This window comes from Gambusia affinis, linkage group LG04, assembly GCF_019740435.1.
Source record: "Gambusia affinis linkage group LG04, SWU_Gaff_1.0, whole genome shotgun sequence".
Taxonomy (NCBI): domain Eukaryota; kingdom Metazoa; phylum Chordata; class Actinopteri; order Cyprinodontiformes; family Poeciliidae; genus Gambusia; species Gambusia affinis.
In genome coordinates this window covers 27,549,968-27,656,774 of record NC_057871.1, presented here as the reverse complement: position 1 = coordinate 27,656,774, position 106,807 = coordinate 27,549,968, and the positions used below count along the sequence as shown (strand labels likewise).

At 38.2% G+C, this 106,807-nt stretch overlaps 4 protein-coding genes across 16 annotated transcripts; 2 read left to right on the top strand and 2 right to left on the bottom strand.

Moving 5' to 3' along the window:
- The first annotated feature begins 7,062 nt into the window (after nucleotides 1-7,062).
- LOC122830350 (protein GPR108) lies at nucleotides 7,063-47,680 on the top strand. Of its 12 annotated transcripts, XM_044115634.1 has the most exons (21): nucleotides 7,063-7,168; nucleotides 7,238-7,346; nucleotides 7,862-7,982; nucleotides 9,478-9,542; nucleotides 11,082-11,198; nucleotides 12,527-12,577; nucleotides 23,043-23,137; nucleotides 23,220-23,290; nucleotides 23,410-23,603; nucleotides 23,688-23,750; nucleotides 24,897-24,998; nucleotides 38,859-38,992; nucleotides 40,727-40,802; nucleotides 40,917-40,990; nucleotides 41,465-41,582; nucleotides 42,369-42,499; nucleotides 44,111-44,154; nucleotides 44,238-44,287; nucleotides 44,583-44,666; nucleotides 45,392-45,513; nucleotides 46,209-47,680. In XM_044115634.1, exons 5-21 carry the CDS (start codon nucleotides 11,151-11,153, stop codon nucleotides 46,294-46,296), a joined length of 1,545 nt encoding a protein of 514 aa, XP_043971569.1. In that variant the 5' UTR covers nucleotides 7,063-7,168; nucleotides 7,238-7,346; nucleotides 7,862-7,982; nucleotides 9,478-9,542; nucleotides 11,082-11,150; the 3' UTR covers nucleotides 46,297-47,680. The 12 variants fall into 12 exon arrangements, with proteins under 12 accessions (XP_043971569.1, XP_043971568.1, XP_043971571.1 ...); XM_044115633.1 differs by lacking the exons at nucleotides 7,862-7,982; nucleotides 9,478-9,542; XM_044115636.1 differs by lacking the exons at nucleotides 7,063-7,168; nucleotides 7,238-7,346 and having other exon boundaries at nucleotides 7,747-7,982.
- A 684-nt stretch (nucleotides 47,681-48,364) lies between these two features.
- On the bottom strand, nucleotides 48,365-60,952 carry man2b1 (mannosidase, alpha, class 2B, member 1). Of its 2 annotated transcripts, none has more exons than XM_044115624.1 (23): nucleotides 60,829-60,952; nucleotides 60,469-60,571; nucleotides 59,496-59,669; nucleotides 59,223-59,416; nucleotides 58,087-58,219; nucleotides 57,838-57,983; nucleotides 56,800-56,999; nucleotides 56,594-56,714; nucleotides 56,398-56,476; nucleotides 54,938-55,047; nucleotides 54,729-54,836; nucleotides 54,396-54,512; nucleotides 54,114-54,296; nucleotides 53,916-54,013; nucleotides 53,691-53,811; nucleotides 52,619-52,737; nucleotides 52,390-52,491; nucleotides 52,215-52,302; nucleotides 52,038-52,118; nucleotides 51,253-51,477; nucleotides 51,009-51,158; nucleotides 50,752-50,854; nucleotides 48,365-49,650 (listed from the first exon to the last, which is right to left on the bottom strand). In XM_044115624.1, the coding sequence occupies exons 1-23, from the start codon at nucleotides 60,937-60,939 to the stop codon at nucleotides 49,547-49,549; spliced, it is 2,970 nt and encodes a 989-aa protein (XP_043971559.1). In that variant the 5' UTR covers nucleotides 60,940-60,952; the 3' UTR covers nucleotides 48,365-49,546. The 2 variants fall into 2 exon arrangements, with proteins under 2 accessions (XP_043971559.1, XP_043971558.1); XM_044115623.1 differs by lacking the exon at nucleotides 48,365-49,650 and adding an exon at nucleotides 50,361-50,518.
- Nucleotides 60,953-63,020: 2,068 nt separating this feature from the next.
- Nucleotides 63,021-72,565, bottom strand: LOC122829325 (tripartite motif-containing protein 16-like protein). The gene is made up of 10 exons (XM_044113787.1): nucleotides 72,559-72,565; nucleotides 72,208-72,380; nucleotides 71,582-71,677; nucleotides 70,328-70,408; nucleotides 69,529-69,681; nucleotides 68,080-68,239; nucleotides 67,915-67,953; nucleotides 66,816-66,887; nucleotides 66,623-66,700; nucleotides 63,021-64,213 (listed from the first exon to the last, which is right to left on the bottom strand). Exons 1-10 carry the CDS (start codon nucleotides 72,563-72,565, stop codon nucleotides 63,654-63,656), a joined length of 1,419 nt encoding a protein of 472 aa, XP_043969722.1. The 3' UTR covers nucleotides 63,021-63,653.
- A 712-nt stretch (nucleotides 72,566-73,277) lies between these two features.
- mfng (MFNG O-fucosylpeptide 3-beta-N-acetylglucosaminyltransferase) lies at nucleotides 73,278-93,907 on the top strand. Its single transcript, XM_044115622.1, has 8 exons — nucleotides 73,278-74,049; nucleotides 80,230-80,275; nucleotides 82,544-82,646; nucleotides 85,874-86,027; nucleotides 89,949-90,034; nucleotides 90,972-91,137; nucleotides 91,231-91,316; nucleotides 93,354-93,907. The coding sequence occupies exons 1-8, from the start codon at nucleotides 73,654-73,656 to the stop codon at nucleotides 93,412-93,414; spliced, it is 1,098 nt and encodes a 365-aa protein (XP_043971557.1). The 5' UTR covers nucleotides 73,278-73,653; the 3' UTR covers nucleotides 93,415-93,907.
- The last annotated feature ends 12,900 nt before the right edge of the window (nucleotides 93,908-106,807 follow it).

Sequence of the window (106,807 nt, the reverse complement as noted above, 5' to 3'; positions counted from 1 at the left end):
ATAGATTCACCCAGCCCATCATTGAATTGATTGCTTTTGAGCAGTTAGCCGTGGCTGGATCTCCAAACCTTAAACAGGAGAGTTTATTGGAAACTGTTTGTTTTTTTGTTTTCTTTTTTTTTTTAGAACCGCTTTTCAAATTTAGACCCTACCTGACCACAAGAGTTGAAGGCGAAATCCGTAGACTGCAGCTGGCCGTGGTTGTCCGGTCCATGGCGCTGCTGGTGAAGGTCAGGGGTAGGAGGTCAAGAGACGAGGGCGGGGACCCGGTTGGAGAAGGAGAGTGGGGCGATATCTGTGACGGTAAATGTGAGGCAGGAGGAGTTATGGGAGAGGAGGCAGCTGAGGGAACAGAGAGCGAGAGAATGAGTTACAACAACATTTAAATTCCTTTTGAGGTCAATAAAGTAGTTTTGAATGGAATTGAATTGAAAACAAACCAGCTATTAAAACCAGAAAATGAGTTTTATTCCTTCACTGCTTCACTGACATTAAATCAGAGTAAACTTCTTTTTAAAATTATTTTAGATTAATTCAAACTTCCAAAACCACTAATGGAGAGATTAATTTAGTAAAACTAAACTTCATTTAGTTTACATCAACTAAAATTTAAATTATACAGTGGCATAAATTTTTCCATGTTTTGTCACGTTGCGAAGTAGAAAAGAAAATTATGCCTGATTCGAAACATATATATATATATATATATATATATATATATATATATATATATATATATATATTGCAACTGAAAAACTGTGTGCAATGGTCCAGTCAAAGTCCAGACCAAAACCCAGTGGCGAACCTGTGGCGAGGTCTGAAAATGTCTGAAAATTTTTGGTCTTCACAAAAGCAGCTGCAGCTCAGTCAACTCAGATGGAGAGGAAACAGTCACTCCCCTGGCAGAGACAAACCCTGGAACACTAGCAAAAGTGGTTCCACAAAGTGCTAGTTTAGGGGGGACTGCATACTTTCACACACTGCACTTTTCAGTTTTTTTATTTGTAAAAAACTTTTTAAAAAATTTTACATTTTGAATTGCATATAATTTTCTTTCCACTTCTCAATTGTGTACCATTTTGTGTTTTCCACTAAATTCCAATGAAATATGTTTGTGGTTGTAACGTGACAAAATTTGGAAAACGTCGAGGGGTGTGAATTCTTTAGGAAGCCACTGTATGGACATCTACAACCCGAACCATGTCAGTCACATTACTCTCATCCGTGTTGCATACAAGCCTATACAATGTCGACTCCCAACCTATTTATGAATACAACAATGCGTCCCTCCGTCTATTTACTTTGGCATTGTGAGGCATGACCTCATGACTCAGAATCTCCTGCCTTTGCACAGTGAAGGCCAGGGTCAACTGAATGTTGCCACCTCGTGAAATATTACCCATTCTGCTGATCTGTTGCGAGCCATTGTTTCTTCGCTGGCCGAGTCCACCCAGCGTGTTCCTCTGAGGAAGGAAGGACACCCTGCCCAAGTCAAAAGAACCTACTCCTCTTTTTGGATCGGCCATTGTTCCAGCGAACCCCGAGACTGTTCTCCTATCTGATGATCTCACCCGCAGCAGACGGGATGGCTGTCAGAATGACTATACGGTACAGGTCCAATACCCCTTCACCAGCCTGCTGTTTAGTTTAAAAAGAGCTTGAAAAATTATATAAAATTAACTGAAATCTTTTTTTTTGTAGTTATTTCAGTCAGAGAGATGACTGTATTTCATTAAGCCATTTTAAATTTGGGATTCAAATTCAAAAACAAACCAAAAAGAACTACATTAAAAAGTTATACAGTCATTTCTTGGAGCAAAGGTGTTTCACATCCAACCTGCAAAGAGCCAAAACTCTGAGTTCCTTTAAGTCTAGATTTAAATCCCACCTGTTTGAACCGTGATAAGTGAAAACACTAACCAACATATTTGATGTGTTAATGCTGATTTTGATGATGGCATTCGACAAAATGTAATGTTTGTTACCGGTTTCCACAAATTGGTGACTGTTGTTTTTAGGACGTTTCATCATTCTGTTTTTAGGATGTAAAACACTTTGAACTGCCTTTTTGCTGAAATGTTCTTATACAAATAAGCCTCATTGATTGATCAATCTGTTAATTGTGTAATTCTACAAATATAACAAAACCGTAAAGGTTGCAAAGTTCATTTTATAATCCGTCAGCTGATTTACCAATTTCTAGATTTTAATTTTTGGTCTTAAAATCCATTAAGTTATGTACGTAACTTCTAGTTAGCAGAGAAATTGACTCAATTTGTTTGTCATTTTCACAAACAATCTGACTCTTTTTTTAACTTCCAAGTTAAAGATTAAATATCCTTCAGACATATTTACAGATAGTTTTGTTTTCATATTTGTACAGTACATATTACCCACTTCTGATTTAAGCTCTTACGGATGCAGTTTCTATTTTTTCAGTTTACTTAAAATCCATATAAAGTCAACATGTCATCCACCTGTCACCAGCGTGAGCGTCTTACCCAATCTTTTTGATGTGCACTAAAAGCAACACAAGCAGTCCTCATTTCAGATTTTACGCTTTCATCACCCAGCCTGTCCCTTGGACAGAATGTCCGATGCCTTCTCACTTTGCTCATCCCATGCTCTTTTAACTCACCTGAGCCAACGAGGTGAATCAGCACCAGCGTTAGCGACCATCCTGCTGCACACATCCTTCCCCACGTTCCCTCACTCTGAGGCTTTTCGCTTCTGCCAAAAGGAGAAACTGGAAACCGATCCTCCGATGATGCTGACTGGGACCAAGAACTGAGAGGTCTAAGAAAACAACAGCGTACTTTCCGGATTTTATGAAAATGTGGGTGTGTGTGTGTGTATGAGGGTGTGGGTGTGTGTGCGTGTGTGTGTGTGTGTGTGTGTGTGTGCTTGTCCTGCGACTGATGATCAGGCGGTTGCTTTTGCTCTGGGGCACTGAAAGCCACCCTGGGCGTTCTCTGTTGGTGTATCAAGAGAGGAAGGAAGGGAGGGTCAAGAATAATCCAGTGAAATGCTGCAGCAGTACACTGGAGGGGAAGAATTGAGTTTGCATATGAGTGTATTTCTGAGTGATAAACATGGGCTGGACAGCTAATCAGCTCAAATGAACACACACACACACACACACACAAAAAGTGCGCTACACAGATATAAGTACACTTTCTCAGGAGTTCTCCCTTTTACATCAAATTGTTTTATACTCTGATGGTTTATGGTCCACTGATTTTAGTGAACCGTTTTTCAGACTTGTAAAATGTACTTTTTGGAGCTTTACATGATGTTCTAATTTCCTTCCCTCATCAAAAACATTCATGAGGGCATGAATGTTTTTGTGGCGTTGCCTCGATTAATTCATGCATGTTTGAGAAATCCTTTAGTCTCCCGCGGCAACCATTCAGCTGCGTGAAATGCCTGGGTGGGCCTAGCTCCGCCTTCAAGCATGAAGTTCCTCCCCCTGTTGGCTGATGAACACATATTCAAAAACATTTTCAGCTGATCCTGAACTCACAGGCTTTTGTACAAAGAACTTTTTGTGCAGGCCAATAAGAAATGCATGCGACATTTGTTAGATTTGAAGTAAAAATAAATAAATAAAACTTTACTTTATACAGGTCCACAAGAATGTGCAAAAACATTTCTCTCTCTCTCTCTCTCTCTCTCTCTCTCTCTCTCTCTCTCTCTCTCTCTCTCTCTCTTCCTCTCTCTCTCATTATGATATTATATCTGTTTGGTGTCAGACTGCTCTTCGCCCTCTTCACCACCGATCTAACTTCCTGCTTTGCAAAACCGAAACTTGAAAAGGAAAATTCTCCGCCGCCATTTCCTTTTCTATGCGCCAGGAGTATAGATTCATATTTTTTGTGTGAAGAGCCACGGGCCTGTCTTTTGGAGCAACAAGTTCTGCTGAAGGTAGACGGGGAAACTTTGTCAGGATTTTTAAGACTGCTTTAAGAAGCTGCCTGTGGCTGCGCGCGTTCTCTCCTTCCCGCGGTGCTGACGCAGAGGTACGTAAAAACGGCCAGATTTATTTCTTTATTTTTCCTTTGAGGCGTTTAAAAAAAAAAAAAAAAAAAAAAAAAAAAAAAAAGAAAGTTTTATCAACAGGCTTCTTAAACAAGAAAACTAGTCTAGTTTTACCTCTTATTTTAATTTCAGTCTGCTCTCATGCCCATGTAAAGATACTGACTTTCGTGAATTGAAAAGTAGTTTATTTATAGCAGTTGCATCTTTAAGACGTTTCTCACACAGGCTCGTATGCATAAAAAGTCACGGAAAACATGTCAGATAAAGTAAACTGTAGACCGTTTCGGTCCAGATGTGGTTCGTGTGTAGCTAATCTTTTGTAGTCCGCTCCGTCTCGTACCCAGCAGGATCAAATCCTGCCTGCTTTCACTTTCGTGAAGGAAATATTTTGTGCTCATGCCATGCTGTGACGGGGTTCTATCATGACTTCATTCATAAATGACTGGTCAAGGCCGGAGATCACTTTAGTGAAATTTATTAAGCGTTTCTTCAAGTGAATAAGGTGGCAGGTGCAAAATATTTACAAAGGACATTCAAGGCAGGTTAAAATCAGATCAACAGCAGTACTTTCATTGTCAGAGTTCAACGCCTTCGATGTGACTCCTTAGGAGTCTAGTAGCCACAGACTGCCTCCCTGTGGCACAGAGCCCTGCTGTTAAAGCCACAGGCTCCTCCCACTGACAATCCAAACAAGCAAAAATACTAAGGAATTACTTCTAACTCAAATCAATTCTTAAAGTATACAAAATAATAATATTATTATTAATAATAATAATAATAATAATAATAATAATAATAATAATAATAATAATAATAATAATAATAAAGTAAACTGAAATACAATATTCAATTTAATAGACAACACTCAGTGCGCTCTGATGACATCACTACGTCACACATGTCTGCTCACTGAAGAGAAAACAGGGGATGTTAGTTTTCAGGGTTCTTTAGCAGTTCCGACACATGATTAGTAGTCACATTAACATTTGCTTCAGTTATTGTTTTCCAGCAACCGCCCCCCCCCAAAAAAACGTTGTAATGAAATAAACGAGGCCCATGTCGGACTCACAAGCAGCCGTTTCAAAGACGGGAATACACAAATTTCAGTCTAACATACTGATGCTTCTTGAAGCCTTTTCTTCTTTTGGAGTTGTGCTCTGTTGATGTGTTTTTACATTTTCGCATGTGGTTTGCACTTCAGGGCCACCACAGACATGAGTGTCGCGGAGCTGCTTCTGGCCTGTCTGGAACAGTTGAACAAGAACGAATTCCAGACGTTTAAGTGGTATCTGGAGCAGCACCAGCTGGAAGGTTACAGGTCGATTCCTCTGTCTTATCTAGAGGACGCAGAGCGGACTAAAACAGTGAGTAAGATGATAGAGAACTACACAGAAGACGTTGCTGTGACGGTTGCTGTGTCCGTCCTGAAGAAACAACAAATGAATGATCTGGCGCAGAAGCTGTCGAACACACATCCAGGTGATTATGACTTTACTTGATTCCCTTTTAGGCTACACTTTCATCCTCTGCCATCTCTGTGCATCTAATCTGCTGATTTTTTACATTTTTTGGAGTGCAGAGAAGTTGAATACAGTGTCCTCCACCACTTCCTCTTCTGGAACCGCACCTGAAGCCTCACCTGTGACCGCGCCGCCTGCAGCCGCAGCCGCAGGTCCCTCATTGGTAGCTCAGGAGGGAAGTGTGATCTTTGCTCCAATAATCAGCAGTAGTGAACCCGGAACATGGAACATAACTCTTAGCAAAAACTAATGAAACTTCTACGTGAAACGCAGCCCGTTTTTAGTACTGTTTTACAATGGCTTTATTGTGCTGTCTTTTTTTCTGCAATTTTAGTTTTATTTTCAGAGGTACGATCATTTGTCATTGTATACAAATAATCCAAGAAGACGATATGAACAGAGACTCGCAGAGGAGCAGAAAGTATCCTGAACCAGTTTAATTTTTGGTACACTGGTTCAGCTCCTGTTCTATTGTGTCTCATCAATTCAACTGTCTCTTTTTCAGAAAGATCCACTTTAACCTTGTTTTAGTAAATCTGTCTATTTGCAAATAAATCATGTGTGATTTTATTATTTTTACTTCAGAGGTATTTCAGCCACCATGTCTGCCCATTCTGTCCATGTCGGAGGTCGCACCGTCTATTGATGCTCTTCTGAGGCTGCAGATGTCACAATGTTAGTTATAATAGATGTTTATTGGCATCCCCAAATAATAAAGTCTGAGATATCTACGATAAATGTTTCAAAATGTTTGGGTATCTTCCTATGAAACAGAAAGGTATGATTAAATCACAGGTTATGGCCCTTATGAAGGATTTATTTTATGCTGACTTAATGGAGATTCAGTGGAAAGAAAAACTGATGTCTTATCTACCAAGTGATTTTTTTGTGTGTGTGTGTGTTGTGTTGAAGAACAATTATAATTTTTCACTCTTTCGTCTGGTATATGTTGTATTACCATTTGACTTCAGATTAGCAAATGTTTGAGTAATTTATATTCCAGGATATTTGCCTCTCTTTCACAACTTTGTGAAATGTTCATTTCACAATTGTCATTATGGCAATAATGACCATCTCACAAACATTAAGCATTTTAAATACACAACTGCCATGTTGTTGTTGCTACTATGCAGCTGGCAACACAAAAAGACAACAGACATTTACATTTTGTCGGTCTTCTTTATTTTGCGTTTTAATATAAATGAATGTGTTGTTTCTTTTTGTCTTGTCAATTCCCAGTATGTTTTTTTTTTTTTAAAGATGGCATATGAAGTGGCTGCCATACTCAATCAATTGTATAGCTTATGTAACCCAGTGTTAAAAACACAAGTAAAAATTAAGAGTTAAAAAGTAGGAAAGTTAAAAAAAATATGTTCATAAATATAGGTTAAAAGTTCTAAAAATCTTCTAAAAAAGCTGTGAAATATGCCTTTAGTGATTGCTGTTAGTGACGGATTAGGCATTTCACATCAGCCAATAAGGTTGATTGTCCCGCCCCTTTAAATGCTATGCTGAGATTTTGCTCAGAACGCGTCAGACGCGCTGGAGAGCTCACAGCTGACGGTTGTTTCCATGAAGAGCTTGAAGAAATTTGATGAATCTGGAAATCGGTGAGAAAAACGTTATTAATATAAATTCGCAAAATATATAATTCAAAATAGCAAATACGTTTTTGTTAGATCTCGGAGGGTTTCCCTTGAAAGCGACTGAAGCCGGAAAAAGCCGTTGGTAGCGTCGGAGCATCTGTGAGTGGCCCGCACGCGCTCGGCAGTTGGCTCAATAAATTCGGTAAAACTTGGCTAAAATACGTAATATCTGATCAAATTTTTTTAAAATATTTTTTTATTGTAAGATTTTGAATTATTATTATTATTGTGGGTGTTGTATTTTTTCTGTGTAGTTGTACTTGTTTTCTATTACATGTTCTGGTATTTCAATGATGCTATTTCAGTTAAGTGCTTTTCCGTTGGCACTGCAGGGAACTTCTAGTGTTGTAGATGTTCTTCATTGGCACTTTTAGATTTAAATATATTTTTATTATTATTATTATTATTATTATTATTATTATTATTATTATTATTATTATTATTATTATTATTATTATTATTATTATTTTCCTTTACCTCATATAAGCTAATTTATTTAGTTTTGCTGATGTGTTGGTAACATTGTATTCTGATGACTTGGATATTAACATGAAAAAAAAACTTGAGACAGTATGAAAGATCTCTTTAATTATAGCTTAAGCTTTATTGATATCGGCATTTTATATTCTAAGATGTTTTACTTTGGCCTTGTTCCAGGTGAGGTTTTTATTTTTGCCATGTTATGGTGCAATTTTTGGCCTGTGGTGCCCAGAGACCCGATGATCGTCCTCATCTGAACTTGGATGGCGAGCCCCAGCCCAGAGAATCAAGAGAACCGGTAGAGAGTGACCCAACTGGTCACTAGCTGTGAAACATTGAATTGACAGACACATTGGAAAACATTATTTATTTTATTTTTTCTTTAAAAAGTGCACAATTTTTATTTGTTTATAAATTTGGATCCACAATTGTTATTATATTAAATTCTATTCTTTCTTATAAACACTGTGTACTCTCTGTTGTTACTCACACCCAGGCTCCCTAGAATTTAGAATTCTTCTGATCTGGCCCAACTTTCTTTGTAATTGTATAGAATTGGTATTAGTCATTGAAGTAAATTAATTTATCTGCCATTTATTATTATCAGGTGAATTTAAATTAACCTTTCTTGTGGGTTACACTTACCTATAGATATTATGTTACCATTATGCTAGATTACTGTCATTATTTTGCATGTTTGTATTGCTGCACGCATGTGATTCACCACAAGATTGAAGGTCAAATTTAAATTAAATTAAGTTAAATTTCTTCAGGAATTTTCTAGTAATACATTTGTATGTTAATCAATATACAATTAATTACATAATATATAATTAATATGATAGTTAGTAATATAGTAATTATTATATTGCTAAGTACTATACTAAAATGATTCTGATAAATCATAATAATTATTGTTAATTACAATAATAAATAATTATTACCAGTATAATAAATAATAATAATTAGCATTATTTATGTTGACAATTATTACTATTGATAATGATACTAGTAATAATATAACATAAAGTTATTATATTGTAATATTGTTATTACTGTTACTGTTTTTTAATAATAATAATAGTAATATTAATATCGCCACACAAAAAAAAACAAAAAAAAAAAAAAAACCAGAATATGCAGACCATTACAGTTCTGTTTTTACAGCTTGATGTTTATTTAATGTTATTAATTTTAGATTAGACGCCCCCATGAGGAAGTAGCGCAGTCCTCCAACAACCACACTGATATTAGCTGTGTCCTAATTCAGGGTCTGCATCCATTTTTTTTTTTTTTTTTACTTCAAAACTTTTTTTATTACATTAAAATGTTAATACAATATGGAAGCCTGTTTCCACCACTCTGTTAAAAAAAATCTCATTATAATGAGATAGCGTCTCAAAATAATGAGATAGTATCTCTAAATTTTAAACCTGATAGAATGATAAAAAACAAACCTACCGTACTTAAATTAATGGTTTTAATATACTACTGTCAAACTAAACTTAATTTTTAACTATTAAAATCCCTGTTTTAATCCCTAGCCTCCTGAAATATACACTTCTGACGTCCATCATGACGCAGTTGCAAAGTGTTAATAGTTTGAGTCATGCAGAACTGATCTGACCGTTTCCATAGCAACATTCAGAATACTTTCATCTCAAAACATCAAGTATTTTACAAGCAACTCTTTGACCGTTAGCACTTTGACCCTTAGCTTTCTTTTGCAAGGATTTTTAATATGGAAAAGCTCTTAGCAGCCACCATGTTTTTTCCCTTACCTTTTGGCGCAGGATACTTGACAACCACTGGAGTGAGGAGAGTTTTCAACACACTATTTCCTGGTGTCAAATTTGATGTAAGTAACTCTCAAGACGAGAGCATGGACTACGACGTTTACCTTTTCAATGCTTATCCGGCTGGGAAGCAAACTTCACTGAATGGGGAAAAACTTACAGCAAGCTGAGTTTTCAGACAACGTTACTCTTGAACAGACTTCCCTGGCTGGGGAAGTTTGTACAAGATACTGTAGACCAATGGGGGGGACGGAGAGGGGTATGAGGGTGAGACAAATGCTGTTGTTTCTTACGAGGGGGGTAGGATTTTCAAAATAAAAGCTCTTCCAGACTCAATACATAGAACGGACATATTTAATTATTTCTTGCGCGGCCCGGTAACAATTGGTCCGCGGCCCGGTGGTTGGGGTCCACTGCTATAGACAAATCGTGTCAATGCAATTTTCTTGACACTGTTAATAACATTTTTGACCGAAGAGCCGTTTTTGTTTTTCCCCTCACTAGCCAGCAGGATATATTTATTCCAGCTGTAGAACAAATAATTTGTTGTTCTTCAGTTCAATCTGTAGAGACTCAGACAGACAAAGGGTAACCATTAGAAAAGTTTAATGACAATATGTTTTAAATCTTTGGCGCCTGGGCCCCGGCTAAGGACATTGATCATCGCAAACTTTGCGATGGGCTTGGATGAGCATTCCGTATGCTGAGAGGAACGTCATCCCCCCGGGACCCGGCACTGGTGGTGGAGGCGATGAAGGATGTGGCCTGATGCTGAGCGAGTGGAGGTGAAGGGGTGGAGGTGGGTTGAGCTCTGCTGGGAAGCGCACGACGCCATGGATGGCTGTCCTTATCAGCTGGGGCTTGGACGGTGATTGGACGTGACGAGTCTTGGACCGGTGTTGAGCAATCAACGGTGATGAGCCGGAAGTTCCGGCTGGATGATGCAGGTGGGGCTAAAAGAGTCTTCCAGCTTGAATTTACGCCTAGGCTTCATTTTGTGAGGACTCTGTCAGAACCCTCCGTAATATTGCAAACCAGGAAGTGGCAGCTTCCCAACGTCTACGACAAGCTGGCTGGTAGTTTACGCAATGAAAGAACTTATACATTGGAAAACATAAAAGACGGTGTTGCTATTTAACAACGGAGTAGGTCATTTGTGCGGCTGAGCATCGTTTTTGAAGATAAATTTGATTGTAACGATTCGAGACCGGAAGGACTCCCAGCAAGCTTGTTGTTTAGCCATCTAGCAGAATTGTCGACAGTTAACAGTCAATGTTAGCAGGTGTTGTGATGGCTGTGCCGCACATACAGTTCTCCGTTGCAGTAATTTTACTCTTAGTACTGCTGTCGGGGTGTAACGCGAGGATACACAAGCTCAGTCTAAATGTAAGTTTTGGTTTGGAGTAACGCTAACGCTTATTAACATTAGAAATGTTGATTTTAGCTAATGGACTTCCTACCTTCCCTTTTACTCATCGCAAAATTTGCTTTGACCGAAACCTAAAAATTTGTTTCTCCTTCATTCTGAGAGCCAATTAGCTTTTGTATGTTTAAAATATTTGTGATCACAAATCTTAAGCATTTTTATTTTTTATTTTCAGAACGAAACACGGTTTGCCATTGACCTCAACAATTTTGGTTTCTTTGCAAATGGAACTCTAAATGTGAGCATGTCCTCCCTGTGGCTCAATGATATTGTGAACTACAGCCTCTACCCAGTAAGTCTGTTTGTTTTCATTTTCTTTCAGGTAAATATAAAGAAAAAGAAAAGTTGAAGGAAGCAGTTGTAATCTTTTTCTCCCCATATTAGTTTTGCAGTGAGAACTCTAGTATGTTCTTTTAGATCCTGGTTGAGAAATGATAATAATGAGGTAATTGATACAGTTTGTCTTTTTCTTTATTGGATACATTTTCTCTTCATTTATTAGACTGGTGTAATTTACTCACTGCTCAGTTTTAAAATACTTGATTATGCAGTGCTGTAAAAGGGAAACCTCTGTTTGTTTTGTGACCCGATCTCCTTTTTTGCAATTTATTTAAGAGACTATTTGTTTGCTGTAGGCCATAGTAGATGCAAAGGGGGCACATTTCTAACAAAAATGTCAAAAATTTTGAGATTAATCTCAGAAATTTGCTAGAGAAAACTTTGAAGTTTCTGAGTTTGAAAAACCCAAAATTTTCTAGGAAAAAAAACTCAGAAAACTTTAGATTTTTGTAGAGAAAATGAGTTTCAGAAATGAAAACTCTTTGACTGAGAAAACCATGCTCATCAGAAATGGGCTTCTTCACGACATCTCTTACATAACGACGTGATTTCTATCACTAAGCTGCACACAGTAATTGCTTTTTATTATATTTTTGAATTTGCTGATATTTATCGATGCTCTCGTGGAACAAACAGCTGAGATAGTAGAATAAGATTTCCAATAGTAGTAGTAATAATAATAATATTTTACATTAATTGAAAGTTATCAAGACAAAAATAAATCAGAATTCTCCTAAGAAATTTTTTATTATAAACAATACAATAAAGCCCACCTGGCCCATCACAAAAAGCAAAAAATCAGTGAATCATATCATAAATTAAAACGATCACAATAATTTCCATTTGAATGATTTATTGTTTTTCTCTTTCTATCAAAAACTGAATGATAAGAAAAATCTTCTCAACTAGCTCCTTTTTATGAAGGACAATTTTGTTTACCGAGACTTCATGGTTCATTTCTGTTGTTTCTGTTTGATTTATTTTGGATATTTAAATAATCTTCCAGTTCCAGTGTTAAATGTTGGTTTGAATTTAAACTTAATCGATCGTTGAAAATGTGTTCTTGCATTATTATTATTCTATTAACATTATGTTACTGGAAAATTATCTCGCAACAATATTACCATTTATCACGATAACGTCTGGGACAATTTATCATCCAGAAAAATGTATCATGACACGCCTAACCACAACTAATCATAGGTTTTCTCTGTCTATTGAAGGAAATAAATGCCAATCATATCAAAAGCTGATTCTTGTCCACATTGTCGTCTGCTTTAGGTTGGCTTCAGCCTGTCCAGGTCTCGAGTTAATGGGGTGTTGTCGTACACAGTGAGTACTGTTGAGACGCTTATCCAGGGTTGCACGTGTACTCATGCACATACAGCTGTATTTCACACATAGTATGTTTTCATTTTATGCACTGAGAGCTTTTGGAGGAATGGAACTTGACCTTGCATGTTTCACTTTCAAACAAAAGGCTTTCAGTAGAAGTGAAACTTAAGCTGACACCATGATATCATGGCATTCCTTAGCTGACGTAGTTCATCAGACGACCAATAAGGCGTGTCTTAGATATAAAGAATGGATCGTCCGTTTTTGATCAGATGCTGTTTAGTCCCGGTGTATTCACGTCACAACCAATTAGCCTGTGAGGGTAAGCGTCTCTTTCTTTTTAGCGCTAAAAAGAATAAAATAAGTAAAGTCTGATTATTTGTGTTTGACTGATTTTCTGCACGTGTGATCACATGCTTCCGATTCATCGATAGTATATTTGGTTCAACAACTTGGTAGCGCAGAGGATGGTTACATGTTGACACACGTGCAGAGTTGTGCAGATTTGGCCAGCCGTTTGGGCTGCTGCGGCCTGGCCGGACAGTGTAACAGCGTTGGGCCCAAAAAATCTAGTAAGGAAGTTTTTTCCTTGAACGCATTTGCACTGTCTGTTGTGGGGCTGCCTAAAAGTTAAAATATCAGCCGTAATAGTTTAGGAAGAGTCAATAGAGCAAGCTGATTTGAATTGTCAGCTGTGTGTACGTTCATGTGTGTGCGTGCAAAGTAATGAAATAGAAATAAAAAGAGATGAAATAGAAATAAAAAGAGATGAAATAGAAATAAAAAGAGATGTTTGCTGGATTGGCTTATTAGTGAGAGGTGGCCGTCTCCCCCTTGTGCCACTCACACAGGTGTGTGAGTGCGTCGGACGCGACCAAGGTTTTGGCTGGGTTTTTGTCGGTTTTTAGATCCCGGAGAAGTGACTAAGCTCCAAAAATAAACGCGTAGCCAATCCGAGCCAGCTCAAGAGAGCTGACCGCAGAGTAAAAGAAAAAGTTGATTACGATAGAGTTGATTGTGATCTGTGCCTAGGACAGCCTGGGACAAAGGTTGATTACGATAGAGTTGATCGTGATCTGTGCCTAGGACAGCCTGGGACAAAAGTTGATTACGATAGAGTTGATCGTGATCTGTGCCTAGGACAGCCTGGGACAAAAGTTGATTACGATAGAGTTGATCGTGATCTGTGCCTAGGACAGCCTGGGACAAAAGTTGATTACGATAGAGTTGATCGTGATCTGTGCCTAGGACAGCCTGGGACAAAAGTTGATTACGATAGAGTTGATCGTGATCTGTGCCTAGGACAGCCTGGGACAAAAGTTGATTGCGATAGAATTGATCGCGATCTGTGCCTGGGACGGCCTGGGACAAAAAAGTTGATTGCGATAAAGTTGATCGCGACCTGTGCCTGGGACAAAAAGTTGATTGCGATAAAGTTGATCGCGACCTGTGCCTGGGACAAAAAAGTTGATTGCGATAAAGTTGATCGCGACCTGTGCCTGGGACAAAAAGTTGATTGCGATAAAGTTGATCGCGACCTGTGCCTGGGACGAAAAGTTGATTGCGACAAAGCTGATCGCGATCTGAGCCTGGGACGAAGTATAACTGAAAAGAGAATAAGAGATTTCTTCTGTGGGAAGAAAATAAAGACGTTTTCTTTGTGGGAAGACGAATATGAGTTAGAATAAAGAGAACGTCCAGGGCTCAAAGCGGGATCCTTTTATGTGTTCTCTGTCTGTTTGTCAGCTCCGCCGCCGAGCGGAGTGCGTGTGGGTGTGTGAGAGCTGCAGACGTTTTTGCTCTCATGTGTTCTGGTGCTGGTGAACTGTAATTTAAACACGGTTAAACACGACAAAACAAACAGTGTTTAAGTTATCAAGTGTGTGCCGTCCCGCCGCCGTGCGGACAGTTAAAGAGGTTTGACTTTGTCTGTGGTGTTGTCTCGTCAGCCGACGAGCAGGTGCCGCCGTGCCCACTAAACAAAACATAAGGTGATTTCTGAATTTGCAAAATGGAGAGTGACTCCAGGGATGAGGGTTACGACTCAAAGTGGGGCACAGGCCCTTGGGTGACTCTCGGGGAACAAATAGACGGACTAATAACTTATCTGGCGGAGCAAGATGAATTTCAAAATAAAGGGGAAGAACAAAATAAAAATAAAAACAGAGACCTCCGCCGTGTGTGTGAGTAATAAATTATAACAAAAAAAAAAAAAAAGGCAGGGAGAAGAGAAGAGGTGATTCTTGCTCCAGGCATGGCAGAGGTCGACAGGAAGAAATTTGATTTAAAAGGGTGTATAGGACCTTTGTTTATTGTTGGTGAGCAAATAGAGGAATAACTAGCATAACTAGAAGAAAATCTACAATCACTAAAATTTCAGCAAAAGATCTAACAAAATTTATGCTACTAAATTTCACCAACTTAAAATTATCAGAGTCTAAGCTAATAATGATTTGTAAAACTTTCTCTCCTTTATTAAAAAAGAAAAGAAGGAATATTCGGTAATACATGCTAGTTTGAAATTAAATTGAACAGTTTTAAGGGCTGAAAATAATTGAGACTGAAGTGTTTATATACCATAAAGTATTTGTTGCATTTAAACTGAACAGTTAATTTAGAATTTCATTCTATAAATGAATTTACATTTTATTAAAATGGGTGAAGTGCTCTAGCAGCAGGTAGTTCAGTTACTGCTGGATTCTAACATATGTCTGACATAGTTTTAATAACAATAAATAAATACATGAATGAATAAATAATAAATAAAAATGTGCATTACTTAAAAACAGGAACCTGACAACTAAAAGATAATATTAACATATTAAATATGTTAACTAATATTGGAAATTTCATGAAGCTTCAATAAAATTGATAATTTGAGCATAGGACAACAAGAAAAGCAGACTGAAAATTTGTGACTAACTGAAAATCAGATAAATATTTATGTTTCTGTTTGTGCCGCTTTGGTTGATGAAAATTAGTGTGATTATGAGAACAAACAAACTGTACTCAAGCACTGAGTAACTGATGAAGTTATTAATTATTTAATAAATAATAATTATAAAAAGATGTCTACTGCTATAAAATAAAAGATTAAAGGAAATTTTGATTTAAATAACTGGCTACTTCAAACTGATGATTGTGAATATAAATAACGTTTTCTAGACTGAAATTTAAACTAGGTTTGACTGATTGATTGATGATTATTAAATTCATAAATACATATTGAATTAGAGGATTTTAGATTTGGTTTAATTTTAGGACGGTAATTTTTGTTTAAAAAGTGTAAAAACCCAAGAAAAAAACAATGTTCTGCAGAGGAGCGAACTTTGGGTTGTGTCATCTGTCAGGAATCAGACAGAAGTGTTCCACCTTGATGAATTTGACAACATCTACATGTAAGATTTCTGATTAATTGCCTCTTTGCTAACAAGTCTCCTACAAACAATGTCACTACCAGGTAAAACTAATAATTTTTAAGCGTGCCATGCACACCACAGGACAGGATGAAGCTCTATAAGGGAAATAGGTCAGCTGATCAAATGTTAAAATAACAAAAGCAGCAACAGGATAACATAGAACTGGAATCCTCTTAAATTAAGATAAAAAAGAGCAAACAATAGATAAAATTGTTCTAGCTGACATGCAGGCAAATGCTCCAATAGCAAGATCACAAATGAGAATAATTAAAAGGGGCAACACTGAATGATAATAAAATTTTTCAATTAAAAACAAAAACAGAAAGAGGCAGGAGTTTTCACTAAAAGAGGCTGAAGACAAAACAGGCAGACTGCAGAGACAGAACTCAGGCAAAATGAAAACTATTGGGTTCCTGACAGGGACAATAACATAAAATAATTTTTTTTAAAAAAAGGGTCATTGCCACCAGCTCTGAACACACTAGCATAAAAATACACACTTGACTATTTTCGTTTTGGGCAAAATCAAGAACATGAATGCTCTTAAAGGGCCAGTTGTACCAGAATGTATTGATAAAAGCCATTCACAAATTGTTAAAATATCACGCATTTCTTAAATATCATTGAATTTTTGTGATTTTTTGCAATAAAAAGTGTTTGTGGTAGCAATTTGGAAATATTTGCACTTATTTATGACGGTAAATTTGACTTTTTATTACTCGCTGTACAGGTCATATAATGGGAAATCAATTAGGTTTGAGGCAGCTGTTTAGTTCAAGTAAGGAAGTTTCACATTTTTTTTATTAAAACTGCAAAAACTCCCAATTATTTGCTCAGAAAAGTGCAGGGATTTGTTGATTTTGGTGAATTTCCCTGATAATTCTAAAAGAAACTGGAGCGACTTATTGATATAATTTGGCAGTAAACGGATAGAACTGCATTAATTTGATTGATAGCATAATATTTAAGCACACTTAGTGTTTAGTTTAGAATCTGGAGGGCCGCACAAACCCACAGTGGCGGACTGGCCCACGGGCCTTCAGTTTGACACGTGCTCTAAGGGGATATATCCCGTAATAATTAATATCACAGAAGGAACTTTGACAGTCAAGGGGGAACTGCTACCCCACAAAACTTCAGGAGTCCACACTGGGAATAGAACCCCGACTTGGACTGTATTAGATCAAACCCCATCATCACCAAATCCCATGTTTGGTCCCAACTAAATGACATTATATCTAGAAACCTGGCTCAGAAAATCTACAGTTAATCTTAAAGGTCCATGCACAAACTTAATTGAAATGTTTAAAGAAGCAGTTTTAAAAGGCGTCCCTGAATATGTTATGCAGTCTATAAAACACAATCAATGATCTCGCAGGGTGTGAACATGTGAGATGGAAAAGACACCTGCTTCATCACCTCTTAAAGGCGCAGGACGAATAAAAATAAAAAACAGTCTTGAGGGCTTAGGCACTCAGACGCTGAAACTCCAATTGCAGGAAGCAAAACAAAATTACATTACTTAAATAATAATAAAAAAAAAAAAAAAAAAAACAAGAACATGTGATGGTTGCAGCAGCATCTTCTCAAAATAAATCTACACAGGGTAAAATTCCAAATTACTGGCAAAACTCTAATCATACTGGGGGGGGGAACTGGTTCCTCCTCCTGCTTTTTCTTTTTTATATCCTCAAACAGATACAGAGCGTTTCCTCGTGGACGGGGATGGCGTTTGGCTGGATGTGGATGGGGGCCATGGGGCAAGGTCACGGAGCACGAGGCCAAGGACCAAAGGAACTTGACGTGCTACCAGTGCAGACATTTTGGACACTGGGCCAAACACTGTGTGAACATACCAAAGACTGCCAGGTTTGATCCCCAACAATCCTTATGTGATTCCTGGACATTGCTTTCAGGGGAATACTGAGGCCACACAGAACATCTACTGAAACACTGCTGAGGACCCCAGAGACAATGTGGGTACAGCAGACCCCATGTTGTCTGCAACAGTGGAAGGAAAACACACAGACTTCCTGGTTGACACCGGAGCCACACATTCCACTCTGAACTCTGCTCCTCCTTTTTCTCTGACATCAAGAACTGTGTCTTTAACAGGGTTCACATGGACTGAACAGAGTCTGCTATTCACGATGCCTCTGACCTTCACCTTGGGTAATCAGAATATGAAACATTCTTTTGTAAGTTTTCCTACGACTCCCATGAATTTACTTGAGCGAGCTTTGCTGATAAAGATGGCAGCAACAATCATGTGCTCGGCTGATGGAATAATTGTTGCTTTTCCTGATGGCACCTCCCTTCTTTGTGGAAATTTCCAAACAGAAGGACAGTATCTGATCCAGCCAGTGGTGTCTGAGTTTGCTGACATCTATTGGGGACTTTTAACAAATTTACCCTACAGCAGCCTAATGTCAACGTTCTTGGCCTGGAAGCCCTGGCTCCTGTGTCTGCGCTTCTGTGTTCCTCCTCCGGTCCAACACTCGTGACCCTGTTCTGCGACAGAGACGCCTCTGAATGGTTCCAGGAACCTTTACTTTCCACTTTGAAGGAAACAACCTGGCAGGTAAAAGTCTCGGACATTTATGTAGCTCCTGTTGGTGTAGCTGCTGCTGTCTCTTCAAAAAAAACAATCAGAATGGTATTAAATGTCTCACATTTCTCTCTGTTTGCACCCTGAGCACCAAGTGAAAAAATTGGGCGTGATGATGAAACGTTCCTGGCAGCCACAGATTCTGATTGCCACAGCAGCACTAGGTTTGTTTTCCTCCCATACTCTTTACACATGTAATATCTGTCATTCAGGGTCTGATCACATAATAAGTCTTAAAGGAAAATGTACTGCAATTTTCCATAAATCAGTGACCTTAGACATTCTGATGAGGCTCCTTGGTTTGTAAAAGTAACAATCTTCAAACATATTTGTCAGCATATCTACATTTCTTAATTAAATGGTTTTCTTTATATTGTTTGGTAAGATATTCGATTTAATCTGTCATATTTCCATTAACTGTAAGCATAAAATTATTGTCATTACTAGACTTAAAGACTTTAGTTATGTGTTTCACTTTTGAACTGATTTACTAAAATAAATTAACATTTAATATGCAATGCATAAAAATATTTTAACGTTGAATGTTCCCTCATAATGGAATCGATTTTAGTTTAACCAGGTTTTGCAAGATATTTTGCAGGACTGCCCACTAGACCTTTTGCTTGCTGCACCAGTAACAGAGACCTGCGTTAAAGCCACCTCTCTGGTTTTGCAGTGCCTCGTCAAACAGATTTTAAGGTCAGTAAAAGCAGATTGCTCGAAAACAGGCTAAGTTTCTGGGTAGAATAATTTCAGCAGGAACGACTGGCATGTCCCCATGGAACAAGCTTTTGTCTCTCTCCAACAACACATGGCTTCGGCTGCAGAGCTCTCCATCCCTGAATACATTTTACAGTTCTTTGGAGGATATTTCTGGAACAAACCTGACTGTTTTGTTTCAGAAAAAGGGGGAGGAAAAGGGCATCACCCTTGTACACAACAGGCAGCTGGGATACCTGCTGCCTGATACAAAAACTGAACACATAGTCATGGGACATTCACTGAGTTTCACCATGACAGCGTTGAGGCAACAAACACTTTCCAAAGTCCTGAAAGCTCCAAACATTTCACTCACACACCAAGACATAAATATGGCAGACTGTTTTTCAGAAGGAGAACCACACGTGTGTGCAGACCTGGTGGCAAAGACAGACAAGGTAACACCAGGACTTCAGCAGCTCCTCTGCTGGGACCAGAGGTGAGACAGTTCTTTACAGATGGTTGTTGTTTCAGAAACAACACACAAGGGTTAAGAGCCTGGAAGAGGTGGTAAGATGCCAAAAGGGGGCGCCACCTGAAGAGAAAAACGTGAAACAAATGGGTGCTGGAGGGGCCCAGATGGCAGGTTAATTCTGCCTCCTGGGAAAATACAAGAGCTGCTCCAAGAAGCTCACAGGGTTGGATATGTTGGGACGAAGCAGATGATGCACAATCTTAAAGAGTGGTGGCACCCCCAAATGATCCACATGGTGAAACATTTTGTGAAAAATTGTTCGGTGTGCGGACAGCTGAATCCTAAGAAAACTTTGAATCCACATCAGGGACAGTTTCCTTCAGTCACATGTCCAGGGAAAGAAATTGTGTTGGATTCTACTGACATAATAAACACGTTGCAAGACAAAAATATTTGCTGATTTGTGTTGATGCTTTCACAGGATGGCCTGAAGCCTGGCCAGCAACAGCAGAAGATAGTAAAATCATCATAAAATGTCTAATCAATCATTACCTCCCAAGGCAAAGCAGAATGAATGAATCAAAATTTAAAACAAAATTGGCTAAGGTTTGTGCACAAACAAAATTAAATTGGGTTGATACATTACACAGGAACCAACTTGTGGTTAGACTGATTAACTGCAACAGCACGATAATATCAAATGTCTAACTGTGTGGCCTGCACAGCTGGACGACCCAGAATCTATACTGAACCTGCTTCTTTGATTCCATCTGACATTTGGGGTTTTAACTGCATGCTTAATATGACTAAGTTTAAACAGCCCTCTGGAGGTGACACTTTAACAGCTTTATTTCCAGTAATCAACAGCGGAGCCCGGATGGTGCCGCTATTCCAGTTAAAGATAACTATGTCTATTTCAATTTTACAACAGGTAACCGCAGTGTGGGCCGGATCCCTGAAAGTTGGTGTAACATCACATTCCCACAGCACTTAATAGGCTAGAGATGGGATATTTTATCTATGCAGGGGTAATAAACTAATTGAGAGAACATAGACTGGTGTGACAGGTGTCTGTGCTATGGTGAGACTTAGAGCCTGTGTCATCATGGTAGGTGAACAACAACCTCTGAATCACAGCATCTTTTCACAGGTCAAGTGCAGCGAAACTGTGGAGCTGCAACTTTCCAGATTTTAAATGTAAAAAGTCCAATCCTTTCTCGGTGTGCCTGGATGAAAATGAGGCATCTGGACACACGTAGAAACTGGTTGACATCAACAGATACTAGACGACACAATTTTGAATTAAGTTTGCAGATCTCATTAAAACAAATTAATCCTGTTGACTTCTTAAGATTTGGCCAGTATCATTACATTGTGTTAAGACTGAATTTTTATCTAAAACATTGATTGCCAAGTTTAAAATGTGTTTTCATTTTGTTCACTAAACATATTTCTTTTCAGTTGGTAAGTTTGTATCCCTTTATGACCACTAACTACTTTTATATTTTGAACTTAAAGATTTCACCTCTCGAGTACTAAAAGGGATCTTAACAATACTTTGTTTAGGATTTTATTTGTCAGTGTTATATCTAACATTTAATCATTTATCTTATTCTCATTAAGTTTTGGCTCATCCAAGCTTTCATATTGACTAACATTTTATTCATCTTGCATTATTCAATTTATAGTTTACCGGCATTCACAGTATTAACCTCACATTGTATTCTATTTACATTTTATTGTTTGTTCACGTTTCACTAATTTAAAAAAAAAAATAATAATAATATAAGAAACAGATTTCAAATGCCGGCTTCAATTTCTAATATTTATTTTTAAATTTACTCCTTTAACTCATTAATTTCATTTTATTGTGCAATTCAAACCGGTTCCACATTGATAGGGTTTGCTAGAAGACATTGCCTTGATTAAACTTTGTAGATCGCATTACAACTCAATACTACTGAATTCTAATGAATTTTCTAGAATAATTACATTGTACTTCTACTGAATTTTTGCCAATAACACTGATTTGCATTTTTTCGATGGTGTTTGTTTCTTATTCTGTTGATTACACATGGTTTTCATCTAAAAAAAGGGATCTGAAAATTTCTTTGTTTACGTTTAAAATTTTCAAGCATCATCTAACAAATATTCATTTTAAGGTTTATCTTCTTGACTTTTGGTTTAAAAAATCAAAATTTTCACTAATGTTTATTCATTTCTCATTTTAAATTTATTTTTAAATGAAATCTAATGTTTTATTATTTTCTTCATTTTGCATTTCTTTTCAGGTATTAAATAACATTTTATTCATTTTACATTTCAGTTACTATTTATCCATGAAAATTTTGACAATTGATGACATTCACATTATTTTGAAAAATATATATATATATTTCATTTATTTATTTTTTATTTATTAGCTGAATGTTCTTTGTTAGCCTGTAAGAGGAACACTGTGGTTTCTTCCCGCCGCCCAGGGCCAGGGGGCGCTCTGTTCGATTTTTACCCCATAAGAATGAAATGAAATGACAACAACAAACATCGTAATGGGCCCGGGGAGTTTTCCGAACAGTGGGCAGTGTTTCCTCAGGATGTGTGATGCTCCCCAAGCTGTTTGATGTTCTATTTGTGGTCTCTTAGAGACCAAAAGGGGGAGTTGTTGAGACGCTTATCCAGGGTTGCACGTGTACTCATGCACATACAGCTGTATTTCACACATAGTATGTTTTCATTTATGCACTGAGAGCTTTTGGAGGAATGGAACTTGACCTTGCATGTTTCACTTTCAAACAAAAGGCTTTCAGTAGAAGTGAAACTTAAGCTGACACCATGATATCATGGCATTCCTTAGCTGACGTAGTTCATCAGACGACCAATAAGGCGTGTCTTAGATATAAAGAATGGATCGTCCGTTTTTGATCAGATGCTGTTTAGTCCCGGTGTATTCACGTCACAACCAATTAGCCTGTGAGGGTAAGCGTCTCTTTCTTTTTAGCGCTAAAAAGAATAAAATAAGTAAAGTCTGATTATTTGTGTTTGACTGATTTTCTGCACGTGTGATCACATGCTTCCGATTCATCGATAGTATATTTGGTTCAACAGTACCCGCCTTCATAAGTAAACATTGGGTTTTCTACAGCTCTCAATCAGTATTCTGTATAGTAAAACATATCCTCGATAATATATTATCTGTTCAACGTTATTCATTTTAAAAAAAATTTACCAGAGAAGATTAGAGTCTTGTTGTGTTCTCTGTAGGCGGAGGATTCGCAGGAGCTGTGCCCGCTCAAAGTGACGAAGTCCACCAACGACGAACCTCTCATTCTTTTTCTCATTGACAGCAAGCAACTGGGGTGTGTGTTGTTTTAGGATCATAAGTTCCTAATGTGTCACAGCTTTGTGCGAAGGTTAAGCGTTTGACTTGTGTCCATCTAGAGTCAACGTGATCGCCATGGGCGTTCAGGATAACTTCCTGATTGCCAAAGCCAAGTCGGATGAACCTAAAGGTTTGTGTTGCTGATTGTAACGCTTCCTCCAATTAACTGCTGCAGAGTGAATGACGCCACTGTTTTAAAGTGACTAAAGTTAATCTAGATGTTTCTATGCCTCCATTTCTGTTGTTTAGAAAAAAAGAAGGTTACAAAGAGGGCTGATGTCGATTCAATATCAGACGATTCAAATGGGAAGCCAGCAAAGCCAGAAACAAGCCCAAAACAAGATGACAAGGAAGAGATCCCAGGAGGTCAGAAAAACGAACCACCAGCAAATGAAAAGTCAAATGCTAAGGATGCTAAGAAAGTGGAAGAAACTACATTCCTGGTGAGACTTTTTTAGTTTTTCTTGTGGCTACATATTTGTGCAGTTTGTACTTTAAATCAGCATCTTAACTGGAATTTCTTGCAGCTGAACAGTTCAGTCAAGCCGATTTTAGCCCTGGACAATACGAATGGCTTATACAAATTCAGTGTAAGTGCCCTTTCCTCTTCATTTAGACAACATTTAGCAGCGTTTGGTTGGGTTTGCTCATTGATGTATGTTACAGGATTGGACATCTATGTGATTGATGTAGATCAATGGTGCATAATGTTACTGCACCATTGCTACGGATTGAGTCAGGAATATCGCTGGTTGGGAAAATGACACTATCATGCAAAAAAAATCTAAAAACGGGTTTCACTTATAATTTTCGCCAAATGTAATGACATCATGGACAAGAAAACATTACATCCAATAGAGAAGAATGAAGCGACTGAAAAATACAACCCAAAAGAACATAAAGATATTTATGGAGCATCGGGCATTAACAAAAAAATTATTTAAGGGCTAAAAAAAATTATTTTGCAAGTCATTTTATACACTGTAAGGCAACCGACACACCCACTCTCTTATAGGTTATTAGTGGAGTTCAAATTAGTTAATCAACCACTATTGAGTTCAGACAATCAATTAATAATAATTGCAAAATAAACATGAAGCCAGAAACATGATAGTGTAACAAACTGAATGTTGTGATTCATAGTTTTATGGGGGGGAATGTTTTTGTGTTCTTTGGTTCCTGATGCCCATGAATGTAATCTCTGCTCTGTCGTTTAGCAGTGCTTTTGTCTTATCGGTTGCTATGGCAATGGGTCTGTGTGTGATTACCTCATTTGTTCATAGAACATGGCGATATTCTTGACGATCGTCATTTAGGATAATAGTTTTCATAAACTATAGAAGCAATAGTTAGTTAAACTTGAAGATACTTTGCCTTCTACAGCCACAATTCTATAAAATTAAATTATTGACCAATATGAAAAACAGATCCACTTAGTCCTCTCAGAAAGCTATAGATTCAAATCCAGGAAAAATACATTGTTTACGTATCAGAAGATCTGCAATTTTCTCATCTTTGATAAGTCTTTTTATAGAAATCAGGTTAGAACTAAGGGTGCCATTTTGTGACTGCTTCCTGCTCATCCTACATTGGAACAGTTTGGTTTTGTGGACATGACTCGATGTGTAGCAATGGCGGCTAAAGAAGCGCATTACTTGCTGCAGCGGCTGATAGACGGCGTCCGATCTAGTGATGCGTATCGATAGTTGTGGTTTAACGTCTCTTCTCCTCTACAGTTCCTCCTGGTCATTGGCCCAAAGGATCAGGGTCTGTACAGCCTGAAGTTCCACTACTGTCAGAACAGGGTGGCCGGAGTCAAGCTGCCTTATGCCTTGACTGTGAGTCAACGTTCTTTGGCGATGCTCTGCCAGTCCTCAGGCGTCTGATAGGTGTTCATTTAAAATGTCCCCCCTCCACCTCCCTGCAGGTGGACGTGGTAGAGAGGAACCCAGGGAGCTTCCTCTCTGCAGCCGAAATCCCCTTGTCTCGTCTTTACATATGTATGGCCGGAGTCTTCTTCGCTGCTGCTATGTTGTGGGTCTACACGCTCATGAAGCACAGGTACATGGCATGAATTACACTCAAATTGTGATTTCTTTTATATCCCAGAGGTTTTGTCATATCGAGGTGGACACAAAAAACGTAATGGAACTTTGATTGTCTGTGAACGCATCTGCTGCTTTTCATGTGATGCTTTTAAGCCATGGCTGAGGTGCATTCTTGTCCCTCAATGGGGCTCGTGTAATGAGTGAGGGGCAGCGAGGCTCCTCATTCATTACACAAGGGGCATCATGAAAAGACTGGTTGATTGTACGAAGTGGGCGAACATCCGAAAGATGCATATTTAATACAAATTTAAACAGTTCAGTGAAGCTCCCGTAGCTCCTTGTTTACAGCAGCATTAAACATATCAGATGACACAAGCTAACATCATTAAACAGAACTGCTGATGAATAGATTTGTTTGTTCGGATCCCTCATTACTATTATAGCGCTGGGAAAACCTGCTTTCCAAAAACTGAATGCAAACATTCACATTGTTATTGATTAGGTTCTTTTTATCTTTCTTAATGTCATTCTGTGTTTTTTGTCTTTTATCCAAAACATAAGAGGGTACTGTTCTTGGTCTCTTTATTGAGTTTAAGACTTTAGTATCATGCTAACCACACAGGCCACAAACTTGGCCAGATGGCTAACTAGCATAACCTCAAGATTCTCAGGTTGTTTACCTTTTGGAGGGTTTGCACCTGCAGGACACAGGAGATTCCCACACCCAAACCAAACAAGCACACAGTCTTTTGAACTGTAAAAGGCCGTTAAGGATTAAGGAGCGACTCATCTCTGCAGCTATCTTACTTTATTTATTGCACCCCACATCCTGTTGAGACATAAGCCAGGTTCACACTACAGACCTTGGACTACATTATCTTTGGTGAGTGAAGGCAGCAGCATTTTATCCACTTGTGTAAAATTAATTGATGCCAGCAACATTTCTGGATACAATGTTGAGAAACCAAAAAACACTGCAGATAAAACAGAAACAGAAAAAAATCATCAACTACAGTAACATTTTTATTCAATAAGGTCAGAGAAAAGCACAAACTTCCTTTCTATAACTTGAATATGAAGTTTTTTTCTCATCTGCTTCTTTACAGATACAGCGTGTTTAAGATCCACTGGCTGATGGCTGCACTGGCATTCACCAAGTCCACATCTTTAGTTTTCCACAGTGTAGGTCACAGTGCTAGTAATTTTCTTCATGTTCTCAACAAGCGCTTGAGGCATTTTCTGTTTTATCACAGCAGACAAAGTAGTTTATGTGTCTATGGCTTCTGTTTTTCACAGATCAACTACCACTTTATCAACATTGAGGGTCACCCAATCGAAGGCTGGGCAGTCATGTATTATATCACACACCTGTAAGTTATTTCTGCTGGATTTTTTTTATTAGGGATGCACTGTTGTGAAAATTTTAGCTGACATACATATACTCTACCATGAAAAAAAAAATGGACCACACCACTGAAACGGCTTCTGCTGAAGTTGAACACTGTGATGTACTATCTCTCTCACATGGCCAAACAAATACTGGAAATATAGTTTGGAAAAAACCGTATATTCTTAATATAAGTCACAGTTTTTTCTTTATAGAGTCCAGATTGACTTGTATGTGTTTTTATTTCCTCCTCATGAAAAACATGAAGAGGTTAAGTCAAGAAGTGTAAGCAGCTTTTTGACTTAAGCTGCTTACACTCTGAAGTCACCTATAGTCCGGAAAATATGGTAAAAGTCTGTTATTACATCTGCACACTTTTAAGTCAGGCCAATATCAGAACGTCAAAAAATGACGAACATCATCCGATACCAATGTTGATCCTGACATGTCATTCATCTCTAGTTTGGATTCTATTTGTTTTTAACATTCAGTTTTAATACTCCTGTATCTGTCAGGCTGAAGGGGGCGCTCCTGTTCATCACTCTGGCACTGATTGGGATGGGCTGGGCTTTTGTTAAATACATCCTCTCCTACAAAGAGAAGATGATCTTCATGATAGGCATCCCTCTGCAGGTACTGTGTATGTGTTTGTTTCTAATACCTTCTGGGGACCATTTTCCTGACACATACTACGTTGTGGGGACCCACTGCCCTTTGTGGGGCTGAAGCCTGATCCCCAACGCTGTTTTTGGGTCAGGGGTCAGATTTAGGACTAAGGAGTGAATTGAGTTTTGATTAGGGTAAAGGTAAGGGTAGGGTTTAGACTGTAGAAATGAATGGAAGTCAATGGAAAGTCCCCATAAAGATAACCGTGCAAATGTGTGTGTGTGTGTATGTGTGTTTGTTTTTAATACCTTGTGGGGACCATTTTCCTGACCCATATGACGTTGTGGGGACCAATGCTTGGTTCCCACCAGGGAAAACGCTGTTTATGGGTCAGGGGTCAGATTTAGGACTATGGTGTGAATTGAGTTTTGGTTAGGGTTAGATAAATAATGGTTTAGGCTGTAAGTGGTAAGGGTAAGGTTTAGACTGTCGAAATGAATGGAAGTCAATGGCATGTTCCCACAAAGATAGCCACGCAAACGTGTGTGTGTGTTTGGGAACCTGCATTTAGTTTGAAGTTTATGCATTTCTAATATATCTATGTGTGTGTCTTCCTACCAGGTGCTGGCGAATGTTGCCTATATGATCATCGAGTCGACAGAAGAAGGCTCCAGTGAATACTACCTGTGGAAGGAGATCCTCTTTCTGGTGGACTTCATCTGCTGCGGAGTCATCCTGTTCCCCGTCGTCTGGTCAGTGTGATCTGTAGCCTGAAGAGGCCATGTTTGTTTGTTAACACAAGGGATGCACCGGTGCACAATTTTCACTACCATTTCTGATTCAGTGCTGAATTGACTTAAAACATTTCTGTTGTTTTTTAACACAGACATAAATATGCTGAATTACAAATGTATTAGCTAACTGTGCAGCAGTACAGCTCATTTAATACACCAATAGCTTCACAAGCTATTGTAAAACTTAAATTTGTTCAGTCAGTGCAATTAGGAGTATAGCAGCCAATGTAAAGTAAATAATAAACTAAAACTGACTAAAACAGTAGGTTGACTAACTTAGTGAAACGTGATCTCTAATTAACACAGAGGATTTTATTGGTAAATTGACGAATATGCAGAACAACCAGCAACATGTGTTTTCAGTATTTGTTTTGCACTAATATGAAGTTTTGAATTCACTGTACGCTCAATCAAAAACTTGGAGTCAAAAAATAGATTTCTAAAATGTGTAATTTGAACTAGAGCTGGGCCCAGTGCTGTAGTCAAGACCACCTAACCCGAGACCAGGTCAAGACCAAAACTTTTAGGGTCCGAGACCGAGAATGGTCTGGAGTGCTACAACGTTAGCTGGGCAATAAATTGAATTTACCTATTAATTAAATTTGTAGTTTATGAAGATTTATGGAAAATCTGAATTTGTTTTAAAAAATTCACCATTGAACTTCTCGGGGCCACTGCTTTCCATCTTTTTTTTACAAGCATCTTTTACATTTTGTATTTGTTTGGACTTTGAATTCACTAACCAGAGATGAGGTCAGATGTCAGTTGTCAAACAGAGAATTGGCTATTAAAGAGTTTCACTAATTTCACACAAAAACTAAACTGATGCAGTGTTTAGCATACTTTATCTGTTAGCATTGCTAACCTCAACTGGAGTGTCGTTTGGCATCATAGAGGCCTGAATAACCAACCAACTTATCTTTGTGAAAACATAGCCTCCTTTTAAACTGCTTTTTTAGACTGTGCTTCCTCTCAATTCAATTCTGAACACTGAAAATAGCTAACTTTGAGTCTTTTACCATTAGTAGAAGTTGCTACCGTTGACACCCTGTTAGCACGTAGGTAGATACTGTCAGTGATCAGAAAATGATAACATTTTTGAGTTTTCTGACTGATGGACCACTCTTAAGGGTAATAATGTAGAAAAACTGTTTCTCACTTTGACAGTAATGTGTCTACTTTTTTTAAATTTCCAATAAATTTCCCATAATTATTAACAAACTGATAGATTTGTAGAAGCTTTACAGAACTGATAAGTCATTAAAATATACCCTATTAATACAGTTCTTAATGGTATAGAAGTTTTTGTTTTTACGAACCATATCATAGAAACATTTTTGGTGAAATAATGGGTTTACTTTGGGAAAATGTGGAATTAAAATGGAGAAGCTAAGAAAAAAATTTATTTTGATTTAGAAAAATATATAAAACTTTAAAGAAAATGGAAATGATAGAGTATATTTGTTTACATCCAAGTTTAATGTTTCCATGACCTGACTTTGTGTAGGAAAGTAAGACTTCTTGATAAGTAAATTCAATTTATTTGTAAGTAAGCTAGCAGAGTTCTGCACAGACAGTAATTGTCTCGGAACCTGAAAGTTGTGGGTTCGATTCCAGTTTCCTCCTGGGGGTCGAAGGTTAACCTCTAATTACACATCAGTGTATGAATGTGTGACTGATCGGCTGTGACTTAAATTTTTGCCCATGTAGCAAAGCGTTAATTTGACATGATTAAACATTTAAAATCATTATACACTGACTTGTTTTCTCAACTCTCTGTCGACAGGTCCATGCGTCACTTACGAGGTGGGTTGTTTTTCCCTGAGTTAAGTGAACGCATCACCATGTTTGTCTCTTTTGCTCTAAACTTGGGCTTTGTTTCTTCCAGCGTCCAAGAACCTGGAGAAGCTCAAGCTGTTCAGGCATTACTACGTCATGGTGAGAGAGACGGCTCAGCTGTACTTACCAGAGCTCAGTTTGTCCTACAAAAATCTCTTTTTTTCCTGGCAGCTGTAACGTTAGATTACCCAAAGAAAAATAGAGTTAGTTTTGATGAGGGTGCTAGTTTTCAGTTTTAGTTTAAATAAAACAGCAAAATAAGATAACTGTTCATCTTTGAACAGAATACTTTTTTTTTTCTCCAAAGAGTTTTTGTGGCGCTTGTGGCTCGTATTTTTGCGACAGTAGGCAGACAGGAAAGAGGGTGAGGAGAGGGGGGAAGACATGCGGCAGTGGTTGCCAGGACTGGGAGTTGAACCCGCGAGGCCTCCAAATGTGGGGCGTGCTAACCCCCTGCGCCACCACAGCACACCCCTGAACAGAACACTTTTATCAAATTACAACATCTCCTGGTAACATTTGCCAGGATTTCGAAGGAAGCGCCACATCATTAATCTTGTTTCAACAGTTTGATTTCTGCCTTTAATTGAATCTGTTTGTTTATTGTAGATCGTTTGCTACATCTGCTTCACGAGGATCATAGCCATTTTGCTGAAGATCACAATGCCCTGCCAGTGGCAGTGGTGTTATGAGGTAAGACTCCAGGAGTATTTTAATTCAATTTTTATCATTAAATTTCTGTTTTGGACCGATACAGTATTTTCTTCAGCCTGCTGTGTTGTAGGCTGACATTTCTGTACTTAACTGTTTAATCATCTTGTATTAGTATTCAACTTTTCAGAGAAACTGAATTTGGGATTGTTTTCAGTAAAAAAACAAACTAGGGCAGAAATGATTAATTGGATTAATTGTGATTAATCAGTTATTCAAATAATTGTCTGGATATACAGATTAAAAATAAGTCAAAATGCTGAAAGAACTTAACATATTCAGAGCAGTAATTAAGCTAAAATTGTACAGTATATTGTAAATGTGTTTTGCATTTAGGATTAAAAAAAAAACAAATATCTGTAAATATGTTGTACCCAGAACTCCTAAAATGGTGAAATTGTACCTTGAACTGGTTCAAATTCACTAAATGATTCTGTTACTGCATTTAAACAACAAATTGTTTTTATTATTATTTAAAAAGTAATTGTTCATTTGGATCTTGTAGTGCATTTCAAACATTTTGTAAAAAATCGCTTAAGTGGTTAAATGAAAACTCTGATTAATTGATTAATCGTCAAAAATAATTGACTGCTAATTTAGTCGTTAGTTGCAGTTTCACGAAAAAAAGGGAAAAAATCTTTACTGAGATGATTTGAGTTGACTGAGGTCTCCCTGTAAAACACACACCTTCCTTTGGTCCTCAGTTACTGGTGGAGGTGTCCACTCTGATCTTCTTCGTGCTGACCGGCTACAAGTTCCGACCGGCGTCCAACAACCCGTACCTGCAGGTGTCCCTGGACGTGGAGAAGGATGACATGTGAGTGCGTCAGAGGTGGAGCTGCACTGATCCCGTATTAATATCTGTATCGGCTCCGATATCGGAAAAGAATTCTATCTGGGGTATCAATGACAATGTGCCCGGTCCATAAGAACTGTTAGTGGAAGGTGAAAAGGAGGATCCTAGTTTTATTCATTTGTTTTGCACCTAAATGTTCCCAATTGACATGAAGCTTTCTTCTCCATTTAAAAAATTATTTATTTTTTTGTTTGTGTGTGTTCAGAGTGACAGAGTCGGGCGCTTTGGAGGGAATCTCCAAAGTTAAGAAGACGTCTAACGGACGTGAGCGCCAGAAAGAGCCCGCTCTGTGAGCAGGAGGCTGCGTGGTTGGGAGGGTCCAGCCCCGGGTCGGGGTGGGGGCTCATATGGACCAAGAACCCCCTCTCCACTTCTGCTGACGCCTCTCTGTTCAAAACTCTTCAAGTGGTTGCAAAGCTCATGCCCACTGTCTGGCTATGCAAAACATAAAAAACAACAAAAAAATATGGCTAACATGATGGAGGTTGTCCATTTTCTTTGGGGGTGCTCCACCCAAAACCTGAGGAGCTCCAGGAGTTTTTTTCTTTTTTTTCTGGATGGGTGGGGAAATGGAACACAGCTCTGAAATTATTTTTTTTCTTCTCGTCTGTTTCTCTCCAAAGCTTATTATTATTATTATTATTATTATTATTATAGACAACGACTCGGGTGTGTTCGGCCGTATCTTTTTGTTTTTTCTGTGACATGGGAGCAAACGTAATGTGACACAAATTAAGTTTTTCTCCTTTGGATGCAATATCCCATTGTCAGGTGTAAAGAAAAAGAAACCTGAAAAATTGGTGTTATGGACGAAACAGCGTTTTGTTTCCCACTAATCACACTGCACCCTACATGTTCTTCTCACTGATTTTTAGGTTGGAACAATCAACGGCAGAATATTTTGGGTTTTATTTTATTTTATTTGCTTGGTTTCAGTATTTTGCTGTTTTTGCATATTGAAATGTTTTCCAGTATCATTGTGTTTTTGAAGGACGAGGCGTTTCCTTCCAGTGTGTCATTTTGGAGTGCTGCTGTAATTTAGTGCTTTAGTGGTTAAAGATCACCTGCTTATTCCACCATATTAACTTGAGGACCTTTGATTTTATATATATATATATAATCACATATTCATAATAAAGTCACACAAAAGCCTTTTGGCAATTCTTGGAAATTAAGACTCTTACTGGGTTTTTGTTACAGTTATATATATATATATATCTATCTATATATCTATCTATCTATCTATCTATCTATCTATCTATCTATCTATATATATATCTATATATATCTATATCTATATCTATATATATATCTATATATATATATATATATATATATATATATATATATATATATATATATATATATATATATATATATATATATAGCTGGACAGGGTAGAAGATCATTCAGTAACAGGTGATTTGTAAATATGACTGTTCATACAAGAAGAGACAGATTACACTTTATGAACTGCACAGTGTTTCAGGATGGATCAGTTTAAGTGAGATTTTTGAATCTTTTTTTTTTTTACATTTCTTGAAATGGACCCCAATCACATGAACAGCGTGAGTGAGATTTAACCGCAGTCACACCTGGTTCACAGCTAACAGTACAGACATTTTGAGGGGTAGCTGTGAACTGATAAAAATGTCTCTGTCCCCAACAGAGGCGTTGTTCTTTATCCCTATAGCTTATAGTTGAAAGAAGAATGTGTCAAAAAAGGTGGAGAAAGATGAGCTGATGCAGCAAATGGAAACTTAGCATTGAGAGATTTATTACAGGCAGTCATGTCAGGCTCAGTTATGGAAATGTTGGGTGATATAGGCTTTAAAATCCAAATATTGTTCCATTGGGCCACATTTTAGCCACTGTTAAAAAAAACTAAACAAAAACAAAAAAACATACAAAAAACAAACATTTCAGACAGGCAGTGTTTTTGGTCCAGGGGAATAAAAGAGTAGAATGTGCTCCAGCACCACCTAGTGTCTGTCTGTGATCGTCTTTGGCACCGCTAGCTAAAAACAAAACTAACTTATGTTGACAAAACAGTCAAGTACATTAGATTTTGGAATTTATCCAGAAAAATAATTGTAAGAGAAGCTAAGTGCACTAAATGTTTTCAAAGTTAGCAAAAAGTGCTAAAGCATTGAGCTAAAAATTTGCTCTGAAAACAGCAAATTAGCAGATAAGAGGAATGTAAATGTAAAGACATTTACAGTGCTCTAATCTTAAAAAAAAATGGCATTCAAGTCTTAAGTTTTATTTTCAGAGGTAGGATCATTTGCTTTTGTATACAAATAATCCAAGTAGACAAAATCAGTATTTAAGCGGCTCACCTGATCGCACAAGTTCCACAGGAAATGAACAGAGACTCGCAGAGGAGCAGAAAGTATCCTGAACCAGTTTAATTTTTGGTACACTGGTTCAGCTCCTGTTCTATTGTGTCTCATCAATTCAACTGTCTCTTTTCAGAAAGATCCACTTTAACCTTGTTTTAGTAAATCTGTCTATTTGCAAATAAATCATGTGTGATTTTATTATTTTTACTTCAGAGGTATTTCAGCCACCATGTCTGCCCATTCTGTCCATGTCGGAGGTCGCACCGTCTGCTGATGCTCTTTTTAGGCTGCAGATGTCACAATGTTAGTTATAATAGATGTTTATTGGCATTCCCAAATAATAAAATCTGAGATATCTACAATAAATGTTTCAAAATGTTTGGGTATCTTCCTGTGAAACAGAAAGGTATGATTAAACCACAGGTTATGGCCCTTATGAAGGATTTATTTTATGCTGACTTAATGGAGATTCAGTGGAAAGAAAAACTGATGTCTTATCTACCAAGTGATTTTTGTGTGTGTGTTGTGTTGAAGAACACAACACACACACCATATATATATGGTATATAATTTTTCACTCTTTCGTCTGGAATATGTTGTATTACCAGTTGACTTCAGATTAGCAAATGTTTGAGCAATTTATATTCCAGAATATGTGTCTCTCTTTCACAACTTTGGGATATGTTCATTGCAATAATGACCATATCACAAACATTAGCATTTTAAATTCACAACTGCCGTGTCGTTGTTGTTGCTATGCAGCTGGCAACACAAAAAGACAATGAATAGCCATTTACATTTTGTCGGTCTCCTTTATTTTGCGTTTTAATATAAATTAATGTCATTTCTTTTCGTCTTTTGTCCATCCCCAGTATGTTTTGGTTTTTTTTTAAGATGGCATATGGTATGCTATACAAGTGATGGTGCCATACTCCATCACTTGTATAGCTTGTATAGCTTACCTATAGACATTATGTTACCTATTTCTGTCATTATCTTGGATGTTTGTATTGCTGCACATGTGTGTGATTCACCATAAGATTGAAGGTCAAAACGAAGATTTTTTTTCCCCTTTTTGTTGCACAAATGTTTGACACCAGTTTTGTTTGATTTGGGTAATGGTAATGGTAATCTTCATAGCTAAAGTAGCACAAACAAACATTTTCGCAGCAGACATTTAGCCAATAAGTTGACTGACACCAATTCTGATTGATTTGAAGAAGTTGCGGGGAGCTGGTTGAACTTTTGTGACCTCTGTAAATATTAATTAATTTTGTTTTTAGATCATAGGGAAACAAAATTGTTGCTGTACAAACCAGGTTAAGTGGAGCACAAACGGTTTCAAAGCAGTTTTGTTGGCGGGGTTCTCATGATGAAGACTCTCTTTACAAGTAAGAGAATTTTAAGTGAGGTTATCCAACTTTATTGCCATCACTTTGACCTTTTTAAAGTTGTTTAAACTTGTTTTTCTCTTTTATTTATTTATCTATTTATTTATTTACTAGTCTCAGACCTGATACGATGTGGAGGGGTGGTTGCATCCACGTCAACGTCCTATGGTAAACCACGTGACCTAATGTAGCACAACGAATACAAGGTATGATAGACAAATCGTGTCAATACAATTTTTTTGACACTGTTAATAACATTTTTGACCGAAGAGCCGCGATAAATCATGTTTTTCCCCTCACTAGCCAGCAGGATATATTTATTCCAGCTGTAGAACAAATAATTTGTTGTTCTTCAGTTTGTGAGGACTCTGTCAGAACCCTCCGTAATATTGCAAACCAGGAAGTGGCAGCTTCCCAACGTCTACGACAAGCTGGCTGGTAGTTTACGCAATGAAAGAACTTATACGTTGGAAAACATAAAAGACGGTGTTGTTATTTAACAACGGAGTAGGTCATTTGTGCGGCTGAGCATCGTTTTTGAAGATAAATTTGATTGTAACGATTCGAGACCGGAAGGACTCCCAGCAAGCTTGTTGTTTAGCCATCTAGCAGAATTGTCGACAGCTAACAGTCAACGTTAGCAGGTGTTGTGATGGCTGTGCCGCACATACAGTTCTCCGTTGCAGTAATTTTACTCTTAGTACTGCTGTCGGGGTGTAACGCGAGGATACACAAGCTCAGTCTAAAGGTAAGTGCGTAACCCTGTTTTGGTTTAGAGTAACGTCAGCGTTAGCTCGGGTAGCTTATGCTAACGCCACGAACATCGACGTTGCTTCACTAAACCCACTGTGTGTTGATTAAATTCAATGGCATAAAAGGTGTTAACACAGTGTCACACTGTTGTATTTATGTCAAATATGTATGTGTTTGTAAAGGAGATTATGCAGTAGCAAGCTGTGGGATGTGACAGTGGGATCTAAATGCCCACTGTCACATTTAGATCGGGTCAAATGTGACAGTGGGCATGTTAGCGCCGTGCAAATTGTTCTGCGTCAAAATAAACCATTTTAGCTGAATAATCATATAAAGTAAGCTTTAAATTATACTGATATCATGTGTTTAGGTTGTAAATTGAGACAGTTTCTCAATTTCCACAAAACGTTGGGACAAAAAACCTCCCAGAATTCTTAAATATATTATTTTTAGGCACCGTATTTCCCTAAAGTATTCCACAAATGAGCTTAAGTCAACATTAGAAACATTAGAAATGTTGATTTTAGCTAATGGACTTGCTACCTTTCCTTTGACTCATCCCAAAATTTGCTTTGACCGAAACCTACAAATTTGTTTCTCCTTCATTCTGAGAGCCAATTAGCTTTTGTATGTTTAAAGTATTTGTGATCACAAATCTTAAACTTGTTTTTTTTATTATTATTTTCAGAACGAGACACGGTTTGCCATTGACCTCAACAATTTTGGTTTTTTTGCAAATGGAACTCTAAATGTGAGCATGTCCTCCTTGTGGCTCAATGACATTGTGAACTACAGCCTCTACCCAGTAAGTCTGTTTGTTTTCATTTTCTTTCAGGTTAAAATAAAGAAAAAGAAAGGTTGAAGGAAGCAGTAGAATTTTTTTTCTGCCCATATTAGTTTTGCAGTTTTCTTTATTGGATACATTTTCTCTTCATTTATAAGACTGGTGTAATTTACTCACTGCTCAGTTTTGAAATGCTTGATTATGCAGTGCTGTAAAGGGGAAAGTGTTCTGTGACCCGATCTACTTTTTTGCAATTTATTTAAGAGACTGTTTATTTGCTGTAGGCCATAGTAGACACAAAGGGGGCACATTTCTGACAACATTTTTAAAAAATTTGAGATTAATGTCAGAAATTTGCTAGAAAAGTCTTTGAAGTTTCTGAGTTTGAAAAATCATAAATTTTCTAGGAAAAAACTCAGAAAACTTTAGATTTTTGTAGAGAAAATGAGTTTCAGAAATGAAAACTATTTGATTGAGAAAACCATGCTCATCAGAAATGGGCTTCTTCACGACATCTCTTACATAACGACGTGATTTCTATCACTAAGCTGCACACAGTAATTGTTTTTTATTATATTTTTGAATTTACTGATATTTATTGATGCTCTCGTGGAACAAACAGCTGAGATAGTAGAATAAGATTTCCAATAGTAGTAGTAATAATAATAATAATATTTTATATTAATTGAAAGTTATCAAGACAAAAAAAATAATAATAATAATCATAGGTTTTCTCTGTCTATTGAAGAAAATAAATGCCAATCATATCAAAAGCTGATTCTTGTCCACATTGTCGTCTGCTTTAGGTTGGCTTCAGCCTGTCCAGGTCTCGAGTTAATGGGGTGTTGTCGTACACAGTGAGTACCCGCCTTCATAAGTAAACATCGGGTTTTCTACAGCTCTCAATCAGTATTCTGTATAGTAAAACATATCCTCCATAATATATTATCTGTTCAACGTTATTCATTTAAAAAAAAATTTACCGGAGAAGATTAGAGTCTTGTTGTGTTCTCTGTAGGCGGAGGAGACGGACGTGTGCCCGCTCACAGTGACGAAGACCACCAACGACGAACCTCTCATTCTTTTTCTCATTGACAGCAAGCAACTGGGGTGTGTGTTGTTTTAGGATCATAAGTTCCTAATGTGTCACAGCTTTGTGCGAAGGTTAAGCGTTTGACTTGTGTCCATCTAGAGTCAACGTGACCGCCATGGGCGTTCAGGATAACTTCCTGATTGCCAAAGCCAAGTCGGATGAACCTAAAGGTTTGTGTTGCTGATTGTAACGCTTCCTCCAATTAACTGCTGCAGAGTGAATGACGCCACTGTTTTAAAGTGACTAAAGTTAATCTAGATGTTTCTATGCCTCCATTTCTGCTGTTTAGAAAAAAAGAAGGTTACAAAGAGGGCTGATGTCAATTCATTATCAGACGATTCAAATGGGAAGCCAGCAAAGCCAGACCCAAAACCAGATAACAAGGAAGAGATCCCAGGAGGTCAGAAAAACGAACCACCAGCAAATGAAAAGTCAAATGCTAAGGATGCTAAGAAAGTGGAAGAAACTACATTCCTGGTGAGACTTTTTTAGTTTTTCTTGTGGCTACATATTTGTGCAGTTTGTACTTTAAATCAGCGTCTTAACTGGAATTTCTTGCAGCTGAACAGTTCAGTCAAGCCGATTTTAGCCCTGGACAATACAAATGGCTTATACAACTTCAGTGTAAGTGCCCTTTCCTCTTCATTTAGACAACATTTAGCAGCGTTTGGTTGGGTTTGCTCATTGATGTATGTTACAGGATTGGACATCTATGTGATTGATGTAGATCAATGGTGCATAATGTTACTGCACCATTGCTACGGATTGAGTCAGGAATATCGCTGTTTGGGAAAATGACACTATCATGCAAAAAAAATCTAAAAACAGGTTTCACTTATAATTTTCGCCAAATGTAGTGATGCATATCGATAGTTGTGGTTTAACGTCTCTTCTCCTCTACAGTTCCTCCTGGTCATTGGCCCAAAGGATCAGGGTCTGTACAGCCTGAAGTTCCACTACTGTCAGAACAAGGCGCCCGGACTCAAGCTGCCTTATGCCTTGACTGTGAGTCAACGTTCTTTGGCGATGCTCTGCCAGTCCTCAGGCGTCTGATAGGTGTTCATTTAAAATGTCCCCCCTCCACCTCCCTGCAGGTGAACGTGGTAGAGAGGAACCCAGGGAGCTTCCTCTCTGCAGCCGAAATCCCCTTGTCTCGTCTTTACATATGTATGGCCGGAGTCTTCTTCGCTGCTGCTATGTTGTGGGTCTACACGCTCATGAAGCACAGGTACATGGCATGAATTACACTCAAATTGTGATTTCTTTTATATCCCAGAGGTTTTGTCATATCGAGGTGGACACAAAAAACGTAATAGAACTTTGATTGTCTATGAACGCATCTGCTGCTTTTCATGTGATGCTTTTAAGCCATGGCTGAGGTGCATTCTTGTCCCTCAATGGGGCTCGTGTAATGAGTAAGGGGCAGCGAGGCTCCTCATTCATAACACAAGGGGCATCATGAAGATATGTTGCTGTCATTCCAGTTGGTGGCCATGGTGTCAAAATGTTGGGTTGTGTAAATTGAGGCAGTATGAGGAGCACTTTTTTGAGCATCCTCTAAAGGTCTTAAATTTATGCATCTAAAATTAAAGCCTTAAAATGTCTTAAATTCATTTTTATTAAAGTAAGTTTGCATTTAAATATGTTAAATTTTGTCTTGACAGGAATATTTAATCTTGTATATTCTATGTATTGTCTTTTTCCTCGGTATGTTTCTACCAGACCACAATTTGAGTCGCACTCAGACATCTTCATTATGTTCGGTGACTTAACAAACGTTTCAGGCTAACATTAACTCACTGCTAACATAGCCAGCTGCTGATGCTGGAAGTTCACCGACATGGCGGATTGGTTCTGGAGAAGAGCTTCGACAACCCACCAGGATATATTTAGCTTGTGAAGCGTCCGAAAAGGAAAGGCTGAAGGATTTTTACACACAAACATCCAAGCTGTTCTCCACAGTGTTAGAAAAGACTGGTTGATTGTACGAAGTGGGCGAACATCCGAAAGATGCATATTTAATACAAATTTAAACAGTTCAGTGAAGCTCCTGTAGCTCCTTGTTTACAGCAGCATTAAACATATCAGATGACACAAGCTAACATCATTAAACAGAACTGCTGATGAATAGATTTGTTTGTTCGGATCCCTCATTACTATTATAGCGCTGGGAAAACCTGCTTTCCAAAAACTGAATCAAAAGTACAAGCTTGATCATATCTCATCTTTCTGGTTTCCTTTATCGCTACATGTGCTAATACTTCTTTTTTTTTAATCTAACTAGGTACTAATTCTCCTTATTTTTGTTGTTTGCTCTGATTAGGACAATGCAAACATTCACATTTTTATTGATTAGGTTCTTTTTATCTTTCTTAATGTCATTCTGTGTTTTTTGTCTGTTATCCAAAACATAAAAGGGGTACTGTTCTTGGTCTCTTTATTGAGTTTAAGACTTTAGTATCATGCTAACCTCACAGGCCACAAACTTGGCCAGATGGCTAACTAGCATAACCCCAAGATTCTCAGGTTGTTTACCTTTTGGAGGGTTTGCACCTGCAGGACACAGGAGATTCCCACACCCAAACCAAACAAGCACACAGTCTTTTGAACTGTAAAAGGCCGTTAAGGATTAAGGAGCGACTCATCTCTGCAGCTATCCTACTTTATTTATTGCACCCCACATCCTGTTGAGACATAAGCCAGGTTCACACTACAGACCTTGGACTACATTATCTTTGGTGAGTGAAGGCAGCAGCATTTTATCCACTTGTGTAAAATTAATTGATGCCAGCAACATTTCTGGATACAATGTTGAGAAACCAAAAAAACACTGCAGATAAAACAGAAACAGAAAAAAATCATCAACTACAGTAACATTTTTATTCAATAAGGTCAGAGAAAAGCACAAACTTCCTTTCTATAACTTGAATATGAAGTTTTTTTCTCATCTGCTTCTTTACAGATACAGCGTGTTTAAGATCCACTGGCTGATGGCTGCACTGGCATTCACCAAGTCCACATCTTTAGTTTTCCACAGTGTAGGTCACAGTGCTAGTAATTTTCTTCATGTTCTCAACAACCGCTTGAGGCATTTTCTGTTTTATCACAACAGACAAAGTAGTTTATGTGTCTATGGCTTCTGTTTTTCACAGATCAACTACCACTTTATCAACATTGAGGGTCACCCTATCGAAGGCTGGGCAGTCATGTATTATATCACACACCTGTAAGTTATTTCTGCTGAATTTTTTTTATTAGGGATGCACTGTTGTGAAAATTTTAGCTGACATATGTAGGGCATATGTCAGCTAACCCATCCCACACTTAAAGGGTTACACATACATATACTCTACCATGAAAAAAAAAAGGACCACACCACTGAAACGGCTTCTCTGCTGAAGTTGAACACTGTGATGTACAATCTCTCTCACATGGCCAAACAAATACCGGAAATATAGTTTGGAAAATACCGTATATTCTGAATATAAGTCACAGTTTTTTTTACTAATTCTGCGTACACCGAAGTCACGTATAGTCTGCAAAATATGTTAAAAGTCCATGATTATATTGGGCCAATATCAGAACGTCAAAAAATGACGAACATCATCCGATACCAATGTTGATCCTTATATGTCATTCATCTCTAGTTTGGATTCTATTTGTTTTTAACATTCAGTTTTAATACTCCTGTATCTGTCAGGCTGAAGGGGGCGCTCCTGTTCATCACTCTGGCACTGATTGGGACGGGCTGGGCTTTTGTTAAATACATCCTCTCTGACAAAGAGAAGAAGATCTTTATGATAGTCATCCCTCTGCAGGTACTGTGTTTGTGTGTGTGTTTGTTTTTAATACTTTTTGGGGACCATTTTCCTGACACATACTACGTTGTGGGGACCCACTGCTCTGTGGGGACCCACTGCTCTGTGGGGACCCACTGCTCTGTGGGGACCCACTGCTCTGTGGGGACCCACTGCTCTGTGGGGACCCACTGCTCTGTGGGGACCCACTGCTCTGTGGGGACCCACTGCTCTGTGGGGACTGAAGCCTGGTCCCCACAAGGGCAAACGCTGTTTTTAGGTCAGGGGTCAGATTTAGGACTAAGGTGTGAATTGTGTTTTGGTTAGGTATGTAATGTATAGGTTTTAGGTAAATGTAAGGATAGGGTTTAGGCTATAGAAATTAATGGAAGTCAATGGAAAGTCCCCACAAAGATAGCTGTGCAAATGTGTGTGTGTGTGTATGTATGTTTGTTTTTAATACCTTGTGGGGACCATTTCCTGAACCATACGACGTTGTGGGGACCAATGCTTGGTTCCCACAAGGGGAAACGCTGTTTATGGGTCAGGTGTCAGATTTAGGACTAAGGTGTGTATTGAGCTTTGGTTAGGTTTAGGTATGTAATGGATAGGGTTATGATAAAGGTAAGGGTAGGGTTTAGGCTGTAGAAATGAATGGAAGTCAATGGAAAGTCCCCTCAAAGATAGCCGTACAAACGTGTTTGTGTGTGGATATGTGTGTGTGTGTGTGTGTGTGTGTTTGGGAACCTGCATTTAGTTTGAAGTTTGTGCATTTCTAATATATCTATGTGTGTGTCTTCCTACCAGGTGCTGGCGAATGTTGCCTATATCATCATCGAGTCGACAGAAGAAGGCTCCAGTGAATACTACCTGTGGAAGGAGATCCTCTTTCTGGTGGACCTCATCTGCTGCGGAGCCATCCTGTTCCCCGTCGTCTGGTCAGTGTGATCTGTAGCCTGAAGAGGCCATGTTTGTTCATTTACACAAGGGATGCACCGGTGCACAATTTTCACTACCATTTCTGATTCAGTGCTGAATTGACTTAAAACATTTCTGTTTTTTTAAACTCTGACATAAATATGCTGAATCACAAATGTATTTACTAACTGCGCCGCAGTATAGCTCCCTTAAATACACCAATCGCTTCGCAAGCTATTGTAAAACTTAAATTTGTTCAGTCATTGCCTTTAGGAGTATAGCAGCCAATATAAAGTAAATAATAAACTTTATTATGAAACGTGCATAAATTCAACTCCAACAGTCTTTCTTTCAAATTGTTCAGAAAGTGCAAATAGAAATTTTATATATAAGGTAATATAATAAAGCATGACGTCGCTCAGACCATAAATCATAGTATTAGCCTCAATAGATCTGGCCTTATGGATCGTGAACTTTGTCGCTGATACCCGATCTAGATTTATTTATTTTTTTTCAATATTGGTACCAATACAGATATTAACATTGGATTGGTGCATCTCTAATTAACACAGAAGATTATACTGGTAAAATGACGAACATGCAGAACAATCAGCAACTTGTGTTTTCAGTTGTCAAAAAGAGAATTGGCCATTAAAGAGTTTCACTAATTTCACACAAAAACTAAACTGATGCAGTGTTTAGCATACTTTATCTGTTAGCATTGCTAACCTCAACTGGAGTGTCGTTTGGCATCATAGAGGCCTGAATAACCAACCAACTTATCTTTGTGAAAACATAGCCTCCTTTTAAACTGCTTTTTTAGTCTGTGCTTCCTCTCAATTCAATTCTGAACACTGAAAATAGCTAACTTTGAGTCTTTTACCATTAGTAGAAGTTGCTACTGTTGGAACCCTGTTAGCACGTAGGTAGATACTGTCAGTGATAAGAAAATAATCACATTTTTGAGTTTTGTGACTGATGGACTTAAGTGTAATAATGTAGAAAAACTGTTTCTCACTTTGACAGTAATGTGTCTACTTTTTTAAATTTCCAATATGCCCATAATTATTAACAAACTGATAGATTTGTAGAAGCTTTACAGAACTGATAAGTCATTAAAATATACCCTATTAATACAGTTTTTATTTTTACGAACCAGATCATAGAAACATTTTTGGTGAAATAATGGGTTTACTTTGGGAAAATGTGGAAATAAAATGGAGAAGTAAAGAAAAAAATAATAATTTTGATTTAGAAAAATATATAAAACTTTAAAGAAAATGGAAATGATAGAGTATATTTGTTTACATCCAAGTTTAATGTTTCAATGACCTGACTTTGTGTAGGAAAGTAAGACTTCTTGATAAGTAAATTCAATTTATTTGTAAGTAAGCTAGCAGAGTTCTGCACAGACAGTAATTGTCTCGGTACCTGAAAGTTGTGGGTTCGATTCCAGTTTCCTCCTGGGGGTCGAAGGTTAACCTCGAATTGCACATCGGTGTATGAATGTGTGACTGGTTGGCTGTGACTTAAATTTTCGCCCATGTAGCAAATAGTTAATTTGACCTGATAAAACATTTAAGTATCTACTTACTATGGATTGACGTGTTTTCTCATCTTTCTGACGGCAGGTCTATCCGTCACTTACAGGAGGCTTCCAGCACAGACGGGAAAGGTGGGTTGGTTTTTCCCTGAGTTAAGTGAACGCATCACCATGTTTGTCTCTTTTGCTCTAATCTTGGGCTTTGTTTCTTCCAGCTGCCATGAACCTCGAGAAGCTCAAGCTGTTTAGGCATTACTACGTCATGGTGAGAACGACGGCTCAGCTGTACTTACCAGAGCTCAGTTTGGTCTCGTATTTCTGGCTGGTGTAAAACTAGATTACCCAAACAAAAAGAGAGTTTGTTTTGATGAAGGTGCTATTTTTCAGTTTTAGTAAAAAAAAAAAAAACCTGCCCCCCCAAGAAATTTGTACAGAACACTTACCCAAATTACAACATCTCCTGGTAACATTTGCCAGGATTTTGAAGGAAGCGCCACATCATTAATCTTGTTTCAACAGTTTGATTTCTGCCTTTAATTGAATCTGTTTGTTTATTGTAGATCGTTTGCTACATCTACTTCACGAGGATCATAGCCATTTTGCTGAAGATCACAATGCCCTTCCAGTGGCAGTGGTGTTATGAGGTAAGACTCCAGGAGTCTTAATTAAATTTTTATCATTTAATTTCTGTTTTGGACCGATACAGTATTTTCTTCAGCCTGCTGTGTTGTAGGCTGACATTTCTGTACTTAACTGTTTAATCATCTTGTATTAGTATTCAACTTTTCAGAGAAACTGAATTTGGGATTGTTTTCAGTAAAAAAACAAACTAGGGCAGAAATGATTAATTGGATTAATTGTGATTAATCAGTTATTCAAATAATTGTCTGGATATACAGATTAAAAAATAAAGTCAATATGCTGATAGAACTTAACATATTCAGAGCAGTAATTAAGCTAAAATTGTACAGTATATTGTAAATGTGCTTTGCATTTAGGATAAAAAAAACAAAACAAATATCTGTAAATATGTTGTACCCAGAACTCCTAAAATGGTGAAATTGTACCTTGAACTGGTTCAAATTCACTAAATGATTCTGTTACTGCATTTAAACAACAAAATGCTTTTATTATTATTTAAAAAGTAATTGTTCATTTGGATCTTGTAGTGCATTTCAAACATTTTGTAAAAAATCGCTTAAGTGGTTAAATGAAAACTCTGATTAATTGATTAATCGTCAAAAATAATTGACTACTAATTTAGTCGTTAGTTGCAGTTTCACGAAAAAAAGGGAAAAAAATCTTTACTGAGATGATTTGAGTTGACTGAGGTCTCCCTGTAAAACACACACCTTCCTTTGGTCCTCAGTTACTGGTGGAGGTGTCCACTCTGATCTTCTTCGTGCTGACCGGCTACAAGTTCCGACCGGCGTCCAACAACCCGTACCTGCAGCTGCCCCTGGACGAAGAAGACGTGGAGATGGATGAAGTGTGAGTGCGTCAGAGGTGGCGCTGCACTGATCCCGTATTAATATCTGTATCGGCTCCGATATCGGAAAATAATTCTATCTGGGGTATCAATGACGATGTGCCCGGTCCATAAGAACTGTTAGGTTTTATTATTTACTTTACGTTATGTTTAGAATTCCTAATCTACATTTCTGAACCATTTGAAAGAAAGTTTGTCTCAGTTTATTTTCTACACGTTTGATCAAGTCTGTGAACCTTCTGGTGTATTTAATGGTGCTGTTCTGGTGCAGAGTTTTCAAATAAATTAGTAGCTCGGTACATTTATGGCTATTTAAAAAAAAAACAAACAAAGGTTTAAGTAGTGCTGTCAATTGATTAAAATTCAAATCTGATTAATCACACCTTATTGCTGTGATTAATCACGACTAATCGTCTTGCTTGACTTTGTCGCTTGAAATGTAAAAATGCACGTTTTCCTAAAAATGTTAAAGAAAGTCCTTCATTGTCTCTAACAAACAAGTTTAGCAGTTCAGTAGAAGTTAGGGCAGCATTGTTTTCCTGTATCAGCTGAAACTAACCCTCAGATATTGTTAGTGGAAGGTGAAAAGGAGGATCCTAGTTTTATTCATTTGTTTTGCACCTAAATGTTCCCAATTGACATGAAGCTTTCTTCTCCATTTAAAAAATTATTTATTTTTTTGTTTGTGTGTGTTCAGAGTGACAGAGTCGGGCGCTTTGGAGGGAATCTCCAAAGTTAAGAAGACGTCTAACGGACGTGAGCGCCAGAAAGAGCCCGCTCTGTGAGCAGGAGGCTGCGTGGTTGGGAGGGTCCAGCCCCGGGTCGGGGTGGGGGCTCATATGGACCAAGAACCCCCTCTCCACTTCTGCTGACGCCTCTCTGTTCAAAACTCTTCAAGTGGTTGCAAAGCTCATGCCCACTGTCTGGCTATGCAAAACATAAAAAACAACAAAAAAATATGGCTAACATGATGGAGGTTGTCCATTTTCTTTGGGGGTGCTCCACCCAAAACCTGAGGAGCTCCAGGAGTTTTTTTCTTTTTTTTCTGGATGGGTGGGGAAATGGAACACAGCTCTGAAATTATTTTTTTTCTTCTCGTCTGTTTCTCTCCAAAGCTTATTATTATTATTATTATTATTATTATTATTATTATTATAGGCAAGGACCCGGGTAGGTTTATGCCGGCTATTTAAAAACGGTACTCCTGTATCCTGCAGGCCACATCTTCTTTTTTTTTCTGTGACATGGGAGCAAACGTAATGTGACACAAATTAAGTTTTTCTCCTTTGGATGCAATATCCCATTCTCAGGTGAAAAGAAAAAATAAAAAATGAAAAATTGATGTTATGAACGAAACAGTGTTTCGTTTCCCACTAATCACACTGCACCGTACATGTTCTTCTCACTGAAAAAAAAATTATTTAATTTGCTTGGTTTCAGTATTTTGCTGTTTTTGCATATTGAAATGTTTTCCAGTATCATTGTGTTTTTTGAAGGACGAGGCGTTTCCTCCCAGTGTGTCATTTTGGAGTGCTGCTGTAATTTAGTGCTTTAGTGGTGAAAGATCACCTGCTTATTCCACCATATTGACTTGAGGACCTTTAATTAAAGTGACAGTGCGTCCAGATCAGGCATCATATATACAGTAGTTATTTATGTTTTTTGGTTCTTTTTGGCACGGCTGAGTCCTCTTGTCCCACCTTTGGTTTTTAACCATTTTTTGGTCTTGATGTGAAGCTCTTGATTAATTCCAGTTTACTTCAGCAGCTGGACAGGGTAGAAGATCATTCAGTAACAGGTGATTTGTAAATATGACTGTTCATACAAGAAGAGACAGATTACACTTTATGAACTGCACAGTGTTTCAGGATGGATCAGTTTAAGTGAGATTTTTGAATCTTTTTTTTTTTTTTTTTTATTTCTTGAAATGGACCCCAATCACATGAAAAGTGAGACTGAGATTTAACCGCAGTCACACCTGGTTCACGCCTGAATCTGCAGTTTTGCCACACAGGCAGCCCGTCTCCACCTGCCGGGAGTCCACAGGTAAACTGTCCGTACAGATTTACAGGAGTCGGATGAAGAGGTTTTTTTTTTTATTATTATTATTTGTAACAGACGGTTAATGGATGTAAGAATTGCCACAATAAAGTTGGAGTTTTTTTGAAAGCTCTCTGGTCGCTGCTGTGGGTGAACATGCACAGAATTTGGTTCTAAGTCAACAATTTGAATAAAAAGCTCTGGAGTTGAAAATGTTTGGCAAGATGCACGCACTACAAATGTGCCCAAACTGTGTCGGTATTATGACTGTGTCGGAAAAAAATAGTTTCAGAAAACGTGTCTTCAAAATTGTCTTTTTGGTAATTCCAGTTTGTGAAGTTTTAAGGTAAATGGAAATGCAGTTGACTCAATTAAGATTGCAGTGATCTAGTTACCCTCATTTTCTTCTTTCCCCCCCCTTACATTCAAAATTTTAGTTTCTTAAAATTTTTGACTTCTCAAAAAAAAAAATTGAATCTTGAGAAGTTAAAAAATAAATAAATTCTGAAACAATTTTTGTTTTTCAGTAAAACCTTTGGTCAAGTTTTTGTCTTTTCAAACTTCATATTTTTGTTAAACTTTTTTCTAAAAAATCTTAGTTTCTTAGTTGAAAATGTAAAACTTTGCATATATAGGAAACTGATTTTCAACTTTTGGAAATGGTCTCAGTTTCAAGTAAAAAAAATTTGCCTTAAAACAATTTTTTAGAAAACCTGAAAATTCCTTTATTTGAAAAGTCATGAGATTTGATTAAAAAAAAAAATCTGAAATTTTCTAGAAAAACTTGACTATTGAAGCAAGAATGACAACAAATGCAAATGACCAGAATTTTATTATAAGATGCTTGTTCAGCTGTAAAAACATGTATGTACATACATGAGTAAAACAAAATATTGCACATGTTGGTCAGTAAATTTTGGCACCAGTTGGTAAAAAAAGACAGTCAATTGTTTTTACAGACATGGAAATAATCCTTTATCTACATTTTCAAATTGTTTACAAATGTGCAGATGGTTCAGAAACTTCACAGTGAAAACAAAATTAAGATTTTTATCCAGTTATGGATAATTCCTGGAAACAAACCTACCTTTCTCATTTTTTATAAAAATAGATTTTTGCTTGGATCCATGTATAGATTGTTCTTTTACCCAAAATATTCCTCATCACAGCTCCAGTTTTAGTCCAAACCATTAATGAATTTAAGTTTTGAGCCACTGATGGAACCTACAGATATATGCCAATTTCAATATTTGCAAAAAAAAAGTTGCAAAAAGTGGGTTTTAAACAGTCTGTTCACATTGTAGCATAATACAGTGAAGAAAAATCAGAGGATTAAAGCGCTTTGCAGCAGAAACTAACTTCAGAGATACAGTCATTGCTCCAAGTTGGAAAGATCCAAAGATCTTAAGAGCTTCCTTTTATTAATAGTCTAGTTGTAATGTTTTATTGCTGCCACAAGGGGGCGGTAACAGGAACAGCATTGTACTGAGGAATATTATGGGTGGATTAAAAAAAGTCCTGTGAAGACAATTTGATAACCCTAAGTGAATGCAAACTGAAAAAGTAAATATTGTTAATATTTTGGAATATGACAGGAAGTGTTGTGGGCTGTTCAGCAGCAGTTTCACTTATAATAAAGTCATTGTTTCAGGTTTTATTCATGTCGTGTGGCTCCTGTCATTCTAACATTTTTGTTGTTGCTTTATTTCACTCCTGCAGTGTTGTCTTTAAATCAGCTGAAATTTGGGTGATTGCTTTTCTGAAAAGAAGACGGTTACAGCAGCGTCTGAAGATGGCTTCAGCTAAAATTTGAAAATTGTGTGATTTAATGTCCATCACTAGTGGAAACAGTAAAAAAAAAAAACCCAAAAAAATCCACAGGCATAAATGAAAATTATTTTCCAATCCCTTTCACTGCAGATTTAAGTGACATTGGAGGAATCCTCAGTTTGGATCAGAGGGACATTTAGCCACCACTGGGATGGATATGATTTGTTATTTAAATGTGACCCTGAGTAAAAATGTTCTGATCTCCATGGGCCTCAGGGTGATTTCCCACGCAGACGGATCCTCAAACGTCTTCAGCAGGGGTTTCTCTTCTGCCAAGAAAAAAATTTTAATTATTAGAGCGTGTAACTAAAAATATGTAAGAGGTGTAATAAAGCCTACTTGACACCTTGTTGGCATCAAACAAAGCAGCCGGTCCCTCCTCAAGCAGAGAACGGCACATAAAACAGAGTCTTTATCGAACCACTCTGCTGTGAAACATTAAGACAAATTTATGGCTCATTATATTCCAGTTTAATTAGAGCCTGGGGGCGTTGCTCTGATTGTAACGAGGCAGCGATTAGCGCCGCAGCTACAGCGTTACAATGTGACAGACACTTCCTGTTCATCCTCTGCTCAGTTTGCTCTGAGCTGCACAACACCAAGTCAGCAGCGACCACTGCTGCCAGACCCCCCCAAACATTTGGCTGAGTAGGAACTGTCAGCTAATCTCCAGGTGAATGTTTCTGAGTAGAAACTAAAACTTAAACACATTGTTATCATTATTTTCCCAAAAAGATGGATTTTACTGCTACACATAATCAGCAACTAAAAGTATAAAACTTGGAAAAGTTGCAGTCAAACATATAGACTGCAACTTAAACTAATTTTTATCAATATAATAATTATTTGAATAATCCTTTTTGGGTTATGAAATACTTACGTGCCAGTCAATTACCAAAACTTGAATTAATTACATAAATGATTTATTAAGCATATTACATTTAATTATGTTCCTCAGTTAAATGTACTGATTTTATTTTTTAAAAATAATGATTTATTGTGTTGAAGCACTTTGCAAACAAGTTAAACTGTCAACTTCAGCACGTTGAACCAAGTGGGCGGGACTAGAGCAGCTTGCAAAGACGTCTGATTGGCTGCTCAAACGGCACATCAGATTTACCTCTGAGGTCAAAGTCTCTGAAAAAAATCAATACACTTAAGTGAGAAACATATGATTATTCTATATTTAATCATATGATAATTTTGGTATTTATTCCCAGTTCTAATAAATGAATGACAGATTTAAATAATTATTTCATAAATTAGTATTTATTCACTATATTTTGGCATTCTTCACCTTCCATAATGTAAATTTGAAATGTTGCGCACCACCCCCCAGTGTATTTGACACGGGTTAGAATAACCTGTACCTTTTTCAGGAGACCAATCAAAACGCTTCATCTCATCTTTCCACTGATTGGCTGAAAGGTTCAGCTCAGAAACACCCAGAACATTCAGAGTGGAAAACAGCTTCTGCGCACACACACACACAAAAAAGACAGAAAATTGTTTAAAAGGCATGTTGAAGTACATTTAATTCATTATTTTTAAACCTAAAAGTTGTTGGAAACAGAATTGGTGAAATATTTTTCTTTCTAAGGAGTGTCATAAGTTCTGAGTGTCCGACCTGAAGGTTGACTGTGACGGGTTGGGAGCTGGCTTTGCTCTCCCAGCTCTGGAACTGATGCTCTAGTCTGAGCAGGACGGACTCCTCGTCCCACTGACTCAGTGTCAGGAGGTGGACAGCAGGGGGCAGCGATGCTTGAAGGCCTGAAAACTTAAAAAAAAAAAAAAAAAAAAAAATCTTCAATTCTAAAACCTCATTTCTTTGTTGTTATTAATCTGTCAGAGGTGCGGTGTGTTAACCGAACCTCCAGCCGTGCGTTAGGGTTCAGGTCTCCCTCTGTGAAGGACAGCAGCGGTTGTGATACCACTTCCTGCGCCAGGGGGCGGTGTGTGTCTGCGGCGGTGGCAGGCGGCTCCAGGGAGAGGAGGTGGCGACCGCGGACCACCAGGCCGTCGGGGAAGAGCTCCGAACTCTCATCAAGGGCTTCACCGACACCGCGGTAGTCGTCATGCAGCAGCCGGCGGTGAAGCTGCAGAGGAACGTTTGTGGTCTCATTAAAGCATGTAGCATTACTGTTAGCCAAACAAAGCAGGGATGATAAGGAACCGGATTCTGAATAATGGAAGTTACGATTGTAAAAAGATAAAAACACACAACTTACAGTCACTGCTGCTAATTATTTTTTTTTTTAGCAATTTTTATGCAATTAATTAAAATGACAACGCAACATACTACACTGTACAAATGCTCAGTCTCCGCCATTGAAGATTTCCTCACATCAGCATGCTGAATGCTTAAGATGGTTTCCACAGCAAAGCAGTCGGACTAATTTTCTGATCTAGCTAATAACTCTTTGACTAATTGAGGTACTTTAGGCCCTCAACCGCTGTTATTAGTTGAAAAGGAAAAAATTGACAATTACCACAGAAAAAATGGAATTTAATACAAGGTGTTGTAGTTAGCCCTATGTCCATTTTTCATTTACTTCCTGTTCTTAATGTTTGGACCCATGGAAGGAGTGGAACAGTATTTTCAGTATTGGTGCTTACTGCTTGTTTTAAACAGATATAAAGTGTAAATATGCTGTACCATGATCTCCAGAGACCCGTTGTATATACTCGCTCCTCCCTGTGAGCGATCTGTCACGACTGTGAGTTGGTCCTTGTCATCCTGAATACAAACATACAGTAAGATGTTTGTAGAATTACAGGAAATGGAAGAAAAAGATTAAGAAAGTGATTAGCAAAAGAAAAGAGTAATTAGGACCTTTAGAAAGGCCCGAGAGTTGATGGGGTAATAATTTCCAGCAATGGGTTCCGTTTGCTTGAGCTGCCATGTGGGGCGGAAATCTTTCCTGTTGGAAACAAATCCAAAATACTTCTCTAACATTTTCTATTACTTATTTTTTAGACGTTATGATATCTAAAGGACAGTTCCTTACTTTCTCTGGAGAACTTCTCTGCCGTTTGAGTCGGTGTAGAAAAACTCTGCGGTTTTAATGCTGGTGTCCAGACGAGTGATCACTTCCTTCCCCTGGTCATCACTGGCCAATAAACAGATTTAAACATAAAGTCAAACATTCACAGACCACATTAAAAACAAGGCGTCTAAAATATTCAGATACTACAGGTACAGATTATTTTCCCAACTCGTAAATATCTGGCCCTCACCTGACCGGCACCGGTCCGACCGTCCACTCCAGCTCCACGGCTTTACTGTCGGGGTAGAGTCGGACCACCTGAGACACCCAGGGAGAGAACCACTGCCGCACCTCCTGCACCACCGAGTTCTGTTCACACAACGTTACAGAATTATTAGAATTTTTTTTTTAAGAATCTATTTTATAACTTAAAGTGTCCTTGGGGAGGGGCATTTACCGTTTATCATTTACCGTGATAAATTTTGCGTTACTATACGATTTTGATTTAATGTCGTTGTAATAAACTCTAATTAACGATGTTTAAAAATCTCTAAAACTTTCTGTATCGTCAGGATTTTTAGCTTTACCATTTTTATACACTCTTTGTTCAGCAGTACATACAATAAATACATTTGAAAATATGACTAAATGTAGTTACTATGTGCAGTTTCACATTTCTTTATGCTGTGTTTCTGCAAGTTTCACCAACTCATATTTAACAACTTTTAAAGACATTTTTGAGACTATTATGAATGAAATATAAAATCTGTAGAGATGTACAAACTACAAAAACAAAAACATGGAAAACTGTTAAGGAGGAACTGGAAGATTCTGTTATTCAACTCACAGTTAATAGGAATAAAAGACATTTTATGAAAATATTTTTGGTCATTTGCAATTTTTTTGTGTAAAAAAAAAAAACCCCAACAAAAAACAGAAAAAAACTAAAGAAAAAAATTATTAAAATCCTGTCTGGTATGAAAAACAGTTTGTTTTTTTAAGCCTAAGCTAGCTTACTAGCTAACTGGCAGGTAAGGTCTTATCAGCTTCTGAAGCTTTTACCTAAAAGAAAGGTCCAATGAACAAAAACATATAAAAGAATAATAATAATAATAATAATACATAAAATATGACAAAATTCAAGACCTACGGTTACCATATTTAGGGTCAGTTTGCATTTTGTTTGTGAATTCAAGACATTTTAAGGCCTTAATTTTAGACACATGGATGCACGGACACCTTGAAATCAATCATTGTGTCAAAGGTAGAAGCCTGTGAGTTTAAATACATAAGCATGAGGTTAAAGGTCAACGCAGTGCTACCTGAAAGATCTCCACTCTGGCCTTACTGCTGACCATGACAGGTGTGGAGGAGTTGGGTCTGAAGATGTAGGCTCCAGAGGTCTGACGACTCTCGTCGTTGTTGCCGTCACTGGCATTGTACCTAAAAAGCCCAAACACACGTTTTTTTTATTTATCATTTATTATTTGAAAACTTGAAGCAAAAACCTGAATTTCAACACATTTTGTTTTGGAAGAAACACCAACCAGTAGAAGTTTTGTGAAAGCTTTATGGCCTGTTTGGTTTCCAGGTTGCTGAGACCGGACAAAAGGCCAGTGTCAGGGTCAAAGGTGACTTGAAGGAACTGAAGCACATCGTATAAGAAACAGTCACCAGTCAGTTTTGATTTCATCACGCTCATTTCTAAGCGTGGTGGACTCCGATTCGTCCTTCTGAACACGTACCTTGTTTTGGATGCTGGTGGGAGCCTGGTGTTGAGGTGAGGACGATGGCCGCCCGTCCTGCAGCAGGGACACAGAGTAGCTGCTGTAACCCAGAGGAGGAGCTTGGACCTGGAACACCAGCTCGTTCCTGGCGAAGCCTCGGCTCCTCCTCACTTCCTGCGTGGCTCTGGACACAGGAAGCACCTTCAAACAGAAAATAAAGACACACAAATAAGAAGTCATAGGGTGGCACACTTGGTGGTTTCCTTTAACTAAGGGTTTGGGAGCAACAGATTGACAAACCTGACAGTCCACGGGTTTTCCTTGAGCGTCAGTGACGGCGTACACCGTTCCGTTGACCGGCAGCCTGACGGGCCAGGTGACGGACCGACCCAGAGGGTTGTACACACTGAGTGAGAACTGGACCAGAGCGGCGAGACACAAACACACTGAACTTCCAATAACAGAATCAATGCAGCTTCACACTGTTAAAATCTTATATTATAGTTATATATGATAGTTCAGATTATATGGACTGGGGTTTTTAAGAACAATTATTAGGAATAAGACATAGTTATTACTAGATCCAGTTTACAATGAATCATATTATGTGTGTGTGTGTGTGTGTGTGTTCACCTTGCTGCTGGACTCGGTTAGAGGACACACACTGACGTTGAGATTATCACAGTAGATTCTTTCAGCAGAGGAGCCAGTGAGGGAAGCCAAACTGTTGCTGACCAAAACCTGGACGAGGACAAACATGACGAATGCATGTTTTATTCAGCATAAAATGATAAGTTTAAACGGGACTAAAGCAGGTGAAACATGATCATCATCTCATGTACCTGGCAGTGTTGCCAGCCTTTGGCTAGCATCTTGGCGTAGTCGTTAGCAACATGTTGTTTCTCTGTTCCTGACACTGCGTCATGGTGCTGAGCCACAGCCATTGCTTTCCCTGGAGACCAGGGCAGAAACTTCATCAAAATTCATGTAGAAATGCAAAAGAAATAAATATGTATACAGCTAATATTTTAGGTATTTTACCATCTCTAGATGCACCAACAGAAGGCGCAGATAGAAGGTTGTGAATAAAGCACTACATTCTCTAATGCACACCAATCATCCTGTTTATTAATGATGGTAAATAAAAAAAAAAAAAAACAACCACAACTCTATCAAAAACTACATATAGACCATCAGGTGCATAAAGTGATGAAAGAACTTGTCATAAGCCACTCACAATAATTAATAAATCAACTAATCGTATGATAAATTAAAAGAAGTTCAATCATTTCCATTTGCATGATTTTCTGTCTTTCTGCCAAACGCTGGATGACAAAAGTCTTCACTCAGTCTGGTGTTTTGGTCTCAACCAGCTCCTTCTGTTTACACATCTTCATCATTCATTTTATTTGTCGTTTCTGTCATCTTGCTTATTTATTTTGGATATTTAAAATGTCTCGCCGTTCCAGTGTTAAATGATTGTTAGAAATTAAAACTTTATTGATCTTTGAGATTCATAAACCATTATTATGCCATTAACTTTATATTATTTGAAAATGAACTCAAAACAAAGATATTATTGTTTATCGCAAGAACTTCTGAGACAATTTATCATCCAGTAAAAGTTGTTATTGTGATGGACCGGATCTAAGAGAAATGCATTACCTGCTGTTAAGATATTAGAGGCAGTAGCCCAGAGCGCTGATTCTTTGGGGGCTACCACAAATTTTTATTATTATTATTTACTTATTAATGAATGCATGTTTTGCAAACACTGTACTTTATCCAGGTCACCAGATGTAGTCCTATGAGTTTTACATAAATAGTTTTTAATTTTTCATATATATATATATATATATATATATATATATATATATATATATATATATATATATATATATATATATATATATATTAGATAAGTAGATAGATACTATCTAATACCATGCATCAGTTCCTACCCACTCATGTATAGATAGACCTATTAATACATATTGTAATTTGCATTACTAGAAGAATGTTTCTTTAATGGAAAGGGCACCAAAGCCAGCTTTAGCCCAGGGGCCCACATGCTTATAAATCCGGCCCTGTCAGAGATGCTTTTTTTATTGTTTCTTCAGCAAAAAGAATACAAGCAGCTTTTAGAAATTTGTTCAACTTTCCACCACCTCTCATTGTTTTGATAGTACAGTGTAGTTCTGGACAGCCTGCAGAGCCACCAATACAGAGATATTCAATAAAAAAGGTTTGAATGAAGAACCTTCAACTGGACAAAAAAACACAAAACATAAAAAAAACTCACTCAAAGTCTCACTGTCACCCTGTCCAAACAGCCCCTTCCTGGAAACTGGACCGCCCAGAACCTCCAGCTGATTACAAGACTGTCAAATTTGAATAAATAAATAAATAAATAAAAATAGGGAAATAAAGACAAATACATCCAACTATAAATCTGAAAAAGTGATTAAAAACCAGAGAAGTAAGTGAACTGTAGTTACCTGCAGGTTGCTGTTGCTGATCCTCTCGTAGCGTTTCAGCGCCGGTCGGCTTGTGAAGTACCCCGTCCAGAAGTTATGAGCGTTGTCCGCGTAGGGAAAGAAATCATCCGTCTTCAGAGGCCTTGATAAAGAGAAATGCGGTTGATATAATCGTTTATATGAACTGAAGTCAGGCTTCACGTTAGAGCTCCAGACGTCGGCTGCACCAGGTGAGGTTAGCTTTGTGAAGCTCCTGCAGGTAGCAGGATGGAGTGGAATAGAGGACGTTGACGTTGCTGCCGTTGCCCTGCTGGTCGTTGACGTAGCGGATCAGCTTGTCCAGGTTCTTGTACCACAGGTTGGCGTTCTCGTACTGGAAGTCTGAGCCCATGGTCATAATGATGTGGTTGGTCTTGTACACCAACGCCTGAGAGGGGAAAAGAAAACAGAAAAATGAATGATTCGTGCAAACAACAGGAACAAAAGCGGAGAAAATAGAGCAATTCTGTCTGCAATATTAAAGAGTTCTAAATATAAAACATACATTTTTAGCTTCTTTTTTTTAATAACAGTTGAAGGTTTAGCTCTTTTTGGACTACAGTTGCTGGAAAGGTGTCCGTTAATGTTTTTCACCGCAAGTATGAGCCTGGTAATTTTGGCAAATAATACCATAGAACTGGGAAACGTTTCATACAGAATGGTACCGAACGCTTTCATGCACACAAGAACCGGTTTTGTCATTAAGCTGGAAGAAAAACCTTGCTTGTTTGTGTGTGAAGAAAATCAGTTGATGTTTTCTACAAAAGTAGAAAAATAAAAGCATAAAGGCTTTAGTTATAAAATGTCAACATAAAAATAACCACATTTTCTGTATGTTTTTCCAAAACTTCATGAGCACTTTTTTATGGTTCTGATGCTAAAAATAGTTCATTTAGAAACAGTGATTTCTCTGGTGTTATTGTTATTTTCTCTCTTTCTGCAGGTGTAGAAGCAGACTTCTACCAACTCCTGTTCCTCTCTTTCTCTCCCTTCACTCCCATCTCTTTCTTTCTTTTCCCACACCTCTCAGAAAGAGAAAGAACATGCCAGAGGTTTATTTATTACCGTCTTCAAAACAAGAAGCTGTTACCTCAGAGCTGATTTTATATGTACTGTATTTGGATAAAACTTAGCTTAGTTTCTGCTTAACAGATAAAGCGAAATAAATTACATTTTTTATGCAGCTTTAAAATTCCACCATTGAGGAGAAACCCGTCTCAACTGACCTGACTCTTGGCGGCGCGAAGGAAACGCTGGACAACATCGTCAACGTTATAATCCTCAAGGTCGGGGTCGTCTCTGATTGGTGCGTCGGCGCACAGCTGGTCCCAGCAGAACCCTTCTGGAGGGTTGTACCCGTTGGGAAGGATTCCTGAACGCAGAATAAGGAAAAAAAAACAACAAAAAAAACACTCTGCTGCAGCAGCGGTCTCAGGTCACGAAGCATGATAGAGGAGTTGTGTTTTTGCTTTTACCTGTGAAAAGGTCGGCCATGGGGGGTGTGAGGCTGTCTGAGGCTCTCCAGAGGAGCTCCTGCTCCTTCGCCTTCATCCTGCGAGTCCGGTCCTGGTAGTCCAGGCGACCGAAGAAGAAGCCGTCGTATCCCATCTGGAGGACAAATGCATCAGAGCTTCGACTGAATCTCACAAGAAAAGCTGTTTTTAAATGCACCATGTTTGGATCTTAATGTGCGCCACACCGTCCCCACCTGACCAGTGAAGAGATTTTCCAAAAGATAAATAAACTAAAACCAAACCCTGGCTCAGCGGTGAGGGTAAAAAGAAAAAAACACCCAGGAGTGTGCAACATAAAAGGTGGACAGTAAGCTCCAGCTGACCAGAGTCAGTGACCTGAACATGGTCGTCAACTGGACTCTACAGAACCCGTCTCGTCTGCCAGCTCAGCTTACTGTAGACAACCCCGGCCATTTTATTTACATCCCAGTAATTTGACAAGATGTCGAGAATGTGCTTTAATAAAAAAATTGCCATTATATAGGAGAATGAAACAAAAACAAACTCCAGTTTGTTATGCAACGAGAATTAATCAACTAAAACTGGAAGTCTTGCTTTATTTTTCTTCATTACAGGATTATTTTGTCACACCCTCCGTCTTTATTACTCTACAAATTAATACATTAATACATATTGTTTAGCATCTTCTTAACCTCTTTGATCCTTGATAAAAACTCTAAATATAACCCTGCATTAACAAGTTTTGGATATGAAGTAACCAAATGTAAACTTAGTACGTTTTCCACAAATATAACAAGAAAGTTCCGTGTAGGTTCTGCGAAAGCGACTGCGAAAGTAACGGCTAAGATTGGCAAAACTTCAATGGCTAAGTTTCAAAAGAGTATCGACTAAAATTTGTAACTGAGCTGTTACCAAGTTAACTTACAGATAAAGTTTAAATAACTGCCATATTGTTTCTGTAACATCTAAGCCCCCAAAGAGCCTCTTTGTTCAACTAGATAAATATCTACGTTCCAGGAAAGTAAGTTTCAGGTCAAAGCATGGCAGCAAGGAGAGTGATTAATATTAAAGGCACTTATTCACCAAATATTGATTGTAAATATCATTCTGTAACAGCCCTGCTAAGCTTCAGCTACCTGTGCAAAAAGAGAGGCGTGTTCGCGGGCGTGGCCAAAGGGGTCAATGTGCCAGGCTACCCTGGGCCAACCGCAGATCCCAAAGGTCTCGTTCAGAAACCTCAGGCCGATGGTCATCTGGTCGATGACGGCGCTGTAGTGCGTCGTGGCCTCGTCGCTCATACACCAGCCACCATTTACAAACTCCAGCCGACCTGGAGGAGCAAGAGTTGGGTCAGGATGAGCTTCCATACTCCCGCCGTTGATGCGAACACACAGCACCGGGCGGTGTACCTTGGTTAACCAGCTGCTTGACCGTCTGCTGCGTGCTGGAGCTCTGCTGCTTCCACCAGCGGTAGAAGAAGCCCGTCTCCACGTAGATGAACCGTCTGTCTGGGTTCTTCAGCAGCTGATCCACCACCGAGTCCAGGATGTACTGAACGCCGGCGTGTTGGATGTCGTTACGATCTTCACACAAATGAGAAAATAGCAAAGGTCAGATTGTTCAGGACCCTGGAGGTCGCAAACTTCAGCACTGAGGACAGACATATTGATTCATGCTTATAAATGATAATCTAGCAATTTTAGTTGATGATTACTGGTTATTGATCACAGAATTCTTTTGGAGCTGTTCCGACAAACAACCCTCCTCTCATTCAAAAGCATATTTACACCACAAGTCACTCATTTTTAAATTACCTACAAATATCACAGAACAAAACTGTTATTCTGTGATCTGGTCATACACCTGTCATAAAACTGTCATAAAAATGTTCTTATGTGGTCTAGTAAAAATGTGTTGACAAAACACACAGGACAGAATAATCCAGAAACATCAACACAGATGCATTATGTGTGGAAATATAAGTGAGATTCATATTAAAATATACAACCGACTTCAGGTTTTACTTGTAAATTACAAATGTAACCAAATTGTTCATTACACACACACACAAAAAGTCAAAGTGTATTTTATCAGGTGCAATATAATAAACTTTACAAAACAAAAAAATAAAATAATCTGTTGCTTCCATGTCCAAGTTTAAAAATGTCAAACGATGTTTTTTCAGCAGTACACAATATAGTTAAATTAGTAAAAGCTAATTAAAAAAAGGGAAAAATTAAGAGCACAAAACTATTTCCACATCTTTAATTGCTATGGCCCAATAAAATGGTCATTGTTTTTATGTCTTCACACATTTAGGGTCAATAAATGAAAGAGTATTTTTGAAAGCTAAGGTTGTTTGGGTTTTGGTTCGGGACTGACCTCCATAGAAGTACTGGTCCACGGTCTTTAGCCAGCCCACGTCGTCGTGTGTGTGAGGAACCAGGTGGACATTCAGCATGCTGGGCTTGGTGGCATGACATGACTGGACACACAAACACACTTCATCAACCCAAATGGCGTTCCACAACCGGAAGTATCAGCGCACCGGTAGTGCTGCTAAACGCCAATGAACCCCATGTTAAAATGACGATAAAAAACTAATTCCCTTACACACACCGACAGCTCAGAAAATAAGAATGAGTGAAAGTGAAAGAAAAAGTTCCAGACCCTTTAGCTCGCAGGTTAACAAAAAATAAAACTAACAAACCTCCAGACTGTAAAACCGTACAAATAACAAACCTGGTATCCGCAGGTGGTGGCGTCTCTTTTCTCTTGGCCGACAGGAAAACTTAAAACCCCGCTGCAGAGCAACAGCAAAGCAGCCACAAAGAAGTAGCAGCTGGCCGCCATGTTGAAAACTAACACGAAATCATATGACATATGTTTATATGAGCTTTGGTCACGTGACTGAATTCCACATGGGAAGTGCTGTGGGTAGTTTAACCCTTAGTGTAGACTGTCAGGCAGGACAAACACTTCTACATCGAAAAAAAACCAACTGTCTTTGAGTTGTTGTTTTTTTTATTATTATTTATTGGAAGAAATTTTAAAGTAGGTTGTGAGGTGAAAAACAACATATTATTTTATTTTGCCTACTCTCCTTTACAAAACTTGAACTGTTGGTGGTTTTGGATCTAGCTGCTGCAGCAAGCACCATGTGATTACGTTTTTGTGCCGATGTATGGGAAGCCTTTCGTGCCATAATCCAATCAGAGTACTCCTTGGATGAAAAAAACAAAACAAAAAACAACAACAAAAAATAACCCTCCAACAGTATCAGCAAATCAAACGACCGCAGCAAGTGGCAGAAATTATAAAACAAAACAGCAGGTTTAAAAGGCATAATATGGGCGTGCCGTGGTGGCATAGGGGATAATGCAACCCATGCTTGGAGACCTTGAGTCCTCGACGCGGCCGTCGTAGGTTCAACTCCTGGACCTGACGATATTTGCCTCATGTCTTCCCCCTTTCCTATCAGCCTACTTTCATATGAGGGACACTAGAGCCCACAAAAACCCTCAGGAGGGGTAAAAAAAAAAAAAGCATAATATGCTTCATACAAATGTGCTTATTTTGTGCATGTCAAGTAATGTTATATTTTTTTTTAACTACTATGTGATGGTTCAATAACTATTAAAGTCAGATTTTTTTGTTTTTCTGCAGTAGTCCTAATCTTCTTTGGCACAATTTCATTGAAAACAAGTCAACTGCAACATTTTACTGCGACTTTACAGCAGCTGTTCAAGCAAACACTACAAAAATGTATAACTAACCACTATGTCACATGCTTTGCTGCTCTTAGTGCTTCAGTAGGCATTTTGGCCTGATAAGGGTTATTGGATAACAAAACCAGACAGTTTCTCATTATGCTCTAGTGGTTTGTTTGTCACCTGATGTTGTAACGGTCATCTTTCTTTAAATGTAGTCAAAAATGAGGAGATGACTTTGTACCGGTTGAGGTTTTTATGAAGAGCAGAAATAGGCCAAAGCCTGTTTTAAGATATGTTGAAGGGTATGCCTAACATTTCTCCATAAAGACAGAATAGGATATACTCTTTTAAGAAGATCTAAATGAAAGCTAAGACTTTATTCTACGGTGGTATGTGCTGCAGCACCAGTAGCTATCATACAGAAATAGGACTGACCTGATAAAAGAACAATGTCTCTGTCCCCATCAGAGACAGAGTCATTGTTCTTAATCTCTGTAGCTGATGGTTGAAAGAAGAATATTGTGAAACATGCTCAACTCAATAGACACACTGCACAATGAACTGATGAACCAGCAGCTTAGTGTGTTTATGTTTTCAGATGTTTTTTTTTATGTTTTTATCCTTTTCAGATTTGTAATAAGACCATTGGCCATTTTTGTTTAATATTGAAATAATCAAAATCATATTTTCTATGCAATGTAATAGCATACCCACATTTTCATTTTCTGATTCCTTTTATGATCAATACATCTCGTTTCTTTTCTTCCTTCTTTCCAATGAACCATTGATACACTTAGTTTAATTTCCAAATTACAAATATTTATTTGTAATACATATATAAATCTCTTGTACAGACATATTGGGAAGTTAAATTTAACATGTCTGTTATTAGCTGCTAGCTTGATGAAATGCACTTTTATTATTTGTTTCCAACTACACAGTAAATCTGAAGCAGCTCATAAGCAGCTGAATGGTTTGGCTCAGTAAGGATTTTTGTAACAGAAGAAAACCTTCCTGGCAACCAAGGCAACTTTCTTATCAGTTGCATTCTGGGTAATTGTTCGGTTTTCTCAGTTCAAATCCCAAATAAAGCCATTTTGCTTCATAAAAACAAATTCACATTTTCTTAAAGGTAGCATATTGTTGATAAGCAAAGATAAGACTTCTTGTCTTTATAAACAGCATGTTTTAGTGGTTAGCATACAAAAATATCTGACAGCGTTCATGTTTTCAACACCAACCTGTTTATTTAAAATTCAACTGCACACGGCAGAAAGAAAAACAGGTTATTCACATTCTTTGGAAGAAATGCTGTTAGTCATTGTGTTTCTCTTCCTCTTTGGTAAATTTGTTTCCGCATGCAGCTGCTTCTCGTCAATACAGCTTTCACATACTGTAAAAACAATGCCACGTGTCATGTTGCTGCTTTCTCTACGATTTAGTCTAAAATGGGATTATGGCCCTTTTCTTTGTCTTTCAATTGTTAAATTCTCTCCTCAAATCTTTCATTTGCGTTCTGTGAGTTGCTCTCAACTAGCTCCACTAACATCTACAACTGGTTAACAGCAGTTACGACTCTTTGGCTGCATTTTACATGAAAACAATAATGATGTTTCTGATTTTAAAGATATATTTAAATATAAAATAATATGTTAAATGTATGTACAAAATATATATTTTTAGATATATATTTAAAACATATTTTAAATATATTTAAGAAGATTCTTCCGAGCAGGTTTCTGATTTTAAATGCTAAAATCAGAAACAGGCATTCAATTGAATTAAAATAATTTAGTTCGGCCATATTTCTTCCAGGTTTTTGAGCGGCAGATCATCGCTGTTACATAATGACCTTTAGATCCTGCTAGCATTAGCATTAGCTTCCGGGTGTGGGCAGATGAGCAGAGTGGAGTCCAGGTCCAAGCGGAAAGCCGGGTACAGCGGTTGGGAGAACTGGCACTGAAAGGTGTGGAGGAGTACCACCGTGTCCGAAACACTGTAGAAAGACAAGGTCCCTTTCTGTCGCTCCAGCAGAACCCCGATCCGTGAGCAGGACGGGGCGGCCACCGTGGTCTTGCGGTTGTCGTGCCACGCCGAGTAGCCTGCATGCGTGCACCGCAGCCGCCAGGAGTTCTCGTTACGGCCGAGCAGGCAGGGCCTTCCGCCGCCTTTGCGTCCGATTGATAGCGACGTGACGCCAATGTCGACCCATCCTCTTCCCCGCCACTCCACCTCCCAGTAGCTGGCAGGGCCAAACTGGCCCTCCCTGCACAGGACCTGAGTCACTGAATCAAAGCGATGTGGGTGAGGTGGATAGGGCTGGGTGTTCTCGCCACAGTGGACGCCCTGAGGCTCCTCCAGGAGAACCAGAGTGGGGTGGGCTGTGATGGCGTCCAGAGAGAGACGACATGAAACTGAGGACAGCAGAGAGAAAAGTGAGATAACTCTTAAATACAGCAAACGGTATCAATCAATCAATCAATCAATCAATCAATCAATCAATCAATCAATCAATCAATCAATCAATCAATCAATCAATCAATCAATCAATCAAACTTTATTTGTATAGCACATTTCAGCAGCAAGGCATTTCAAAGTGCTTTACATCAAATCAAACACAAAAACACAATGCAACATAGAATCAACAATAAAACACAACATTAAGTCAGATTCCGTCAATAAATTTGCAATTGATTACGTTTCAAATACAACTCTAAACAAGTGGGTTTTTAGTTGAGATTTAAAGGAAGTCAGTGTTTCAGCTGTTTTACAGTTTTCTGGAAGTTTGTTCCAGATTTTTGGTGCATAGATGCTAAATGCTGCTTCTTCTCGTTTGGTTCTGGTTCTGGGGATGCAGAGCAGAACCAGAACCAGAAGACCTGAGAGGTTCTGGAAGGTTGATACAACAGCAGCAAATCTTTAATGTATTGTGGTGCTAAACCATTCAGTGATTTATAAACTAGCAACAGTATTTTAAAGTCTATTCTTTTAGCTACAGGGAGCCAGTGGAGGGACTTTAAAACTGGTGTTATGTGATCTATCTTCCTGGTTTTGGTGAGAACGCGAGCAGCAGCATTCTGGATCAGCTGCAGCTGTTTGATTGATTTGTTGGACAGACCTGTGAAGACGCCGTTACAATAATCAATACGACTGAAGATAAACGCCATAAACGGTACAGACATTTTGAGGGGTAGCTGTGAAGTGATAAAAAAACAAATGTCTCTGTGCCCAACAGAGACGTTCTTTATCCCTATAGCTTATAGTTGAAAGAAGAATGTTGTGTAAAAAAGGTGGAGAAAGATGAGCTGATGCAGCAGATGGAAATTGAGAATTGAGAGATTTATTACAGGCAGTCATGTCAGGCTCAGTTATGTAAATGTGGGGAAATGTAGGCTTTAAAATCCAGATATTGTTCCATGTTAGCAGTGGCTAGTACGGAACAGTGGCTACATACTAGCCACTGTTAAAACAACAAAACAAACAAACAGAAAAAACAACATTTCAGACAGGCAGAGTAGACTGTGCTTCAGCACCACCTAGTGTCTGTCTGTGATCGTCTTTGGCACAGCTAGCTAAAAACAAAACTAACTGGTGTTTACAAAACATTCAAATACATTAAGTTTTGGAATTTATCCAGAAAAATAATTGTAGGAGAAGCTAAGGGCACTAAATGTTTTCAAAGTTAGCAAAAAGTGCTAAAGCACTAAATGAAAAATTTGCTCTGAGATTAGCAAATTAGGAGATAAGAGGAATGTAAATGTTTTTCCTCTAATCTAAAAAAAAAAAAGACATTCAAGTCTTAATTTAAACTTTTACATTTGGAAACAACAGAAGCCGGTCAGGATTTGGCTGGAACTATTTAGCACATATTTGGTTAATTGATGAATTTGAACTTTAACAGAAAAAGTTTAAATTCATTTTCTGCTAAAGAAAAATGCAGACAAAGAAAAAAATGTCTGCATTTTTATTTGTGAAATATGAAGCGAATAGAATAAATATTGTAAAGAGGATTTTTTGAGACAGATCCAACACATGTGCACATAATTCTATTTGTTGATTTCTTTTGTCCCCATTGAAAACTAAAGCAGCTATTTTTGCAAAGAGAAATTTCAGTCTGTACATGTGCAAAGCTTGCATAGCAATACCCCCAAAAAGCTGTGACATGTACCAACAGATGCACTGTATCTGGCAGACTAATTTAAAAAAAAGCATGCCACACTTTTCAGTTTTTTACAGTCCAGTTTAGCACAACAGTGTGTGTTGGCTCTTCACTGTGCTCTCATCCCCCCAGCTTTCTCCATTGCTCCTGTGCTGTAAAGGACGGTGCCAGGCCAAAATGTGAAAAGTCGTCCAGTATTTCAGAGGCCGTTTTGACACTGACTGACAAAAGCCTCGCTCTACCTTCATCCTCCTCCACGTCAATTATTAAAGCCTGACAAGGTGCCGCCACATTGACATGTTGTCAGGCGGAACAGGTAGCAGCACCGGTCTTAATGATGAACCAGAATGTCATAAATACATCATGAATGTCATTCATTATGGAAGGCAGGCCAGACCAGGGCTTTCTGATTTCCATACCAAGATTCTCATTATGTGGTAAATAAAAGAACAAACGGAGAGAGGGATGAAATGGAAAGATGGAGAGGAGAGAGGTGGGGAACTGTTCTGTTTAATTTCCTGATTAGGATTTCCTTTTGCATGCACCCATTTTCCTCTCAAACGGCAGACTAATAGTCAGACTAAAACAATTGACTATTGCAATTTTCCTGCATGAGTGTGAACTTGAACCAAGTTTATTCACTTTATTCAAATAAAGTCCTTACATCTGAGTAAAGCCTCCCTCATCCTCTGATCAGGTGGTTGCAGGCACAATGTGGACAGAGGAAACGAAACTGGAACGGCTGGAAAGGTTGATTATAAAAAAAAAAAAAACAAACAGAGAGGAATGTAATAAAAAATGTTTGTAAAGGAATTTTTATCTCGGAAAGAATTACACATCTATAATCTTCCACATACCCCTGCTGTTTTGTTGCCCCACGGATTGGGATCGTTGAGGTTTGGAGTTCTCCACTCCGTAACTCTGGCCACCTTCCCAACACGACAAAGACAAAAGCATTTATTTAAAAAAAAATCAAAAATATCAACTAACTTCACACAACATTTACGTTGGCTTCACCAACTCAAATTGGTGAAGCCAATTTTTTGGTCTTAAAAAGTCCGAGATTCTTTAAGACCATGATGAATACAATTCGTGGCCTAGGACAACTCTTCACACTCAGACATGTTCGTGTGATATCAGAAAGAACATAGAATATATTTGGCGACATATTGCTGTACTTTTTTACTTTTACTTATTAATTTTATTTTGAAGTATCTTTACTCCTTCTTGAGTAAAATGTCTGGATTCTCCACCCACTGAATGAACAACAAACATGTTTTAACCAAAAATTCACCAGACTCAGACACACACCTGCAGGTTTTGTTAAAGTTTTATAAATTTTATATTGAAAGAAACTGATTTGGAAAAATCTTCTTTTAGCTGATTTAAAAAAAAATAAATAAATAAATATAGCCATTTTGGTCCTTAAAAATGACAATAAGGACCAAAACAGAGAGGAATATAATAAAAAATGTTACATTCTTCCTATATGGTCCACTTATATTTGGTCCATCTGATTATGTCCTTTTTAAACATTAAACTATTAATAGTTTGATCAGTTTCTCAGTACTTGAGTAGACTTTTTACCAAATACTTTTTTTTACTCTTACTTTAGTAATTTCTTGGGACAGCTGTATTTTACTTTTATTTGAATAAAACTACATTGAAGTGGTGATACTCTTACTTCAGTAAAATGTTTCCTACCCACCTCTGATGTATTGTAATTTCCATTGGTAAAAAATTAATTCTTTAGAGGATTGGGCACCAAAGACAGATCAGCTCAGGGGCCCCGCGTCCTTGAACATCCGGCCCTGCATGCTCGTTGTCTTTTATCATTATTAATTAAGGGCTGCAGCGTTAAATGTCATGTAAAAACCTCAGACAGGACTCTCCCACAAAGGGCAGGACACGGAGGAGTGTGCGGGTGCATTTGAGGATCGCGTTACTTAAGCTTACCGTTTACAAGCTCTCTAACGGGGACACAGTTCTCATTACCTGGAAGAAAAACAACATGTTGGACAGAGAGAATGAGCCAGCTGGGTCAGAGGTCAGGAAAAGGCTGGTGGGTTTTCCCCCAAATATAGTAAGTGATATTTGGCACTGCGGGTGATTCCTCCATACCCACACGGCCAATCTTGTCGACCTCCTCCCTGCAGACGTCCTCGATGCAGCTGCGGAGGCGGCTCAACGCTCGCCTGGCGTCGCTGAAGGCCTCCGGGGCCAGGCTGAAGGCCCCAGGGGGCCGATTGGCGGCGACGGGGATGAAGAGCAGCGCGGTCGCCTGAGGTGGGAATGCAAAGACAAGAGAGTGGAATATTACACCCTTTGCTCTCCCTCGGGAAAATCTCGCTAACTCATTTATTCCTCTCATCCGTCCCTCCTAATGTCTGAGCATCTCTGTTAGAGGAAAAAAATCTTCCAAGCAGAGTTTCATTTCCTGTGGGGTCCCTAATGACACGCTCATCTTCAGGACAAAATAAACTGTTTTCAATATTTGTCAAAGTCAGTTTTCAGTCAGTAAAACTCAAGCGCTTTCAAGGTGAGTTTTCAAAGGCAAATGAACTAAAGAAGACACTTTCAATTCACTTTTATATGATATAATTTATCACTGTTAATAATATAAAATAAAATAATATGTTGCATTTTGCATTCTACAGTAGGGACTAAATATAGTAAAATATAACAAAATGTTATGCTTTGAAATGTCGTTCTTACACCTTTACACACCTGACCGACATGAAAGAGTTAGAAACAAAAACCCTCTAAAATACTATTAAGCTTTCTGGCATTTAACAAATATAAATAATTCTTGTGATTCTGCCTGACATAGAACTGAACTAGAAAGGTTTGGTCCGATTTGAGTGAGAAACAAAATATCTATCAACTATAAATAACACATTCCAAATTTAATCAAACATTAGATCACACTTTATAGTAAAACTGTGTAGTTTGAATATCAAGCACTTTCAAAGAAATTATACGGAAATAAAATACTTTCCAAGCCTACATAAGATTCAATTTCAAGACCTGCAAAAACTGTCAAAAAGTTTGATACATAGATAAATAGAAAAAAAAAGACACGTTAAAAGTCTACAAATATATCAAGTATAGTAAAGTAAAAAATAATTAATGTCTTATTTCAATTTAAATAATTAATTAAAAATATGGACTAGTAATACTTTTAAAGAAATGAATGTTTTTCAATATCCCAAATCTTGTTTCTATTGACTTTAAGCTTATTTATTTATTTATTTATTTTATTGCTCAATAATTCTTTTTCCACTTCCAAAGCGTTTCTTGTTTCTCCCAGTGGCTCCCTTCATTTCCTAGTAAAAGGACATACATGATGCTGCCGTCACCCGTTTCCAGAAACCGTCTACTCGGCAGGCGGCTCCTGTTATTTCTCTGGAATAAACCCACAAGTCGCAATCCAGCTCAGATAGCAGCAGCTCAGTTTTCTTCTGTCTCTTCAAAGAAAAAAACTAATTTCCTAAAGCTGAGGCTTTGATTTTGTTTTTTTTCATTTTTGAATTTTGATGTCGGTGATTCCTCCCTCTTTTGCCCCGTCACCTGTGTCAGCCGGACGTTGTCTGCGGTTCGCAACAGCTGGCCGATCTCCTCGTCTCTCCTCCTCAGCTCCTCCAGGTCCGTCTCCAGAAGCGCGATGTCTCGCTCCAGTCTGCTGACCGCCGCTCGGCCCTTCGCCTCCAGCAACGCTCCCACCTAAAACACAGACTCGGAAAATCCACCACACGTGCCAGGACGTAAAATACAGCGTGTTTCTAAAATTAGATTCAGGAACTATCCTTGTATCTAGCCGTTTCAGATCATTGAATGCATTTAAGCAAATTAAAATTCCTGTTTTTAATTTGTTTAAATAAACTCTTTTCCTCAACTTTTATCTAAGCTTAAACGGATTCGTTTGTGTTTATAGCTCTGTCATTCCTTCCAATACCGATATTACAGCTTTGAGAATTGGCTAATAGCGATACTGACCCGATACGATAACAGCACGAGTCATACACAGGGTTTCCACACGAATCACCAACTCAAATATAGGACTTTTAAAGACCATTATGAATTCAATATAAGAACTGTGTTGCGACAAAAATGTACAAAAGACAGTAAATTGGGGATACATTTGCATTAGCCCATGATGAGCGTAAAAAAAAATGACACCTATCAAGGGTGTGTTAGCAGCTAGTTAGCGGTAGCCTGAACTGCCCCCAGTCACAGAACGTAGAATGAAGATTTGTGCGCAGGCAACCCGAACTTTAACCTGACAGAAAGAAAAAAAAACTACAGTTCTAGTGTTGGGTAATTCTGCAGTGCCATAACAAACCCAGAACTTTGAAGTGCTACTTTTCACCTCGGCTTTAGTTTTTTCCAGGCGGTGAGCGATCTCAGCGAACAGAGCATCGCTCTCCTCTAGAACAGCAGAGGACCAAACCTAAAAAAAAAAAAAAAGAAGAAAAAAGACTCATGAGATTGTGTGTAGTGAAAGGATAAAATAAAGCCACATAATCCAGATTTGACACAAATAAAATCATAATATATATTTTTTCCAATGAGTTTATAAAAAAAAACAAAGTTTGTTGTTTTAGGAATAAAAGTCATGCCTAGGAGGTTGAAGGAAGGGGTTTCTTGAAAAACCGAGTTGCTCAGAATAAAGGACATAAATTTGTTTTGCACTGAAACATGATACGGTAATTAAACTGAAACAGGATGTCTGAGTGAGTGAGATGTCGGAGTGCAGGCTTCATGTGTCTGCTCAGCTGCCAACAGAATCATAAACACATCAACACCTGTGCAAACCAATAACAGACTTTCCATTTTGTCAAATGGCATCATTAAAAATCAAATAAAATATATTGGTTAAAACAACTTTGTAGATCTATGTTGAGCTGAGCCTCATATTTGTTCTGTCTGTTCTGTTTTAAACTGTTCAAAAGTAAATAAAAATATAAATAAGACTAAACTCTACGGGTGCACCAATCTTAAAAAAAACCCAAACTGACCTGCCAATTCTGATTTTGCCCGATATTGATTTTTTTTGCCTGAAAAGTTGCTAAATTTAACAACAAAATTGTGAGGTTGTCAGCGGGGTGACTGTTGTTAAAATAAGATCAATTTCACATGTAAGTTTCAACCAATCACTGATCTCTCAGGGTTAAGGGACTCGGGCCGATTTAAAGGCTGATAGCTACAGCTAACTTGCTTATTCCAAAGAAAACCAACAAAAGTTGATGTACTAAATGAAAAAAACATTTTCAAATCTCGCGTACGGGGCTGAAGTAACAGATTGCTTCGCTGATGCTCAGTCATCTCCCAGACAACGGAGGTGTTTCCACAAACCGTTCCCCGTTTCAGAGAAATCGGGAGGTGTTGGATGACAACAGGTCATTTCTTCCAGGTTAATTCCACTGACGCCAGCTGATTTCTCAGAACTATCTCTTAGACAGATGATGCTTCAAGCGCAAACACATTTCGACCTCTTGGGACTTCGGCTTGACATAAATAATTAGTAAGTTCTTGGAAACTCTTCACCATGTTCATAGAAACACTGGATTAACAGAGAATAAGGGCACCGTGTGTGTATTTGTGTGTGGGATGGTTTCGTTACCTTCTGGGACTCCAAGCTCTGCTGCAGCTCTTCCAAGTCCCTCTCTCCGGTCCGTATCCTTCCCTGAACCGTCCTCTGGGATTCCTGGAGCTGGAGCTGAAAGATCACCGGACAAACCAAGAGGTGGCTGATATCAGCAAGACACCAGTGCAAATATAAAAGTTCTTGACAACTGACTTAGAACCTCATATGCATTTAGATACAATAATTCAGATTTTGCAAACGCCCTCATCTGAGCTAAACTGGACTGTTTATTGGATTCATCCAAAGAATCCAATAAACAATCAATTATCAACTTTTGCAAAGTTATTTGAAACTTAAGGAAATGTTGAGTGTATGATGTCAAACTAACTTACAGTCACATGGGAAAAATTGATACAAGACCAAGCACGGAAGTACAGGGCAATTATCTAATCAAAAAACAATGACTTTGTTATCTTTTAGTGTTGTTTGACTTTGGTTTTAGATCAATTTTCGTATTTGAAACCATGAACTTTGATTTTTGTTATACTACTGTAACTATATCATCCACTGTATTTGCTCCACCGTAACCCACCGGACTAAAACTCCACCCGTACAAAGCTTTCTTTGACCGCCCCTGTCCCACATCCCGTCTAACCGGGTACCTGTCTCCTGGCTCTCAGCGTGTCCGCCCTGCGCTCCTCCTCCTCCTGGTCAGCCTGGCACAGAAGGCAGTCTCCGCTCCACTCGGCCTCCGCCTCGGAGCCGCTCCCCACGGGCTCCAGACCGAGGCGGTGCTGGGCGCACAGCTTCTCCGCCAGCCGCTCCACCGCGTCCACTTAGTTAGATGTCTGGCAGCAGCTTTTTGAACTTGCGACAGTCCAATGATGCTTTGCTTAGACAAGTCATTAATGTGTCACAATCTCGAATGAGCTAAGGCATTAATAACAATTTCTAGATGACACTATTTAATGCAGCAATATTTTGTAAATGACAAACTTGAGTGAACAAGAGACTGGACATGACTATCTAAGGTAAAGCCAGAGAAAAATTTACCCCAAGGTTCTTGAAGAATGATTTGGCATAAGAGGCTATAGAGTACACATAGTTTTTCCTTTTGTTTTAGCCATAAAAAGTTTTTTAGCAATAAAAAACTTTTTGGCCCAGGGTGTTCCCCGGGCGTCTCTGGGGAAAAAAGTTTTTTAGCAATAAAAAACTTTTTATAGTTTTTTCTCAATACTGGTTTCTTCTTTCCTGTCTTCCTAAATGGACGTATTCATAAATTGTTAAAGACGGACGACGTTCTGGGGGACGGCACTGCAACTTTGACAGATGATTGAGCAAACAGGGATTGTTCATAAAATGTTGAACAATACAGACAACTCTGAACATTTCCCTTATGAGACTGTTTACAACAACAGAGAGTCTTCAGTCTGAGGTAAATTTTGATTTACTGTAATACTACTTGTTACAGGATAACCTTCTTTTGTTTATAGAAATTCAGATTCAAGGAATGTGCAACTGCATTTTTGAATGTACATAATGTGATTATGTGACTAGAAATAAAATATCCTACAGATTTTCTTTGAATCAATTATTAAAGTTATGTGTTAATAAAAAGAGAATGCAATTTACTCTGCCAGGCTAACCGGAAGTTTTTAGTAAAACTTTACTTTGAAAGCACAGAAAGGAAGTCCCCTCTCAGGTGCTTCCATCCTGCGTGACGCTACAGTGCCAGTCGGCGTTATGAGCAAGGCTCTGACTCTAAAGACAGAGAAATTGTATTTATTCAATGAATTTTTCTTTTAAATCGTCCTCCACCCCCCCACAGAAAAGAGAAAAAGATCAGTATTATTTAATCGCTCTGATTATCATGAAACCGTCAGAAGAGTTGAGAGCATAAAAGGAACTGTGACGGTAAAGAAGGAAGAAGACACACTGATGGAAGAGGAACCGCTACAAATTCAGTCCGAAAACATTTGGATTAAAATGAGAAAAACTGAGTTATAATAGTTTAGCATCTTTGAGGACTTAATTTTTTTTTGTTTATAATGGTTTAATATCTTTGAGGATTTTTAAAAAATATTTTTATTTTATTTTTTGGGTGCACCATGCGCAATAGGTGGACCCGTAGGAGCCTGGTTGTTCTGATTTTTACATTTTTCATCGTTGTCTTCGTGGATTTTCAATTACGCATCAGCAGCTTTACCAAATCAAACGTGGCTCACCGCCAGTCGGCCGGCGCGCGCCATGGGTCCATCCGGCAGGTTCCCTACGCACACAGCTCGGTTTATAACAACAGCAGCAGTAACAGCATCAACGGCGGCGTAAGAGAATCCACACTTAGTGAAAATAACGGAGGAGAGTCGGGGGCTAAGCGCGTCCACGCCACGCAGCCCAAACTCAGACTGGATGACATTTACGTGGCTGTAAAAACCACCGCGAGGTTCCACAAGACGCGTCTCGCGCTCCTTTTGGACACTTGGATCTCAAGGACCAAGGCGCACGTGAGTGTCTGTATCACTTCTCAGCCAAAAGCACGACCACCTTACAGGAGATCTGCAATAATGTCGCCTAAAATGACTGCCACCTTATTAAATTAGTACACATTGATATAGAAGATATAATAGGTTGATTTTACAATAATGTATCTTTACTGCTGAGCTGAACTTTTTTCGATCCATCAGAGCTATGTTTACTGGGGAAAAAAGTACTTATAAGAGTAACTTTACTATGCTGTGCTTTTTACTTTAATTTGAGTAACGTCATGATAAAGTGTCACTACTGTTACTTGAGTAGGACTGTGAGTAACTTCACTGACTGGAGAACAAACATATTTTAACAAAAAAAATCCACCAGACACAGACACAAACACCTGCAGTTTTTGTTAAAGCTTTATCAATTTTATATTGAAAGAAAAATGTTTCTGTTGCCTGATTTTATTATTTCGCAAATTATTACTATTACTACCTACTATTACTACTACTTTATTTATAAAGGACTTTAAAACAAGGTACAGGTAAAATCAATGAACGTTCAAAATATGCCAAAAATAAATAAAAGATGACAATGAAAGCAATAAAACGCATATGAGAACAAAAGTTATTTTATTTGAGTTATTTTCATTTAGCTTTTTAAAGTATCAAAAGTTCCACTTAGTTTTTGCTTTGGAGATGTAGAAAAATAAAAACTTTTTTCTTTAATGTTCCAGTTTTTATGTTTTCAAATTCTCCCCATAAGCTAAAAATATCTTATACTCTTGTTCCTCTGGCAGATAACTTCACTTATAGTAACTTTTCATCAATATTAAGGCATTGTTGACTTAAGACAAACTTAAAACATTGTGCTGAAGAGCTACTTGCAAGTTATTTTCGTTTTATTTCAACGAGATATTAGCTTGAAACTAGGCCAAAAATATTTAGTGAGATTTGGTGTTTTTGCAGTGCAGAGTGATACTCTCAAATTTATAACAGTTACGTTTTTTAAAGTATCTTTGTGTTCACTCAGTACATTCCCATAGGGTTAGAAGTTTGATTTTTCAGTTTTATTGAGACTTTTACACATTTAGAAGGGCTTGATGTTGTTAAAACCTGTTAAAAGGGCCTGAAGGGAAATTTCTCAAAAAAAAAAAAAAATTCAGCAATGGATTTTATTCCAGCTTAATAAATAACATAGACATGATATGGTGCAAAACCCAGAGCCTCTGTCAAAATGTCCTTCCATTTGTTGTGTTTGTTCTGCAGTTATAGCACTTTACTAAAGATTACAAGTAACACAACCCAACTTTACCATGATTAGTCTTTTTTCAAGAGACAGTAACTTCCTCTTTTTGAACAAAAAACAGCATTAAGTTTTTTTTTATTATTATTTTTAATCCTTGGAAATTGATGTTTTAATCCTTTTAATCTTCCCCCAGTTTACCTCCAAAAGTTAACTGTTTCTCAAATACTGTTTACATTTTCAAACCAGGCCACATGTAGTCACGGGAACGCACACAACATGCAGCGCTGCACCGGCAGAGCGTTCACAGAGACGCAGGAAGCTCTGCAGGCAGCCTGCCTCGGCTGAGGGGAAGCAGCCGCCGCGCAGCGGCTCTGTTAACAATACTGAAACGGAAACTGGTCACAGAACAGGAAGCAGAGACACAGATTGCAGAACAGAATGAACCTCGTCATATTTAACACCCTGTTAGTAGCAAAGAAGCAGGGTGAAAGGTCATTATAGAGGCTCCCTGTGTACATATGTATGTACAAATGTTTATGAATTGGGTAGTAAATAGTTACATTTACTCATTTACATTTACTCCAGTAACGTTTTAGTTTTTTAAAATGTTCTTTTGGAAGTATTTTTACTATGCTGTACCGTTTTTAAGTTTTATATTAGGTTATAATGTTATTTCCTCAGTCAGCTCCTTCAGACTAGCCCGGAGAAATTAGCAAACACCTGGCGTAACAGTCCAACACTCAGACTGTTTGTAAACACATAGTGGAACTTTGTTGTGATTGATGACTTCCTGAAGGCGACGTTTCAGAAAGAGCAGGAGCTTCTTAAAGAGACAGAGGCCCAATTTCAAGACGTCCGATTAATAAGTCAAATTTCTTGTAAGTTATATTTGATGAATGCAGCATCTTTAGAACAACTGAAGGTAACATATTTACTTGATTGTGCTATAAAACCGCACTATGTGTTTTCATCAGGCTAATGTTGGGGAGATCAGTGTCTGTAAGGTTTATTTCTACATTTTAAAATCAATGTAGAAATTGATTTCTACAAATGTAGAAATCAACATTTCTACATTTGATTTCTACAAATGTAGAAATCAACATTTCTACATTTGATTTCTACAAATGTAGAAATCAACATTTCTACATTTGATTTCTACAAATGTAGAAATCAACATTTCTACATTTGATTTCTACAAATGTAGAAATCAACATTTCTACATTTGATTTCTACACATGTAGAAATCAACATTTCTACATTTGATTTCTACAAATGTAGAAATCAACATTTCTACATTTGATTTCTACAAATGTAGAAATCAACATTTCTACATTTGATTTCTACAAATGTAGAAATCAACAGTTCTACATTTGATTTCTACAAATGTAGAAATCAACATTTCTACATTTGATTTCTACAAATGTAGAAATCAACATTTCTACATTTGATTTCTACAAATGTAGAAATCAACATTTCTACATTTGATTTCTACAAATGTAGAAATCAACATTTCTACATTTGATTTCTACAAATGTAGAAATCAACATTTCTACATTTGATTTCTACAAATGTAGAAATCAACATTTCTACATTTGATTTCTACAAATGTGAAATCAACATTCTACATTTGATTTCTACAAATGTAGAAATCAACATTTCTACATTTGATTTCTACAAATGTAGAAATCAACATTTCTACATTTGATTTCTACAAATGTAGAAATCAACATTTCTACATTTGATTTCTACAAATGTAGAAATCAACATTTCTACATTTGATTTCTACAAATGTAGAAATCAAATGTAGTCATTGTGTTTGAGTCATTAACTTGCTGGACAGTAACGCTATCACTGAAACTCATCACCATTTTTCTTTTTAAATCCAAGAATGATGGTGTGTGCCTGACTCTTTTTACAAGGCACTGCAGGCCAACATTTTGTGAGCTGTGGGGGAATTAGTCGAGATGAAAAGTTGTCTTATTAGTCCTCTTCCTTTGCTCAGCTTAACTGACCAAGAAGTGACAGAGAGGGATCGAATCAAGTTTGGAAAAGATCTTCTGGGACGACGAATGAGGCAGAGAAGAGTCTCGCTCTTATTAAAATTGTATAACACTGAGAATCCACAAATGACTGACTGACATTGCTTGGAAGAAGAAAGAGGATTAAAATGAAAGTTTCTTTAACTTTTAATAATACAGCAAATGGTGTGTTCAATAGAGGATTTAACTCTTGTACTGAAAGTAGCAATAAATTGTAATAAACACACAGGCACATAGTCACAGTGGATGGTCTGGAATCATGTGATCATCGGCATTTAAATTTTTCATTAATGATCATGAGAGAAAAAATAAACATAAAAAAAATCTGGCATAGTAAAGTGTTTGTCACCCATTCAGAGTTTAATTCACAATATAATAGACAGTCCAATTTAGTTAGCCTGGTTAAAATAGACCAAAAAAGTAAGATGTACAAAATGTAGACTGTTAAATCAGTGGATTCTTCTGTTCAGTTTATCAATGGATGATATGGCTTTCTGCCAGGGCGGCATGGCCTGTGGGTTGGATACCACAGGAGGTGTGGCTGATGATGCTAAATGCTAAAGTTGATGTTTAGTTTCTGTTCTTTTACCTCAGAGTTAAATTAAAAGTCAATTTCAATGTTTCAGGGAGTCTGGACTCCATTTAGCCATTTCTTTAAAAAGTCTTACATGTTCAGAAACATTAAAACTTTTCTATGCTGGACAGTAGTTATTTGTAGCTACATCATAGATGTATAAAACCTTTAAACTATTAGTAAAAATACACAAACACACACGACCATGCCCACACACACACACACACACACACACACACACACACACACACAAAAGAGTATTTGTAAGGATTTAGTTCCACTTTAGATTGTGACCAAAGTGAAAAGGTCAATATAAGCAGCTGGTTAAACCTGGAGTGAGTTATTCTACAATGTTCAAATAAGACTAATTATTGTGGCTTTTACCATATTTACTCATTTCAATATGAATATTTCAACTAATGATGAAGCTATATATATATATATATATATATATATATATATATATATATATATATATATATATATATATATATATATATATATATATATATATATATATATATATATAAATATATATTAAGAGAGTTTGCAACCTCAACTGAAGTTAATGCATGTGTACTTACATTAATATTCTATTTGGAGGGTGTTTGTTTTGGAAATATCAACCAGAAGCTAGTTCAAAGCAGTAAAACTCTTCATGTGAATGGCAAAAAAGCTTTGTTATTTTCTTTCTATCACCATCAGAACATTTTCATATCGCAAACACAGTTTATGAATTAGGGATTTTTTTAAGTTTTACAGCATTTCTTACTGGGAATAACAGCAATATATTGATGTTATTTTTGTCATTTGTTGCATTATCCAAAGATTCAGGTGTCAAAACTTGGGATGCACCAATATAAAAATTTGTGCCAATAAGAACATCTGATGTCAATATCGGTTTCGTAGATGATATTTTCAGATATTATACATATATATTTTTCACCACTGTTTCGACACCTTTGGAGGAAAAAAAGACCAGAAACAGACGGCAACAAGATAAAAATAAATATTGGTTGGTCACATCAGACGGGTTTTATTTATTGGATCGATACCAAAATGTTAAATGTTCAAATGTTAGCGGCAATATATCATGCATTCCTAATCAAAACTCATGATTTAAAAATTTGTAATGTTTTATCAAGTAGTATTGCTAATAATAATCATAATATTCAATTGTTACTTCATCTAATTCTTTCATCAACATCCTTTAACCCTGGGCAAAACCTTCTTCAACAAAACTGGAACTGAATATTTAAGGTGCTTCTACTGGAGCCAAAACATTAATTAAGGCCCTTTGAATAAAACATTAGTTAGTGTTTATTCCCCTCTTATCTAACAGGTGATTTGTCTCACTCTGAGGTTATTTATTGCCCTCCTGGCAGAGACAGACGAACAAACCAAACGGTTCAGCTTGATGAACTCTGCAAATGGAGTCATTTCCCCAAACCCTCGAAGCAAGCCTCATCAGTTTCTGAGTCCTGCACACCTTAAAGTTTCCACTTTTCCCTTTCACGCCAGATCAGTTTTGAATTATGTAAAAGAAAAGACAAAACAAACAAACAAACAAAAACACGCACACAAAACTGCATAATAATTGTAGAACCTCTTAAATGTCTAGGAAATCTGATAGATCAAGACAATGGTGTTTTTTGTTAAGTAGTTGTTGAACAAATATCACATGACAAGCTTCTCAGTTTTTATTGCAATATTTAAAAATGAAATGAAATAAAATAAATCAGGTAAAAATATAGTTTGTATAGTGTTTTATACTGAAAGTAAACAAAACCAAACCATGTAAACATAAAAAAAACCTAAAAACTTCTTTTGTGCAATGTACGTACATTTGTCTTAAACTTAATTACTGTTACAAACACAACGGTATTTAGTATTAAAAAGATTACCCTGATGATGAAATCCACTTGTTCTGAAGTTTCTTCCTTTCCGGGGGGTTTTGCACCACCAGATGGCAGTATTGCAGCGCAGTTTGATTCCTGCAGCCGTCTGTCTGTCTGGTTGGGTGCAAACGAGGGAAGTAAGGAGGAATCTCAATATGTGATTTACGGTTTATTAGCTGGTAAACATTAGACTGATTCAGTCGAGTGATGCTTCATAGAGCCTCTTCGACTGTGTGTGCTTCTGCATATGTGTTGTCGTGCTGTTCATTATTCAACCTGAAGTTGGGGAACAATATTAATATTTCACCAAATTGGCTTCATGTAAAGGAGGTAGCATATCTTGAAATATAACAGCGTTGATAATTGTCCCCTAATTAGAATATGTGGTAGAAGAAAACAGAGAATGACTCGTGGTAATTAAAGGAATGTGTTTGTGTTTTGTTCTTTTTTTAGACTTTCATTTTCACAGACAAAGAGGATGAAGAATTAAGTTCAAAGGGTAAGTAGTTACAGTATTATTAACGCAGTTTTATGAGACGCACTTTAATAAACATCTACACTGCCTCTCAAAAGTATTCATACACCATCAACTCTACAGATTGTGCCACTTGATAAGCAGGCCAAAACAAAGTAATGCATAATTTTCAAAGTGGAAGGAAAAACAACACTGGTTTTTACATTTTTTGCAAATAAAAGTCTGAAAAGTCAACCGATTCTCAATTGGATATAGATCTGGACTTTGACTGGGCCATTGCACACCTTGGACTGTGAGGTCCATGGAGTCAAGAACTGGTCTTAACTCCATGTGAGACGTAGAAAATCTTTATTACTCTCTCACTGGTTTTCCAAATTTATCATTCACCTCTTGGACAATGTAAGTTGATGAAGGTTAGAAATTGTGTATCATTATGTGGCTGCCATTAGTAACTTATTAATTTCTGATAGCAATTATTAATTTACTTTAAAAAAATGGTTTAGTTGAATCATGAACCCTTTTTCAATTCACTTTTGCATTTTGTGTTGCTAAAAAAAATTATTGAACTCTAAACAGTTTGCCTTGGTCTTGGACTTGAAAGTTCTGGTCTTGGATGGATTGGTGTTGGAAGGTCTGGTTTTGTTCTGTGAAGTTTCTGGTTTTGTTCTGTGAAGTTTCTGGTTTTGTTCTGTGAAGTTTCTGGTTTTGTTCTTGGACTTGGAAATTCTGATCTTGACTCAATACATGTTGATCACATGCTTAGCAAACTTCAAATATGACTTCTTATAGCTTTCTCTCAGCTTTACTCTCACCCCTGCCCTTTCATATTTGTCTCCTATGTACAAGGCCCTTAAAAGTCCTGTCTATAGAAACTGAAGTTTGTATCTGTGCAGCTCTTGAGTTACCATGGCTACTAATTGTTTCTATGATTATTCACCTGTAAGGTGGTGTCTGAAGATGGACTGGGTTTTATTTAGAGGGGTTATGGTAAAGGGGCTGAATACAAATTAACACCAAATAGTTTGCTGTTTTCTTTGTAGTTACCTTCCACTTCGCAATTACAGATTATTTTGTGTTGTTCTATGACAATCCCATTGAAAGACATACAATTTGAAATGCAAGATTGATAGATACATTCACAGGGCACTGTACATATAGAGTCTCTCTGGATCAGGGCTCAGCAAACCTTTCCATTCAAAGAGCCTTCACTGCAACAAGATAAAACTCACCTGGAGCTGCAAGAAAAGATTTGCTAAACATGTACTACATAAAATGTTTTATGATAGCTGTGAAAATTAAGGTAAGATTGTTTTTTTTTTCTTTTTCAGATTTCAGAACAAAACGTCCCTTTTATCACAAGAGAAAAAAAAATATTTTGTTGAATGAGGCGAGCCTTTTGCATAAATATGAAAAATGAAGAATGATATGTAGCATAATAGAAGCTAGTTACTTTAAAAAGTCTCCAGACGAACATTTTGCATAAGAACTCATGGAAAAACTGCTAAAATGACCATTTCTCACTGCGCCCATAAGAGTCGCAGTGGAGGGGCCAGAGAGCCACATGTAGCCGCAGGTTGCAGACCCCAAAGTGCCTTGAAGCCCTCGATGTTCTACGGCACATCTATCTATCATATCTGCTTATCTCCTTTCAGTGTTTTTCCCACATAAATCATCTTCACACCAATGGACTGAGCAGACATTTACTTCTTTCAGCATGACAGGCACAGAGAGGCACAGAGAGGCACGTCAGTCCGAATTTGAAGGACATCCTCCTGCATGTACACAGCGTCCCCCTCAAAACCTACAACCTTGCGGTCTGCTCTCGCACATTTGCTGCTCGCGATGATGCTGAGGGAGATTTACCGCTTGACATCCGCTGTAATGCTCGAAACAGGCTCCTCGTCTCCAGCCAGCTTCTCATTTCTAGTCTATTCCGCCGGCTGATATGACAGCTAATGGATGGTCAATTTAAACACAAAGTGCCAGGCCAGACCTCATCACCCTAAATCAGCGACTGACTGCGAGTAAATGGAAGCAGATCACTGCCGCTGGGGCCTCAAAATCATGTGGAGAGGTTTTATGAAAAAGCTGAAGCCCGAATGCGGGGTGGCATTTTGTCCGAGGCGCTTGTGCCAAACACACGTTTCATTGTTTCTTCATCTAACTTCTTATTCGCTGTTCAAGTAATCACATTATTTTTATTTCCACTTTTCTCCTTTTGAACACATCTTTACTATAGCTTTCCTCTAATTGTTTTTTTTTTAAGTGATTATTTCTTCCTCTGCTGTCCAGGTTATAACATGGTGGCAACAGGGTGTCAGTCAGATCACAGCCAACAGGCTCTGTCCTGCAAGATGTCCGTCGAGTACGACGGCTTCATGGCCTCAAACAAGAGGTAAGACGCACTGCAGACCACATGCCAGACTGCTCCCAGTTCATTTAAAGACGAGAGTACTGAAGCCCCAAACTATAGGAATGACTTTGTACAAATTGTTAGGCCAATAAATGCCATTATCATCTGTTCTTGAATTTTTTATGTCGAGTTATGATGTTTTGGTCTTTTGTTATCTTAGTTGTCATACAGGTTCTATGTAAGCGATTTCCTGATTCCACAGGCCTGTGTGTGTGTGTGTGTGTGTGTGTGGCTGGTGATTAGTTGTGAAATTTGGGGAAAATATGTTCTCACATAGGACATGGTTGCTTTGGATAGTATTTCTTTCCTTAACAAAGACAAAAGACATCTCTAAAGTAACAAATAATTTTTTTCACGTTTTGTCCAAAGCCCTGGTGTTGTTTTTCTTATACCCATAAAGTAGCTCTTACATGATGTTTTAATTCATACTATACACTTTCTATTTGCTTCAAGAGCCTTGTTTTTCATTTTGTTCACCCAAAACAGCTCAACATTAGAACAATAAAATCCTGCTGCCGGATGTAGATTTGAATATCTTCGGCGACACGGCAGTGTTTTGCTTGTTGCCAGCCTAAATTTGCATTAAATAGCACACATATAAATAAAGGCTCCTCGACAGTATACTGGCAGTGTAAAATATATGTTTTATTCGTTGAAAATACAGTAAAAATTCAACAGCTTGTGCTTGGTTGTGTGACCAAGGCCCTGATTAACTGTCTCGTTATGATGACGGCAGAGAAAATTAAGGATTTGTTTGTTGGTTTCTTTTCTCCCCCAGCCCGATTCCAACCCAAACTGAGTAAACATCCACCGGTTTCACTGAAGTCCAGTGGAAGTGGAGACTAAAGCTGTTTAGTTTGGAAAACAGCCCTCGTTGGCCAATCGTATGGCAGAGGGGGGAGAAAAGAAGACACGATTTTTATTTGGAACCAACAGATTTGTTACTTGGACTCTGATGTTATGGATGACGTGTTGTTGGTCTGAAAAAAAGGGGCTCTGCCATTATGTCCACTAATTGGGATGGGAGAAGTACATCAAGCTGCTTGATTGCTGGATTTAACACGGCGGAAACATTATGCTTGGATGAGAGAAGGAAACCTGGTACAAAAATAGCTTTATAGCGAGAGCCACTCTGCAAAAAAATATCCTATGTCCTTCCAGAGCTTTTGTGACGGTCCAAACTCATTTACCAACACTTGGAGGGAGGAAAGTGTTATGAGCTCCACTTGTACATCGATGCATCATTAAATTAAAACAGGTTTTTCTACTTTTTGTAGTCAGGCCTCCCCACATTCTGTTGAAAAAATGACACGAAGAAGAAATGCTGCTCAAGTTTTCCACGCAGGTTTCTGAAGTCCAACAATTTATGCTAATTTTTAGTAAGAGAGAATAAAACCAAAGTCAAAATGTCTTTCTTGTATTATCATTAGAGGAGATGGAGGTTAGGAAGAATGTGGCTGTTTGAAACAGAGTTAGGATTTTGCTAAAATCTATTTTTATATGTAAATTTAGCTTCGTTTACACATTTACATACACTCATTTTCAATATCACGTTTGTTTTAGGTTTGTAATTATGTGTTTGAACTAGTGGTGGAGATTCGATTAAAATCTTTAATGGCGTTAATTGCAAGGTCTGTAATTAATTAATCGCAATTATTCCCATTTGAATTGAAAACCATGTATCAACCAAATAAGCAACACTTTCAATTCAGAAACCTTTTGTGCTACTAAACTGTTGAATAAGTAGACATATGAGCTCAACAACAAAGATATTTATTGTTTTTACGCTGTTATTTAGGTTCTTCAACCATCAGACTGGTGCAAAGTTTTATACCCATCGTTCATGGAACGCCTTTGAAAAACATACTTCTTTTGAAATGTGGACGCTGACATTGGAGACGTCTGTGTTCGCTGCTACATGTTTAGCATTGGGATGGTATCTCCGGCGATAAGCTAATTCCTCTGAGCACAACTTGCACACAAACACAGTCTTTTCCGGCGTCCCATTGGATAATATTTTGAAGCAAAAATTAAGCGCTTCTCTTGGCTCACAGAGGATTAACTTTGTTGTCAATTTCTTTTGTTTGCAAATGTTGCTTGTGCGTCAGCTTGTCCGGTTATACCAGGAACAAATGAATACAAAGGTTCCAGCTCTGGATTTTTCAATGAGAGAAAAAAAAAGATTTTTTTTAAACACATTTAATATGCAGCCAGAATTATTGAAGAACGTTCTTGATGGTTTAAAAAAAATCCAGACACGGCTTGTGTGAATTAGTTGTAGGGACATTTAACCAAATATTAGTATATTCAAGGACACATTTGAGTCTGTATGTATATTCTTGACCCTGATTGGATTAGGCTTTGGAAACTTGTGTTCCCAATTACTGTTCCGTAAAATCAGTCGACGTCTTGGCAGCATTATGATTAATGACTTTAAGACCCATAAATTACATGACATTCAACTCCATGATGAATGTATGTGTCTAATTGGCACAGTGATATCAAATTTTAACTTTAAGGGAACTAGTGTTGATGTCTGAATTCAACAGAAATGTTTTATCTCTTCAAACTGCAAAAAGCAAAGAAAAATATGTATAATAATAACAGTCCCACAACAGATTAAAGCAGCCATTTTGAGATTTATAGCCACGCCTCTTGTTTCTGGAATTTATAATCCATCTTCTATAAACAGAGTTAGATAAAATATTGTGCAAAATAACTCTTAGTGTGTTTTGGTGTGAGTTTTCTCTTTACAGTACTGAAGTCTGCTGAGGTCTTCACATGGTTCTCTGGTCAGAATCACAGAGGAATAAATGAGGCACTAACTGGAGATGGATTATGATGCTTATGTTCTGTTTTTCCTCAAGATGAATAGGAGACAAACTAACTGCTCCAATAACACTCTCAAGGCAGCAACTCTTCTAACACTCAAGGATCCCTAGCATACAAATCAACGGCTCCATAGTGTTCACACAATGTCAGTTTAAGCTTAAAACAATAAATGCAAAGCAGTAACAAAAAATCTACTATAAAGTTTTACTGTTGACTTCAGTCATTACTTGGTTTAGCTGTTGCACATTGTCTTCTTGGTGGTGCTGCAAGAATGAGCCAACATAGTGAAAAAGCACTTTTGAAAGCGTCAATGTGCCTGGCTGCAAATTCCCAAAAAGGTGTAAGTTTTTTTCCCCCTTCGTTCTGCTTTTCTTCAGGTGGTTTTGCCACGTAGACGACGATAACTACGTGAACCCTGAGGGTCTCCTCTCTCTGCTGTCAACGTTCCCCCAGGAGGGCGACATCTACGTGGGCAAGCCGAGTCTGGACAAACCCATCACTGCTCACCAACTGCTGGACGGAAATAAAACGGTATGCTGACTGTTTACTGTGCTCTTTGCCTTTTTTTATTTATTGAATTTCAATGCAGGCTGCACAGTGGCGCAGTTGGTAGAGTTGTTGCCTTGCAGCAAGAAGGTCCTGGGTTCGATTCCTGGTCCGGGGTCTTTCTGCATGGAGTTTGCATGTTCTCCCTGTGCATGGTGGGTTCTCTCTGGGTTCTCCGGCTTCCTCCCACAGGCCAAAAACATGACTGTCAGGTTAATTGGTTTCTCTAAATTCTCCCTAGGTGTGAGTGTGTGTGTGAATGGTTGTGTGTCCTGTATGTCTCTGTGTTGCCCTGCGACAGACTGGTGACCTGTCCAGGGTGAACCCGCCTCTCGCTCAGAACATAGCTGGAGATAAACACCAACAACCCTCCTGACCCCATTAGGGATAAAGGATGACCAGAAAATGGATGGATTTCAGCCATGAAACTTTAATACCTTTGCCATGTTGTAGTAATTCATTAAAAAATGAAGGTGACCAAGACTAAAAATATATTTATTTTAAATAGATACATAAGTACATAAGTCAATAGCATCTTGTATGTAGGAAATATGTATTGAAATAGAAAAAAAAACTTTTGAAGGTTTGTCACAAATTGTCTAGGCAACATAGCAGTGGTGGGCACAGCTAGCTAAAAGGTTATTTCCACTAATTATTAACATTAGCTAAGTGTTACAGCAAGAATGAATAAAACTCAAGCCTGGGAAAACATTTTCCAACATAATTCAGTGGATGAGAGAATAACTAATAATGACAGTCTATGTACTACTTGGTTTTATGTTGCTTTTTGTGTTTTATCTTGATCCTGAGCAAGACATACTTATGTCTGTAACCTAATTAAAGGCCTTTTAGCCCTGTTGAAAATCAATAAAATGCTGAAAGTTTGGCGGATTAGCAGATGTATGCTAACCACTGTAACATAGTATAAATAGTTAAACACATAAATACCGTAATTTCCGAACCACAAACTGCTACTTTGAACACTGCGTTGCTGCTAATAGACGACTTTTTACCAAAGGCTGGACTGCGGCGTGGTGAAGAGGACAGTCGGCACAACAACAAATCTGTTTAGAGACCAACGGGACATTGAGAGCGGCAACAAAAAAGAGAGACCGACAAAATGTGTCACAAAGTAACGCTCAGGCTGTTTAATTCAGACGCAGAAAAAGACGACTTTCGTGGTTTTAGTGTGAAGATCACTGACTTTTCCCTGTTGGCTACTGTAGTTTATTTTGAGCAGCCATGAGACACAAAAAAAAGAATCTATGTTGCTTTATTGTGTATATTACCAGTAAGAATTTCACTAAAAGTAAAACAAAAATCTTTCAACAGTTCAACATGGCGTAAGCGATATGCAGTTTGAGTGCGTGGCTCTTTTATTCCGGTCGGCTCAATAGTCTGAAAAATCCTGCCATGGTTTTATGAACTTTAGTCATGGTACGTAATTTCTTTAAAATATTTAAATATTTATAGCAGTCATTCAAAATCCATGAGTTTAGCCACCGGGCACCAGAGAAGAGGAATCCAAATAATTTGTGTTTGTGACATCGGCTCAGCTGGGGAGCATTTTTGAGTGATTGGTGTCTGATTTGAATACACACAAAAGCAGCGCTGCACACAAACAATGAGGTCTCTTTAAACACACAACAGGTGCTGGGTGTCAGGATAGTAATGAGCGTAGATCTATTCATGTCTGAGTGTATGTGTGTGTGTGTGTGCACGTGTGAGAGTGTGTGTGTTTGTATGCGCAAATTCGTCCACAAGCTAACAGAATTAATGCCTATGTTGCGTTTAAGTGCATCATGATTTCAGTAAGCTCTCTGCACTTTTCAATCTCTTGTTCATATCTGGAAATTGCTCTCTTCATCTCTTTGGTGTCACATTCTCAGCTCTGATTGCATCCATTTATATTGGAAACAGATCTTTATTAGTCTTTGCTTCCTGTTACTCTCCTGCTCCCTCTCTTCCCTTCCTTCTTTAGCTCCTCATTCTCTGGAGGAAAAAATAAAGACAAATGTCAGGCTCCTCTCCCTCTACCCCTTCCTTCTCTCTCTCTATCTTTTTTTTTTTTGGTATTTGGATGTACGTCTCTTCGATTTCCTGGCACTATTAAGAAGCAGCAGCGGGATAAAAGAAGGAATGAGGGGAAAAAAAAGAAAGCAGAGGAAAATAAAGAAACAACCAAATTAAAATAGGGGCTAGACTTAAAGGAATGGTGTAAGCAGTTTAAAATTCAGTGAAAGTAATCCACAGAAAGTATTGCATTTCTGAACGTATACGGTGCCAGCAGTAGCACTCATATTCCTGGAAGTTTACATTTTGGCTGATTACAATCTGAACTTTATTAGGATTTACGGTAAAAGACAAACTCAGAGTCCTTCATAACTTTGAAGGAAAAAGATGCCATTATAAATAAAAGAGTGCACAGCTATTTCCTAGTGGTTTAGGGTGGACTTTGACTAGGCCATTCGAACATGAATATGTCTAGCTGAAACCGTTTCAATTTAGCTCTGGGTGTATGTTCAGCCTTGGCGGACGGCCAAGCTTTGTTGTACTTTTTAAGTGTTCAGAGGATGAATTGAACTTTACTCCCGAAAGCCGCAGTATGCAACTTTTACAAAATATGTTTGTTAAATATTTGTTAAAATTGTAACCATTTTGTAACAGTGTAATGAGAGAAAAATAATCTGTGGAAAAAAAAGAATCTGGTTCCATCGATTTGCTCCCATGACCCTACAGCCAATGGATGGGTGAATTTAAATGTAATGAACTTAACACTTGAAGTGAATGCATTGACAAAATCTAAAAAGCTTTAGTCCAAATGGTTACTTGGATGTTGTTGTTTGTAGGTTTAAAGCTATAATTAAAAACTAACTAATACATAAATAACTTATAATGGACCTGTCTGTAAATCTGTCTGTAGAAAATTTTAAATACAAGTTAAATGAACAGGATAAAGAAAAGAAAGTGGAATATGTAAAACAGAACAAAGGGGGAAAACTTAAAATGCTCTAAGAAGAGCTCTAAGAAGAGAAATGTCCGTCTGCAGGCCTAATATTGCTGTGTTGAGCTTTATACACCGTGATCCAAATTATTATTCAAGTGATATTTTCTCAGATTTTCCTAAATGGTCACTGCAAATGATGGTCAGTATAATTTTCAAGTCATGAACTATTACAGTATAAATCAAATTTTACTGAACATAGCTCCCCATGAGAACAGTAATTATTTTCAAAAATAAAAAACTCAAAATGCACTGTTCCAAATTATTATATACAGCATATTTTCTAAACATTTTATGGATTATAAAGAACTGCAAACGGTCATTCTTTGAAACTGCAGCATTAAGTGGTCACATGTAGTAAAATCAAAAGCTATTTCAATCAAAAACATCTTAACAGACAAGTTATATGTTAACATAGAACCTTCTTTGATATCACAGAACAATTCTTGATCCATTGACAGAGACAGACGTACATTTCCTCTGATGTACCACAGCTCTAATGTGAGAGAGAGCGCAAATTTATGTAATAGTTTTAAAATAGTCCTAATTGATGAAATTAAGGCGGAGCTCCTTTTCTAATCTGTATAATTTCTTGTGAATCTGATGAGTGGTAAAGGGGTTATTTGAAGATAAACCTTTGTATTTTTCCCATTTTCACATGTGATATGTATGAGACAACAGATTCTGATCATATTCATTATGCAATTATCTGTCAGCAGGTAGTGGATGAATGTGTCACGTATTAGATCACTGTGCTGGTCTGAGCCTTCTTTTTAAAGTTTAAAAATGAAGTTCTCAGACATTTATTTTTAAACCCTTTTCACTGTGAAATTTAAAAAAAGAGATATTTGTATATTTTCTCTGTATTTAAATTGATCGTGCATCCATATGCTGTCTGTCAGGTGAACGTGCGGTTCTGGTTCGCCACGGGAGGTGCCGGGTTCTGCCTGAGCCGAAGGCTGGCAGAAAAGATGTCTCCTTGGGCCAGGTACAGATAAATATAAAAAAAACGTGTGTGTGTGTGTGTGTCTATGAATGTACTTATCTGTCATGAACGCCACCATGAGTGTGAACACGGGCAGCTGAGCTAACGTTGCTGCCAGGGCTGAAACGTGTATCGAAGGCAGGTTGAAACATGACATGTTGTCTATCAAACTTAGTAACTGTTTGTCAGTATGGCTTTTATACAAGTGGTTGAAAAAACACATTAGCTTCCTTCACACAAAATTACCATGGATACTGGTAGCCACAGCTATCACATTCAGTGGTAACTTAATTAAACAAGACTAATTTATGTAGTTTCACAACTATTTACTTCAGTCTATGCAGAAAACATTGGGGATCAATCGTAGTTAACATGGGATCTGGTTGAATTCTGACTCAAATATTGGGGACGATTAATTAATAGAAAATCAACTGTTTAGAAAAAGACCCAAAGACTGCCATCTTTTTCTCTTTATTATCACAAGAATATAAAAAAATAAACAATGTCTCATTGAAGCGCGCAGCCAATATGATCATGTACTTTCCTGCAAACACGAGAGTTCTCTAACAGGAAAGCAACTGCTTTTAGCTGTGTTAACCTGCAGCTTGATTTTTATTTCAAGAAAATTAAGTAAAGAAATGGCATAAAACAGGAGTCCAAGGTAAATCTCAGCTGTCTGCAAGACTGAATTTATTCTGCATTCAAAGAGGTGAGACTAATGGCTGCCCAGGGCTATGTGTTGGGGGAATTAGTCCAAAGATACTAAGTACCGTGGGAAGAAACAAAAAGGTCAGCACTAAAATACAAGAAATGAATAGTTAATGGACCACAAAATGCTAATTTACCTGAAGCGCCCCTCTACAATAAAAGTTGAACTTTTCAGGGAGTACGTTTTCACCTAACAGAGCAAAATTCAAAATTCTCTAAAAATCTCTTCCAGCGGCCTGCACTTTGAGCGGACATCGGCCAGAATCCGTCTCCCGGACGACTGCACCGTGGGCTTTATTGTCGAGAAGATGCTGGGCGTCGCTATGGTCCACTGTCCTTTGTTCCACTCGCATTTAGAAAACCTGCTTCTAATAAGTCAGAGAAGCCTCCCGCAGCAGGTACGGCGACACTCAATCCCTGCCGAACGCACAGAAACCGACTTGGTTGCTCCTTCTCTTATTGCTGGGCGTATTTGCATTTGTTCTCTGCAGGTAACCCTGAGCTACGGGATGTTTGAGAATAAGATGAACAGCATCGAGGTAAAGGGAAGCTTTTCTAAGGAGGAGGACCCCTCCAGGTTAGTCTGTCCTTCCATTCATTTGTAAATGAGAAAGATATGTGAGCAGTGTCCTGCAGTCTGAATGAACGTATTTAGTGTCTTTGAATTCCACTGAAGCCTCAGACGGCTGCTGTGTGGTCTTGGTGGGCGCGCACAGTAGACTAGCAACGTGTGAGAGAGACTCAGGCTGTTTCTGTGAACTGTTGAACTTCCTACAGCTCGTGTTTGCTAATGTTAAAATTGTTCAAGTCATTACAGAAAGGTTATGGTGCAAAAAAACAAAACATCGCCCAGAGCTGTGCTTGTACTTTCCTGATATCTGGCATGCTATTTGAAGTAAATCAAATTTTAAAAAACTAAATTTGGGGATACTGGGAAAATTTCACTCACACCAAGCTGCGGTAATGGCATGTTCTTGAGAAAATGTTAGCCTTGAGGTGAAGGAGAAGCCTTTACTGCTTTTAGAGAGCAGGATAAAGTCACAGGGAATGTATCAAGCACTATTGCAGAAGATGCTTGATGATCGTGAAGAGAACTAGAATCGGGGTTCACACTGTGGAAGAACAACAATCCCGGTATTAATGGATCTCAGCTCATCATTCAATTATAGCTTGCGGTTTCATTAAACATAGAATTGCCCAAACTCAAATTATGAAAATAAATTTGATTAATGGAAGCACAACAATTTAGGAACATTTCATGTTTTTCTGTAAGACGTTTTTTTGCACTAGGATGAGTTTTTTTTTTTTGAGTATTGGAAACACTTTTATTGCGTAACACGAGTCACGCGATCGACAGCCCGATGTTGCTACTGACAAAAGCAACGCAGAAGAAGACTTTAAGCAGTAGCGGATGACGGTTTGCTTTTTGTTTTCTGTCGGACGATGTGCAGCTGGCTCCACCAGAGCTCTCACAGCATCACTCAGTTCATAAAAAGCTGATGTCAAATAACCGACTACAATTTCCCCAAAACTCCGCACACGTAGCCGCTCCCAAGTATAAGGACCTTGTCACGCCAACACCGGAATAAGACACCAACGTCTCTTCTGATTGGCTGATAGATGATGAGCGTTAGCGCCACGGCTGATTTATGAATATAAAGTACAGACCAAAAGTTTGGACACAACTTAGTGTCCAAACTTTTGGTCTGTACTGTATTTCATTCGTAAAACAGCTATGGATGTAACTATTTACTGACTTTTAATGACTTATTAAATCACACGTGAACAAGCTTATTTGCGTGTGATTGTAATTTAATTTCTTATTTAATGGAAACACCATAATTGCAAAATTGTGTTTTTTCGACATAAGCACAAAATCCACAGAGATCTGCACATATAGTAGCTGTAATAGAAATGCAGCTACTGTTGACAACAAGGATATTACTGGAGTCACTGGAGAACAGGCTCTCTGCTACAGCACTTGACTGGTGTGAGTTTTATTTTAAACACAGGGACTTCTTTGTGTCAACCAGTAATTTTTCATCAGAGTTGACAAAAATCACATGTGGGGTTCCCCAAGGTTCTATCCTGGGGCACCCCTATTTATCACCCTACATGCTCCTTGTAGCTCAGATAATAATAGCAAACAAGATAATTACCATAACTATGCAGATGACACATGGCTCTACATTACAAAGATAGATGCATAGAACAAATGGGTGTCATAAAATTCTTCAGTTGAATAAAAACTAAAAAGAAGCTAATTATTTTTTAACCAAAGGATGTGTAATAAAGAGTCAGTACCCAGGTACAGCTATTACTGCTAGAAACTATATTTCTGAGTATATTTCTGATATCTGGGTTTGAACATTCTGGGACACATAAAGACAATTACAAAGCCGGCCTTCTATCACCTGAAGAACATTTCTAGGACCAATGTCCCAGCAAGATGTTGAGAAACTCATCCATGAATTAATCTGTAGTTACACTGATTACTTCAACACCATCCTCACAGGTCTGAATCACTGTCAGGTTACAAGTCAAGCCATTCTGCGGACTAATATTTCAAGACATGCCTGCGTTAAAACGTGACTCTTTACTCTGTTTTCTGCAGGTTTAAAACCGTCCACTGCATCCTGTATCCTTCCACCAGCTGGTGTCCTCCGGTCACTTGAGAGAAAGCTCTTTTCCTGCTGGGTAACAAGGAAGAATCGTTCCCTGGATATTTTTTATTCTGCGCAGAGGGTGGAAAAAAAAAAAAAACATGATTTATTTTCATGGAAGACAGAAGGAAGTGGGGTCGAACCAAACATTCAATATGATGAAACTGTGTTCTCCCACAACTCATAAATGTGTTGCATGTTCGCCGTAAAGCACTGTAAAGACAACTCCTCTATTCTTTCGCTGCTGTTTTTAAACCTGCTGCAAAAAATAATGTTTTGTCTGTTTTTATTTGAAGTTAAGCACTTAATAAAGGGAACAAATATGTGATTTTTTCCCCCAAGATTTTCATGACTTTTTGGATAATAATGTTTCAGTTTAACAGAAATGACTTTTTATGTTTTTTATGTGAATTCTGATTCTAATTGTCAACAATGTTCATTAGTCAATGCGGGTTGCAATAAAGTAACGCGAGCCGCTACGGGCCGAGCCGACGCGGCGTCGTGGTGTGTTCACTGTTCTGAAGGAGAGATCGTCCTTGCACCTACAGCATGAAGTCTGCTCACAATGAACCGCCTTGACTCACATCTCCCTCGGCCAAGCATCTCATCCTCTCTTTTATTTTCTCACTTTCTCCCTTCCTCCATCTGTCTCGCTGCCCACCGCTTCCTCCTCCTCTGTTTGCTGCGCGTCAGCCGTATTCCTGAACACCTCGAGGCGGAAAGCGCCCGAGAGTAAAACGCTCTTCCACTCTTCCCTAATTGTCATGTTTATTTTTGAAATTCATTCCCCTTCCCCCCACACACACCTAGCCTCCGCTCTTTTACATTGACAACAAAACACTCAAAGTGTGATGATGAGAGCAACCGACATTCCTGGTCCCCTGTTGAGAGAAGAAAGCGGCCCGCGTTCGCAGGGAAATCTCATCAAGCCGGACGGGTTGGGTTCAGAATACCAATGGCGCGATGATGTGCACGCAATCAGGCGTTTGGGTAGGAATGAACGGCGGGGGCCACGCGAAGAGCACCTGAGGAGAGTGATGACAGCGCGCTGCGTCTGCTGCTCGCCGGCCCGCAGTTTGCTTGTTTGGTGTGAATGGAGACGTGATGAATACAAACAACGTTGTCGGAAGCGTCCGGGTCTGACCTTGCCTGCAGAAGACGGAAGTTAGTTTGGAGAGAGCGTGTGACTTCAAGAGATAATGACGGGAGCATGCAGACCCACTTGAGAGGAGTAAATAGGAAGTTGAGTTGATGGGAAATGTAAGATCGATTGATGGTCCCCCCCCCCCCTTCATTTGCTCAATTCAGCGTGTTTCACATTTTATCAGTGGGAAATAAGATCCTGAAGTATGGAAGCGTTTAACTGCCAGAGCTTGGACAAAAATTCAGAAAACTTTTACGTCATAAGATTTTTAAGAAGTTATTACGAGACATATCAGTAAAATCGAAAAAACCTTTTCCTGTAAATAAGACAGATTGTAACAAAACACTAAGACAGTAAAATCTAATTTTTTTTAGATGTTATCTAGACGAAACGGGGTAAAAAGGAGAAGAGACATAAGTGGTGACCTGTCGGAGGAGAGTATCGTTAACATCTCTTTAAAATTAGAAAGTTTTCTTGTTTCAACAAGTTTTGTATCTTGTTATAATGAGAAAGTTTGTCGCGTTAACTAGTTTTGTATCTATAGCAATATTCACATTTCATCACGTTTTGCATCTATAATGAGATTTTCTTTGGTTTAGTATCTCTTTAAAACGAGAGTTTTCTTTTTTTAATGAAAAACTTTCTTGTTATAGTGAGATACCGCTCTTGAATACATTTCCCAGCTCTGGCAATGAAACGATTTCACACTAAAGAGTTAATAGTGAAGATCTTTAAAGGTAAAACAAAAAGAAAAAAGTCACAATGGTGATTGACATAATGGAAAGAGAAATGTCACATGAGCTCTCAGGGTAATCTGGATGTGTTGAACATCTTTATTTGGGGGGTGAAGGACAATTGTTGGAAAGCAAAGTTATTCGAGAAACAAATCATTTTCTTTTTGTGTGTGTGTGTGTGTGCATCCAGACTATTATTTAAAGCTCCATTGTCTCATCCCTTTGTGTGTTTGCTTGACATATGAAATTAAATTAATATTTAATTTTTAAGGCTAAGGATGGAAAACAGTGATGCGTATATAATTCATGCCCAAGTTGAAGCTTGTTGAATTTATCCTGACGTCATTTTGGGTTTATCAGAGAACAACGGTGCAAAGCAAAAAAGAACGAAGACATTTCAGAGTAAACATGCATGATGAAGAGGATTTCTCCTCAAATAAATCAGATGGACCCTGAAACGTAAACAGCTTTCAGTTTATGCACGGACCTTCTCAATGTGTTCTTCACTCTTTAATCTACTCTTGGATTGGATTTATATCAACATCTTCTTTAAAATGTGTGCAGACGAGCTTTAGCACTGTTACAGCTCCATATGTATGTATCATATATGCAACAAACTGTTTAAATGCACAGATTGATGTTTTTATTCCCCCCTTTCATTTACTAGGATTTACAGTGGCAGAAAACTCAGGTATTTAAAATTATGTCTAATTATATAACAATTATCCTCGTGCATAAATAAGAGATTTCAAATGGAGTTTTTGTTTTTTCTTTTAGGTCTGCTAATCCGTGAGGTCTTCCATGTGTTGTGTCTGCACATCTTTCCTTTTTGCCCTTCCTTTGGCGGTGCCCAGAGGGGTGAGAGGTTTGTGTCCTCCTGCCCACTGCTTGCCTTTGACCCAACGATAGTAGATTTATGGCCCCTGCTGTCCATAACCAGGACTATCTGTGGGAGCAGGGGACCGGGTCAATTGGAAGCAGAGTGCTACAGCTGTCAGAGGAGCGGAGCCTCTCATCTCCTCTGTCCGTCACATTAAATCGATGGGGGCTTTTCAAAGGGCAAGAGAGGAAGAATAAAATGATGGAGGAGCCAACGGGGGACACTGACAGCTTAGGCAGATTTCTTTTCTTTTTTTTTTTTTTGGTTTTTCCCTAACAAAGACGCAACACACATGAAATCCTCAAAGATTTGGCAAACCTTGAACAGCGCGTAGGCATCACAGGCGATTCTCTACAGCTGCTTTTGTCCAGTTTATCCAGCAGGAGGTTCTCAGTCCACATCAGTGAATCTCCACCGGGCTCCCTCTTAAGCCATTTGAGTTTTTTTAAAAAAAAAGGTATGCTGCATTTTTGTTTCATTTTTATGAAGTATTGTCCCTTCTAAGGGTTTGAAATTACTGAAAGGATTGTATATATGCTACAAGAATGAAGCTTTCTGGTCAACCAGGTAACCCATTACCTCCTGCTTCTGGAGTATTCCCAGTTTTCCTATCTGGCCTCTGGCCTTCCTGTTTGCCCTGCAGATTCTGTTGTTCATCTTGCACATTTTCTTGGTCATTAAATCTCTCATAACTCTTTCTGGATTGTGGTCTGAGTTCTGGGTCCAAATCATATATTAATGAACGTTAAATGATCAAACAGTGTGTCCGGTTGGGATGAGCCGAGGATGGATGGCAGGAAGTCCCCGTCGTCAGCTTTTATATCCGTCACCTCCGGAAGCGACCAATCGGACGTGCCCCATCATCCTCCAGGCACCAATCAATAAAAGGCACCTGCACACTCATTTACATAATTAGCTTAAACGACCCAAGTCCTAACAACCCAAATGTCCCATTATAAAATGCGCCACAATGTCCCATTGTAAATCCTCCTAAATTTCCATATAAAATGCGCCCTGTTACGACCCGTCTAGGCGTGGCCAGATCATAACATGAAGGATCCATCCTCTTCAGATCCCAAGCAGCCAAACACACGAAGTTGAACATTTTATAATTATATTTATTTTAAAGAGATGTATTTTTTCAATTGAAATGTTACAACAAGTGGAGCGTATGACTTCAGAGTGAGCTAATGCCGAAAACAACAAACAAAAGGAAACTATCTGAATATTAACCAACTTACCTAATTAAAAGTAAATAAACCAAATGACAAAAACTTACCTCCCTAAGTAAGAAAAACATGAGAAAACTAAGGAAACAGAAACGGCAGCTCACTCCTACAAACTCCAGAATATGTTACAAAAATGTTTTCAAAATGACTTGATTTTTGTATAATGCATTTGCCAGGGGAAACAGTTTAGCATGTGTGTATTTCTGAAAAGTAGACTTCTAAAAATTTGGTGGAAGACTCATTTGGCAAGAAAAATGGTGCTAATTTTGACGTGGTTTGTCAATTCAGCTACTGAATAAATATATGAAATTGAGGATGTCTTATTCCAAACATCAGTGGCAGAACATCCAAGATCACTACTGAACAAGACAGAACCTTGTCCTTCCAACACGTGGCAATAACTTCATCCCCATTTGCTTCTTTTAGATTAAGTTCGACATCTTCTTATCGTCCAGTGTCACCATTAGTGCTAAACTTTTTCTCTAGTTCTTGAACGGTTCCAGATTTAACCAGGCACTAAAACTGCTACACATTCAGCCTAAATCATTTCTGAAAAGTAACAACAGAATTCAAAGAAAGGACTTTAAAACAACAACAACTCTGTTTTCTGTAGGTTATTAACTAATTAGAACCTGTTAGTTTTTTGAACATTGTCTTTGACGCTGTGAAACCTCGGTGCCAGTTATGTTTTATTTGAGATATAAGATCTATTAAAGTGCTTCTGCTTCTCTATTTTCTGAAAGTCTCTGTGATTCACCCATGTTCATGGTCTTTTCTCAGTATTTTTATTTATTTTTTTTATGGTCAGTGTCACTCTTTTTACCTCATTTCCCTCCCATAAAACTTTGGTTTACTTTCTATATGCCTCACCTTTTTTTGTCACTCATCATCGCTGTCTCTCTCCACAGACCTGTTGTGTTCAAACGAGACAGAAGCACATATAGCTCTTCCACTGTGAGACTCTGTGTGACAAACAACTAGTCCTTGTTTACTATGACAGACGCCTGCATGTTAGTGTGTTATGAAACAATAGGACTGACTACGGATGACTTAATAAATGCCAAAGACTTAATACATTTGATCTAATTTGGATCAAATTTATGGGGCACCACCTGATTATCAGAAAATAATAGTTTTCAGTCTACGTTAGTGAATAGATCAGCTCAATACCTTAACTTCTCCTTCCTTAACAGAGCCAGATTCTGAAGGCAGAACTAATGATTATGTCTTTGGTTTGTGTTGATTGCACAACATCCACAAACACCATCAGAATCAGTAAACCTGCCAAATGACACAATTTATTCTTTTTAATTGCAGTTTATCAGATTTCGAAGGACACACTTGAAGCAGAACTGAAAACTGAAGCACAAACATCAAATACCTGAAAAATACAAACTTTGTCAAGTAAATAAGTTAGCATGGTTAGCGTAGTCCGCTGCTCTCACTGCTGCTCTCTACGGTTTTGATGTATGTACAAATCAAAAGACTGTTTTGAGGGAGAGTTTTCTCACTGTTACCTAGACAACTTGTTTTACTCGGTGTGCCTACACTAGGAACAGATGGTCTCATTATGAACTCCACAAACAAGAAAAGGAAACAAGCTGCTTGTCTTTTTTTTTCTTTTTTTTTTTTTTAAAAAGCTTAAGCCATACTTACAATGTTCTATCATTTAATAAACACAGTTTAGGCAAACTGTTCTGAATAAGGATCTACACAAACTTTAGACTAACAGAAACAGAGGAGATTAAACAAGAAATATAAGCATATATTCCAATAAGTGCTGTATCTACCATGCACTACAGATAACATGCATAGAGGTAGAGATGTTTGGCACAAGGTTTTTAATCATCTGTAAAAAGAAATCTTGTACTTTTACAATACAAAATCCAATCAAATTCAAGTAGGATAAACAGAGGCACTTCATCTTATCCCAGGCTGTGTTGCGTCTGTACGTCCCGGACAAGCCCCCAATACATCACACAGCCTACAAAGACACACATTTACAGTAATAAGGGGAAAATTGAAGGGCCAATTATCATAACCTTTGAAAATGAAATACCCATCTTTCACATTTTTAGATCCCATAAATTAAATGTGATAGCTTTCCAAAAAAAAAAAAAAAAAAAAAAAAGAAAAAAAGAATACAAGCAAACTTACATTTTAAAAGCCAGAAGGCCTGTTTGGTACCAAACCCCTGGAATCAAGAAATCGCTTAAATAACATCTGCCTGTCATTGTTAAGTTGGCGAACAGAGTCTGACAAAGCCAGACCCTGTGCGCTGATGTAAAGGAACTGAACAACAGATAAGGAAACAAAATGAAATCCAGCCATATGGGAAGGGTTACACAACTATTTCTAAGGCAGTGGGAGTCAAGAAAATCCCAGTGAGAACAATTTTTCACAAATGAAGAAAGCATGAGATATTGGCCAACCTTCCTAGGAACGGCTGGCAAACCAAAATCAATCCGAGAGCACATCGACAAATCAGGAGGTCACGCAGGAACTCAGAGCAATGCATGGAGCGCTGCGAACCGCACTGACCTCAGGTAAGGTCAGTGTTAAAGATTCAATGCTAAGATAGACGCATCCATGGGAGAGTGCCGAGAAGATACACGCCGCTGTCCAAAAACAACTTTTGTGCTTGTCTTATATTTGCTCACAAATACCTTAGAGATCTCCAAAACATTTGGAAAATATACTCTGTGTGTTGGTAACAGTGTTACGGTTTGAGGCCGCTTCAGAACGCAAACAATTTTCCCTAATTGAGTCTCAGATTGAGTTTTGTGAATGTTGGTTCACTCGGGAGTTTTCTATGAGTCAGACAAAAGAAAACCCTACAAAAAGTTACAAATTAATAAATTGATTCAGACCAAGTGAAAATTATTGGTGTCAAAATGAACTAAAACTCACCAGCAAGTGAATGGATTAAAGCAAGAGAATGTGACATTGCTTCAGAGCGAAGCAAAAGATTATCTGCCAGTCATCAAAAACGCTCAGCGGTCTTGATTAGCACCCAGCGCTGCACGTCGTTGACTTAGGTGGCAATTATTTATCCAAATATGGGCATGGACATCTTTTTTTCTTGATTTATGAAATGATCTTTTGAAAACTGCCTTTAGTGTTTTCTCAAATTATCTCTGACAATAAAATTAGAGGAAATTTCTAACATTTAACTGTGTGAAATTTGGACGGTGGAGTTAAATTTGGAAAGCCTTCTTATCGTATTTATTTATTCTAAATGTCTGTTTTGTTGTGATTTCTTGCTGTTCTCACTAAACATTTTTCAATTTCTTCCATCTAAAAACGTAGACTGGATATTTCAAAACAACCGTGACGTGCTAAAAATGACAAAAGTATTTTTCATTGAACAAACACCGTAGCTGTTTGTAAACTAAGGAGGCTAAACTGAATATTTTCTAAAAATCATTAAATCTTCAGGGACTTTTGCATTGACAGCCTTGTACTGCTCTCTTCTCTTCTCTTCTCTTCTGGTTCTGGTTCCCTTTTTCAAGGATTTATCACTACCAAGGAAATCTCATCAATTCTTTAAAAGATTATGTGCTGGAGTGCATCTTTTGCTTTCGCATTGTTCAGGCGCCTCCTTGTTTATATGATTTATTTACCCGTTCCGTGTATTTTATCATTTCTTCAATGTCACTCTTTTACGCCTATCATTTTCCCCTCAAAAATTGTTTTATCCACTTCCATCTTCTGTTATCTGCGGCAGCTCTTTTATTACTCGCCGTCTCCTTTTATTCATATCTTCGCTGCACGAGGAAAAACCACAGCCGTGTTTTCTTTACGGCCGTGTTACCCTGGGCACTCGAGTGCTTCCCTTTGTATGTTTTTGAATAAGAGTAATAAGACAAAAAAAATCCACATTTGTCTCATGTGTCCCCAACACCAGTTTCTCAATTCACGACCTTCTCGAGTTTCTCCCCATCATCCGACTCATCTAGAGCGCTGAGGTCTGTCCAAGTTTCTTTTTGATTAGGTTCAGTGATTTCCTCCGTGGGCTGCACAGTGGTGCAGTTGGTAGAGCTGTTGCCTTGCAGCAAGAAGGTCCTGGGTTCGATTCCCGGCCCGGGGTCTTTCTGCATGGAGTTTGCATGTTCTCCCTGTGCATGGTGGGTTCTCTCCGGGTTCTCCGGCTTCCTCCCACAGTCCAAAAACATGACTGTCAGGTTAATTGGTCTCTCTAAATTCTCCCTAGGTGTGAGTGTGTGTGTGCATGGTTGTGTGTCTTGTATGTCTCTGTGTTTCCCTGCGACAGACTGGCGACCTGTCCAGGTGAAACCTGCCTCTCGCCCGGAACGTTAGCTGGAGATTGGCACCAGCAACCCTCCTGACCCCATTAGGGACGAAGGGTGATTAGAAAATGGATGGATGGATTTCCTGCGTTTCAGACTCCAGCTTCAGTGTGTTTTTGTTGCGGCTCTTTTGTCGTCTGTCTTTCACGACAGACTAACGCAGGAGCGTCAGACTCATTTGTCATTTTGGCCCATATCAAGTTCACAATTGTCCTCTAACTGCCTGTTGTGGCTAAAGCTACCCACTGACAAACTGTTAAAAATATTAATCAATAGACGTCGCCGCATTCAGTGAGAACTCCTTAAAACTAAACATTTTGGGTTTTTTTTGTGCCCCTCCAGGGGGTCTTTTGTGGGCTCTAGTGTGTCCCTTATATGAAAGAAGGCTGACAGGAAAGGGGGAGAAGACAGGTGGTTAAACATCGACGGGTCCGGGAGTCGAACCGCCGCGTCGAGGACTCAAGGCCTCCAAACATGGGTCGCTCTATCCCCTACGCCAAAACTATTTTCTACAAAATGTTGACAATGAATTAAAGTGTGTAGCATAAAATTAGTGACTGCATAAATATACTTCATAAATATGTTTATTAGTCAAAAAGTCTTTGGTCCAAAAAAACTAATGTTGTAAATTATGATTGAATTGTATTTTTTTAATTTTTTTATTTAACCAGGTCAGTTGATTTAGGACAGATTCTCATTTTCAACAACAACCTTTGTGGAAAACATTAAACAGAATATCAGACAGCAAACAGAAACTGCAACAGTGGTAAAAGGTTAAAACATCTAAAGCAGTGTGCATTTTTACAGGCGCTGCGTTTTGCATAAACTGAGGGAAACCATGCAATGTCTCAGTGTTTACTGTATGTAACAATGCTAAAAGCCATAATTTCATGTAAATAATTACGAATCTTACTTGTGCATGACAAAGTGGAGAACAATTTTATTTTTATTTTTTATTATAGTTGGTACTGACTTGTGAAGAAAAGCAAAAACACCAGAGTCAGGCAGGCTGGACGTCTGACTCAACCTGCTTTGAAAGAGCTGCAGATAAACATGAAAGCAGTTTTCTATGAGTTTGTGCCAGACCAAAACAAGCCGGTGATGCTCTGTTTTATACTACAGTATGTGTGTGCTGTAAGGTTTTTTCTATTCATGCTTCAGAGAGCGGTAGCTGGTCAAAACCTTATTATAAAAATCCACCCATCTCACAGACGCTCACTATTTAGTGACCCATGGCATCTTTAATGTTTTTCTTCTTCATATTTTCACTATTTATCTTTTCCTTCGTATGACTTCTCCTTAAATTGACAATCAGGTAAACACACACACACACACACACATGCTAAGGAAAAACGATATGTCTGACTTTTAAAAAAGTAACCCAGGACTCAGTTCCACAAACATTTTGAATTATAGATAAGTGGGAAATGAAAACTGTAACGCCATAAAAAATAGCCCCAGCAGGAAGCAAAAGCAGCAGGCCAGAGCGTAACTGAAAGCTAAATCGGGGACATCAGTGGATTTATTTATTTTTTTTATTCATTTTTTTTTTTCAAACAAAAATCCCAAGTTTCTCCTGCGCGATCGAACACAAACATTCTGCTTCCAGGATAATTTGACCTTAAACTAGTAGTTTGAGGAAATCAAAAGCCAGATAGATGTTCTCTTGAAACTGAAAGTTTAAAAAGTAACTATAAACACACAGAGAGAGAGAGAGAGAGAGACAGAGAGAGAGAGAGAGAGCTGTATAAAAAGACGAAACGTTTTTCTCCGTCGGTGCCAGACTCTGCTTCAGGTCAGCTAGCATTACTAACATTATTTCTATTCGCAGAGACACAAATTTCCTCGATCTGTGGTAGAATTTGTTGTTAAATTGCCTGACCTACAAGTGGAATAATTTTGGTTTGTTAAAGGTTCCGGCTCTTTAGTCTGAACTGGTGTAACCAAATCAGCTTTTAAGCCACTTTGTAGCCGATTCATCTTCCTGCTTAAAGCTGTTTGAAAGAACCATTTGTGCTCAACCTTTAACCCAAGCGGCTACTTACAGACGTTTCCCCAACATTCCCACGTAATGTTCTTTACTTGTGATGCCGTCTTTGTAGCGAAGTGTGAAAATGTAACAACGGTCACCGAGGCCGAGCACTTCACCAGAGGGTCCATCGGATGACGGGACATGTCTACAAAAATCCTGTTCTTTGTCCCTAAAGGAATTAATAAATTATAACCAGACTTTCTTTTTCTTTTCTTAGCTTGAACCGGCAGCTTTATAATTTATAGGTTGAGTCAAAATCCTGATATTTGGGTTTGGTTTCTTTTGGCTTTAACATGTTGCACAGGAACACAGTGGCTTTGAGAAGTGCTTTGTATTATGTTGGCATATAAATTTTACTAAAATGTAGTGAATTAACCTTTCCAAAACTCACAGCAACCGGGACATCATCAACGAGGCTCTCCCAAATTGTTCAATAGGTACAGTAATCTGAATCTGTGACTCTAAGAACTGCGTAAAAAGATTAAGGAAAAAAATAATAATTCAAAAGCAGCAATCTCTGTCATTAGTCTGGCATTAAAGCTGCAGAACGTGACTGTCATAAAAAATAACTATTTTTAGATATCGTATTAATATAAGATAACATGAACTATCCCGTATTCATCCCTTCCCTCTTGCTCTTTGCTAAACTGCCACGAATGCTAAGACAAATTAGCATAGCCACCGATGATGGCGGATAAACAGTTTTCCTGTAACGGTAAGTTGTTTGTCCATCATTGGCACGTGAGCAGCGTACAGGAGGATGATTGACAGCGCTAAGACCCTCCTCCAGGCTCTGATTGGCACATAGGAGGTGAAACAGATCCATTTTTTCCACACATTACCCGCCTCATACCAAACTGTCACGACATGATCGCACTTAAGAAACATGGACAAAATATATTTTCGTAAAAGTTACTTACTTCTACAAAAATATGTAACTTTACTTTGCTTTAAGCAAAGTAAAGGTTGTAGTAGAACCAGACTGTCTGAATCAACAATCTTTCTGAGTAAGGTAGTTTCTTTAAAACTTGATTCCACTTGCAAAACTACTTTATTTTTTACTTTACAGTTAATCAAAACATTTCTCTCTGGGTCTGTTAAGAGCCAAGTCACACTGGCGGGACGCGGATCGACCGTCTGCAGTCGTGACACGTCCTTTTGACCCGCGAACAGAGAAGGACGGCATAAACATTAGTACTTCGGCGAATAAAATACTGTCTCTGATTAGCAGCGAGACCTGTTAGTGGGCTGAAAAGACAGATTCTGAATAAGGGTGATGCTGGAGGCATGTGGGGGGAAGGGACTCAGTTGGGGAATGGTGATAAGTCCTATAAACAGATGGCGGAGGACGCTGGGAGAATTCTCTTCCGATCATGAAAGGCCCACGAAGCACAAATCTCCAGCTGTGAGGCGCACTGACAGCAACCGCTGAAAGGCAGCAGCCTGCCAACAAACACCCACTAATTAATAGAGAGAAAGAAAAGCCTGATTCAGAGGCGCGCTGAATGTAAATAAGAGAGCACATGGCCTCGCTCTGGTGGGGCGAAGGAGGTCCGAATACCGTCGTCCGCATTTGTCAAATGGTCACAGCCAGTTCCTGCATGATCCGCAGGATTGGATAGATTTGGAGTCTGATCACCAGTGACAGGTGGTAAATGGAGGGAGTGGATTTCCAGAGATTTCTTACGCCGCTTCGGTGGCGGGGAGGGAGGCGGCGGCGAAGGAGACAACGAGGTACAGAGTGACAGAAACAGCCATGCAGAAAAATGGAAAAATTACGCCAGAGAGGGACTTGTAATGGAGAAAAAGAATGAAGACAGGGGTAAATGGGTAGGTAGGAAAATATAAAAAGAGAGAAAAACAAAAAGGAAAGAAACACCAGATGTAAATGAAACAAGATCGAAGATGGAACACGAGCAAAATGTACAACGCGGCGTTTATCAAATCTGCACAAATATGTTGCTGTACTTCTTGTTTACAATATCTGAATTGATCATTTTGCCTTGAAATTACTTGTAACATGTCATGTTACCCTGCTGCGTGCTATTTCAGCGAAAACCAATTTGAAAAGAGAGAGAGAAAAAAGAAAAACCCGGACGGCTTTTCTGTGTGTGTTGATATTCCATTTGCCCTCGCTCCCCACCCTGTTCACCGCCGAGAGGCTGCCAAGTATACAACGAGCAAGCCAATTTTAGATTTAATTTCAGCTCAAATTAATCCAGAAGCAAGGGGAGTTTTATACAAAAAAAAACAAAAAAAAAAAAACAGACTCTGTTGGATTTCCGAGGATTAGCCTCTCCTCTCTGCTGCTTTCTATACGTGACTGATGCTTGACCAGGAGCCAGACGCTCTGCTGCAAACCGTTTCCTCTGGATTTCTCTTTATCAGAGGCTCTCGAAAGAATACTTGAGATGAACTTCTTGCCTCGATTGTTTCCTATATTTACAGGGGCCGAAGCACGAACCGTTTATCCCGCGTTCATCAGACAAAAAGAAATCTCTGAAGAGGGGCCCTTGAGGACGCAAAGGCTAACACATTTGTAAATGAAAACATTTCGTTTCACTGGTTTGCAACTACAGAGCAGCGATAAGCTCGACCGCCTGATACTCTGTCCAGGGCCCGTCTCCTGTGATGAATAGAGCCCAGTGGTGGCGCTTCTTGCACGAATGACGCCCTGGGCAAGCGCCTCTTTATGTTGCCCCAGAAACCAGGCAAAACACAGGAATAAGCAGCAGAAAAATTGAAACTAACAGAAAAATTTAGAGACTTAATTTACTAATTAAGTGGTTTTTGTCGATCACTTTTGCAGGTGATTAATAAAATGGTCTGGCATTAAAAATGAACTCATACAAATATGTAATCGCGGTGCTTAAGCTAAAAAGATTTTAAAAATGTTTGTTTTTCAAGGAATATGAATGTTTTTGCAAAGGAATGTTACTCATTTTTACAAAAGAAAGTGCTACTCTAAAATGATCATATTTAATCGGGAAGTCGATGCAATTCTTCAATTCCAAATTTATTATTATTATGATTATTATTATTATTATTATTATGCTCTTCAGATTAGAAGTACTTG

Excerpts from the sequence above, each read along its gene's own strand:
- LOC122830350 (XM_044115626.1), top strand. The coding sequence starts at position 10,753 with ATGTTAGCAGGTGTTGTGATGGCTGTGCCGCACATACAGTTCTCCGTT. Across the intron at positions 12,578-23,042 it reads ATGGGGTGTTGTCGTACACA|GCGGAGGATTCGCAGGAGCT; the intron begins GTGAGTACTGTT and ends TGTTCTCTGTAG. Across the intron at positions 44,288-44,582 it reads TTAGGCATTACTACGTCATG|ATCGTTTGCTACATCTACTT; the intron begins GTGAGAACGACG and ends TGTTTATTGTAG.
- man2b1 (XM_044115623.1), bottom strand. The coding sequence starts at position 60,939 with ATGGCGGCCAGCTGCTACTTCTTTGTGGCTGCTTTGCTGTTGCTCTGC. Across the intron at positions 56,477-56,593 it reads TCAGCAACAGCAACCTGCAG|TCTTGTAATCAGCTGGAGGT; the intron begins GTAACTACAGTT and ends CAAATTTGACAG. Across the intron at positions 52,492-52,618 it reads GTCGGACCGGTGCCGGTCAG|TGATGACCAGGGGAAGGAAG; the intron begins GTGAGGGCCAGA and ends TTTATTGGCCAG.
- LOC122829325 (XM_044113787.1), bottom strand. Across the intron at positions 71,678-72,207 it reads CGCTGAGAGCCAGGAGACAG|CTCCAGCTCCAGGAATCCCA; the intron begins GTACCCGGTTAG and ends GTGATCTTTCAG. Across the intron at positions 64,214-66,622 it reads GAGGGAGGCTTTACTCAGAT|TTTCATGTCGTCTCTCTCTG; the intron begins GTAAGGACTTTA and ends TGCTGTCCTCAG.
- mfng (XM_044115622.1), top strand. The coding sequence starts at position 73,654 with ATGCGCAATAGGTGGACCCGTAGGAGCCTGGTTGTTCTGATTTTTACA. Across the intron at positions 80,276-82,543 it reads TGAAGAATTAAGTTCAAAGG|GTTATAACATGGTGGCAACA; the intron begins GTAAGTAGTTAC and ends TCTGCTGTCCAG. Across the intron at positions 90,035-90,971 it reads AAGATGTCTCCTTGGGCCAG|CGGCCTGCACTTTGAGCGGA; the intron begins GTACAGATAAAT and ends AATCTCTTCCAG.